The sequence below is a fragment of the Heptranchias perlo genome, chromosome 10, assembly GCF_035084215.1.
Source record: "Heptranchias perlo isolate sHepPer1 chromosome 10, sHepPer1.hap1, whole genome shotgun sequence".
NCBI classification, from domain to species: domain Eukaryota; kingdom Metazoa; phylum Chordata; class Chondrichthyes; order Hexanchiformes; family Hexanchidae; genus Heptranchias; species Heptranchias perlo.
The window spans coordinates 49,773,863-49,918,041 of record NC_090334.1 but is presented as its reverse complement, the minus strand read 5'-3'; the positions used below and the strand labels follow the sequence as shown (position 1 = coordinate 49,918,041).

General features: G+C 41.8%; 3 protein-coding genes across 11 annotated transcripts in view; 1 reads left to right on the top strand and 2 right to left on the bottom strand.

The window, feature by feature from the left end:
* c10h14orf180 (chromosome 10 C14orf180 homolog) overlaps nt 1-44,885 on the top strand; it is a 69,799-nt gene extending 24,914 nt beyond the window's left edge. For 3 of the 4 annotated variants that reach the window (XM_067991710.1, XM_067991712.1, XM_067991708.1), the window contains 6 exons: nt 1,169-1,274; nt 15,858-15,888; nt 24,923-25,004; nt 26,101-26,261; nt 27,451-27,592; nt 40,388-44,885. In XM_067991710.1, the coding sequence (XP_067847811.1) occupies nt 1,169-1,274; nt 15,858-15,888; nt 24,923-25,004; nt 26,101-26,261; nt 27,451-27,592; nt 40,388-40,587 (722 nt within the window). In that variant the 3' untranslated portion in view covers nt 40,588-44,885. The remainder of the gene's footprint in view (nt 1-1,168; nt 1,275-15,857; nt 15,889-24,922; nt 25,005-26,100; nt 26,262-27,450; nt 27,593-40,387) is intronic. The other variant, XM_067991709.1, reaches the window with a different exon arrangement.
* An 8,120-nt stretch (nt 44,886-53,005) lies between these two features.
* LOC137326528 (transmembrane protein 179-like) lies at nt 53,006-71,485 on the bottom strand. Its single transcript, XM_067991713.1, has 4 exons — nt 71,115-71,485; nt 67,710-67,847; nt 67,361-67,439; nt 53,006-54,447 (listed from the first exon to the last, which is right to left on the bottom strand). Exons 1-4 carry the CDS (start codon nt 71,414-71,416, stop codon nt 54,286-54,288), a joined length of 681 nt encoding a protein of 226 aa, XP_067847814.1. The 5' UTR covers nt 71,417-71,485; the 3' UTR covers nt 53,006-54,285.
* A 1,978-nt stretch (nt 71,486-73,463) lies between these two features.
* On the bottom strand, nt 73,464-133,523 carry LOC137326526 (kinesin-like protein KIF28). 6 transcript variants are annotated; one of them, XM_067991702.1, is made up of 23 exons: nt 133,088-133,523; nt 132,648-132,854; nt 132,508-132,543; nt 130,236-130,457; nt 123,284-123,438; nt 122,955-123,066; nt 115,098-115,165; nt 112,594-112,736; nt 108,863-108,984; nt 108,207-108,297; nt 107,685-107,745; nt 105,861-105,984; nt 105,043-105,190; nt 98,127-98,245; nt 96,894-97,001; nt 94,908-95,053; nt 92,114-92,242; nt 89,926-90,060; nt 86,589-86,755; nt 84,079-84,185; nt 83,656-83,812; nt 83,389-83,549; nt 73,464-76,264 (listed from the first exon to the last, which is right to left on the bottom strand). In XM_067991702.1, exons 1-23 carry the CDS (start codon nt 133,265-133,267, stop codon nt 76,097-76,099), a joined length of 3,066 nt encoding a protein of 1,021 aa, XP_067847803.1. In that variant the 5' UTR covers nt 133,268-133,523; the 3' UTR covers nt 73,464-76,096. The 6 variants fall into 6 exon arrangements, with proteins under 6 accessions (XP_067847803.1, XP_067847805.1, XP_067847804.1 ...); XM_067991704.1 differs by having other exon boundaries at nt 83,656-83,809; XM_067991703.1 differs by having other exon boundaries at nt 98,127-98,242.
* Nucleotides 133,524-144,179: the final 10,656 nt, after the last annotated feature.

The window sequence follows — 144,179 nt, the reverse complement described above, 5'->3', positions numbered from 1 at the left end:
GTGTATCAACGTGACCTTTTCCTTTTGCCAAAAATGGCGTGCATATGCTAAAAGCAGTAAATTAATTTTTTTGTGGGTTTGTCAATTTTAAGAGATATATAAATTTGTGTTTCTTTTTCAAATAGTCCTTTGCTGAAATGTAGGACCCATTGAAGCCGTAAAATAACCATAAAAAACAATTAAAATAGCCACAGCGACTTACTCCCTCCGATCACCTCTGCCTTGCAATTCTAACCTGTTTTTGAGCAGGCAAGCGGGACACCTGCCAGAAGGCAGCGAGGTCCTTCTTTAAGTATGGAGATGGGCTCTGATGATGTCATTGTGGCCCAACTAAGCCAGAAGCAGCCCAGTTATTTTCAATATTTTTCTATTTCCTTGAGGGCCTGGAGGAGCAGGAGACCTCCTCTGGACCACGCAGGGAAATCTTGGGCCTCCCCTGCCCTGGGATTCCCTTCCTCTCCCCTGACCACGATGCCCTCCCAACCCCTCTCCTTAGCACTTAGCTAACTGCTGGGGACCATTCCTTCAGGTCCTCATTGGCGGCTTTTGCCGCCCGAAATTTTGTCTGCCCACTGGCCAGCTAGCACTTCACTCCGGGTTCGGGTGGGAGACTGATGGGACCAATGCAGATGAGGCCGGAAGTTAAAATCTCCCTGGCTTCAAGTTGTGGAGGGCCGGTTGGCTTTCCGTCCGCCTCAGCCCCCGCCCGCACGACTCCCATCGGGAGTTGCAATCCAGGCTGTAGGGTTTAAAGTTCTTTGCATTGTACATTTACTAAATTCCTTTAATTGCTTATAGCCCAATACTCTTGCAGCTTAAAGAAAATAAACGAGACTGCATTTCCGCAACTACTTCCTCTGTTCAATCATTAAGTTTAGCACTTGTTTAATGCTGCCCAGAAGTACATACTGTTTTATGTGATGGTTAAGCTATGGAATACCACTTCAGTTTTTTCTTCCAACTGTTTCAGATATCGTACAATCAAATTGAATTGCAAACAGCAAAGACTGCATCATTATTTATGAAGTACAGAGCTCTTTACTGCCAGTTTTAGCTGAACCCTTAGTGTTTATCTAAAGTGGCAATATGCCAATCTTTGGCATCTTTTTTTCCTACCAGCTGAGAACAGGGCTTAATGACATCTTGGCTTGATGGTGTTTTGTAATAGCTACAGATGAAGGAGGAAGTTGGAACTCCAGCGAAAAGTCTTCAAGGCAAGCCCATCTTGCCAGAGATTATAAGAAGCTGACCAAGCTCTGCAGCATGAGCAACAAGTAAGGGTAAAAGATAAGCATGTGTCTTACTGTTTTAATCCTGTGGAGGTTATTATCTAGTTGTTATCGGCAATGAGGAGACATCTTTTCTTAAGACTGTCAGACTGCAATATCTGCTAATCTAATTCAGTCATTATATTGCTGACCGTACAAGTATAAGTAACTGTACAGATCTTTTGTAGGTTAGTTAGACTGCAATTTCTGCATTGATGTGACCGTGTTTGAGCTGATGCAAAAAACAAAGTATAATTCTAGTTATAGGTTGAGTGCAATGTGTATTTTCACAACCAGTGTGAGAGCACCTCGGGGAGATAGTCTCACTGTGCTTGGGCTTCTTACAAGTTGCAGTATAACTACAACAAGTACAAAGCCATCGTTTTAAACATTATTGTTAATGATTATATATGGATCCCAGTTTAATATTGGTAAAAAGACCATAGGACATCGGTTTTTTAACTAATATTAAAAATTTCACTGGAATTCCAACTTTAGTGAGATGAGCTTTATATGTGCATTTAAGTTTATATTCAGAGTTCTGCTTTGTTCACATAGAGCAGTGTGGGCCCAGCAGTATAGTTGCTGGCTAGCACTAATGTCAAACTGCTAGCTACAGTATAATGGCACCATTATTTATTTTAAGAACCTGATTGATCCCACATCCTCTTTCCTGACCTCCTCACTTCAACCCTCCACAAACACCAACTCATCTAAAACACCACAACTCGTATCCTCACTCATGCACTGCCCTTATTATCATCAACTTCCATTGGTTCCACGTGTCTGAGAATTGACTTTAAAATCTTCAGCTTCACTTTAAACCCCTCCACGGCCTCTCACACACCCTATCTTAGCAATTTCCCCAGCTGTACATGCCTACGCACATCATCCGCTCCATCGATACCAAATTACTCCTTCGCACCCCACCATTGGCATTTGTCTCTTCAGCTACTATGTCCTGTCCTCTGGGACTCCCTCTCTTTCACCCCTCTGCTCAATATCCATTCTTTGCACTGTGCTATAGAAATGTAAGTTTTTGGTTTCTGGCGCTTGCTGGGGAGCTTAGTTTCAGCAATAAGATGGTTAATGCTGGTCATTGCTGCTTTAGTTGTTTAAATAATCAAGTGTTAATGATTGACTAATCCTCCAATGTCTGACTACTTTAAGAATAAGCAGCATTACTGATTCAAATTATTTGCCTTTCTTAGGCATTTGATGTAGCCTGGCTGAAATGCAAGTTGGCTGCAACTTACTAAATATCTTGTATGTAGCCATGATCAATCAGTAAACACAGGACTACTTATGCATAAAACTATTTGTGTTTTGAGGACTGAATGTCCTACATGGTTTTCAAAATATGAAAGTAGTTTCTTTCAGTATACTGTATATGTTCCGTTTCCCTCTATCCAACCACTTCCCCCCCCCCCCCCCCCCCACTGCAAAAATAACTTATTGTTGGATTATGATTTCATGAGCACTGATTGGAGGAGAAATGTAAAAAAGATGATAATCAAGACAGCTGTACTGCTAAGGTAAAATTGCCAGAGGGGTAAAGTTATCGAAAGTTATAAAATAGCTTAGAAATGGCTTAGGTAATTGCACATGTGATATGGTATTGAGCAAGAGAGTAGAAAGCTTCCCAGCTTAACTTCTGGTCTGCGCTGAGTTAGCCAGTCTCAATCAGGCTGGTATTCAGGCTGCCATAACTGGCCTCAATACTCCCAAGCTAGGGAAAGGGAAAATTGGGCATGGTTCTCCTTCCTGATCACTATCCACCAGCCCCCATTGGAAGTGTGCATGTGTTGTTATCTGTTTAGAACAGGTTTGGATTGGCTGTGATAGCCCCTGTTGTTGAATAACCTACTAATAATGATACTCACTACCCAGCCTTACACATTAGGAATGCACATTTTGGCAAAATCTAAGAGCGCGGCTGTTACATGTGGAAATGTACCCTATGATGAGTTGCCATTTTCAAGATAGGAGGGGTAAGTCGGGAAAATTGGAGGAGAGGAGTAAAAAAGCAAGCTACTGAACAAATGAAAAAAGGGTGAAGGGATTAACTGCAAGTTGAGTTTATTTATTTTTTAAATTGCCGTTGCTTAATTGCATACATTGTGTTGCAGCAACAATACTAAAATAATGTCTTACACTGTTCAGAGTGCACAATATTTTATAGAGTGCAGTCACTGTTGGCTAGATAAAGCTACCAAATGTCAAGTGTAGGAAAGAATGTTCTCAGTTTCTAAATAATTTATACAGCGATATCACATTAAATCCTACTGGCTTTAAAGTGTGGAAATGTTGGAGAAAATCAGGATGCTGTGCGGATGTAGTGGAAAAAGAATAATCATGAGCTGTAGCATTAAAACAGATTCTGCACAATGTTGACAAAACGTAAATAAAGTATTCTTAAGCAGTGTACGAAACACACTGATTAAATGGACGCTATTAATAAACAGGAATGTATGTTTCCTTGACTGCTTTTTTAAAAAACAGTTCTTGTCCCCGAATCAAAAAGTTATCAATTCAAACCTCACTCCAAGGTTAGAGCACACAATCTAGACTGACACTCCAGCAGTACTGAGGGAGCATTGCACTGTTGGGGTTGTTGTCTTCTGATGTGGTGTTAAACTGTGTCTGCCTGTTGAGGTGAACATAAAAGATCCCATGGCACTATTTGAAGAAGAGCAGGGACTTCTGATGTCTTGGCTAACAGTCGTCTCTCAAACAATATTAAAAATACAGGTTACCCAGTCATTCATCTCATTTTCTGTTTCTGGAATCTTGTGGCGTACAAAATGGCTGCCACATTTGGTTATGTAACAACAGTGACTGTGATGTCCCTGTAGTTGAATAGTCTTCCAACTCTCCACATTAAGGTTCACACACGGATAATAGCCACTTAGACAATGCGCAGAGTGGAGCCTATGGAACCATACCCCAGCAAGGAGTCAACACCTTCAGAAGAGGAGAAAATCTGAGAGGGAGAAACAAATCATAACGTACCTTTCAATTGCGATGTTAATTAACATAGAAATGTAGGATTTTACAGCACAGAAAGAGGCCAAATCTAAGCCCACTACCCTGCTCGGTCCCCTTCCTCTGCCTCAAATATTTATCCAATTTGCCATTAAAGATACAATGGTCTCTGCCTCAACCACGTTCTGTGGCAAAGCATTCCATGCTCCAACAGCCCTCTGTGTAACAATATTTCTCCTAACCTCTCTCCTGACTCTCAGTGACCCTTTGGCACTGATTCTGAACCTAAAGAAAATAGTATTTTCCTTTTTACTCTATTGAAGCATTTCGTAATTTTAAAAATCTCCTTATGTTTCTCTGCGCGAGTAGAAATTGTCCAGTTATACGTTCATAACTATGTAGCATAACGTCATCAGCTCTTTGGTCGTTAGAAATTAAAAGACAGCACAATAGTCCACATCACTTTTTCAGGGAAACTTTAATCTGAATGTTGCACATCAACAGTGGTTGAAGGCCTCCTTTTCAAATGTGTCTTGCTGCCAATGCTAACTGTCAAGTTGTGTGAAATCAGCAGACTCTTCTGTACATTCAGCACTGTTGTGGCACTAACAAATATATGGCACTGACACTAAAGATCGCACTACCCTGATGAGGAAGGCAAGTTATTGCTAATTAATGTATGCAATAGTTTGTGCCTTTAGCTCAGTGAGCCGTTAGAAATTACCTGTTGGAATCTTTCTTTGCATAGCAAGGAAGATGAAAAATCAGCAGAAGAAATGGCAATAAAATCCCATTTTGTTCTGCTGATTCCAATTATCCTTGCCAGTGCCTAAACATGTTAAGCTTATAGAAGGAGCATTATATGATATTTCTGTATCTGGAAACCAATATACTTAATTGCTACCTACAGTTCCTCTTCAGGTACTAATATTTTTTCAGTTAGTGTGTGTTATCCTTGTAGAGCTTGACCTTTATCAGAATAACATCTGGAAATCATTTTTACTTCAATAATAATTCATGTTTGTTTTGTTCCACCTGTGTGCTTTGATTGCTGCTATTCCCATACAAATGCTTAATGTACTTGCCCCTCTAAAACTTTCTGAGCTTTTTAATACCGACATTAACTTGTTTATTTTAAATACCTTTGTTAAAAAACTCACTGAAGGATTTAGCACAAGCATGTTAAACATTCGTGCGGGAACAGCAACTGTTCAAAAATGTACCCCTCTATATCCCGTTAAACAAATATTTTGTATCTGTCATAGAATCATGGAATGATTATAGCACAGAAGGTGGCCACTCGGCCTGTCGAGTCCATGCTGGCTCTCTGCAAGAACAATCCAGCTAGTCCAAGTCCCCCGCCCTTTCCCCGTAGCCCTGCAATTTTTTTCTCTTCAAATACTTGTCCAATTCCCTTTTAAAAGCCACGATTGAATCTGCCTTCACCACCCCCTCAGTGCATTCCAGATCAAAATCACTAGCTGTGTAAAGACGTTTTTCCTCATGTCGCCTTTGGTTCTTTTGCTAATCACCTTAACTCTGTCCTCTGGTTCTTGACCCTTCCGCCAAAGGGAACAGTTTCTCTCTATCTACTCTGTCTAGACCCTTCATGATTTTGAATACCTCTATCAAATCTCCTAGCAACCATCTCTGTTCCAAGGAGAACAACCCCAGCTTCTCCAGCCTATCCACATAACTGAAGTCCTCCATCCCTGGAAACATTCCAGGAAACCTCTTCTGCACCCTGTCTAAGGCCTTTATATCCTTCCTAATGTGTGGTGTCCAGAACTGAACATAATACTCCAATTGTGGCCAAACCAGTGTTTTATAAAGGTTCATCATGACTTCCTTGCTTTTGTACTCTATACCTCTATTTATAAAGCCCAGGATCCAGTATGCTTTTTTAACCGCTTTCTCAACCTGCCCTGCCACCTTCAACGATTTGTGCACATATACCCCAGATCTCTCTGTTCCTGAACCCCTTTTAGAATTGTGCCCTTTAGTTTATATTGCCTCTCTTCATTCTTTCTACCAAAATGTATCACTTTGCACTTTTCTGCGTTTAAATTTCATCTGCCTCGTGTCCGCCCATTCTACCAACCTGTCTCTGTCCTCTTTAAGTCTATCACTATCCTCCTCACTGTTCACTACACTTTCAAGTTTTGTGCCATCTGCAAATTTTGAAATTGTGCCCTGTACACCCAAGTCCAAGTCATTAATATATATCAAAAAAAGCAGTGGTCCTAGTACTGACCTCTGGGGAACACCACTGTATACCTCCCTCCAGTCTGAAAAACAACTGTTCATCATGACTCTCTGTTTCCTGTCACCTAGCCAATTTTGTATCCATGCTGCCACTGCCCCTTTTATTCCATGGGCTTCAACTTTGATGACAAGTCTATTATGTGGCACTTTATCAAACGCCTTTTGGAAGTCCATATACACCACATCAACTGCATTGCCCTTAACGACCCTTTCTGTTACCTCATCAAAAAACTCAATCAAGTTAGTTAAACATGATTTGCCTTTAACAAATCTGTGCTGACTTTCCCTAATTAATCCCCACTTGTCCAAGTGACTGTTAATTTTGTCCCAGATTATCGTTTCTAAAAGTTTCCCCACCACTGAGGTTAAACTGACTGGCCTGTAGTTGCTGGGTTTATCCTTACACCCTTTTTTGAACAAGGGTGTAACATTTGCAATTCTCCAGTCCTCTGGCACCACCCCCACATCTACGAATGATTGGAAGATTATGGCCAGTACCTCCGCAATTTCCATCCATTCCTCAGTAACCTAGGATGCATCCCATCCAGACTGGGTGATTTATCTACTCTATGTACAGCTAGCCTTTCTCGTTCTTCCTCTGTTTCAATTTTTAGTCCATCCAGTATCTCAACTACCTCTTCTGTTATTGTGACTTCGGCAGCATTTCCTTTCTTGGTAAAGACAGATGCAAAGTACTCATTTAGTACCTCTGCCTCCAACCATAGATCTCTTTTTTTGGTCCCTAATCAGTCCCACCCCTCCTCTTACTACTCGTTTACTGTTTATATGCCTATAGAACACTTTTGGATTCCCGCCAGTCTATTCTCATACTCTCTCCTAGAAATAGACAGTTTCCTAGAAGTAAAGGGAATTAGGGGTTACGGGGAGCGGGCAGGAAATTGGACATGAATTTAGATTTGAGGTTAGGATCAGATCAGCCATGATCTTATTGAATGGCGGAGCAGGCTCGAGGGGCCTATTGGCCTACTCCTGCTCCTATTTCTTATGTTCTTTTGCCCCTCTTACTTCCTTTTTTACTTTCCCTCTGAACTTTCTATATTCAACCTGATTCTCATTTATATTATCAACCAGACATTACCATCGCCGAATCCCCCACCATCAACAACCTGGGGGTCACAACTGACCAGAAACTTAACTGGACCAGCCACATAAATACTGTGGCTACAAGAGCAGGTCAGAGGCTGGGTATTCTGCGGCGAGTGACTCACCTCCTGACTCCCCAGAGCCTTTCCACCATCTACAAAGCACAAGTCAGGAGTGTGATGGAATACTCTCCACTTGCCTGGATGAGTGTAGCTCCAACAACATTCAAGAAGCTCGACACCATCCAAGACAAAGCAGCCCGCTTGATTGTCACCCCATCCACCACTCTAAATATTCACTCCCTTCACCACCGGCGCACCGTGGCTGCAATGTTTACCAGCCACAGGATGCACTGTAGCAACTCGCCAAGGCTTCTTCGACAGCACCTCCCAAACCGCGACCTCTACCACCTAGAAGGACAAGGGCAGCAGGCACATAGGAACAACACCACCTGCACGTTCCCCTCCAAGTCACACACCATCCCGACTTGGAAATATATTGCCATTCCTTCATCGTCGCTGGGTCAAAATCCTGGAATTCCCTACCTAACAGGACTGTGGGAGAACCTTCACCTCACGGACTGCAGCGGTTCAAGAAGGCAGCTCACCACCACCTTCTCCAGGGCAATTAGGGATAGGCAATAAATGCTGGCCTTGCCAGCAACGCCCAAATTCCATGAAGAATAAAAAAAATCTGTCACGCCCCTTTTTTCTGCTTCATCTTACTCTCTATCTCTTTCATCATCCAGAGAGCTCTGGCTTTATTTGCCCTACCTTTCCCCCTCATGGGAATGTACCTGGACTGTTCCTGAACCGTCTCTTCTTTAAAGGCTGCCAATTGTTCGATTACAGTTTTGCCTGCTAACCTTTGATTCCAGTTTACCCGAGCCAGATCCGTTCTCAATCCAATGAAATTGGCCCTCCTCCAATTGAGTATTTTTACTCTAGAGTGCTCCCTGTCCTTTTCCATAGCCAATCTAAACTTTATGATACTATGATCGCTATTCCCTAAATGCTCCCCCACTAACACTTGCTCCACTTGACGCACCTCATTCCCCAGAAGCAGATCCAGCAATGCCTCCTTCCTTGTTGGGCCGGAAACGTACTGGTCGAGAAAGTTCTCCTGAACACACTTCAAAAATTCCTCCCCCATTTTGTTCTTTACACTATTACTATCCCAGTCTATATTAGGATAGGTGAAATCCCCTATTACCACTATTCAATGGCTGTTGCACCTCTCTGTAATTTCCCTGCAAATTTGTTCCTCTATATCCTTCCCACGAGTTGGTGGCCTATAGAATACACCCAGTAGTGTAATGGCACCTCTATTGTGTCTTAACTCTAACCGAGTAGATTCTGTCCTTGACCCCTCCAGGACATCCTCTATCTCCAGCATTGCAGTATTCTCCTTAATCAATACTGCCACCACCCCCCCCCCCCCCCCCATCCTTTCTTTCCTTCCCTATCTTTCCTGAACACCTTGTATCCAGGAATATTTAGTACCCAATCCTGCACTTTTTTGAGCCAGGTCACCGTTATCGCCACAACATCATATTCCCATGTGGCTAATTGTGCCTGCAGCTCACCAACCTTATTTACTACGCTGTGTGCTTTAACACACGCACTGTAAACCATTCTTAGACCTTCTTGTATTCTCTCTTAGTCTGTTCTCACCTAGTACAGTACTATTTCTTACTCTAGTACTATCTGTCTCTCCCAATCCTTTGTGCACCTTGTTTCTCCTTTCTAATGCTACATCCTGGTGCCCATCCCCCTGCCAGATTAGTTTAAACCCTCCCCCACAGCACCAGCGAACCTCCCTGTGAGGTCATTGGTCCCAGCTCCGTTGAGGTGCAACCCGTCCAGCCTGTACAGGCCCCACCTCCCCCAGAACTGGTCCCAATGCCCCAGGAATCTAAAGACCTCCCTCCTGCACCATCTCTCCAGCCACGCATTCGTCTGCTCTATCCTCCTATTTCTATACTCACTAGTGCAAGGCACCGAGAATAATCCTGAGATTACTACCTTTTGAGGTCCTGCTTTTTAATCTCTTTCCTAGCTCCCTAAAATCTGCCTAGAGGACATCATCCCCCTTTCTACCTGTTTCATCGGTACCGATATGGACCACGACCTCTGGCTGTGCACCCTCCCTCTTCAGAATGTTCTGCAGCCGCTCAGTGACAGTCTTGACCCTGTTACCAGGGAAGCAACATACCATCCTGGATTCACGTCCACAGCCGCAGGAACGCCTATCTGTTCCCCTAACTATAAAATCCCCTATCGCTATTGCTCTCCTGACCTAACTCCCCCGCCCCCCCCCCCACATCTTCACAGCAGAAGACACAAAAAACATACCGGAAATATTGGCGAACCAAGGGTCTAATGAGAGTGAGGAGCTTAAAGTAATTAAGATTAGTAAAGAAAAGGTATGGGAGAAATTAATGAGACTAAAAGCCAACAAATCCCTGGTCCTATTGGCCTGCATCCTAGGGTTTTAAAAGAAGTGGCTGCAGAAATAGTGGGTGCATTGGTTTTGATCTTCCAGAATTCCCTAGATTCTAGAACAGTCCCCGTAGATTGGAAGGTAGCAAATGTAACCCTGCTATTCAAGAAAGGAGGGAGAGAGAAGACAAGGAACTATAGACCAGTTAGCCTGATAGATTCTAGCATTTTCCCCACTACTATCATTAAGGACATGGTAACAAGGCACATAGAAAATCATAATATGATTAGGCAAAGTCAAACTGTTTTATGAAAGGGAAATCATGTTTGACAAATCTATTAGTGTTTTTTAAGGATGTATCTAGCAGGGTAGATAAGAGGGAACCAGTGGATGTAGTATATTTGGATTTTCAAGAGGCACTTGACAAGATGCCACACGAGGTTGTTACACAAGATTGGGGATAATATATTAGCATGGATTGAGGATTGGTTAACGGACAGAAAACAAAGAGCAGGAATAAACAGGCCATTTTCGGGTTGGCAGGTTGTAACTAGTGGGATCTATGCTTGGGCCTCAGCCGTTTACAATCTATATCAGTAACTTAGATGAGGGGATCGAGTGTAATGTATCCAAGTTTGCTGATGATGCAAAGCTAGGTGAGAAAGTAAGCTGCGAGGAGTCTGCAAAAGGATATAGACAGGTTAAGTGAGTGGGCGAGAAAGTGGCAGATGGAGTATAATGTGGGGAAATGTGAAATTATCCACTTTGGTAGGAAGAATAGAAAAGCAGAATATTTTTTAATAAGTGAGAGATTAAGAAATGTTGGTGGTCAGAGAGGTTTGGGTGTCCTTGTACACGATTCACAAAGTTAACATGCATGTACACCAAGCAATTAGGAAGGCAAATAGTTTGTTAGCCTTTATTGCAAGGGAGTTGAAGTATAAGAGTAAGAAGGTCTTGCAGCAATTATATAGGGCTCTGGTGAGTCCACACGTAGAGTACTGTGTACAATTTTGGTCTCCTTACCTGAGGAAGGATATACTTGCCTTAGAGAGGTTGCAATGAAAATTCACTAGATTGATTCCTGGGATGAGTGGGTTGTCCTTTGAGGAGAGATTAAGTAGAATGGGACTATATTCTCTGGAGTTTAGAAGAATGAGAGGTGATCTCATTGAAACGTATAAAATTCTTAGAGGGCTTTTCAGGGTAGATGCTGAGAGGTTTTTCCTCTTGCTGGAGAGTCTAGAACTAAGGGTCATAGTCTCAAGACAAGGAAGTTTCTTCACTCAGAGGGTTGTGAATCTTTGGAATTCTCTACCCCAGAGGGCTGTGGCTGCTTAGTCGTTGAGTATATTCAAGACTGAGATCTATAGATTTTTGGACACTAAGGGAATCGAGGGATATGGTGATAGGGCGGGAAAGTGGAGTTGAGGTCGAAGATCAGCCATGATCTTATTGAATGGTGGAGCAGACTCGAGGGGCCATATGGCGTACTCCTCCTATTGCTTATGTTGTTATGTGAAATGGCAGGCTCGAAAATTCTTGCCTACACCTGGTGTAGCCCTGCTGCAATCTATATTTTAATTTTTAAAATGAAAAAGATAAGACTGTAAATGCAGTGAATAAAGGAAAATGACTACATTTTATCTTCAAAAGCCTAACTTATGCCTGAATTAGAATGTTGCACCTTTAAATATAACACATTCTAAAGAAGCATGTGGTCAAGCTCACTCTTTAAATTTTGTGAAATAGCTCCACTAAGAATTATTCACGCACACGTTTTCAGATCGTACAGATTGTTTTCAGATAGTAAATATTTTTGCCATGCCTGACCAGTTTTTGGATTGCTTCTCACTAATAGACTGTTTTATTTTTAAACATTTTCATGTGACTATGCTATGGATATAAAGTAAACCAGTCTACCAGTGCTGAGCACACTGCTTTTATGTCTAAATAATTAATCTAGTGTACTGTAAAGGTAAACTAATCATCATCATAGAGAGATCCGATATTCTTCCTCCGTGTTGAACAGGATACGTAAGGCTTGGTATTTATTTATTTATCGTGTTTTTGTTCATTGGCTCGTACCAATTTGATGTGTAACTTTTTCAAATGAAATATAGCCAATCTTCCAATGATGTTAATGTCTGCAGCCTCTCATTTACGTTTGAGGAAAATTTGTTTATTTAAAATGTGATGCGAACAGTTCCAGCAAAACAGAGATCTCTCTCTGCTTCCAGATGACTGTCGTAGCCATCATGGAAAGTGGGAGGTTCAGCTTCAGGCAGGAATTTCCTTGTTGTGCTGCTTATACACACTGTCATCAAATTATCTTCAACTCCAAACAGTGTGAAATTCCTAGCATGTGTTCAACCATTACTAACATCCCTAAACATGCCAATGTAAGGGCTAACTCGGCACTCCCAGTGAGGAAGTCATCCAGGGTCAGAGATCGGGCTTCAACATTGTAGCCCCAATTCTCAGGCCTGCATTCCCTATAAGCACGGCTCCTCGCCAGTGTATGGGATCACGGAATTAGGTTTGCATTCTCCTTTACGTAGCCTGTGACAAAACTATACAGTAACTCCAAAAATTATATGGATGTATTCTCATAAAGAAATCTTTTTTGAAAATGTGCTTAGTGATTACAAAGTTTCAGAACCTGATCTTACAGATTTCATTTGAGAACTATTTTTAAACCTATAGTATAAGATTTCAGCACAATTGTTGTCCAAAGCTACACAAAATATTTTAAAAATCACTGGTGATTGATGCATTGTAAGATAGTTTGATAGTGCCATTGCAGTAGTACTTTAATTTTAATCCTCCTGAAGGCTCAGCAAGTTTTGTCAATGAGTAGTTGAGCGCCTCAGGAACGCCAGGTTTGACCCTGCCTATCCTGGATTTGCTGATCTCAGCCAGGATGATAGAAGGAGTGAAACCAATGATCTCATCACTCCTGCCTGAAAATGAACCAGATTTCTTACTCCGGATGCTGTTTGGGAACCGCTGCTAGAAGTGTATGAGTAGACATTGATTGAGGATAGGTTTGGGCTTTCCTGTGGTACTCCTCATAGATTAATTGCTTACTGATGCCACCTGTGTAATGGCCAGTGGGCAAGGTATCCGACTGTAGCAGATGCCCATAGAATCATATTCCAGTAAGGAGTCAATGCCTTCAGTAGTAGAACAGAGACAATTGGCAAGGAGAAGAAGTGTTCAAAGCCATCAGTGGCAGGCTTAAAAATATGGGACTATTAGTGAAATGGTGAAAGATCCAACTGGAAGTTGTGTTCTTTAATACACTTAACTGGGTACTAAAAAACACAGCTTCCAGGGATCCCTATCAGCATCACCAAAAATAATAATATTATATAAATGCCTTTATCAATTGAAGAGAGATTTCACATTTGAAAGAAGTGTTACATTTTCAATGTTATCCTTTGTCAAATGTGAGAAACAGTAAATTTTTACTACCCTTCGAGATCCCTATTAGAGATGCATATTATTAACACGATGGAAGTTTCCAGAAGCAGTTAAAATAATATCAGGTGTATATGTTGCACTATTATTGAAAGAGAAGACAGGGAGCAAAAAGAAAACAGCAATGGAAAAATGTGAATTCTTAAGTATTAATAGGTGGTTTATGACTGGTTGCTAGTGAAATTTATGCTAAGATATGAATGGTTCAACTATGGAAATAGACCAATAGGAAAGGAAGTATTTCAGTGTGCCATATTGTGAGATTTCATTTTGAGGTCTGGGAAAAAATTGAAAGCTAGTTGCAAACTTGTAGCTTGTTTATCTTTTTATTAAATGCTTTTTTTTATGTAAATGAAATTGGTGGAAGGGATTGGAAGAGAAGAAATGTGAAGAGAACCAGAGAGATGTAGTGAAAGCAAAGATGGAGACATAGTGATGGAGAATTAGACTGAGGGGAGTAGGGTGGGGAAGGGGGTGTGCAGCACCCAAGACACAAAAAAGGTACTGTACAGTCAGTTTTATTTATTTTAAAGATTCTGTTGTGTTGGAGAGAAACTGGCATGGTGGCTTGGCCTTTGTACGTACAGCTTGTAAGTTTAGCTTGTACGAGCTGGCCATGTAGCAGCTTTGACAACATTTCGTAGTGTGGCTTAGTTCACAACTCCAGCAACATTCAGCACTCACAGCTGAAGAAGGATGATTGTCTCCCTGGGTATATAGGAGTGTACATATTGCAAAGATAATTTTCTGCAGGGCCACTGGCAAAATAACTTGTTTTGGTGTGCTCCCGTTCCTGACCTGCCAATGAGATATCTCATCAAATCCAAAAAGGCCACTTCGATGACGTAACCTAGTGGAGGCAAGGAAAATCAGGTAAGTTCAATTATTTATTTTAATTTGCCAGTTTTCTCCCCTCCCCACCTCCTGTGAAGGTATTGACTGCTTAGATAGGAATCCATGCGTGCATGCCACCTCCAGTGTATTGCTCGTGTGGCCATTACACGTGTGAGCATTGATGGTGGGCAGTTCGATCACAAGCAGCATCACAGCTGAGATTGATCCTGTCACGTGTATTTTTCCAGCTGGACAGTGATTGTCAACTCCAGCTGACCTTTCCCTTTCCCTCTCCCTAGCCCAAGGGTTGCTGAGACCAACTGTAGCCTACCATCAAGCTGATTAAGATCAGCTAACTCAGCACACTGAAACTGGAACCTTCCTAGGTATATTCACTAAGTGATTATCCAAAGAGGCCCTCAAATTCCGCATGGGTTATGGGAGACTAGGAGAATCCCTGTGAATTTTCAGGGCCAAAATAAATTAGAGGAATGTAAAATAAAAGTGAAAATGTAGAAGAAAGTGAGAGCAGGAAAGGAAAGAATATCAAACCAGGATAAAGTCGACTGAGCAATACTTCTTTAAAGTTTAGGAAGGACAATTTCTGCTGTTCTCTATGGAGAAATCATTCTTTATACATGTTTGATTTTTTTTCAATTAAATAGCAAATATTTAAATGAACTTGTTTTTGTTAGGGAAAGGATGATCATTAGAGTCATGATCCAGGTCTGAAAAGTTCTGAAAGGAATGGGTCATGTAGATGCAACCAAGTTATTTAGTTTGGACTGTGAATGCTGAGTGAAGACATGAGTATAAAATTAACAAAGCTTTAAACAATACTTTTTGTTTCTTCATAGGGTATTAGATATGAATGACGAATATGTGTGTTAACCTCTGAGCAAAAGCAGTCAATACATTCTCCCTTAATAATTTAAAAAAGAGCTGGATAATTGTGAAGAATGGGATTCAAGGTTTAAGGATAAGAACAGATAGCTATCATTGAATATTTATAAGCCTATCTTTTGATTTAGAATATTTTAAGGTGTGTGTGGACGTATATAATATAACTTTAATGTTAATAAAGTTACTCTGACATCTCAGCGGCATTACTCCTGTCTTATAAAGAGGATTTTTCAGCATCTCAATAGATGAGCTGAAATGACATGAATAACCCAGAAATCCTTAGAGCTAGCAGCAATCTAAGGGTTAAAATGTACTGAGGTATTAATTTTCTGTGGTATTAGCTATTGTAAGCAAGTCTACTTCTTAGAATCAAATAGTAGGTTTCGTTTCCAATTAATTTAAAGGTGAATGTGTAATGGACAGATACTCATTCCATTTTTTAAATAACAATCAAGTTATAAGTTCAGTTTTATCCATTACTTTTGTTCTTGCAGTCCTTTGTGAATATTTGTGTACAAACTTGCTGTCCATCTAATGGTCTTTTTTCCTTTTTAAATCACATTTGTTTTCTAGGTCACATCTTGCTTTGGAATGCAGTGGAGAGGTATGTTTTCCATCATTTCAAAATATCTGACAGCATCTGCGAAATAAACTAAACATAAGAGTTATGCTTGTTCTTCGTCCAGCAAAAGCAGCTAATTTGGATTTGGGTGTTATTTGTGACTGTTCACTGAAAGTAACGAGACAACGTGAACTGTATCAACAAGAGTAATGAAGTATTGGGATACATCCCAAGGCTGTTTGGCTGTAGGATAAATTTTGTAGTGGAGCCTCACAAAATTTACTTTAACTAGTCAAAACAAGTTATTCGAACTTTGTAAAGATCATTAGTAATCCCTCATTTGGGAATTCCTGTTCACTTTTGAGCACCCTACCTTCAAAGGGACATTGGTAGATTGGAGCATGTTCAGAAGAGAGTGGCAAGGCATAGGATTTAGACTTCAAGCTATGAAGACAGACTAAGAGATGAGCTTGTTTTTGTTAGGGAAAGGAAGATTGTTAAAGAGGCATGATCCAGGTCTGAAAGGAATGGGTCATGTAGTTGCAGCCAAGTTATTTAGTTTGGACTGTGACTGCAGAGTGAAAGCATGAGTATAAAATTAGCAAAGCCTTAAGCAATACTTTTTGTTTCTTCATAGGGTATTAGATATGTCAGACGAATATGTGTGTTAACCTCTGAGCAAAAGTAGTCAATATATTGTCCCTTAATAACTTTAAAAAGGAGCTGGATAATTGTGAAGAATGGGATTCAAGGTTTAAGGATAAGAACAGAGAGATATGAATGAATATTTATCTGCAGATTTCCTTACCACCCATCCATTCCAATTGCCCATCAAAATGTCTGTTCTCTTGTGAATGAGTCTCAGCATCTACAAAATCATCTTGGATGAATCTATTGACATGCTGGACCTGACCAAAACTTGCTTACTTGGATTACTGTCATTGACTCCTTCCCACACACTGACATCACCCCAGTCAACTACATATTCCACCACACCATCTGCCCACTAGATGCAGCAGGAACGTGGCTGTCATCGCAAGGTCCGTTCTCGACCTGTCCCCATACTCTTCTGACATCTTCTTTAAACACTTCATTCTCCGCACCCCCGTCCACAACTCCTTCGATGTCCTTATCTGCTGCACTTACAAGTCCCTTAGCAACTTCCTTGCTGAAATCTCCTCCCTCCTCCTCACTTAGCCTTGGCAGCAAGCAACTCCTTATCCTTGGTGATTTTTAACTGTCACCTAAATTTCCCTGGTCCCCTCTCCTCTGAGTTTTCTGCATACCTGTCATTATGCAAGTACAGCCACATCCTGCACATTAATTCCTACACCAATGGGCACAACCTATTATTTTGCAAGGTTTTACACCTCTGAGGTTTCTGTCAGATTTTCCTCAAAATCCCTATGTCCCTACCTGCCTCCAGCCCCTCTATTGCCTTCTGCCCTGGAAAAAAACTGCCCCTCAATGCTCTGTCCAACACACCCATAACCCCCAACTTCCTCCCCTCTGGCCTTTAACCTACCTCAACATTGCTGCCGCTGTTAACCTGCTCAGCAGCTCCCTTGCCTCGGCCTTCTATGTTTTTGACCTTTCCAAGTTCCTTCCATTCTCCCATTGATCAGTCACTTCCAATTCCCTTAAATCTGAGGGCTGTAGGCTTGAGCACAGCTGGTACGTTACTGCCAGATCTAGCTGGATCATCTTCAGTAATACCGTGTCTCCCCCTCCGTGACTAATCCTCCTACTACTTCAGGAATATCCTGAACGGTAATGATAACTCCAGATTCCTGCACATGATAATCTGCTTTTGCCAATTCCCTTCATTAGTAATCTTATAGTAAAGGATTCTCTGGGGAGGAATGATCGTAATATGAAAGAATTTCACATTGAGTTTCAGCATGATGTAGTTAAGTCCAAAACTAGGGTCTTAAATTTAAACAAAGCCAATTACGTAGGTATGAGGGGCGAGTTAACTAAGGTCGATTGGGAAATTAGATTAAAAGATATAATGGTAGATAAGCAATGGTGAACATTTAAAGAAATAATTCATAATTCTCAACGAATATACTTCCTTGAAGAATAAAAGCTCTACTGGAAAAGTGGTCCAACTGTGGCTAACTAGAGAAGTTAAGGATAGTATTGGATTAAAAGAAGAGGCGTGCAATGTTGCCAAAAAGAATAGTAAACCTGAGGATTGGGAGGGTTTTAGAAATCAGCAAAGGATGACCAAGAAATTGATAGAGGGAGAAAATTGAATATGAGATTAAACTAGCGAGAAAAATAAAAACGGATTGTAAGAGTTTCTACGAGTGTGTAAAAAGGAAGAGAGTAGCAAAAGTAAATGTGGGTCCCTTAGAGGCAGAGACAGGAGAAATTGTAATGGGGAATAAGGAAATGGCAGAGACGTTAAACAAATATTTTGTATCTGTCTTCACCGTGGAAGACACAAAAATCATACTGGAAATAGTGGGGCACCAAGGGTCTAATGAGAGTGAAGAACTTAAAGTAATTAAGATTAGTAAAGAAAAAGTACTGGAGAAATTAATGGGACTAAAAGCCGATAAATCCTCTCGACCAAATGGCCTACATCCTAGGGATTGAAAAGAGGTGGCTGCAGAGATAGTGGATGCATTGATTTTGATCTTCAGAATTCCCTAGATTCTAGAACCGTCCCCGTGGATTAGAAGGTAGCAAATGTAAACCCGCTATTGAAGAAAGGAGAGAGAAAGAAAAAAGGGAACTATATAGGCCAGTTAGCCTGATATCAGTAGTAGGGAAAATGCTAGAATCTATTTGGGACGTGGTAACAGGGCACTTAGAAAATCATAATATGATTAGGCAGAGTCAACATGGTTTTATGAAAGGGAAATCGTGTTTGACAAATCTATTAGAGGTTTTTGAGGGTATAACTAGCAGGGTAGATAAGGGGGGGGAACCAGTGGATGTAGTATATTTGGATTTTTAAAAGGCATTTGATAAGGTGCCACACAAGAGGTTGTTATACTAGACTAGGGTTCATGGTATTGGGGGTAATATATTAGCATGGATTGAGAATTGTTTGACAGACAAAAAACAGAGAGTAGGAATAAACGGGTCATTTGGCAGGTTGTAACTAGTGAGGTGCCGCAAGGATCAGTACTTGGGCCTCAGCTGTTTACTAAATATATCGATGATTTAGATGAGAGGACCAATTGTAATGTATCCAAGTTTTCTGACGATACAAAGCTAGGTGGGAAAGTAAGCTGTGAGGAGGGTGCAAAGAGGCTGCAAAGGGATATAGGCAAGTTAATTGATTGGGCAAGAAGTTGGCAGATCGAGTATAATGTGGGGAAATGTGAAATTATCCACTTTGGTAGGAAGAATAGAAAAGCAGAATTTTTTTAAAAGGTGAGAGACTAGTAAATGTTGGTATTAAAAGGGATTTGGGTGTCCTTGTACACGGATCACAGAAAGTTAACATGCAGGTACAGCAAGTAATTAGGAAGGCAAATGGTATGCTGGACTTTATTGCAAGGGGTTTGGAGTATAAGAGTAAGGAGTCATGATGCAATTTGATGAGATCACACCTGGAGTACTGTGTACAGTTTTGGTCTCCTTATCTGAGGAAGAATGTACTTACCTTAGAAGGGGTGCAACGAAGGTTCACTAGATTGATTCCTGGGATGAGAGGGTTGCCTTTTAAGCAGAGATTGAGTAGAATAGGCTTATATTCCCTGGAGTTTATAAGAATGAGAGATGATCAGATTGAAACATAAAAGAGTCTGAGAGGGCTTGAAAGGGCAGATGCTGAGAGGCTGTTTCCCCTGGATGGAGAGTCCAGAAGTAGGGGACATAGTCTCAGGATAAGGGGTCAGCCATTTAGGACTGCAATGAGGAAAAATGTCTTCATTCAGAGGGTGGTGAATCTTTGGAATTCTCTACCCCAGAGAGCTGTGGATGCTCAGTTGTTGAGTATATTCACAACTGAGATCGATAGATTTCTGGACAGTAAGGGAATCAAGCGATGTGGGGTTAGGGTGGGAAAGTGGAGTTGAGGTAGATCAGCCATGTTGAATGGCGGGGCAGGTTCATAGGGCCGCATGGCCTACTCCTGCTCCTATTTCTTATGTTCCCCTCACCCTCACCTCCAACGTGAGGAGCTCAAGGATTTTTTCATCTTGAACATCCAGACAGTCTGCTCTGTTCCCACGTCCTGCTGCTAGCTCACCTTCTCCCCTTGCCCCTGGCAGAACCTCATATCACTCTATCGCCTCTTCCCTCTTTCCTGCCCCCTCCTCCTCATAAAGCTTATCTCCTTCATAATACCCACTTCCAGGTCCTTTTATCGGCTCCTCATCCAACATCTTAACCACAAAACTATTTCTCTTTAGCCCCCTTTTCATATCTGAGGTCATCAGATGTGCTGTTGCCACAAAGTTTCGTGTCCAACTCTTCCTACGTTCCCTAATCAAACATCCTCAGTCTGGATTCTGTCCTGTCCACAGCACCAAGACTCTGCTGATCAAAACTAACATCTTGGGCATGATTTTGACTCCGAGCCAGGAAGAGGGCGGGGAGTCAAATTATGGATGGGAAATCCGGAAGTGCGGGTTTCCCGGACATCATTACGATTTTGAAGTAAGGACATCTTTTATTTTTTTTTTGTTGGTTTCCCATCCGACTGGCCGGCCTGATTGACAGTCAGTCAGACGGGAGACCAGCCAGAGAGAGGAAGTGTTCAGGTAAGTCTTCAGGTAAGTCTTTGTTTGTATGGATGTGGGAGGGCATGGGTGGGCACGGGGGCCATGGTGGGCATGTTTCGGCACAGGGCATGGGTGGCCACAGGGCATGCGTTGGCATGAGGGCCACGTAGGGAGTCAGTAATGGCGGGGTGTTGGGATCGGGGGTCATCGCGGGGTCCGCGATCATTGTGGGGGGGTCAGGAGTCCGCAATCGTTGGGGTGGGGGGTCGGGGGTCTGCAATCATTGTGGGTCGCTGGTAGGCTTGTTGGGCCTGGGGGAAGCACTCCTGCTCCTCCGGGCCCACAAATCGTGCCAGAAAGGTACCAATTTGTTAGTCTCAAGCCTTCTCGCCTCCTTTCACGTGGCTTGAAAGAGAAGGCCTGGGAATCCCGGCCCCCCCGTGGTTGAAATTGGAAACTGTGGGAAAAATGGAGGCCTGCAACCTCCTTGAAAGGTTTTAAGACCCGAGCGGGTTGGTCACCCGCCCCTCGTGCCACCCTGGTGAAAACTGAAAATGGGAGGGTTGGGGCGGATCTGAAATGGTTGCGATTTTGAATGTCCCCCGCCCCCAACCCACCCGTTCTTCACTTTTAAAATCATGCTCCATGTGTCCGCAACCATGGTGTGCTATCCCTCCTTGTTCTCTGACCTCTAACATTTGGCAGGATCAGTAATTCCATTCTTTTCCATTGTCTGTCCTCTGTGATCTATCTAAGCGGCAGAGCCCTCACTTGGTTCCACTTCAATCTGGCCCAATGTGGACAGCACGTCTCCTGAAATGGCTTTTCATCTTGATCCCACAAGGTAACTTGGGTGTGGCCCTAGTTTCCATCCTTGGCTCCCTCTTTTTATTCGTTCATGGGATGCGGGCGTCGCTGGCGAGGCCAGCATTTATTGCCCATCCCTAATTGCACTTGAGAAGGTGGTGGTGAGCAGCCTTCTTGAACCGCTGCAGTCCGTGTGGTGACGGTTCTCCCACAGTGCTGTTAGGAAGGGAGTTCCAGGATTTTGAGCCAGCAACGATGAAGGAACGGTGATATATTTCCAAGTCGGGATGGTGTGTGACTTGGAGGGGAACGTGCAGGTGGTGTTGTTCCCCTGTGCCTGCTGCTCTTGTCCTTCTAGGTGGTAGAGGTCGTGGGTTTGGGAGGAGCTGTCGAAGAAGCCTTGGTGAGTTGCTGCAGTGCATCCTGTAGATGGTACACACTGCAGCCACTGTGCGCCGGTGGTGAAGGGAGTGAATGTTTAGGGTGGTGGATGGGGTGCCAATCAAGCGGGCTGCTTTGTCCTGGATGGTGTCGAGCTTCTCGAGTGTTGTTGGAGCTGCACTCATCCAAGCAAGTGGAGAGTATTCCATCACACTCCTGACTTGTGCCTTGCAGATGGTGGAAAGGCTTTGGGGAGTCAGGAGGCGAGTCACTCGCCGCAGAATACCCAGCCTCTGACCTGCTCTCGTAGCCACAGTATTTATGTGGCTGGTCCAGTTAAGTTTCTGGTCAATGGTGACCCCCAGGATGTTGATGGAGGGGGATTCGGCGATGGTAATGACGTTGAATGTCAAGGGGAGTGGTTAGACACTGTCTTGTTGGAGATGGTCATTGCCTGGCATTTATCTGGCGCAAATGTTACATGCCACTTATGAGCCCAAGCCTGGATGTTGTCCAGGTCTTGCTGCATGCGGGCTCGGACTGCTTCATTATTTGAGGGGTTGCGAGTGGAACTGAAGACTGTGCAATCATCAACGAACATCCCCATTTCTGACCTTATGATGGAGGGAAGGTCATTGATGAAGCAGCTGAAGATGGTTGGGCCTAGGACACTGCCCTGAAGAACTCCTGCAGCAATGCCCTGGGACTGAGATGATTGGCCTCCAACAACTACTACCATCTTCCTTTGTGCTAGGTATGACTCTAGCCACTGGAGAGTTTTCCCCCTGATTCCCATTGACTTCAATTTTACTAGGACTCCTTGTTGCCACACTCGGTCAAATGCTGCCTTAATGTCAAGGGCAGTCACTCTCACCTCACCTCTGGAATTCAGCTCTTTTGTCCATGTTTGAACCAAGGCTGTAATGAGGTCTGGAGCAGAGTGGTCCTGGCGGAACCCAAACTGAGCATCGGTGAGCAGGTTACTGGTGAGTAATTGCCGCTTGATAGCACTGTCGACGACACCTTCCATTACTTTGCTGATGATTGAGAGTAGACTGATGGGGCGGTAATTGGCTGGATTGGATTTGTCCTGCTTTTTTTTTGTGGACAGGACATACCTGGACAATTTTCCACATTGTCGGGTAGATGCCAGTGTTGTAGCTGTACTGGAACAGCTTGGCTAGAGGCGCAGCTAGTTCTGGAGCACAAGTCTTCAGCACTACAACTGGGATGTTGTCGGGGCCCATAGCCTTTGCTGTATCCAGTGCACTCAGCCGTTTCTTGATATCACATGGAGTGAATCGAATTGGCTGAAGACTGGCTTCTGTGATGGTGAGGATATCGGGAGGAGACCGAGATGGATCATCCACTCGGCACTTCTGGCTGAAGATGGTTGCAAACGCTTCAGCCTTGTCTTTTGCACTCACGTGCTGGACTCTGCCATCATTGAGGATGGGGATGTTTGCAGAGCCTCCTCCTCCCGTTTGTTGTTTAATTGTCCACCACCATTCACGACTGGATGTGTCAGGACTGCAGAGCTTTGATCTGATCCGTTGGTTGTGGAATCGCTTCGCTCTGTCTATGGCATGTTGCTTCCGCTGTTTAGCATGCATGTAGTCCTGAGTTGTAGCTTCACCTTGGTTGGCACCTCATTTTTAGGTACGCCTGGTGCTGCTCCTGGCATGCTCTTCTGCACTCCTCATTGAACCAGGGTTGATCCCCTGGTTTGTTGGTAATGGTAGAGTGAGGAATATGCCGGGCCATGAGGTTACAGATTGTGCTGGAATACAATTCTGCTGCTGCTGATGGCCCACAGTGCCTAATGGATGCCCAGTTTTGTGCTGCTAGATCTGTTCTGAATCTATCCCATTTAGCACGGTGGTAGTGCCACACAAAATGTTGGATGGAGTCCTCAGTTCGAAGACGGGACTTCATCTCCACAAGGACTGTGCGGTGGTCACTCCTACCAATACTGTCATGGACAGATGCATTTGCGACAGGTAGATTGGTGAGGACGAGGTCAAGTAAGTTTTTACCTCATGTTGGTTCGCTCACCACCTGCCGCAGGCCCAGTCTGGCAGCTATGTCCTAAATCAAAATGCTGCCCCCTGCTGCATCATCCAAAGCGATGGAGTCAGGTTCCACGTATATACTAACAACCCAGCTCTGTCTTTATGCTACCACTGTACATCCCATGTCTACCACAGTCCTGTCAGACTGCTTGACTGGCATCAAGTCATGGATGAGCAAGAGCTTTCTCCAGTCTTAACATTGGTAAGACTGAAGCCAACCTGTTCAGCTTCTGCCAAAAACTCTGCCCCATTAGCTCCTGACTTTGTCTCCTTCCCCAGCTACTTGTTTAGGCTGGACCTGATGCTCCTGATGGACCTGGCCTTGGTGCCCTTTTTGACCCTTCAGGCTTCACATCAAGACAGCCTGTTCCACCTCCACAACAGCGCCTACCTCTACCCTTACCTCTTGCACACAGCCATGGAAACTTTGATCCATGCTTCATGACGTCCAAGCTAGGCATTTCCAGAACTCTCCTTGCCAGCCACCTGCATTTTATCCTATATAGAATTCATCTCATTAAGTTCTATTGCTCACACAGTTAGCAACAGTAAAACCTGCCCCATTACCCCTGCCTTTAGCAACCTCCATTGGCTCCCCATATCCCAACACATTAAATCTTCATCCTTATTCACAGATCCCTTCACTGTATCGGTGTGATTTAAAACTCAGCTTGGGATAAGTCCCTATGTGCCAATGTGCCTTTTGATCTTCCTACTCTGGCCTTTTTTGCATCTATGCCTCTCTGTCCTCCTGTTAAAAACCAACCCTTTCACTGATGCTTCTTCCACCACAGCTTGGGTTCAGTTTTGGCCTCTGTAGATCATTATGGAATATTTAAAAATGCTACATAAATGTAAGTTGCGGTTGATTGTTTCTGCGGAAATAACTTACCAAGAAAGTAAGTCTGTCAAGGATGAATAATGTTGAATGGAATATTAGACAGATATCCCAGAGTTTTGCTTTTCTTGCCTTTGTGGGGAGGCAAGGACAAGGAGAAACTTTGCAGAACCTTGCCTCAGGAAGTTAAATGGGTTAGGCAGAATCCGTCAAGTGGAACTCATGTGATCTGTGGAAGAAATGGCCTGGGCTAAATGACCTTTTTCAATTCTGATTTTTATTTGCTGCATTAGAAACTGTTTGTCAGTGAAAATCCAGCCTCTCCCAGAAGCTTTGAACTCTTGACTTCTGAATGTAAAGCGATCAACAAAGCAGGTAACTTTGTTTTCTTTATTAGTGGCATTACAAAGCTATAGGAGTAATGTTTGATTCGAGGGCTAATATCTTCTGATGTATTTTTGGACTGTAATGAAAGACTGAAGACCAGGACCAGCATTTTGCTTAACTTTAGTTAACAGAAATATATACATTTAACATATTTTCTGTACTTTGTTATATAATTTATAAGTGCTTTTATAATCAATAAAGTGAAATTATGCCCCACTTGGATGGTAATTGCTTAATTTAGTGGTTGTGATGAGGGGAATACAATAATTTGTACTCAATAGTCCACCCTCTCCCATCACATCTACATGCTATCCTTCAGCAGCAGCATCCATAAACTTGGGCTTATCTTCCATATGTATGCCAACAACATCCAAGTTTATCTCTCTGCCACTACCCTTGACTGTTGACACTGCTGTCTGACTATCTGTTAGACATTAAGTCCAGGATAAGCCAGAACCTTCTCTAGTTCAGCATCAATAATATTAAAGCTATCCTGTTCATCTTGCCATAAGAAACTTTGCAACTCTGGCACAAATTCCATCCCCCTTCCCAGCTGCATGTTCACAATGAACCCAGTCATGCACAACTTCAGGTTGCTTTTTGACCCAAAGCTGAGCTTCAACTTCAACTGCAGTCATCCAGGGCTCACCCACTCATGTCCTATCCCCTATTAAGTCCAGTGCTCCTCTTTTTCCTGTCCTCGTGAGAAGCACTATGGAAGTGTTAGTGGTATTTCTTTTATTTTGTTAGCTTCTTACTAGAAAAATTGAAATAAATTAGAATTAATGGTAAATAGGAAAATAGCCCTGTTGAGACCATGCTAGTATAGACATTCCACCGTGTTCTGTGATTTAGTGTATCCTATTTTCTTGGTTTGTGTAGTGCTGCTTCTGTTCTTGTGTTTCTGCATTTGATTTTTACTGGTGTTTAGATTTTCATTTTTTTTTTTAAAGTACATTTTCTTTGATCTTTTTAAAGATATATTTGTTTTTTTAATAAACCTAGTTTTGGTTTGCTGACAAAATTAATTCTATTTGAAACATCATAGATAATTGTGTGCATTATATCTTCCAACTTTCTCTAGCTTCGTTAAGACCATGCAATTCCGCCATCCCTCAGGATTCTGCAGCTGATCAACTGCTAGATTTTTCAAATGAGGTTTTATCACAGAGACTTGAAAACACTCCAGATGCCAGAATGCATAAAACAAACATGTTACCTGTGAAAGTATGTCGCACACAGGAGGTACGATGTCTTAACATGTCATTGTTTCTGTGGGGATTCTGTACCTGTTCTTGAACTTACCATTAAGGTAAATTAATTATTGCCACAGACTCTGTTAGTTGTCACTTATATTTATATCCCATTAAATAAAAATCAGATCAGACCAAATAGTGCCTAGCTTCTTGATCAGGCATTTTCAAATCTGGCAGCTAGTCAAAGGTTCAGTCAAAGGTCACTATTGACCCTTTTTTTTCTCTTTGCAGATTATCCTTTCAATGATCTTTATTTTCTTTCTAGTTACACCCTTTGGCCATTTCTTCTCTAGATTTTTCTTCGCTTGTTTCTGCTTCATTCTACTTCCCTACATGCTGTGCAAATGCACTAAAGGGGATTTTTAATTGGGTGGAAAATTAGGAATTCTAGCAGTGTCATTTGTGTTGGCCTGTACAAAACCTGTCAAACATAAATATGCATATAAAATTCCATTTCACATTTATTAAGCCACTTTTGATACAATTTTCAAGAAGTATTTTTTATATTTTATGGTAATATTGAAAACAATCAGATCTGAGAAAAAAGTGATTTCACCAGAATCACTACACAAACTGCATGGAAATATAGCTCACACATAAAATTACACATTTAATCTATCTAATTCTTATAATTTTAGTTACGTGCCCAATATGTTGTATAAGCAGAATGCATGACAAAGAGCCATGATTGTGATTTATAGGGCTAACTCTGCATTCCCACACTCAGTGGGGAGCCGTGCTTGTGTGAAACATGGTTTGGAGAACTGAGGGACAATGTCGTAGCCCTATTTCCCTATTTGAGTATTGCTTCCCTGTTGGGAGGATGGGATGGGGAATTAGCCCTTATGTCTAATGACTGGCCCCAAGTTCTGTTCCTCTTGAACCACAAGTAAACAATAGATCATATTCCATGGGTATTTATTGTATATCTTCAATCTCTATTTGTTTGAAAGGTGAAAATTTAATGGCATGATGTATGTTTTCATGGATTTTGAGAGAAAAGCTGAGGATCCAGAGAAAGATTGTTTCAATTGGAGTTCTACATTCTAAAATAATTTGCTTAAAAGCTGTTTCTTTTCAAATTAAATCATATCAACCACAAATGGAGAAGTATAGATTCTAAGTATGATGGTAGATGGGTATATACAGAGATAACTTGATAAATATTTTTAAACCAGCAGGTGATTGCACTTAAATGTCCAACGTCTATACTGAGAAAGAGATCCAATGTGGCAAGATATGAAGAAAAGTATGTTTCTCACAGAACGCGATCTGAAAGAAGAGTTCGATTTCGAGAATCGGATGAGATAATTTTTCACAGTATGTTTGACTACATTTTGACACTTCATATTGTATAAAAAAGGAAGCTAATGGGTAGATGAAATATAAGCTACACAATATGGAATTGTGTTTACAAGGACGAGTAATAAAAGGATGAGCCTTGATGGGCTAAATGGCTTTTTTTCATCCCTGACTTTTCTTATGCAATGTTGTTTCAGGCCTAATAACTCACAGTTTCATAGGAGTTAATATATTAGCCTAACTCGCAAAATGAATTATTCCTTAAGGATACTGCTCCCAATGCATCTCGTATTATAGGCATTTTCTACAACAACAACATCAACTTGCATTTATATAGCGCCTTTAACATAGTAAAACATCCCGAGGCACTTCGAAGGAGCGTTACCAAACAAAATTTGACACAGAGCCACACAAGGATATATTAGGACGAGGCTCAAAGAGGTAGGTTTTAAGGAGAGTCTTAAAAGAGGAGAGAGAGGTAAAGAGGCAGAGAGGTTTAGGGAGGGAATTCCAGAGTTTAGGGCCTAGGCAGCTGAAGGCACAGCTGCCAATGGTGAAGTGATTAAAATTGGGTAGGCACAAGAGGCAAGAATTGGAGGAGCACAGAGATCTCAGAGGGTTGTTGGGCTGGAGGAGGTTCTAAGTTTTTAATTTAAAGAAAAGGTTTGTTTGAGCAGACTTATCATTACTGCTGTTCTTTGTTTATTTGCCAAAATTCGTTTCTTTTCTCTTTCTTGTTGCCATGCGCATATGTATGCATGACAAATTACATATACTGAAATGAGAACAGAATACTAGGAATATTTACAGCCGGTCTGGTGAGGAGTTACATTCAAAACATTAACCTATCTTTCTCTTTCAGATACTGGTCAATCTGTGCATTTCCAGAACTTTTTATTTCAAATTTCCAGCATTCACAGTTTTGTTATTTTGACATATATACTGAAATCAATTTGCTTATATTAAACCTAAAATATCATTAAAGAGTTAATTTATTGCATTTGAAGAACATACATATTAAAAGCATATCACTGGCACGAGATAGAGAGTGAATTTATTAAACGTCTAACGAGGAAAATAAGATTCTAGGCTCACACTAGCCAGGAGTCAACTGTATGCTGTGCTATATAAATCTCATTATCCTTCTGATTGGGTTTTCCCAGATGGTTTTAGCTCAGCATAAATTTCTGTCAGCAGAATCTTTATATTTTTTTCAAATCTCTCGTATAATGTCTGGCAAACCTGATCTCATGTTAGTGGTTGACCTCCCCCATGTAGACAACACTGAGTGACCATTAAGCAGTTCTTTTTCTCCTCTCTCTGCTATTCCATCATTGTGCTAAAGTGGATATTTTGGCCTGGTAGCTCCATTGGTGAGGAAATTATTTCATTGTAATTATCAATGTCAATTTTTTTTAAAGTAGAGCACACTTTTTCTATATTGAGTGCCATGGAATGACTTCTCTCAAACTTGACCACTGTGGTTATTGGGAACACAGCAAGACTTTGAGAAATTGTACAGGGGAACCCAATAACAGAGATTTCTCGCAGCTATGCTCCAGCAATCCTGATACAGCGTGGTGGTTAGCCTCCCGGTTTAGTTGTCGTATGCAATGGACAGAGATCCGGGGGAACAGCATTTGAAGTAGTGTGTGGAATTTTGTCTGCACCACAAATTGCTGGTTCTAGTGCTGAAATGAGATCAGAACATGAGAACTCCTTTTGTTATAAAGAGGTTTTTCTAACTTCACTGACTAAACAAAATGTTTTAAAATTTTAATAAATGGGTAGGGAAATCCCAAAAGGATGTTGAAATTACTGTTAGTTCTTTGTAACTGATATTTCTCAAATTAATACTGATGCTAAGATACAAGGTATTATTTTGAACTTTTTTCTGATTAAAATTAGTCTGTTCTGTAATATGAGATCTATAAAAGCATTAAATAAGTGTACTTTTTACACAGTTAAATTTATTTGTAGAAGCCATTACACAGTAGTTTTATAGTTCTACAGTATTAATATTTGTAAATAATGCAGTAAACCACAGTTACAGCCCATTGAATAAATATAATTCTTTCAGAAGAATGGGGAGGAAAGAAGTTCTGTAATGATTAGAGGTGTTCAAAACCATTAACCATGGCAACACTTTTTAATTCGGATGACTATTCAGGATCTGAATTTCACTTTACAACAAAATCCTAGTATGATCATTCCAAGCCAGTCTGCTTACAAGAGGTTAATACAGGAAAGATCTTAATCATGTTTGGGTGTTTTTTTAACTATCCTATGATAATGAATTATCGAGAAATGTTAAACAAAAGTTTTCAGTAAAACACTGGTTACTAGTAATTAAAACACCTTGTTGTAACTGTTCTTGTAACATTAATCAAGCTTATAATACAGAATGAAAGATTTATTTTTGATTTTTTTTTCAGTTAACCACTTAAGGCAATTGTTTGTGCTATCAGAATGCTAATACTCATTTTGAGCACCCCAGCTGTGCTGATGCATGTTACAGGCCCTTTCTCAATCTAATGTTTTAGACGCTAGCTGTGTTGTTGCAGATTACAGGCCCTTTCTCAATCTAATGTTTCAGACAATAGCTGTGTTGTTGCAGATTACAGGCCCTTTCTCAATCTAATGTTTTGGACGCTCTCTGGTATGAGTGTGAAGCTATTTTCAATTTCAAAATATACTTTATTTCATAGAATTTAAAGGTACACACAGTTGAAAATATCACTATTCCAAAGCAGTACATTTCAAACCACAGATCGTACACAAAGCGATCTCATTATTACAATTCAAACACAGTATTTCTTATGACTCATGGTGTACAATGCAAGGTGGGGTGGCCTTACATGGTGGCCTTTCCCCAGAGAGCCTTTCCGTATGTCGCACACCTCGCCTCAGTGCGTCCCACAGCACATACTTCTGGACCTTGGAGTGTGCCAGTCGGCAACACTCTATCATGGACAGCTCCTTCAGCTGGAAGACCAGCATGTTTCGGGTGGACCAAAGGGCCTTCCTCACCAAGTTGATGATCTTCCAGCTGCAGGTGATATCTGTCTCAGTGTGCATCCCAGGAAAGTCCGTAGAGCACAGAGTCCTGTGTTACCGAACTGTTTGGGATGAACCGGGACAAATACCAACACATCTCTCTCCACACCCTCTGATCAAATGGGCAGCCCATCAGGAGATTGAAGACGGCCTCATCCCCGCCACTGCCTCGAGAGCAGCTCACGGTGGTGCTGAGGTCTGTGCGTGTTGGAAGGACCGCACTGGGAGGGCCTTTCTCACCACCATCCAGGCTACATCCTGGTACCTGTTAGTCAGTTTCGGCGACGAGACATTCTACCAAATGGCATCGACCCTCTGGTCGGGGAAGAAACCAGTCGAGTCCACCCTCTCAGTTCTGTGAAGCTGGGTAAGTGGAAGTGGATCTGAACAGTCTTCTCCCCTCCTCATATTACTTCTGTGCTTTTGAGATGATGGAATTCTAACTTCTTGTTGGCCATATGCACAGAATATAATGAGGATGAAATATTGATTTTTTTTTTTAAATCAAAATAAAATTGTAATAGTGTATTAACTTTATAAAAATAGCAAGCGATGGGAGCATTTCTGAAAGGAGTGACATGAAGAGGAGCTCATTAGAATTATGTTTAAATATGAGGTAACCTTTCAACATCCAATTTAAATAACTTTTAAAGAGATATAATATTCTGCTGACTATTGATTTTCATTTGGTATTCACTACTCCACAGGGGTATTTTCCTCCAAACTAATCTATTTTGTGCTCTCAGGGGTAACATTACTCTTTCTTTGTCATTTTATTTCCTGGTTCTTGCTTTGGCTTTCTTTCTCTTTTAAAGGCCCTCTGGTACTAGCACTCCAGATGCGTGAATCTGTCTTTCTAGTGCCTGGTCAACACAACACCTTTTTGCAATTAATTTTTGTCTATAACTGTGCTCATGGCTCTACATACCATTTTAAAAAAAAGGCAACTTGCTTTTATTATGGGAGCCAGTCCAGATGGCCTAGAGCTAATATCCAAGCCATAATCACACAGTGCCTGCACTAAATTCAATGTCATTATACATGCAAAGTAAACTGCTGAGCATAAAATTTATTTTCTTTTGCTGTGTGAGACTGGCTTATTTCTCCTGTAAGTGGTATTAGCTGCTATAATTTTTGTAGTAGCCTGAATTTTCTGCAAAGCATTTTCTTCCTTGATTCGTGTTGGTTTATATTTATGTATTCATATTTTTTAGACCAACAGTATCATTCTTATGAGATTTTATTTTAATACTCAATGTTTTAGGAACATAGGAACAGGAGTAGGCCATTCAGCCCCTCGTGCCTGCTCCACCATTAATTAGATCATGACTGATCTGTGATCTAACTCCATATACCTTCCTTTGGCCCATATCCCTTAATACCTTTGGTTGCCAAAAAGCTATCTCAGATTTAAATTTAGCAATTGAGCTAGCATCAATTGCCGTTTGCGGAAGAGAGTTCCAAACTTCTACTACCCTTTGTGTATAGAAATGTTTTCTAATCTCACTCCTGAAAGGTCTGGCTCTAATTTTTAGACTGTGCCCCCTACTGCTAGAATCCCCAACCAGCGGAAATAGTTTCTCTCTATCCACCCTATCTGTTCCCCTTAATATCATAAACTTTTGAAAGCAATAGTTAAGCAAAATTGTCAGAGTGGACCACCAGTGTCTGTTCCACCCCATGGCCCTTCCCAGATCAAAGACAAAAGTGAGTTAATGAATCTTCAGCTCCTATAGGAATCAGTTGCCAGGACGGGTTATCTTTGGGAGACTTCTGGAGCCTCCATGAAACTCTTGCCAGCTGTAACCTGCAGAGATCCTAATAGGTGGAATTCCTGAGGTAACCAGTCAACTCCCCAAGTCATGCTCTGTTTGATGTGGGACTGGGAGGGTGAAAGATTCGCCTACATTCCCTTTTATTAGATTTTCTTATAAACTTGCAGAAGTGGCAGAATCCTGGTGGAACAAGAGTTCTTTTCTGTTTTCTGGTCCCCTGTATGAGGACCTGCCCAAATTATGCCTTCCTCCCAGACTGGAATTTCAGGCCCATTAACTCATTGCTGGGGAACAGTTTCGCTTGCTCTGACCACCATCTGGTACCTTGTCCATGTGGCCATTCTCTGTGTGAGCCTAGACAGTTCTGAATACTGGTGGGGGAGAGGGTTCCTCTGGGGAGTGCAGCCAGAACCAAGTCCACAGCGCCATGGGTGGCTCAGCTGTACAGGAGAGCGATAGTGATAGGGGATTCTATAATTAGGGGAACAGATAGGCATTTCTGCGGCCACAGACGAGATTCCAGGATGGTATGTTGCCTCCCTGATGCCAGGCTCATGGATGTTACTGAGTGGCTGCAGAATATTCTGGAGGAGGAGGGTGAACAGCCAGAGGTCGTGGTCTGTATTGGTACCAACAACATAGGTAGAAAGAGGGATGAGGTCCTGCAGGCAGATTTTAAGGAATTAGAACAGAGATTAATAAGCAGGACTTCAAAGATAGTAATCTCCAGATTACTTCCGTACCACGCACTAGCAAGTATAGAAATAGGAGGATAGAGAAGATGAATGCGTGGCTAGAGAGATGGTGCAGGAGAGCGGGCTTTAGATTCCTAGGGCATTGGGACCAGTTCTGGGGGAGGTGGGACCTGTACAAGCCGGACGGGTTGCACCTCAACAGGGCCGGGACCAATATCCTCGTGGGGAGGTTTGCTAGTTCTGTTGGGGAGTTTTTAAACTAGCTTGACAGGGGGATGGGAACCTGAGTGAAGATTCAGAAGGGAGAGAAGCAAAGCTGGAAATGGAAGGCCAAAAATTGGTAAGTGAGTTTGGAAGGCAGAGGAAATAAAGTGCTTAATGGTATATATCTCAATGCAAAGAGTATAGTGAATAAGGCGGATGAGCTAAGGGCACAGATAGACATGTGGAAGTACGATATCTTAGCTATTACAGAAACATGGCTTAAATAGGGGCAGGAATGGCAGCTCAACGTTCTTGATTACAGGGTTTTCAGACGAGATAGAGACGGGGATAAAAAAGGAGGGGCATGGCAATATTGGTTAAAGAAACAATTACGGCTGTGAGGAGGGATGATATGTTAGAAGGATCATCAAATGAGGCCATATGGGTTGAGCTAAAGAACAAAAAAGGGGCAGTCACACTGCTGGGAGTGTTTTATAGAACCCCCCCGCCCAAACAGTCAGAGGGAGATAGAAGAGCAAATATGTAGGCAAATTTCTAAGAATTGCAAAAACAATAGAGCAGTAATAGTCGGGGATTTCAACTACCCTAATATGAACTGGGATACAATCAGTGAAAAAGGTATAGAGGGTGCAGAATTCTTAAATTTCATTCAGGAGAACTTTTTTAGCCAGTACTTAGCAAGCCCAACAAGAGGGGGGACAGTTCTGGATTTAGTTTTAGGGAATGAAGCTGGGTTGGTGGAAGGCGTATCAGTGGGAGGAGAGCATTTTGGTGGTAGTGATTAGAATACAGTTAGACTTAACATATGATGCGGAGATGCCGGTGATGGACTGGGGTGGACAAATGTAAGGAGTCACACAACACCAGGTTATAGTCCAACAGCTTTATTTGAAATCACAAGCTTTCGGAGCTTTGCTCCTTCGTCAGGTGAAGTGACGAAGGAGCAAAGCTCCGAAAGCTTGTGATTTCAAATAAAGCTGTTGGACTATAACCTGGTGTTGTGCGACTCCTTAGACTTAACATAGTTATGGAAAAGGACAGAGATAGAACAGGAGTAAAAGTTCTAAATTGGGGAAAGGACAATTTTACTAAGCTGAGAAGTGATTTAGCAAAAGTGGACTGGAAACAGCTCCTTGAAGGTAAATCAGTGTCAGAACAGTGGGAGGCATTCAAGGGGGAGATTCAAGGGGTTCAGAATAAACATGTTCCCACAAAGAAAAAGGGTGGGACTGCCAAATCTAGAGCCCCCGGGATGATAATGCAACAAAGGGAAGCTTATGTCAGACACTAAGAGCTCAATACTGTAGAAAGCCTAGAGGAGTATAGAAAGTGCAGGGGTGAAATTAAAAAGGAAATTGGGAAAGCAAAGAGAGGGCATGAAAAAATACTAGCAAGTAAAATTAAGGAAAACCCAAAAATGTTTTATAAATACATAAAGAGCAAGAGGATAACTAAGGAAAGAGTAGGGCTTATTAGAGTCCAAAAAGGCACCTATGTGTGGAGGCAGAAGATGTGGGCATGGTTCTTAATGAATACTTTGCATCTGTCTTCACAAAAAACGGAGACGATGCAGAGATTGTAGTTAAGGAGGAGGAGTGTGAAATATTGGATGGGATAAACATAGTATTAAGGTGTTTAGAATCTTTGAAAGTAGATAAATCGCCAGGCCCGGATGAAATGTATCCCAGGCTGTTAAGAGAAGCAAAGGAGGGAATAGCAGAGGCTCTGGCCACCATTTTCCAATCCTCCCTGGCTACAGGCATTGTGCCGAAGGATTGGAAGACTACTAACGTTGTATCGTTGTTTAAAAAGGGAGAAAGAGATACACCGTAATTATAGGCCAGTCAGTCTAACCTCGATGGTGGGCAAATTATTGGAATCGATTCTGAGGGACAGCATAAATAGTCATTTAGAAAGGCATGGGTTAATCAAGGACAGTCAGCATGGATTTGTTACGGGAAGGTCCTGTCTGACTAACTTGATTGAATTTTTTGAGCAGGCAACAAGGATGGTAGATGAGGGCAACGTGTTTGATGTAGTGTACATGGATTTTAGCAAGGCTTTTGACAAGGTTCCACATGGCAGACTAGTCAAAAAAATACAATCCCATGGGATCCAGAGGAAAGTGGCTAGTTGGATCCAAAATTGGTTCAGTGGCAAGAAGCAAAGGGTAATGGTTGATGGGTGTTTGTGATTGGAAGGCTGTTTCCAGTGCTAGGTCCCTTGCTTTTGTGGTATATATTAATGATTTGGACTTGAATGTGGGGGGCTTGATCAAGACGTTTGCAGATGATACAAAAATTGGCCGTGTCATTGATAGTGAGGTGGAAAGCTGTAGACTGCAGGAAGATATCAATGGACTGGTCAGGAGGGCAAAAAAAGTGGCAAATAGAATTCAATCCGGAGAAGTGTGAGGTAATGCATTTCGGGAGGGCAAACAAGGCAAGGGAGTGCACAATAAATGAGAGGATACTGAGGTGTAGAGGAACAAAGGGACCTTGGAGTGCATGTCCACAGATATGTGAAGGTAGCAGGACAGGTAGATAAGGTGATTAAAAAGGCATACGGGATACTTTATTAGCCGAGGCACAGAATCTAAGAGCAGGGCTGCTAGAACTCTTTAAAACATTATTTAGGCCACAGCTTGAGAACTGCGTACAGTTCTGGTCACCACATTACAGGAAAGATGTGATTGCACTAGAGAGGGTACGGAGGAGATTTACAAGGATGTTGCCAGGGCTGGAGAATTTTAGCTATGAGAAAAGATTGGATAGGCAGTGGTTGTTTTCTTCGGAACAAAGGAGGCTGAGGGGAGATTTAATTGAGGTATATAAAATTATGATGGAACTAGATAGAAAGGACCTATTTCCTTAGCAGAGGGGTCAGTAACATGGGGGTATAGATTTAAAGTAATTGGTCGAAGGATTAGACAGGAGTCGAGGAGAATTTTTTTCACCCAGAGGGTGGTGGGGGTCTGGAACTCATTGCCTGAAAGGGTGGTAGAGGCAGAAACCCTCAACTCATTTAAAAAGTACTTGGACGTGCACTTGAAGTGCTGTAACCTCCATGGCTACGGACCAAGTGCTGGAAAGTGGGATTAAGCTGGATAGCTCTTTTTCGGCTGGCATGGATACGATGGGCTGAATGGCCTCCTTCTGTGCCGTAACTTTCTATGACAGACTTAACCCTGTTTTTTTAATCTACATGCTCACCAGCCTGTGATTTCCCCCTTTTCATTGTAATGGGCAGGAAAATCACAGATCGATGATCTCGGAAGTGTAAAAGCCCAGCCCAAGTGTCAGCAGCCATTAATTATGGGTCATATCAGCTGAGCCCAATCATTGCCCTCCTCTAGCATTTATACACGTGCACTGCTCAGCAACAGTTGCTCCCAGGAGCTGGAAACCCAGTCAATTTATCCCATCCTAGTCCAGAGCTTTGCAATCAACTGTAGCACCTCTCTCACTGGCCCAGGTGAGATCAAATAATTCAGCACAGGTCAGGGATCAAGCCTGAGATCATCTTGGTCCAGATGGCTCAGCTACTTTTGGTGTCATCTTGGCTCAGTTTGTAGAACTCTCACCTCTGTGTCAGAGGTGCCGCCTTTCACATGAAACACCAAAATGAGATTCTGATGGATGTAAAAAAAATCCCTTAGCACTATTTGAAGAGGAGAGGGTCCATATTAACTGGTCATTCATCTCGTCGTTTGTAGGTTCTTAGTGTGTGCATAATGGCTGTTACATTTACCTACATAATAACTGCTCTTCAAAAGTAATTAATTGGATATGAAATGCTTTGTAATGTCCTGAGAAACATGTGAAGATGCTATAAAAAAGCTATGTCTTTGTTTACTTACTGGATAACCCTGATAGGTGTGAGGGGAGTCTTGTCACCAATATTTCTGATTCTTAGCAAACATTTATAAGTAAGTGACTACCATAGGACACTGCCACAACCCTTGGCTGAAATCAGCAAACTCATCACAGACCAGAGATCCAGCTTGGGATCTTCCTATTTGTATGGCTTGGCTTCTATAGAACCTTAGAGGTCTACAGCGCAGAAGGAACCAATTCGGCCCATCCTGTTTGTGTCGGCTCTTTGCTAGAGCAATCTAAAACTAATCCCACTGTCTTGCTCTCTCTCCATAGTCCAGCATCTTCCTCTGCTTCAACTGTTTATCTATACCTCCTTTTAAAAGATGCAGTAGTCTTTGTCTCAACTATTTTCTGTGGCAAAGCATTCTGCACTCCAACAACTCTCTGCACAAAGAAATCTCACCTCACCTCTCTCCTTGCCCTGTTAGTTACCGTTTTAAATTGATGACTCCCTAACCAGAATAGTCTTTCGCCATTCATCCTATCAAAACCTTTCATAATTTTAAAAACCTCTATTTACTCTCTTAATCTTCTCTGCTCTAGTGGAACTAGTTCCAGTATCTGAAAACTCTCATGACTATAGTTACTCATCCCTGAGATTGGGCTTGGTAACTCAATGGAAGTAATATAACAACCTCAGTGCGGAGTAGATATAACTCCACTTTTCTACCAGAACATGAGCTGCTGTGGTTGCACTTCAATGTTTGTATCAATTCAATAAGACTGCATGGAATGCAAGTGCTGAAACTTCAGAGAGCTTCTCCTGGTTGTGGAGCAATCTCCCAGAAAATGTCATTGTCTGGAAATCTGTTCAATATGAACAGATGGTAAAATGAAAGTATTACTTGCTGGCTAGAATTGCTGGAGCATATATTTAGCTATGGGAAATATCTGGCTTGCCTGTTTACAAATTTGAGTCTTGCCTGATATTATCTCCGACAGTGATGCTGGTCACTTCCATAGCAGTCTGATCATCTTTGTGTAACAACAGGAAATAATACAAATTATATGTTTTCCCATGTCAGTAGGCTGTCTTGCTTGATTTAAAATAATTTCTAGCCACCCTCCTGCACTCTAACTTTTCTGAGTCTGCCGAAAACCAGTCCTGATTATCAGTGTGTGTTTCTGTCCCTGTGTTTATCCTCATGTGTGCACAGCTGGGGTGGGTGCTGTGCCAAATGACCGTTGCTGAGCGATCGGGACCAGGGAGTTCCCAACACTATGGGTGTGAAGCGTTTATCGATGACTGAGATAGGTTAACAAATTGCTTATTGTTTTCTTGCTTATTATTGTCTTTAAGAAAACAACTTCAATCCCTAATTAGCATTTTAATCACCATTTGTCTCAGAGCTTTGATCCCCAAACTTGTGTGAATGTACAGTGCTTTTTTTTAAAAAAAGCATTTAAATGTAACTCTTTTCCAAATCCTTTCTGTAGAAAAAGATCAAAACCCCAAAAAACGATACTTTCCTAGTACAATTTATCCAAAATTGTTTATACTTCCAGTAATGACCCTGGTCAATTTGAAGTCATGTGTTTATCTTTGGATGAACATTGTTGTTATGCTGCCCGTATCCTAACTCGCACCAAGTCCGATTCACCCATCAACCCGGTCCTTGCTGACCTACATTGGCTCCTGGTCTGGGAACGCCTCGATTTTAAAATTCTCATTCTTGTTTTCAAATCCCTCCACGGCCTCGCCCCACCCTATCTCTGTAACCTCTTCTAGCCCTACAACCTTCTGAGATCTCTGTGCTCCTCCAGCACTTGCCTCTTGCGCATCCCTGATTTTAATCGCTCAACCATTGGCGGTCGTGCCTTCAGCTGCCTAGGCACTAAGCTCTGGAATCCCCACCCTAAATCTCTCCGCCTCTCTCCCTCCTCCTTTAAGTCGCTCCTTAAAATCTACCTCTTTGACCAAGCTTTTGGTCACCTCTCCTAATATCCCCTTATGTGGCTCGGTGTCAAATTTTGTTTGATGATCATTCCTGTGAAGTGCCTTGGGACATTTTACTACGTTAAAGGCACTTTAAAAATGCAAGTTATTGTTGTTGCATAACATACAAAAAAGGCCTATAGTAATGGGCTGGTGGTAGAAGTAAGCATAGCTGATGCAAACAAGACTGAAGACAGATTTTTTTTTAAAACAATATTATTTTTAATACAAACAATTTTAGTTTTTCACAGTGTCTTCATATTGTACATTCTAATTTGTTACACTCTTGGGAATTTGAGAATCTATTAACAGACAGCACCAATCTCACAGCTTTTAAATTAGAAAAAACACATGCTGAGTTCTGATTTTCAGCTGGTGAAATTTCTATTGTGAAAAAGGCTTCTCCTGTCACTAACATTAGAAACTTGAAGGGCAGTTCAGCAGATGCTGCACTCTTTGTAAACATAAATTTCAAAGTTCAGAAAGTTGGCTTTGCTGTCATGACATAGTCGATGCAAAACCAATTAATGTGAGACTACCTCTTCCAAGTGGGCTCAGACCTGACACTAAAGGGGAGAGTTTCCGTTTTGGTGCTCTTGGCAAGAAATCACTCCTATCAATAGCGCGTATTGGAAAATTGCACCACCCTCAGTCCATGATTTTCCATCTATTCATTTTCATGGATGAGAATTTAAGGGCTGTAGTTGTACAATTTCCCAATATGTGCTCCCAGCATTGTATTGCTGTTCTTCACAGCTCGCAGTGCTGTTATTTTTAATGCAAACGCATGTACATATTAAATAACAATTTTGAAATTGAGTGCAACTGATAAATGTTATCAATGCAGCATTTTACAGCAACACTAATTTTGCCATGACACAATTGAAGGAGAACGAGGAAGGCACCTGGGGTGAAATAAGTGTGTCTGTCAGGTTCCCAATTAAATTTAAAACAGGGAGAGGAAAAGAAGAACTAGTACCATTTAAACTGGCTGTTCTGAACTCAAAAGCCCTGGTGTGAGATCAGTGGTTGAATTCAGTTAGTCTAATTCAGTAATTAATCTCCTGCCCTGCTCTACCACTATCAAACAGTTGGCTAGTTCTTCATATAAAACTGCCATAGTAATGCATATTCTGAACATTAGTGCACTTGTGTTGATGTAATTTTTCCATATTTTGAAGATTACTGTAATTGTACAGAAGGATATAATGTTGCATTTTTATGACTCTTTGTATTTTTTTTACCAGCTAACAGATGTAATTCCCATTTGCCAGCAATATTTCGGAAGTTATTGATCATCATTTTGCTGAGTCTGGTGACCATGTTGCTTTATTGTAGCGAGAGTGCATCAAATATCTATGAACAACTTCAGTCAAAACTCATCAGCTACTACCTGGAAATGAAGCATACAACTTTCAGCTGGTTGGCTTGGCGTAGGAGAAATTAAGATATCCACAAACGTCAGTAGCATCAGAGCAACCTTGTTTGGAAGGATCCTTTTGGCAGAGTAATCTTGGACAGCAACTTTTTAACGACTATTGGCAGTGGCTGGAAACATCCAAGTAAAAGGGGAAATAACAATGAACATAATACCCACCTTTTAAGGAAAAATAATGAACTTTAAAAGTATTGCTTCAAATTTATTTTGTTATCCAAATCTTGCGATTCATTCAAATGTCAAAAAAGTTATTGTACATCAACATCGAGACTCGATGCAGATTCCATGTTAGAAATGACCCAGTACCTGCTCCCTATATTCAGTATTAGAAACTGATTAATCTACTAGCCAATCAAGTCACTAAAAGAAGTGACTTGAAGCAAAGACCTATCATTGCTATGCGGTGGATGACTCCCATCTGCCTACCCTGTTTACATGTAATCAGCACCAAATTACTGTCTCATGCACTTTACTGGTGCCACTGTTCGAATTGGGCTGGTATAAAATAGTCTTCGTTTCAGTATTAGTTTCAAATTCCCATCTAAAAGTGGAAGTTCTCCTTCCCCCCCCCCTCCACCCAATTCATACTACAATTGTAAATCCAAAACATACTTATTTTGTCTTGTATTAAATACAAAGAGATCTGCTCTTCTTCCAGTGACCATCATAACTGCTAGGTGCCTTAATTGTTCAGATCAGTGAGCTTTCTTAAAACTCAAAACTAGATTACTGTAGAAAGTAGTGCAATCTGAATGACGCCAGTCACAGAAAATAGCAACATAAATACCACAGTTGATGTTTTTGAAGCAATCCCTCAAACAAATTATAATTTAATTCAGGCTATTTGCATCAGATTGAAATTGCAACATTTCGTTAAAATGCGGACATAGGATAGCAGTTCTGCCTTTTGTGCTGTTTTGATGTATGCCCTCAGCTGGGCAGAGTTGTAGTGTGAACTGCAAGATGCCAAGTTCTTTTAGACTTTGCCTTGGTTTCTTACTGTCAACATCCCCAGGAATTTTTTTTTAACTAGATGGCTACTTAAAAGATTTCTCTTGGTGACATTCATGGCTTTGGAGGAAAACAATTACTGCAATGGCAAAATATCAGATATGCGATTGAATGCAGGAAAGGACCAAAACAATGATTAATCCTAGAAAACTACAGTTTGCTATTACTAATGAGCTTTAAAAGCATTGAACGTTATACTAAATGCAAAAAAGAATGACTTCTCTTAAATTCCTGCTGGACTGTTAAGCAATATAATGTAACTTCCTTGTAGATCTAAATTCTAGCTGCTGAACAATTATTTAAATTTTAAGCTGTTACCTCTGTTTATACATTCTGATATTTTGTAGAGAATATATTATATTGTACATTTTTATATAAATATTTAAAGCGTTTTCCAGACTTTCATATTTATACATCTTGCTATTAAAAGGCGAAGTGCATATGATCCCCATCCCATAAAACTATTAGGGCTTAGAAATAACTTCATTTTACCACGCAGAACTGACTGTAAATTGCTTTTCAGTAGGCCCTTTAAAAATGCATAACATTTTGAATGTAATATAAATAAAAGAGGAAAATGTAGTTCAAAATTCATATTAATATTGCCACTTTATGAAAATAGACCTATAAAGTTGAATATAGAGCATGCATTTTGATAAGCATAGCTTTAGCAAAAAATTGCATTTTGAAATTCTGTGTTCTTTTTCTTGGCTCCATTTGAAATCTGCCAAAACATTACTTGCCTCTATTTGGATTTTTATGATTATTTCATCCTGACTATTTTTCATTTAAAAGTTACAATATATTATAGTTATCACAGTCATCTGGTTGCTCGCCGTCTCTAAAGAGACCCAGTATGCCACAAATTGTACCAGTGATTATAAAATGAACCAATATTAATAGAGTCGCTATAACCGTGACACCTGCTTTTGCTTCCACAGTTAGCTAGATAAATTACTCAGCCTTGTTATGGTTCAAAGTGAGAGCTTGGAACTTGACACTTGTCCAATTTCCTTTAACCTCATTATTCGAGCACAATCATTTCATCTGATGGAGTTCAACCTGAATGCTTGGAGTTGGAATAAGTTCATCTTAGTGTCTGCTAGATTTAGTGTTGGAACAGGACTGAACTGGTTGCTGGGAATCACAGTGGGGAGGAACAGAGTTGGATAGATGATGATTATAGATGGTTTGTAGAGAGTCATTCAATAAAAGAATGGTATTAGACTTAAAGGAATCTGGTACCATCAGGATCTGAAACTAAATTGCCAGTTTTTGTCTGTTTTAAAATAACCCGTTAAAATAATTTAACCACTGTAATCCTGGTTGTGTTGTTTCCTACTTCCATTTTTACCCTGTTTTTAAAGATGTTTTTATTTACCCTCCCGTCAATAGCAATAAATAGCACCCTTAACGTAGTAAAACGTCCCAAGGCGTTTACAGGAGAGTTATCAAACAAAATTTGACACCAAGCCAAGGAGATATTAGGACAGGTGACCAAAAGCTCGGTCGAATAGGTAGGTTTTAAGGAGCTTCTTAAAGGAGGACAGAGAGGCGGAGAGGTTTAGGGAGAGAATTCCAGAGCCGAGGGTCTAGGCAGCTGAAGGTACAATGACAAATGGTGGAGCGATTAAATTCATTTGATGACTGGCACTATTCCCTGACTAAGAGGGAAAGTAAGTTAACTATGTCTCTGGTATTGCTGTTTCAGTTCCGCTTCAGTCAATAGCAAGGTAAAAGTGTTTGGAGAGCCTCTCCTTTCAATTTTGACTCCTTTTTTGTGGTGAAGCAGCTGCTCTTCATTCAGAATATCTCCTTGACAGCACAGTCTAGATCTAAAAAAAAATTCATCATATGTTGTATCATAGCCACTGACCCATGTCATAATATTTAATTTCACTCAGTGGGGCTGAAGTCACATTAGCATTCTTTTAATTCAGAGAGAGGAAGTAAAGTATAAGACATTTAATTAAAAAACATCAGCAAAAGCTGATTTACTCCCACCTAAATAGTTAGGAATGTTGGCAGTTCAACTATATACATTTAAAATAAGGAGAAAGGAAGAAATTTGATGTGGCGTGTTTGGCATAATCATGACACACTGCACCTTGTCTGATAGGATGCATCTGATCCTTAATGTCCATAAAAATGAGTAGATCACCAAAAAGTGATATGATATAACTCTAACAAATATATAGGGTCTATATTTAGAGAACTGTTCTTTTACCAGTTGTGTTACTTAATTTTGTGCTTTTATAATGCCGCAGATTAATCCAATTTATATTATTATAGTAGAACATTATATTAGAGATTTAGCAAAATAATTACCTTGATGGATTAGGCATTTATTGTCAGTTTTTAGCCTGCGTATGTTGCTGAAAGAAATACTAATACAATACTAAAGCTATTCAATTATTTTTTGAGAAACTTAGATTTTTGAATATTAACTTTTTTTCCCTACCTAATCTGTGATAACTGTCTTTATCTTTTAAAAAGTAACTTTCAATTTTCTTATTCTGTTTTTCTTCCTCTTGGCTCACAAATTCCACTTTGAAGATGGGAGCAACTTGCAAAAATTGGGTTTTGGTTGTCTGAAAGCAGTTGTGTTGGCTAACAAAATAGCCTGTCAAAAACCCAAAAGTCTCAAGGTTGATCTGTTGGCATGACGGATGCATTTAAAAAAAACACATTCAAACAGGAAGGGCTGCTGCTAAGTGACAGGTTGACACTCCTCAGAATTCAGTCATGCCCAGATAAATAAATTCAACAGTAGTGTATTATGGGTTAAGATCTGTAGTTACTCAGCTGATGTAGATTGGTTGGCAGTGCTTTATTCACTTCATGGCTGTTGTAACAGAAGATCTCTTCACTAATGAAGCAAGCTCTAGGGAGACAAGATTGTGAAAAATGTGGTTTTGTAAATGTAAACACTATTATGTTAGACTCTGCTGTAAAATCCATTTACAGTCTGATGGGTTTTAAATGAAGTAGCAGATATCCTGTTTACTTTCAGCAAGTCAATAAAAGGAGTACTTAAAACAGAAATGTGAGTAGTGCCAGTGGTTTCTCTGCATAAATAGGTGTCGCAGCAAGTTGCAAACAGCCAGTAAATCACAAAAACAGAACAAATGCTCCCATTTGCAACTATAATCGTTACAAGTTTAATCTGTTCTGTATAAGTGAAATCGAGCTTCTAGGTAGCTATCATTTATTTGAATTCTCTAAATGTGGAGCTCCCAGCTGTATCATAATCCACAACTGAATTTACAGTCTGAATAAAAATGGCTGCCAACAAATATCTTCTGGACCTCCTGCTATTGTCCCAGGCTCCATATAGATGCTTTTAACTGGACTTGGTCTTATTATGAAATTAGGTTTTTAAAAAAAGGGTGAAACCTTTTCAAAACTACAAATGCAGATTTTAACTGAGAGGATTTATATTGAATCGGATTCCTATCGAAATGTCTTGGGTGAAAGGACGACTGTCACAAGAGGGACAGAGACGGGTTAATTGGCCGGGGCCACGTTTTTTCACCACCATCCCATGCCTTTTTTGGCACTTATGTTGGTGAAACTGTACCACCGCATAATAAAACTCAGTTTCACCATAGTGATGTTTCCAAATTCTTTCCCCTGGTTTATAGCTACATTAAAAAAGAAAAAGGTGCTTAGCTCATATTCCAGCTTCATGACAGAGTTCCAGGGTTGCCAGGCATCAGTTGTTAATGTATTTAGGCATGCATGCATTGCTCAAATTGTGCTGAACTGGTCGAATATAATGTGCCACTGCTAATATTGTTTCATAATACACAGCAAATGTACACTTCAACGATGTATACCCTGGGTAAAATCATGCAACACTACTGTGTGCTAAACCTACTGGTTGTGAGGGAAACGGCATATCAACGTTGGGCTATTTGCTCGACTTTGCCCATGGATTTATATTGCAGCACGTGCAGAATCATGCTGACAGGAAATTAATTCCACAACAAGGGATAAAGTTTAATACTTGGTGCATTATAAAATTAGGATGCATAATTTGGCATTGCTTTCACTCCCAAGTTGTTCATGTTGAATTCACTCAGTTGCAAACTTTGCAATAGAGCATCCATCAAGCTAGATGAGTTCCCTCAGATCCTGGCCAGAGTAGGAATGATGTTTTTGCCCTGTTAACCTGTTCACTGAGGAAGGATAGATTATATTTTGTGGGAGTTTGTGCTGCTCCAGAGACCACATTACTCTTGATTTTGGGGATCTCAGCTTTAGATAACTTTCAATTTGTCACTTGCATAGACAAGTGTAATAAATTAATTTGATAATCACTTATTTTTCATTTCAATTTTTGATTTATATATTTTATTTATCTTCAATTATATTTTTTTCATGTGGCTGTAAACTCCTGGAAATCTAAGCAGGAGCTTTGAAGTTGATTTATTCTCACTTAGCCATTAGGATTTTATACTGGGTCTTGACATCCTGTCCAAATATATAAAAAGAACAGCAACCCCTAATCAACCGAGACTACGGTATCTTCTTTGGCATTCCTGTTCTGTCCTCCATTTTTACTCTGTGCAGACTCTACTACCTTTGTCTCGTGCATTCTGTCCATTAGAAGATTACACCTATTAAGTAATCTTTATCATGGCATAATACCCATTTTAAATTAATATTTTACTTAATTGAGTTGCGAAGGAGTGAATGACAATTTATCATTCCTCACCCCATCCTCACAATATCTCTGGAATTCCTATTCTCTCCATGTATCAGATTGACCATGCCCATTCTGTGTTTCCAATACCACCTCCTCTCTCCACTATCTGAAATTCCCTGCTCCATATCTGACTTTTCCCTCCATCATTATAGCTCATTCTCAGCATATCAGAAAGATAAGACTCTGTAACAAAGCCTATGTTCAGCTATTCTCATGGAGGGAAAAAGAAGGAAAGAATTTGCATTTATATGACACTTTTCACAAAGCCCCAAAGCTTTTTTAAAGCCGATGAAGTACTTTTGAAGTGTAGTCACTGTTGTAATGTAGGGAAACTTCACAGAACCACAGGCAATGCTCGTGTAGGAGGGGATGACCTTTCAGTGGGTGCCCTGGTTTTTGGGTGATATTTTCCTGATTTAAAGCTGTTAGTATTCAGCCAGTGAGGTACTGGGATAGTGTTAAGTGATGGAGAGTGCCCAATACCTATAAATACATACTCCTGTGGAGCAGCACAGGTCAGTTCTCATTCCAATGAGATGCAAACAAGAGCTTTTATTTCTGTTACCTTAACACATTAAGGACACACTCATATTTTCCCCATACATATGATTTTCTCACCCTACTTACCATTGGGTACATGCCTTCTATTTTAAGTAGACCCCGGGTGGTTTTGTCCCAATGAAAGCATAATATCCTGTGTAGATGTACTGGGTTTATTTCAAGTTTAGCTCCCTTCAGGCTCCACCCAGTGGTTCAGCTGGTTAAGACAGGCAGTAGCTGAGCCATTCGTACCAAGGTCCCAAGTTTAATCCCCAGTCTGTGCTGAGTTAACTGAGGTTGGGCAATACAATTAAGTCAAGGTTCTCGTGCCTGATCACTACATAGTGGTGCCTTCTTGAAAGTACATTTGAGCACATTGGGTGAGGCCAGCGTTGGACCCTGGAGCAGTTTTAAAATGCAGCTGTGGAATATGGGATATGGCTGTATACTCTTGTCTTTGCCTTTGTGACAAGATGCTGAATAGAAGCCAGCAGGATCTCCTGCGATCCGCACCCTCACCTTTCCTTCCCCCCTCCCCCCCACTCCCCGCCCACTGTTGGATAACAACTCCCACTATATTCATTGGTACTGGCATTGAAACTTGTTTCATGGACACTGAAGATGCTACATGAGGAATCCAATTGCTACTGTGTATTTTGTAGCTTGTGATATTGCTCCCATTTCTGTTCCAACAGTCCTTTCCAATAATTCATTATTCAAGACTCTATCTGCATCCCATCACACATGAAGTTAATTTCTACTGTTGCTAGTTGTTTTGGTGACTATTTGACAATTGCAGTTTTCATGGAAAAAGGCGTGGAGTGCTGTCCCAGGGATCCAGGAGGATTCTGAAGTCCTGTGTAATGAAGGTGGAAATTGATTTGCTTGGCCACCATGAATTGTTAGTTGCAGTCTTGGCAGTGGTAGCTGACAATTATATATACAACAACAACTTGCATTTATATAGCACTTTTAACATAAAAACCTCCCACACGCTTCACAGGAGCGTTATCAGACAAAATTTGGCACCAAGCCACATAAAGAGATATTAAGGCAGGTGACCAAAAGCTTGGTTAAAGAGGTAGGTTTTAAGGAGCGACTTAAAGGAGAGAGAGGTGGAGAGATTTAGGGAGGGAACTCGATATACAATCCAAAAAGTTAATTTAGTGGTAATCTGTGAATGAAATTATTAAATACCAGTAATCATCTTATAGGCTTTTCCAGTGTAATAGTCTCCTGAAAAGAGAGTGTGCATTACACCACCAGTGCTGGGACAATATTCTGAAATGTGTTGCTGTCTTTAAAGATAATGTGACTTTTGGGGAACTATGTAATGTCTAAGCTTGTCCCTTCAGAAGATGTATATATTCAGTGTTACCCAATGACCTGCTTCTATTTTACAAAACCATAGCATACTTGCATTGCAAAGAAGGGACCAAGTTTTACTCAGCTAATGATCCGTTGTATTATTGTTTGCTTCACCATTGGAATTCCTACTTATAATTTATCTTGATCTATGATTTCCTGCAGAAGTGTGTCTATTTTATTCAAAGTTAAACTTGACTAGTTGCTTACCGATTCCCCTCATCCCTGTGCTGCTGCCATATAAAATACTGACTGATTAGTATACAATATACAGCTTTAGGCAATCCCAATAACACACATTTCTACTAGTCATAGCAATGTTCCAATTACCAGTCAGCGAGAGGGTTTTAGAAATTACAAATTAATGTTGATACTGAATCTCTCTTTATAATTTATATGCCAAAAGAAACCTTGTTAACGAAACAATATGGAAAACTATTCATTTTCTTGCAAAACCCGCTGACTGACCTTTCAGAATACAAACTCATATTTTCTGTATAGCAGCTTGCAAAGAACATAACCTTTTAGTGAAAAATAAATCCCAGGTTCTGCTGCTTTATTTACAAGGCCTCATTATAAACTAGCTGAACTGGTCTATCCTTAAATGCAAATTGATATATACAAAGCCCCCTGTTTATTTACTGTCAATGGGCTTCTGTATAATTGTTCTCAAACAGTGAACTAGAGCACCTTGTACCTTGTGCCACTTTTTTATGCCCCATGATTAGACCTTAACAGGTATCAAAATGAAACTAGGCTGATGCCGCTTTACCCACTGAGCATCTCTCACAGTAAGTTGACCAAATGATGAAAATGTTTCTTTAAAATTAACCATTATGCAAAAACATATGAACAAATAGTATAAGCTGGACACTGAAACTAGACTTTATGGGTTACTAGGAAATTAAGTGTTGGCAACTCAAATTTCTTAACCCGCAGGTAATGTTATTATTTAGCCTGACACGTCTCTCCGGTCGATTTTGAGCCAGCCACCGATCCTTGCCTCATATCCTCCATATCCTGTGGTGGAATTTTCTTAAAAGAATATAAACTGTTCTCTTTTTGAAGTTAGTACAATGATTTATCCTCTGAAAGTGATGATGGGAAACCCTATTTGTCTGCTCTTAGTTTTATATGATGTGGAGATGCCGGTGATGGACTGGGGTTGACAATTGTAAACAATTTTACAACACCAAGTTATAGTCCAGCAATTTTATTTTAAATTCACAAGCTTTCGGAGGCTTCCTCCTTCCTCAGGTGAACGTTGTTAGTTTTATAGCTATTGACTAATTGGTGACTGATGGACTTGTCTTGTGTACCTTAAGGGATGGTAGTGAGTTTCTGACTGTGGGCACAGTTCATCATAAATATGGAGTTAATGCAGTATAAATGTAACATTTGACAAAACAGGACATAGATTCATAATACATATTTTATTCTAAAAAGGCCCCCGTTTTTCCAAAGTCACAAATGACTGTTCAACCTAAATGTCTTTATAGTTTTATTAGGATTTTCCCATTGAAAGCAGAAATTTAGAGATGTTGATGTATAGTCACTGTAAAGACTGCTGTATATATTTTATTTCACTTAATGGGTGGAATAGTTCAACATAGCTCAGAACTGCTGGGTTACTAAATGTGCACTACATGTATGAAAGGTTTTTATGGGGTTGCAATAAAATAATTTTATGCAGCTATATATATATCAATTGCCTTGGATTATATGTTTGTAATTTTTTTAACTTAAGCTTTAGACAACTTTTTGTAATATAAAAATATAAGAAAGCTCTGAGTGAGTCGAGGCTCATCTAACCCACTCCACGCATGTCAGTATATGGTTATTCTTTCTGTGATTACCCTTATTGTCTCATCTCATTTGTTTTTTTGTTTGCTTAAAAGTTATTGAATTCTGAAAGGAAAACATAGCAACTGATCTTGCCTTGACATGTTTTTAAACTGGAGAAAGAAAGAAAATCTACTGCATTATTATAACAACGACTTGCATTTATATAGCGCCTTTAATGTAGAAAAACGTCCCACGGCTCTTCACACAAGTGTAATCGGACAACGATTGACACTACAGAAGGAGATCTTAGATGGGGTGACTGGAAGCTTGGTAAAAGAGGTGGGTTTTAATGAGGGTCTTAAAGGAAGAAAGGGAGATGAAGAGTCGGAGAAGTTTAGGGAGGAAATTCCAGAGCATAGGACCCAGACAGCTAATGGCATGGCTGCCACCGGTGAGCAAAGGGTGTTTTTGACTCACTTGCAAAGATATGAGGGATAGCCATAAAGGACAGGAAGCACATCAGCTAGTGCCTGAGGCCATGCAGGTGTCATGACCCTGATCAACAATTTATGGACATATATTTTAGTTAAAATTGGCCATTATTTATTGTTCGGGAGAATGGTAGGAGGAATACAGAGAGCTTGCTGCAGCGCAATGGTTTCTGTATACAGAGAACAACAGTCACAGTTGGGAATCGACCTCTAGTAGCAGCATGCATGCAGAAGCAAAGAAACAAGCACATGACTCTCATCCCTTGCCAGATCCTACCTCTGGGCAGGTGGCAGGAGAATCATCTCAAAGTACGCTGGCCTCCACTGCAGGAATTGAAGACTGTCCCTGACTCACAGGCAAAAGATAGACGTAGACAACTGCATTTACGGCAGTTGATCGGGAGAACCACCGCTTAATTTTAACCCCTTGGCTCTCTACTAGTAATGCCTTCCCTTGGTGCCTGAAAGCATCCCATAATATAGAAGTTAAGAATACGATTGTTAATTTCACTTCCATTAAGCATGCCATCTGGATGTCGCTCTATAGTAACAGGTCTGGTTCAGGTGCTGACACAGGTCTGAGATCATGGGATAATTTTAACCCCCAAGAACTGGTGGGTTGGGGGTTGGTGGGCAGTAGAAATAGTTTTTGGAGCGAGAACGCATCCCGGCTCCAACATGTCCTCTTCCGGGGTTAACCCAGGCACCCGAAACCCGAAAGTCCTGTCCGCACTTAAAGCTGGCAGGCTGATACTCAAAGGGACAATGTACCTCATTGTGATAGTTGAGGCACTTAACTTTTTGTGTATTACAAATGTAAAATGAATCTTACCTTGCCTGTTTGGGGTTCCCATCGCTTCTGATACACGTCCGGTGAAAGCAAGCGGGAAGGGCCAGATCCATGAGGTGAGTGCCTTTATTGCACTGCTCATGGACCAGGAGGAGCAGGAGTGCTTCATCCAGGCCCAACAAGTTCACCTGGCCGACAGGACCCCCACGATCAGCCGGCCCCCCTCACCTCCGATGCTGCCCCCCCACCCGGATCTTCTCCAAGGCACGTGTCCCCACTTCCCCCCACTCCTCCGATTGCTTCCAGTGTCTCCTCCTTTACCATTCTTCTCTTTGCTCCTATGCTGCTTCTCCTCCTTACTGCTACTTTCTTTAATTTCACACAATAACTTGCCTCACATTTCTCTTCTGAATCTCCCTTTACTTATTTTTACTTGTCTTCTCTCTATTTCTGCTGTTTTTCTACCTCTCCTTTCACTTTCTCCCACTATGTCTCTCTTACAGTAAATATCCCTCCAATCCCAGCATCTTTTCATTACCAGTACTTTCTCCTTCTCGAAAATGATTCCACAATTTATAATTTATCCCTGAATTACTTTTAATCCCATCCACTAGTTTTTAACATCTGTAGTATTTCCAATAAAGATCAATTCACTGGGGTAGCCCCAACAGGTATTGGACTGTTTGACTGCCAAAAGTTCTGGAACTTCAGGCTCCTGAGCTAAACATTTTTTTCAGATTTCAGCTCACACATAATGACAGTAAAACAAGCTTTAATATTAGTGTTAAAACAGCTCAGATATTAGCAATAATGTTATTATTGTAATATAACAATAAACTACTTAAACCATTAAAGTACTTCTATGTTTTTAAAATTACACATTGACTTCCCCAGTCTTTTTTCTCATGTTTTTTCTTTAATTTTGCTGTTTAAACTTTAATCTTTTTATTTCTAAATGATATACTCAACTTTAACTTTTCTGTTCTTTTTTTAATTATTTAAAAATTATATAGGGCCCACAATCTCTCTCTCCCGCCCCCCGATTCGCGGCTTCTCTCTCTCAATCCGACTGCCTGGTGCATGGAAAACCCCGAAGCAGAAAAACTTACCTTCAATTAAGATTCAATCACAGATTGGACACATTCAATTCGCTTCCAGGTTTCCAACACAAACATCTACCCAACTGCTCAATTCCTGGCTTCATGCTAAAATCATGCCCCATATCTCTGTTATGGTACATCCTGCTTACACTGTTCCTCACCCGAAGTCCAGGTAACTGACATATCAGCAGTGCTCACACTGCATCAAATCCTATAGTCCTGAACCTCTCAGGCCTTAGTTTACTGCTCCTTCTCCACAGAGTATGTAGCATTAACATTAGTATTACACAGAAATACTCATTTGTTGTTAATGTGAGTTGGAAACACTTACTCCCAGGAGCAAGTTTAAGGGCAAATGTGTGTTATTGTTTTGTTAAGCTAACATGCCAATTTTCCAAATATAAAGCACACAAATAATGCATAGAATAGATCAAATGCAATGAGCAAATTAAACTCCTGATTGCTTCTTCTTAACGGAAAAAAATGCCATTTGATTCGCTTTATCAGACTATACAAACCAGACTCTCAAGTTTTTGTCAAGTTGACTGATAACAATGTTGGACGATCAGCTTACAACATAACATGGTCATTTTTGTTGGAAAATACAACTTGGCCAAGAAAAATACTACTCAGGTTTTTGAGATGTTTGCGATTTAGTTCTAGGTGAGCTGACAACATTTTTAAAAGGAAGTTACGCAGATTTATCTTTCCAGAAAGTACTGATAAAACTGTATGGTGGAATGGCATATTGACATATCAAGGAACTGTGCCAGACAATCATAGTTTGCAAGTTTACCCCTGTGGTTCCCATATGGCAAATGTGTGATTTCTCCCATACTTTCTAGGCACAAGGGAAATATAAAGGGAGTGTGGCCAGCTATATACTGACTGCTACAGTTAGAGAAATAGTTTTTATTAAGTAGCGGCAGAAATAATAGTGTGCATTTGCAAGGGGAACAACCCAACAGCGCAGATGTAAATTTGTGTACGAATGAATTTAATTTTTTTGAGCCTAGTACACTGTAATCAAGGTTAAAGAATTGACATTAATAACAAAGATCCTTTTTATGAGCAACATATGGCACAATAATTCTGTCATTTTCTACTACTAAGCTTCAAATTGCTGCTGTTCATTTTATTAGCTGCAATGAAGCTGTTGATTTAAGGTAGAACATTCAGTAGTGCCAGATAGCAGCTGCTCCTAAGAAACAATCACTATCATTTTCTAAACATTGCAGATGAGGTTTTCAAGTATGAAGGCAATGTATTCTGTCACTAGAAAGAATATTCAGGTATAACTTAACATGCTTAACATGTTCAGCATGAAAAGAATTCATCACCATCCACTATGAGTGCTGACACAATTTATCAATGTGTTCATTTGCTTTCAGTACAATATTTTGTAGCAGTAGTAATGTTAAGCTGAATCATGTAGAATATAACTAGCTGAAAGTTTTCTTCCATAGTTTTATACATTACTAAGTTTATTTATGGCATATGAAATTCCGTGTATGCTATTTAGCTTGGTACTGTAAAACAGGATACATTGTTCTGATCAACAATTTTAAGGTTTTGATGTACAATTATTCACAACAGAAGTTTACATTTTGATTTGGCAATATAGCAGTCATTATCTTTTGTGCTGTAACATTTTAGAAAATCATTACATTTACAGGCTAATGTTTATTAGGCACTGAAAGAATGAAAGCATCTATCAAAAGACACTGTTGTTATCATGGTACCTACGATTAAAATGGAGGATAAGGCTTAAGAGTGAGTATCCTGTTTTACAGTAACTTTTCAGTGCCTCCTCCTTGACAAAGAACATGCAGCATTGCTTTCTTCTGTTGTGTCTGCCTGAATCATCTCTTTCTGCAATATTTACTGTAGTTGGATTTAAATTGTGGCATTCTTCTAAACATGCTCTGATGCTCTCCTGGATGATCTTGCCAGAAGCAACTCCTTCTCATGGACCAGGCTGTCGAGGAGATCCTCCTGCCTATAGTTGTCGTACACCTTCAGGAATGCAAGAATGGTAATTGCCATCCAAGCAACCCATCCGCCCCATAGGCCAAACTGCAGATGAAATTCCCAGACGTTAGACAAGGTTTACTAATTAAATAATGAACTTACTAAGTTACTAATGAATAGAATCTGCAAAATGTCTCTTTAGTACAATGTAACATGAGTTCTACAAATCAGTAAAGATTTAGTCAACACAGTGCAAAGGAGAATTTGATTGCTACTATCCTAATTTCAGTCAGACAATCATTTTGAGTAAACTGTTGTATTTTCACAATAGAAAGATTTCTGCAGATTATCAAAATCTTTTTCATATAAAATCACATCTTTTGAAATTGTGCTGAAACAACTTTTTAACTTAAGATCTGCTAGAGACTTACATTTCTGTCACTGTGTAAGTAATCTGACTGCTGTCCTTATGCAGAAATGTTTGGTTTGTGAGCCAGAAATTTCTGATAGCGTACCCTTTTAAGAATTTTCTGTTTTATAGGGAAACATTGTACAGAAATATGGGGGGTAATTTTGACACTGGGCGGCAGTGTAAGACGGGCGATGTATGAAAATTGAGAATAACGGGCGACTTATCCGATATCGCCCGTTTCACCATAAGTCAAAATTACCCCCATGCCGTATAAATTAAACTTTAATAATTTGGTCTGACAGGAAATTCCTCAGAGCTGCTCCGACTCACCAGGTGTTACTTCGCTGGAAGTGTGGTGGAAATCTTGTTCACACGCGTAAACGGGGTTTCCACTGCACTTCAGGCACAGTAACACCGGCGGAGTGGAAGCAGCTCCGAGGTATTTCCCAACCATAGGCTCCTTTAACTCTACTTGTAAGTCTACAGTAGCTGTTTGCAAAATATTTTGCAATTGTGCAAAGTTTCAAAATACTCACTAAAACTACAGGCTACAGGAGTTCCAAGGAAAAATTGCCAGAATAGTTCACAACTTACATAATGTATGTTTTAATTTCATCTCTTTTATTATTTATTTCCCATCATTGGTAATATGGAAGGGGGAGAGTCCATCCTATGTAAATAAAGCAGTGTCCACCAGTGGCTACAGTGCCTTCAGCTGCCTAGGCCCTAAGCGCTGGAATTCCCTCCCTAAACCTCTCTGCAATTAGGGATGGGCAATAAATGCTGGCCTCGCCAGCGACGCCCACATCCCATGAACGAATAAAAAAAACCACCTCTCTCCCCTCCTCTAAGACGCTCCTTAAAACCGACCTCTTTGACCAAGCTTTTGGTCACCTCTCCTAATTATGTGGCTCGGTGTCAAATTTTGTTTGATAATCACTCCTGTGAAGCACCTTGGGACGTTTTACTGCGTTAAAGGCACTATATAAATGCAAGTTGTTGTTGTTTATATGGGACCATCATTTGCTATAGCAGAGCATTTAAGTTAGACTCGCCCTTGCACATTTAGGTTTTTAAATTTTTTGCGTGGCAAGTTGCTGAAAGTGTGAGCTGATAACGTCGCAGCGAGAGAAACAGCCTATCTGGGACCTGAGTGAACAGGGCAAGCAACTGTGTATCTCCTTAACCAATCAGATTGAAGTTTTGTGAAATTAACAGTGCAAGGATTGAGTAGGAAGTGTAAATTAGAGTGGGTGAATTCAACGTCAGATCAGGTACAGAAAGAGAAATAAAGAGAGGGAATGAAAGATTGGATTAAGAGAGGGAGAAAAATGAGACAGAAAGGAAAAGTAAAAAATGTTTTAATTTAAACATTTTACTTTTTAAAAATCTCCAACAATTAAAATCTTAAGGAATGAGACTCCACACTAATAGTTAATTTTCAGTGCCAGAGAGGTTGACTGGCAGTAATTAACACTTATCACATCGTTAAAAGGATACTTAGACTGAAATGGACAAGACTTAATTTTCTGTGGCGTGTTTATTTCGTATCTATCATGGAAATACAGCAACTTCACGCCATTCAATGTATTTCAATCGTGAGGCAGACAGCGAGATGCTGTTTTCGCAAAGCTAACAGCACATCTCGGACAGCAACTTTTGGATTTCAGTGTTTAACTGCGCACCTGCCCCTCGCCTGAAGTTGCTGTAGCATTTGCGCATAAATAACAGCAACGCCATTCGCCTCACCATTATTTTGACAGCAAATTCTGGCCCATGAGCATTTCAGATTCATGAAGACTGAGATTCATGAAGACATAAAGCAATGTATGACCTTGACTCAGATCAGCTGTAATGTCTTTCCTTGTGAAAGAAAAGTTGAACCTTAAGCATCTGTTTGATTTTACTGCATCACCCACTTCGGGCATAAAAACTAAATGACAGTACTTTAGTGGTTAAAGCTCATATTGTTATCAGCCACCTGGCTATTCATTTAAATAGTGGCTTAATTTATATTAGCCATCAGTTAAGAAACAGTCAGTGGCTGCTACACTACTTTCTAGCCCAAGTCCTTCTGTCCATCCAGCTGTCTATCACATTCACCACTTTTATACAGTTGTCTGCTTTTAAATGCCAAATTGATTTAGTATTCATCAACAAAGTACAAAAGTGACATTATAACGGAGAATTTTTTTTGTCTTAATTAAAAAGTGAGTGACCATCTGTAAGGATTATTATAAACTGTAATTTATTACATTTAACTATGCAATGGTTGTTATGCTCATGAATTCTTCCACTGAAAAGCAAGCCAATTGACGACTGGAGAACTTATTTTACTCACAGCTGCCGTCATATTTTCAGATGGCATTCTTCACAAATAAAGTTGAATTGTAGCGGTAATAATGAGAACAAAACAGTCACACATTACATGTTCACTTAATGCAAACTATAAAAATCTATTTGATTCTTTTGATAAAGAAATGCTACTCCACCCTATAAAATGTTAATTAAGATTTTTTTAAACATCAACTTACATTTATACAGCGTCTTTGACGTAGAAAAACATCCCAATGCACTTCAGAGAAACGTAATCAGATATAAATCGACGTTGAGCCAAAGATGGAGATATCAGGATGGGTGATCAAAAGCTTAGTCGAAGAGGTAGGTTTTAAGGAGGAAAGGGTGATTGGGAGTAATAGAGATTTGGGGAGGGAATTCCAGAGCATAGGGCCCTGGTGGCTGAAGGCACGACCACCAGTGGTGGGGCGAGGGGAGTGATGGATGCACAAGAGACAAGAGTTGGAGGAACACAGAGTTCCCGTTGGGTTGTAGGGCTGGAGGAGGTTACAGAGATAGGGAGGGGCGAGGCCATGGAGGGATTTAAACAAAACGATGAGAATTTTAAATCCGAGGCATTGGGGTCCGAGTGCAAATATAGGTCGGTGAACACAGGGACGATGGGTGAACGGGACTTTGTGCCGAATAGGATACGAGTTTTGGATTAGTTGAAGTTTACAGAGGATATGAAAGAGGGATGGCTGATCAGGAAAGGTTTGCAACATTCAAGTCTGGAAGTGACAAAGACATATAGGAGTGTTTCTGCAGCAGATAGGCAGAGGCGGGCAATGTTACAGAGGTGGAAGTAAGCGGTCTCTGTGATGGATAGGATATGGGGTTGGAAGCTCAGCTCTACATCAATTAGGATGCCAAGGTTGAGAAAAGCCTGGTTCAATGTGAGACAATAGCCAGGGAGAGGGATGGAATCAATGGCAAAGGTGTGGATTTTGTGGCGGGAGCTGAAGACAATGGCTTTGGTATTCCCAATGTTTAATTGGAGGAAACTGTGGCCCATTCAGGACTGAATGTCGAATAAGCAGTCTGACAATGCAGAGGCAGTGGAGGGGGTTAAGAGAAGTGGTGGAGAGGTGGAGCTGAATGTAATCAGCATTCATGTAGAACCTGACCCCATGCCTTCCTATGATGTTGCCAAAGGGCAGTATGTAGATGAGGAACAGGAGGGGCCCGGGATAGATCCTTGGGAGATTCCAGAGTTAATGGTGAGGGGGGCAGAAAGAGAAGCCATTGCTGGCGATACTTTGGTTAGGATTGGATAGGTAAGAGTGGACCCAAGCAAGGGCAGTCCCACTCAGTTGGACAATGAAGGAGTGATGTTGGAGGAAAATGATGTGGTCGACCATGCTAAAGGCTGCAGAGGTTGCGCAGTACAAGGAAGGATAGCGCACCACGGTCACAGTCACAAAACAAATTTATCCTCCGGTCTGGTCCTCACTAGCTCTAACTGTAGACTCAATATTTTTAATAAACATTAGGCAAACTTTTTTGTGGTGTAAATGTGTGCAGTTTGTATTTTTTACTAGTGGAAATGCTGATAGTTTTGATTCACCAAATTTTGAGTGGTACTTGTAATGCCAAGTCTCTGGCTCTTTTGTGCATGTTGTGAGCCTATAAATTATATGTTAATGATTATATGAAAAAGGGTGGCTAAGGCAAACATAGGTCCCTTAGAGGATGAGACCGGGAAATTAATGGTGAGAAACATGGAGATGGCAAAAGTGCTGAACAAATATTTTGTTTCAGTCTTTACGATAGAGGACACTAAGAATATCCCAACACTGGACAAACAGGGGGCTCTAGGGGGGGAGGAGCTAAATACAATTAAAATCACTAATGAATTGGTACTCAGTAAATTAATGGGACTCAAGGCGGATAAATCCCCTGGACCTGATGGCTTACATCCTAGGGTCTTGAGGGAAGTGGCAGTAGGGATTGTGGATGCTTTGGTAATAATTTTCCAAAATTCTCTGGACTCGGCAAAGGTCCCGGCAGATTGGAAAACTGCTAACGTAACGCCCTTATTTAAAAAGGGTAGTAGGCAGAAGGCTGGAAATTATAGACCAGTTAGCCTAACATCTGTGGTGGGTAAAATTTTGGAGTCTATTATTAAGGAGACAGTAGCGGAACATTTGGATAAACATAATTTAATAGGACAAAGTCAGCATGGCTTTATGAAGGGGAAGTCATGTCTGACAAATTTGTTTGAGTTCTTTGAGGACATAACGTACAGGGTGGATAAAGGGGAACCAGTGGACGTAGTGTATTTAGACTTCCAGAAGGCATTCGACAAGGTGCCACATGAAAGATTATTGCTCAAGATAAAGAATCACGGGATTGGGGGTAATATTCTGGCATGGGTGGAGGATTGGTTATCTAACAGGAAGCAGAGAGTTGGGATAAATGGTTCATTCTCGGACTGGCAACCAGTAGCCAGTGGTGTTCCGCAGGGGTCGGTGCTGGGTCCCCAACTCTTTACAATCTATATTAACGATTTGGAGGAGGGGACCAAGTGTAACATATCAAAGTTTGCAGATGATACAAAGATGGGAGGGAAAGTAGAGTGTGAGGAGGACATAAAAAACCTACAAGGGGATATTGACAAGCTGGGTGAGTGGGCGGAGATTTGGCAGATGCAATACAATATTGGAAAATGTGAGGTTATGCATTTTGGCAGGAAAAATCAGAGAGCAAGTTATTATCTTAATGGCGAGAAACTGGAAAGTACTGCAGTACAAAGGGATCTGGGGGTCCTAGTGCAAGAAGATCAAAAAGTTAGTTTGCAGGTGCAGCAGGTGATCAAGAAGGCCAATGGAATGTTGGCTTTTATTGCTAGGGGGATAGAATATAAAAACAGGGAGGTATTGCTGCAGTTATATAAGGTATTGGTGAGACCGCACCTGGAATACTGCATACAGTTTTGGTGTCCATACTTAAGAAAAGACATACTCACTCTCGAGGCAGTACAAAGAAGGTTCACTCGGTTAATCCCAGGGATGAGGGGGCGGACATATGAGGAGAGGTTGAGTAGATTGGGACTCGACTCATTGGAGTTCAGAAGAATGAGAGGCAATCTTATTGAAACATATAAGATTGTAAAGGGGCTTGATCGGGTGGATGCGGTAAGGATGTTCCCAAGGATGGGTGAAACTAGAACTAGGGGGCATAATCTTAGAATAAGGGGCTGCTCTTTCAAAACTGAGATGAGGAGAAACTTCTTCACTCAGAGGGTAGTAGGTCTGTGGAATTTGCTGTCCCAGGAAGCTGTGGAAGCTACATCATCATTTCTGTTTTAAATTTATTTATTGTAAACAATTTTACAACACCAAGTTATAGTCCAGCAATTTTATTTTAAATTCACAAGCTTTCGGAGGCTACCTCCTTCCTCAGGTGAACGATGTGGAAATGAAATCCTCGAAATGAAGTCGCATTTATAATTTACAGAACAATGCTTGGTGATTACAGACAGTTTTTTCAACTGCCCGTTGCCAAGGCCAATCAGTGTGCAGACAGACAGGTGTTACCTGCCAGGTCTCAGAATATACAAATCACCAAAAAAAACAACAAACAAAAAAAAACAGATAGAGAGGTAGAAACATAGAAAAGACAGCAACTGACCCGTTATATTAAAAACAGATAACATTTGTTCGCTGGTGGGGTAACGTGTAGCGTGACATGAACCCAAGATCCTGGTTGAGGCCGTCCTCATGCGTGCGGAACTTGGCTATCAATTTCTGCTCGACGATTTTGCGTTGTCGTGTGTCTCGAAGGCCGCCTTGGAGTATGCTTACCCGAAGGTCGGTGGCTGAATGTCCTTGACTGCTGAAGTGTTCCCCGACTGGGAGGGAACCCTCCTGTTTGGCGATTGTTGCGCGGTGTCCGTTCATCCGTTGTCGCAGTGTCTGCATGGTCTCGCCAATGTACCATGCTCTGGGGCATCCTTTCCTGCAACGTATGAGGTAGACAACGTTGGCCGAGTCACAGGAGTATGAACCATGCACCTGGTGGGTGGTGTCCTCTCGTGTGATGGTGGTATCTGTGTCGATGATCTGGCATGTCTTGCAGAGGTTACCGCGGCAGGGTTGTGTGGTGTCGTGGACGCTGTTCTCTTGAAAGCTAGGTAATTTGCTGCGAACGATGGTCTGTTTGAGGTTGGGTGGCTGTTTAAAGGCGAGTAGTGGAGGTGTGGGGATGGCCATAGCGAGGTGTTCGTCGTCATTGATGACATGTTGAAGGCTGCGGAGAACATGGCGTAGTTTCTCCGCTCCGGGGAAGTACTGGACGACAAAGGGTACTCTGTTGGTTGCGTCCCGTGTTAGTCTCCTGAGGAGGTCTATGCGATTTTTTGCTGTGGCCCGTCGGAACTGTCGATCGATGAGTCGAGCGTCATATCCCGTTCTTACTAGGGCGTCTTTCAGCGTCTGTAGGTGTCCATCGCGTTCCTCCTCGTCTGAGCAGACCCTGTGTATTCGCAGGGCCTGTCCATAGGGGATGGCCTCTTTGACGTGGTTAGGGTGGAAGCTGGAAAAGTGGAGCATCGTGAGGTTGTCCGTGGGCTTGCGGTAGAGTGAGGTGCTGAGGTGCCCGTCTGTGATGGAGATTCGTGTGTCCAAGAAAGAAACTGATTCTGAGGAGTAGTCCATGGTGAGCTTGATGGTGGGATGGAACTTGTTGATGTTATCGTGTAGTCTCTTCAGTGATTCTTCGCCGTGGGTCCATAAAAAGAAAATGTCGTCGATGTATCTGGTGTATAGTGTTGGTTGGAGGTCTTGTGCAGTGAAGAAGTCCTGCTCGAACTTGTGCATGAAAATGTTGGCGTATTGGGGTGCGAATTTGGTCCCCATGGCTGTTCCGTGTGTTTGGGTACAGCCATGGGGACCAAATTCGCACCCCAATACGCCAACATTTTCATGCACAAGTTCGAGCAGGACTTCTTCACTGCACAAGACCTCCAACCAACACTATACACCAGATACATCGACGACATTTTCTTTTTATGGACCCACGGCGAAGAATCACTGAAGAGACTACACGATAACATCAACAAGTTCCATCCCACCATCAAGCTCACCATGGACTACTCCTCAGAATCAGTTTCTTTCTTGGACACACGAATCTCCATCACAGACGGGCACCTCAGCACCTCACTCTACCGCAAGCCCACGGACAACCTCACGATGCTCCACTTTTCCAGCTTCCACCCTAACCACGTCAAAGAGGCCATCCCCTATGGACAGGCCCTGCGAATACACAGGGTCTGCTCAGACGAGGAGGAACGCGATGGACACCTACAGACGCTGAAAGACGCCCTAGTAAGAACGGGATATGACGCTCGACTCATCGATCGACAGTTCCGACGGGCCACAGCAAAAAATCGCATAGACCTCCTCAGGAGACTAACACGGGACGCAACCAACAGAGTACCCTTTGTCGTCCAGTACTTCCCCGGAGCGGAGAAACTACGCCATGTTCTCCGCAGCCTTCAACATGTCATCAATGACGACAAACACCTCGCTATGGCCATCCCCACACCTCCACTACTCGCCTTTAAACAGCCACCCAACCTCAAACAGACCATCGTTCGCAGCAAATTACCTAGCTTTCAAGAGAACAGCGTCCACGACACCACACAACCCTGCCGCGGTAACCTCTGCAAGACATGCCAGATCATCGACACAGATACCACCATCACACGAGAGGACACCACCCACCAGGTGCATGGTTCATACTCCTGTGACTCGGCCAACGTTGTCTACCTCATACGTTGCAGGAAAGGATGCCCCAGAGCATGGTACATTGGCGAGACCATGCAGACACTGCGACAACGGATGAACGGACACCGCGCAACAATCGCCAAACAGGAGGGTTCCCTCCCAGTCGGGGAACACTTCAGCAGTCAAGGACATTCAGCCACCGACCTTCGGGTAAGCATACTCCAAGGCGGCCTTCGAGACACACGACAACGCAAAATCGTCGAGCAGAAATTGATAGCCAAGTTCCGCACCCATGAGGACGGCCTCAACCGGGATCTTGGGTTCATGTCACGCTACACGTTACCCCACCAGCGAACAAATGTTATCTGTTTTTAATATAACGGGTCAGTTGCTGTCTTTTCTATGTTTCTACCTCTCTATCTGTTTTTTTTTGTTTGTTTTTTTTTTGGTGATTTGTATATTCTGAGACCTGGCAGGTAACACCTGTCTGTCTGCACACTGATTGCCTTGGCAACGGGCAGTTGAAAAAACTGTCTGTAATCACCAAGCATTGTTCTGTGAATTATAAATGCGACTTCATTTCGAGGATTTCATTTCCACATCGTTCACCTGAGGAAGGAGGTAGCCTCCAAAAGCTTGTGAATTTAAAATAAAATTGCTGGACTATAACTTGGTGTTGTAAAATTGTTTACGATTGTCAACCCCAGTCCATCACCGGCATCTCCACATCATAAATTTATTTAGACAGTTTCCTAGAAGTAATGGGAATTAGGGGTTACGGGGAGCGGTCAGGAAATTGGACATGAATTTAGATTTGAGGTTAGGATCAGATCAGCCATGATCTGATTGAATGGCGGAGCAGGCTCGAGGGGCCGATTGGCCTGCTCCTGCTCCTATTTCTTATGTTCTTATGTTAATGATGCAGAGCTGCTGCAATAGTGCCTTCAGTGTCATTTTCTGACCTTTACTCTAACACCTCTTCTAATACTGCCCACACAATGGGCATCTGGTGTTGCTATAGCCTATATATTTGACAGCTTTTAAACTATTGTGTGCTGAGTAATATTACTGAGATTTGCCTCTGGCTTTCTGCTGACCACTGCACAGTATAACTTCAGGGGAAAGATGCTGCTTGTTGATGTATCTAAAGTGGCTACCCACGCATAACAATTATTGCAAGTTCAGATGGTAATTTGAGGTGATAGTCAAATTTACAGCCAGAGTACTGTGCTGCTGTGATAACCAGTACTTAACTGTATACAGTTTATAAAATATTGTATGTGAAACAATACATTGAAAAACAGTTAACTGCTTTGCATCTAGAATCATCCTGGAGATACATTTGGATGATGGGATGGAAGAAGCAGAATATTACAGGTACTAGGAATGTAAACTGACAAAAGATAGTACATATAACACCACATATTTGATTAATCATTCAGCCAATATTATTGTCAGGTCTCCTTTCAGATCATGCATCCTTACAGAAGCCAGTCTGGTCAGCTAAGAGCAAAGTTCTTTTGAGAGTAGTAGTGGTGACGTTGGACATGAACCATATACTTTCCCTAGAACTCTGTGCAGATTATAAATTTGTACTCCGCTGCTGCAAAAAAAGAAGGGTTTCAATGATCTATACTCCATGATATTAGATCTTATATCATACAGGGTCCAGCTGCTTCTGTATGTGTTTCAAAAATTAACATGATACCAACATGGACAAAAGAGCTGAATTCCAGAGGTGAGGTGAGAGTGACTGCCCTTGACATCAAGGCAGCATTTGACCGAGCGTGGCACCAAGGAACCCTAGTAAAATTGAAGTCAATGGGAATCAGGGGGAAAACTCTCCAGTGGCTGGAGTCGTACCTAGCACAAAGGAAGATGGTAGTGGTTGTTAGAGGCCAATCATCTCAGCCCCAGGACATTGCTGCAGGAGTTCCTCAGGGCAGTGTCCTAGGCCCAACCATCTTCAGTTGCTTCATCAATGACCTTCCCTCCATCATAAGGTCAGAAATGAGGATGCTCGCTGACGATTGCACAGTGTTAAGTTTCATTCGCAACCCCTCAGATAATGAAGCAGTCCGTGCCCGCATGCAGTAAGACCTGGACAACATCCAGGCTTGGGCTGATAAGTGGCAAGTAACATTCTCGCCAGACAAATGCCAGGCAATGACCATCTCCAAAAAGAGAGAATCTAACCACCTCCCCTTGACATTCAACGTCATTACCATCGCCGAATCCCCCACCATCAACATCCTGGCGGTCACCATTGACTACAAACTTAACTGGACCAGCCATATAAATACTGTGGCTGCAAGAGCAGGTCAGAGGCTGGGTATTCTGCGGCGAGTGACTCGTCTCCTGACTCCCCAAAGCCTTTCCACCATCTACAAGGCACAAGTCAGCAGTGTGATAGAATATTCTTCACTTGCTTGGATAAGTACAGCTCCAACAACACTCAAGAAGCTCAACACCATCCAGGACAAAGCAGCCCGCTTGATTGGCACCCCATCCACCACCCTAAACATTCACTCCCTTCACCACCGGCGCACTGTGCCTGCAGTGTGTACCATCCACAGGATGCACTGCAGCAACTCGCCAAGGCTTCTTCGACAGCACCTCCCAAAACCACGACTTCTACCACCTAGAAGGACAAGGGCAGCAGGCACATGGGAACAACACCACCTGCATGTTCCCTTCCAAGTCACACACCATCCCGACTTGGAAATATATCGCCGTTCCTTCATCGTCGCTGGGTCAAAATCCTGGAACTCCCTACCATCAGCACCGAGGGAGAACCTTCACCACACAGACTGCAGCGGTTCAAGAAGGGCGCTCACCATCACCTTCTCGAGGGCAATTAGGGATGGGCAATAAATGCTGACTTTGCCAGTGACGCCCACATTCCATGAACGAATAAAAAAAAACATAAGTGGCCTTCAGATCAACTTTTCATCTCTCACTGGCTGGCTATCCACAGATCATTCTTGATAGATCAAATAGTGAAAAAGGTTGTACCTTTATATAGTGCATTTAATGTAGTAAAACGTCCCAAGGCGCTTCACAGGAGTGTTATCAACCAAAATTTGACACCAAGCTGTATAAGGAGATATTAGGATAGGTGATCAAAAGCTTGTTCAAAGGGGTAGGTTTTAAGGAGAGTCTTAAAGGAGGAGAGAGATATAGAGAGACGGAGAGGTTTAGGGAGGAAATTCCAGAGCTGAGGGCCTAGGCAGCTGAAGGCACAGCCAGCCATGGTGGAGCAATTAAAATTGGGGATGCGCAAGAAGCCAGAATTGGAGGAGCGCAGAGATCTCGGAGGGTTGTAGGAGGTTACAGAGATAGGAAGGGGCGAGGCATTGGGAGGGTTTGTAAAGAAGGATGAGAATTTTAAAATCGAGGTATTGCCGGACCTGGAGCCAATGTAGGTCAGCAAGGACAGGGATGATGGGTGAATGGCTTCCCAGCTATGATCTCTTTCAATGGAACTACAAGGCAGATGGTGGTGGGGTTGCCTTACTATCTAACCATGAATTGGCAATCTCCCTCAGATAAAACATACAATCAAGTACAAAGACTAAAGTACCCCACAAGGAGAGTGAGGTGCTATTGGCAATAATTTAATATCTGCCATCTGCTGATAACTCTGTTTTCATGTACCTGCCATATACCATCTATATAATTTGATTATCAACCCATAACTATACTGTTCTCCTGACTGGCAACTTCAATTGCACTACGATTAACTGAGAAGCTGTCCTCTCCATTGCAGTTGCCAATAGCTTTATGCAGCTGGTTTGCTCTCCACCTAGAAATTTTGGTCTGGCATTAACTGACTCCCCTGTTAACTTGAAAACAATTCAGCAAAGCAGTAGGTTGCACATCTGACTATCACTTGGATCATATCTGTGTGGCCTTTCACTGGAACATGGATAGAATTTCAAGTGTAAGGTTTGGACATATGTCAAGCAGAAAGTTCCAGTCCCTGATTGACACCCCGACAAGGTGCAGACTTCATTAGTTTACACTAAACTAAATTGATTATATCTGGCTCTAGTTCCACAGTGCACCAGATCCAGTCTGTTGACTCTCAGCTAATGAAAGAGATAGTAACTATAACGGAAAAATGTTTCGGTATCTCTATGCTATCCTAAAAGGAAAAGACACAGTCTGGCATCAGTTCAGGTTGTCAATGTTCTCAGCCTCGGATAAAATGGAGTAAATGGAATGTGTTCCAGCAACTGTTATGGTGTTTAAGGGTGGGAATACCAGGAACACTAATTTGAGGATTTTAAACTATCTGTATTCCAGAAAGGCCAGAGGTCTTATAGCTCGATTTTTAAAATCTTTACTGAAATAGTTACTTAGCTGTAATTTATTTTTAAATATCTGAATAAGAAGTTAAATCAACAAATTGGTTGTTGTCAACAGTGAATCGCTGACATCAATGTTTTAATTTTACTGGATCAAATTTGACAATGTATACTTTGTACTGTATTTTGTTGATGTTAAGGTCTACACACTGAACTTTCCAAAGGTTTACCTGGATAATTGCAAACTGGTCATAGAAAGAAGAATTATCCAAGTGCAGTTCCAGATCGGTGTCCTGCAATTCTTCACAGCTGTAGACAAAAAAACCTTTCATTTTAGAAATCTCAACTAAAACTTAATCAGGCAAACATTTTCATGTTAGAAAGTCTGTTTTGGAAGCAAATGCATCTTGTTTATTTTATTTTCCGCAGGCATGAACGTTTAATGAATTAGATGTTATGATTAAATGGTGATACCCATTCATATTAAACTCAAGTATCTACATTTTTTCCCTGCTGGTTGATTCTAGAAAGCGCACAATAGTTGCTTGTAAAACAAGAACATTTCCTAAGATCGCATACCTGTTGGGCATGCTTCCATTTTCTGTGATCGCGTCACACCACATATTGAAGCCAACGGTGACTAGAGTGCTTGCTACGAAGATGAGGAAAACCACGAAGGTGCTGACCAGCAGATTCAGGAACGTCGCGAAGAAAGTGCTGCAACCAGCGGGGGAGGGGGAAAACATTTCAGTGAGACAGTAGAGACGGCGAGATGTCTGATAAGCATACAATATACAGAGTACTAACAGTCCCTGGGAATGTTTCACTGGTGATGGCTTTATTTACGAATGACTGTAAGGCCACTGATGTTGATTAGCTCCATTATAAAATAAAACGTAGACATTTACTTGGGCAGGATGATGAACTTTCACTCCAGGTATATATGCGTATTTAAATTGAGAATTGGATAGGTTAGGATTGTATTTAAATATATTGTGTTATTTAGCACACACTGCATTACAAACAGATTATAGAAGAGTTTGTTGGTTAGGATTACGGATAGTTTTAGATTGCAAATGAAGGAAGGTCCAACAATTTCCTGAACACTGCCACCTGTCAGATGTTGCGTCGAAGCGAGTAAGGGGCTCTGTGGGTAAGGGGTTCTGTGAGTAATGAGGTTCTGTGGGTAAGGGGTTTCTGTAGGTAAGGGGTTTCTGTAAGGGATTTCTGTGAGTAAGGGGGTTCTGTGGGTAAGGGGTTTCTGTGAGTAAGGGGGTTCTGTGGGTAAGGGGTTTCTGTAGGTAAGGGGTTTCTGTGAGTAATGGGGTTCTGTAGGTAAGGGGGTTCTGTAAGGGGTTTCTGTGAGTAAGGGGGTTCTGTGGGTAAGGGGTTTCTGTAGGTAAGGGGTTTCTGTGAGTAATGGGGTTCTGTAGGTAAGGGGTTTCTGTAAGGGGTTTCTGTGAGTAAGGGGGTTCTGTAGGTAAGGGGGTTCTGTAAGGGGTTTCTGTGAGTAAGGGGGTTCTGTGGGTAAGGGGTTTCTGTAGGTAAGGGGTTTCTGTGAGTAATGGGGTTCTGTAGGTAAGGGGGTTCTGTAAGGGGTTTCTGTGAGTAAGGGGTTTCTGTAGGTAAGGGGTTTCTGTGAGTAATGGGGTTCTGTAGGTAAGGGGTTTCTGTAAGGGGTTTCTGTGAGTAAGGGGGTTCTGTGGGTAAGGGGTTTCTGTAGGTAAGGGGTTTCTGTGAGTAATGGGGTTCTGTAGGTAAGGGGGTTCTGTAGGTAAGGGGGTTCTGTAAGGGGTTTCTGTGAGTAAGGGGGTTCTGTGGGTAAGGGGTTTCTGTAAGGGGTTTCTGTGAGTAATGGGGTTCTGTAGGTAAGGGGGTTCTGTGAGTAAGGGGGTTCTGTAGGTAAGGGGGTTCTGTAAGGGGTTTCTGTGAGTAAGGGGGTTCTGTGGGTAAGGGGTTTCTGTAAGGGGTTTCTGTGAGTAATGGGGTTCTGTAGGTAAGGGGGTTCTGTAAGGGGTTTCTGTGAGTAAGGGGGTTCTGTAGGTAAGGGGGTTCTGTAAGGGGTTTCTGTGAGTAAGGGGGTTCTGTGGGTAAGGGGTTTCTGTAGGTAAGGGGTTTCTGTGAGTAATGGGGTTCTGTAGGTAAGGGGGTTCTGTAAGGGGTTTCTGTGAGTAAGGGGGTTCTGTAAGGGATTTCTGTGGGTAAGGGAGTTCTGTGGGTAAGGGGGTTGTGTGGGTAAGGGAGTTCTGTAAGGGGGTTCTGTGGGTAAGGGAGTTCTGTGGGTAAGGGGGTTCTGTAAGGGGGTTGTGTGGGTAAGGGAGTTCTGTAAGGGGTTTCAGTGGGTAAGGGGGTTGTGTGGGTAAGGGGGTTCTGTAAGGGGTTTCTGTGGGTAAGGGGTTTCTGTGGGTAAGGGGGTTCTGTGGGTAAGGGGGTTCTGTAAGGGGGTTGTGTGGGTAAGGGGGTTGTGTGGGTAAGAGGTTTCTGTGGGTAAGGGAGTTCTGTAAGGGGGTTCTGTGGGTAAGGGAGTTCTGTGGGTAAGGGGGTTCTGTGGGTAAGGGGGTTCTGTGGGTAAGGGGGTTCTGTAAGGGGGTTGTGTGGGTAAGGGGGTTGTGTGGGTAAGGGGGTTGTGTGGGTAAGAGGTTTCTGTGGGTAAGGGAGTTCTGTAAGGGGGTTCTGTGGGTAAGGGAGTTCTGTGGGTAAGGGGGTTCTGTGGGTAAGGGGGTTCTGTGGGTAAGGGGGTTCTGTAAGGGGGTTGTGTGGGTAAGGGGGTTGTGTGGGTAAGGGGGTTGTGTGGGTAAGGGAGTTCTGTAAGGGGGTTCTGTGGGTAAGGGAGTTCTGTGGGTAAGGGGGTTCTGTAAGGGGGTTGTGTGGGTAAGGGGGTTCTGTAATGGGTTTCTGTGGGTAAGGGGGTTCTGTGGGTAAGGGGGTTGTGTGGGTAAGGGGGTTCTGTGAGTAAGGGGGTTCTGTAAGGGGGTTCTGTCTGTAAGGGGGTTCTGTGGATAAGGGGGTTGTGTAAGGGGGTTCTCTGGGTAAGGGGTTTCTGTGGGTAAGGGGGTTGTGTGGGTAAGGGAGTTCTGTGAGTAAGGGGTTTCTGTAAGGGGGTTCTGTGGGTAAGGGGGTTCTGTGAGTAAGGGGGTTCTGTGGGTAAGGGGTTTCTGTAAGGGGGTTCTGTGGGTAAGGGGGTTCTGTATGTAAAGGGAGTTCTGTGGGTAAGGGGGTTCTGTAGGTAAAGTGATTCAGTGGGTAAGGGGGTTCTGTGGGTAAGGGGGTTCTGTGAGTAAGGGGGTTCTGTGGGTAAGGGGTTTCTGTAAGGGGGTTCTGTGGGTAAGGGGGTTCTGTATGTAAAGGGAGTTCTGTGGGTAAGGGGGTTCTGTAGGTAAAGTGATTTAGTGGGTAAGGGGGTTCTGTGGGTAAGGGGGTTCTGTAGGTAAAGTGATTCAGTGGGTAAGGGGGTTCTGTGGGTAAAGGGAGTTCTGTGGGTAAAGGGAGTTCTGTGGGTAAAGGGAGTTCTGTGGGTAAGGGGGTTCTGTGGGTAAAGGGAGTTCTGTGGGTAAGGGGGTTCTGTGGGAAAGGGAATTCTGTGGGTAAGGGGGATGTGTGGGTAAGGGAGTTCTGTGGGTAAGGGGGTTCTGTGGGTAAGGGGGTTGTGTGGGTAAGGGGGTTCTGTGAGGATGGGTGTTCTGTGGGTAAGGGGGTTCTGTGGGTAAGGGGGTTGTGTGGGTAAGGGGGTTCTGTGAGGATGGGTGTTCTGTGGGTAAGGGGGTTCTGTGGGTAAGGGGGTTGTGTGGGTAAGGGGGTTGTGTGGGTAAGGGGGTTCTGTGAGGATGGGTGTTCTGTGGGTAAGGGGGTTCTGTGGGTAAGGGGGTTATGTGGGTAAGGGGGTTCTGTGGGTAAGGGAGTTCTGTGGGAAAGGGAATTCTGTGAGTAAGGGGGATGTGTGGGTAAGGGAGTTCTGTGGGAACACACTGTACCAGAGTGACTTACTCGTCGTGTCCTTTGCAGAGGTAAAAGAGGAGCCTCCACGCCTGGATTGCCGAGAAGAGGACTGTGAAAAGGCCGATGAAGGTGGTGAACTGACAGGCGGATTCCGGGCCCCACTCCTCCACCACGAAGCGCTGCTTCTCCACAGTGATGTTCTCATTCTGCCACATCCCCCGGGTGAAGAGCAGGCATTTCCCCCGGAAATCACTGCCGTTCTCCGACAGCGGCACTACCGCGATGAAGCCGAACAGAAAAGCTAGAAAGTACAGGATGCACTGACCGAATAAGAAATTATTCAGCCCCATTTCTCACATTGAAGGAGCAACCAGACCAGCTCGTCCACGCCTGCGCGAACCGATCCGCTGACGTCTGGCTGCTGAAGGTTGGGGGGCAGCTTGCTGTGAAGCTGGAGACAGTATCTCCATCCAGGGTGGGAGGACACTTCATCTTCTCCTTTACTTAGTTGCTTCTAATTTCCATTTCTTCCTCTACATTAAATTGCAATTTGACATTTATTTGCATGTGAAAAATATGTATTAGTTTAGCCATATGTTTATTGACACCTTGGTCCCAATCCATCATTCTGTGCTGTGGTCATGTTGGATTAGTATTAGATTATCATTTTAATTTGCATGAGTATTTCCAATAGAGTCGGGGCGGACTGGTGCATCAGCTCATTTTTTTTTATTGTTGTCCACTAAGCCGGGTCATTGTACCTGCAATATTTTAGATGGTAAATGTGTCTACTTTTTAAATTAGTTCTATACAGAGGAGCAACCACATGTAATGTTTTGGGAGGGACACTAGGGCCAATTCTCGGATTTGGAGTAGAGGGAGGACACGGTGACATAACCCATGCCAAAAATAGGGGCGTTGCTCAATCCCCCATTCCCTAGAAGTTACACATGATTTTATATGAACTATACCAGCCCTCTGCAAAGTCAGAATGCTCATTGGACCTGATATTACTATGGGGCATTGGAAAGAAACATATTCTCAAATTTATGTTAACCCTATTTTCCCCAAAGGGAGTACCAAGCAAATGATTACACTTAAAACGTGTAAGATACTACCCTCACTGAACTTGAAAGTGTAGCTCTCATTTTGCAAAAAAAAGACACTTTAGGGAGACTACTGACTTCACACACACTATCATACATGGAACGGCTGTTCCTATCACTCACCCCTTCTTCCCAATTAGAGTAAACAGTATGAGCCTGATATTAGGCTTGAAGATATATTAAGGGAAGTAACCTCAAATGCAGCCAATTAGAACAAGATTAAAGCAAGTTTTGCACTATGGGGTTGAACATTTTTGTCTTGTGCTGATGATAAAAAGGCAGTTTCCATAAGTGTCTCCGGTAAACCAAAATCTGCTCCGTTCTACATGCTGTGAATGGGATGGTGTGCCACACAACTAGCAGTGATTCTTTATTGACTACTGGAGATCATGTGGGGCATGATGGGATCATACTTTCAAAGTCAGCTCTCATCATACGGTGAGGTGGGATGTTAATGTCTGCCTTCTTCCTGCAAACATCTCATTTCAATTGTTCCGAAATCAAAGAAATTGAATTTGTCTCTATTTCTCAACACTCTGTCAATCCACATACATTAACTTTCTATTTAAGCTGCTGCAGCCTCCAAACAACTTTGTTTTGATTTAAATTTCTGGATAAAGATGTGGAGACAATGAGAACCCATCTAGGACAGTCATCACTCATTGAATACATTGATAGGTCTGGTCAGTTACATGTATTGGTCAACACTTACACTGGAACAATGTGATTCACATAGAAATACAGCCGTCTGAAGGCATTTTTTTAATAGAGTGATCATACCTAAAATTATATAAAGAATATAAGATTTCCCCTTTTTTTGGTGGGAAATTGGTGGCTGCTGCTATGTGAAGAGCTACAATAGGTCACAGCAACAATAATATGCACCAGAATAGTTCTATCAGCCTTTAGGCTGTGTCTTTCCAGATTGGTATTTGATGTCCTCTGCATTATGTAAGCAGGATGTAACTTACACCTACCCCATAGCTGATGTCACCTGAAGGTGCTCGGTATTAAGAATGGCCCAGAATTTGCTGTCAAAATAACGGTGAAGCTAACGGCACTCACTGTTATTTATGCACAAATCATACAGCAATTTCAGGCAAGGGCAGATGCATGGCTAAACATGGCAATCCGAAAATTGCTGTACGAGATGCACCACTCCGCCATAAGCTTTGCAAAAACGGCATCTAGCTGCCTCACCATTGAAATGCATTGAACAGCGTGAAGTTCCTGTTATTGCACAGTAGATACGAACTAAACTCACCACAGAAAGTAAATTCAAGTCATCTCAAGTCGAAGTACTCTTTTAATGACGTAATAAACGTTAATTACTGCCAGTCAACCTCTCTAGCACTAAAAGTGAACTATTACAAGTGTGGAGTCTCATTCCTTCAGGTTTTAATTGTTGTTGGGAGATTTTTTTAAATTTAAAATTACATTTTTTTTTACTTTTCCTTTCTGTGTCTCTTCTCTCTCTCTCCTAATCCATTCTTTGTTTCCCTCTCATTATTTCTCTGTACCTGATTTGACATTAAATTCACCCATTCTAACTTACATCGAGTTGCATCAAAACTACAGCACAGAAACAGGCCATTCGGCCCAACTGGTCTGTGCCAGCATTTATGTGCTACATGAGCCTCCTCCCATCTAATCCTATCAGCATACCCTTCTATTCCTTCTTCCTCATGTGCTTATCTATCTTCCCCTTAAATGTATCTATTCTATTTGCCTCAGATACTCCTTGTTATAGCACGTTCCACATTCTTACCACTCTTTGGGTAAAGAAGTTTCTCCTGAATTCCCTATTGGATTTATTAGCGACTATTTTCTATTTATGACCTCTAGTTTTGGACATACACTTCCTTCTCAGTCCTTGCACTGTTAATTTCACAATCCTTCAATCTGTTTACCCTGTTCATTTACATCCCAGATACTCAGTTTCCCTCGCTGTGACATTTCTATCTTGTACTTCCAGCAACTTGCGGTGCAAAACATCTTCAAGATTAAACGGGCAAAGGCATGTCCAACTAATAGCGGACCCCGTTCGTTGCCCTGCTCCAGCAAATTCTGGGCCATTATGTAGAAGAGTAAAAATTTGTGCCATTCTGCAACATTGACTCTCCTTACCTTGATCAACCCAAAAAGTCTCCCCATGTATTTTGAATCCTAAATTAACAGTCAATTAAGCTAAACAGCATATAAGTACTAGGTACAAAAGTTAATTAATATTAGACAAAAGTTAAGACAATTTTTATCTTTATTATTTAGAGAAAACTTCTACTTGCTGTATCTTTTTCATTTGCTGCCTGCTTTGAAAACCTGAGGGAGACTGTTATGATGTTAATTTAAGTACTTTAAGAATGAAGAACTCCACACAGCCTCAGGACATCACTGCAGGATTTCAGGGCAGTGTTCTTAGCCCAAAGCATCTGCAGCTGCTCCATCAATGACCTGCGCTCCTTCATCAATTCAGCATTGGGGGTGTTCACTGATGATTGATTCCTTTGTGATGTAATTCATGTCTTTGTCACCTCCAGATTTGAATACTCCAATGCTCTCCTGGCTGGCCTCCCATTCTCCACTCGCCACAATTTTTAGTTCATCTAAAAACTCTGCTGCTCATATCTTATTCCACATCAAGTCCTGTTTGGCCATCACTCCTGGCTTCTCTAACCTGTAGCCTGATCCCCTAGTGCCTTAAATTAAAATTCCCATTCTTGTGTTTAAATTCCTCCATGATCTTGTCTCTTGCTACTTCTAACCCTACAGCACCCTCCCTGAACTCTCTGACCCTGGCCTCTTGTGCATCCCCCCTTCATCCCATTATTGGTAGCCGTGTCTTCAGCCACCTAAGCCCCACGATCTGGAGTTCCCTTCTCAAAGCCCTCCACCTCCCTCTCCTCCTTTAAGACCTTCCTTAAAACCCACCTCTTCGAACAAGCTTTGGGCCACGCCTCCTAATTGTTTCTTCTTTGGCTTGGTGTCATTTTTTGGTATGTTTCTGAAGGTTCTTTAGGACTGTTTTCTACATTAAAGACACTATATAAATGCAACTTGTTGTAGTACAGTGCCTCTGAGAATGAAACAGCACATACAGCAAGACCTGGGTAACATTCTGACTTGTGCTAACATTCATGCCACATAAGTGCCAGGTAATTATAACCTCAAAGAAAAGGGCCAAAGACCCCCCCCCTTTGACCTATCACTATCACTGAATCCCAGATCTTCAACATCATTGGCCAGAAGCTTAATTGGATCAGCCATATCAACACCATGGCTACAAGAGCAGGGCAGAGGCTGGGAACTCTGTGACAAGTGGCTCATCCCCTGACACCTCAAAGCCTCTTCTCTATAACACTCAAGTCAGGAATATGAAAGAATATTCAACACTCACTCAGATGGATGTTGTCACAACAGGATGCAAGAAGCTCGACATGGTCCAGAATAAAGCAGCCCACGTGATTGGTGCCCCTAACGTTGGACTCTATTTCCACCTCCTTCACCACTGGCACACTATGGCTGTATAAGTACTATCTACTGGTTGCACTGCAGTAAGTCACCAAAATTATTTCAATAGCACCTCCCAGCCCCATGACTCGACCACCAAGAAAGACAAAAACAGCAACATCAGGTGAACATCATCACCTCCAAGTCACAAATCATCCTGACTTCGATATATGTCACCATTCTTTCATCATGCCTGGGTCAGAATCCTGGAATTCCCTACCACCTTCTCAGGATAACTAGGAATGGGCAATAACCACTGCCTTGGCAACATCACCCACATCCCAAGAAGAAATAAAAAAAACTAGAATTATGGTCAAAGCACAGTAAAATGTGAGAGATTCTTCAGTTATATTTCGATCACATAGAAGTTCACACTATGTAAACAGGTGAATGCAACTTCAGTTATAAGTATTGAGTTTAGGCCATTGCTGATGAATCAATCTGAAGTTCTTTCTTTTTTCTGATAATTTTTGCAACATCATTCTTCAGTTTGCCCACACAGCATTCCAATTCTTCTCCCAGCTCTTTGATTAGTTCACTCCTTTCATTTGCAAAATATGTTAGGCAATGAATATGGTCCTCATCCTAAAATGAAATACAAAATGCATAAGGGACACTAATTAACAGACACCACTGTCAGTTCCTTATCTACTATATAGTGGGATTTTAAAACTATTATTCAAAGGAGCTTGCAAAGTCCAAATAATTGTTAAAATGAAGGAAGAAATTAATTAGGGTTCTTACAAATGGATACCAAGAAGAAATGGCAGAGATGTCAGTGAGCTAATGCAGCCTTTCAGTACCATTTATTCATATAACATGAAAATACATACAAAATAACACATGGCAGCAGAATATCAACTTTTAATTCAGAAGTTGCAATAAAAAAACTGGAGTCCTTTTCTGACTATTAATATATTTAATTTTTTTAATGTATTTTTGTAATTCTTTGCTTGAAACATCTCCCATCGTCAATGTATCTAACCTTACTATTGAGAAGATGGCCACATGGCTTACTCCCAGACTTTAATGCCCTCTGTAGTAAACTGCCAGAAGGCATAAAGGGCATACCAAATGTGACTGCCCCCTCCAATTTGCATTGCTGCATGCAGGGAAAGGTTGCAATCTCTGTACAGTGTCTCCTTGCTCATCAGAACTGAGATTGGCGGCAGAATGAATTGAATCTGTGTCTGTCCTTCCTCTAGGGCACTACGTATTATCATTCTAACATCCAGTGCCACCATGCTGCCTTATTATTAGGATTTTTACTCATTTCTAAGCAATCAGGAGTAGAAACCCTGTCCTGTTTGGATGACCGTGCTGTAAAAAAAAAATTGCTGTTGCATTTCACTACACAACAGCAGTCTCTGAACTTCAAAGAGGTAATTGATTGATTTGAAGCAGTTTGAGACATTTTTGAGTGATATAAGGCACAATACAAATTAAAGTCTTTTTTTCTGTGCTGCTCCAGCCTGGGGACACTAAGCCCACTTTAGAACCTTCTTTACTGTCAAAGCTGAGATGAGGAAGACCAGGAATTGAACCCAGGAACTTTCTGATTTGCATGGCTCAGTGTCATTCAAGCTGCATTCACGCCCATTGTGGAAGTTAGTCCTTACATTTTAAAAACTAAATGTGGAACATGAACTAACAAAACTCTGACACAAACATCAAATATCTTTCTGAAATTGAGATAACAATCTTACTGTAGATAGAAGGTTTAAAAAAGATAACTAGCTGTCCACCTGTCCCGAACAGTGAAAAATATCAGGACAATTACAGGTTCATTATTATATGTGCCTGAGGCAAGCATTTCAAAGTCACTTTATTTAACTGAAACTATCCCTTAAAAATATTTAAAACTTTTCTAGTGTGGGTTAGCTCAAGTTGTGATTTGAAGATGTAGAAATGTAGCCTGCTGCAAAATTATTCTGCCTGTGAAATTTTGACCTTTTTGTCTTTGATTCGTAAAATGCAAATGAGACGAGTATAATTTCTAACTACCAATCCCAAGGACTTTCGTTCCGGTCCAAACTTTTTTCTAACCATGTTTAATTGAGGTCATGTCTGATTTTCCATGTTTGTCTGTGTTTATAGAATCTCATTTATTAAGGGGCTTAATGAAATGTGTAAATGATAGCCATTTCTTTGGTGTGAAAGAATAGGCAGATAATAATACCAATTGGATATCTGACCAACAAATCCTTACATAGGTGGAGGTGTAAGCTATGAAATAAACATGGAAAAATAGAAAAAGGAAGTGATTCCAAGGGATGATGAATAAACCCCCACAGCACGTATATACCTGAAGATTAGTTATAGCCCAAATCATTCCTTGCTATCTGTCATTTTTTATATGTAGATTGTGGTGTCTTTTTCTGTTGTTTGTCAGTTTTTGGGCTGGCAGTGCAAGCACCAAGAATGCCTCATATTCTTGATATATGAATGTTCATGCAAAAGATTAATGACTGTGCCATACTTACTGCAGATTTATTAGGAAATAGTCCACAATTGATTGCCAACTGATTTTGCATCCAGAATATGGTATAAAAGAATATGTGGGATCCAGAATGAATTCCAATCATGAGGCAGCTCTAATATCTCATGCATGATGAAACTACAAAGGTGCTTTCAAAGTCTTTCTCCTGAGCATAATAAATTCTTACAAAAGCCCGTTAAAATTTCTGTTTATATCTCTGATCATTTTTTAAAAGTTTAAATTTAAAGCCAAATATAGTTGCAACCACGCTTGCAAAGTTAGATGGTCCATTATGAAGCTAATATTTAGTCTGTTAAAGCAAAGATTTAGGTTCCATAGTTGACTTATGATGTGAGCCTTGAAAAATCTGTAAATTCTCTGTGGTATGTTCTATAGACTCAAAATTCTGAAAAACATTCACCTTGAGATTAGTGAGCAACGGATTCCTATCCTGGCTAGGAATAAGGAGAGATTCCAACAGCTTGCCCTCAAGCAATTTTTCCCCTATGGATGTTAGGCGAACCAGCTTGTAATTAGCAAGTTTATGCCTTACTTCTATTCTGAATATTTCCTATCCTCCAAATCTCAGATAGTTCAATATTTATGGAGTTCTGAAAAATATCAAAGCAACACTAATTTCCTCCTTTAATTCCTTGAGGATTCTACGGTGTAACCCATATGGCACCACAGCCTTGTGGGTATTTAACCCTTCAAGTTTCTGCAATAAAATATTTTTTTACAAACTTCTATATGTGTTATGTATCATTTAGGCTCATTTGGCCTCAATTTTAAAATTCTCATCCTCTTGTTTAAATCCCTCCATGGCCTTGCCCCCTCCCTATCTCTGTAGCCTGCTCCAGCACTACAACCATCTGAGCACACTGCTTCCCTCCAACTCTGGCCTCTTGTGCATCCCCCATTTCCTTCATCCCATCACTGGAGGCTGTGCCTTCAGCCATCTAGACCCTAAGCTCTGTAATTCCCTCCCTAAACCTCTCTGCCTCTCTACCTCTCTCCTCCTTTAAGACACTCCTTAAAACCTACCTTCTTGACCAAGCTTTTAGTCACCTGTCCTAATATCTCCTTCTTTGGCTCTGTGTCAATTTTTGTCTTATAATGCTCCTGTGAAGAACCTTAGGATGTTTTACTATGTTAAAGGCACTATGTAAATTCAAGTTGTTGCTATTTTTACAATTAGAATTTGTCTGTAACTCTCTGTGAAAACTGATCTGAAGAATCCATTAAATATATCAGCTATCTTCTGATGATCCGTAATAGTCTTATCCATTTTTGGATGCCTCACTGCCCACTGTGATTTATCTCGATACTTCTCTCTTTTTCTAATACGTTCTTCAGTAATCTTCAGTTACCTTTGCATAGATTCTAATCCTTCCTTTTATGTTTCCTTGTATCTTTTGAAGTATTTCTGCTTGCTTGTTTGTTTAGTTTCCTTCTAATCTTCTTATTAAACCACTGTTGTCTAGGTTTTGCTATATTTACCTTTTTTTTAATGGAAACAACTTCCTTTCCTCATCCTGTGTACATCCTTAAATACATTTCTTGTTTCATTGAGAATTCAATCCCACTCACTCTGTTAGTTGACTTATGGGTAAATTATGTTATCACTGTATAATTGGATAAAATCCTTCTACCCAACACTGAACAACTACTTCATAATGACATTGTCTTTTTTATTTTACATATCTGGGTAAATCCTGGCACATGTAAGGTCACACTGCCATAGTTTAGAAGCATGTTTCTTAATTATTTCCTGCTCTTCTACCACCACTCAGATAAGTTTTGTAAAGAAGTGTAACCTGTTAATTTTCAAAACAAATTTAAAAGTCTTTCTTCCATAACTACATATAAAAATTATACCATTTACATATTTTTCCTAGTGGTATTCTTGTAATTCCATTATTTATTTTCCTCTGGCCAAGTGGTACACAAGGGGGAAGGAAATTATATGCTTGTGGACATTTATTTCAATATAAGTATAAACTCATAAGCTTTATGAATTTATCATAAATAAATGAAAAAGTTGGTAATAAAATTACAGACATTAAATAACAATCTCTCCCATTTGGGATACTCATTACTATAAGCATACTAGGCACAACAATGTAGAAAACAGAGTTAATCAAAGATCTTTTTTATGACTGAGATATGTTTTTGAATCCAGTTTAGTTTCTATTGCAGTTGTAAGGTGAATGAATTTCAGACAGTTTTAGGCCAGTTCCTTGTAGCCAAAAGTGCCCAGCAGAAAACTACCCATAATTCAGCCCTAATTGACACTAAATTGGCCTTTCTCTCCTTCAGAGAGGCTGCAAGCAGAGCTAATGTAGAAAATGTCAATAATGCAATAGGAAATACACTTTTGCGCAGGTGGTCAGACATCACTGGGATCAGGTACCCTGTATTGAATAACTATTTTATAGTAGCAACAATGAACCAAACTAATGGCAAAAAACAGTTATTTCACGTTTCCTTTCTGACTACCTACATTACAAATTGAGTCAGAGTGAACAAAACAGACATTTACAGCTAGGTTCATTTATTCTCATTTTACTGAATGTGGAGCTCCTATCACTATAAATTATCACCAGTGGTGCAAAGTATGACTGGAATTAGCCTGCCTGCCTCCAGTCCTCCTATAACTGTCCTGCCCTCCCTTTCAGTGTTTTTCATTGCACTCACCCTCACTGACATATCTCCCCATACCATATAAAAACAATGGAAAACAGCATGAGAAATGTCTATGCATATGTCAACACATGGCACACATACACAACCTACACATGCAAATAATGTGTTGGCACATGTCTATTTTTTCTTCACCCAAGTTTACATTAATACTGTGATGTGGAGATGCCGGTGATGGACTGGGGTGGACAAATGTAAGGAATCTTACAACACCAGGTTATAGTCCAACAGTTTTATTTGAAAATCACAAGCTTTCGGAGGTTTCGTCCTTCGTCAGGTGACGAAGGACGAAAGCTCCGAAAGCTTGTGATTTTCAAATAAAACTGTTGGACTATAACCTGGTGTTGTAAGATTCCTTACATACATTAATACTAATATGGAAAGAGATGAAGCATGCATGAAAGCCAATAGGAATACAGACTGTAGAGAGGGAGACCAGAAGAGTTAATGGCAGAGTAGGAGGCAGACATGACACTGTAGGCACCTTTCTGTACCTATTCATGAAACTGTCCCCATTATAAAGAGGGTTGTTTAACAAAGTGAATGTAGTGTCTTAGGAATTCTTAGATCTGGTTTCTGCTTACTGGTCTGAGATGAAATAAGGACGTCATCCAAATGACTAAAACTATTACTTTATGGTAGCATTGGGTGAAAAAGTGATCCATTTCGAAGCACTGATGCTCCTCATCTTGATGAGTACAAAATTCACTCCACCTATCCCACACTTCCAACTGAAAAAAAACATCCTTAGACCAGTGCACCAGCCAAGAATCTCTGCACCGCCTGCTAATTATGGTATGTAAACTGAGACTCGATATCACTATCTGGGACGGTTGGGGCCATGTCTTCTTTTCCAGTTAATTTAGTTTTTCCTTCCTTATGGCCGTTATTCACATTCCTACAGAGAAAGAAACCTTTGATTTATTATTGGAAGCTAGGTTCCAGCAATTAAAAAGGTCACATAATTTTTATACATAATTTACTGTTTATTTGAAAAGAGAACCATCTGAATGAAAAAGCATTTTTAGAATATCTTTATTTGATTCCAGAAGACGCATTGATGCAAACTGTGCTGGAAGGCATTGTCGTATAGATTGTAAGTGACATCATCACGATAAAGATTATACATGGCTCTTCTGAATATTTTTGTGTTTAAGATATTGCCCCATCAATTTTGTCTACCTTAATACAGAAATAATATAAATGCCACTAAATATTATATCTCACTGAGATTCCTCTTTTCTATGCTCATGGACTATCTAAGCAGCAAACTATGACTGAATAGAAAAATCCTCTAAAATGTAAATAACCTTTATAATAAAACTATTAGTCCTGAGATTATTACAGGTTTAGATGTACTTTTATTTGTTTTATAATTTCACCATGGAAAGGGAATTGAAATATTAACAATGTTATATCATACAGTCATAAGAACATAAGAACATAAGAAATAGGAGCAGGAGTAGGCCAATCGGCCCCTCGTGCCTGCTCCGCCATTCAATAAGATCATGTCCAATTTCCTGCCCGCTCCCTGTAACCCCTAATTCCCATTACTTCTAGGAAACTGTCTATTTCTGTTTTAAATTTAATTAATGATGTAGCTTCCACAGCTTCCTGGGGCAGCAAATTCCACAGACCTACTACCCTCTGAGTGAAGAAGTTTCTCCTCATCTCAGTTTTGAAAGAGCAGCCCCTTATTCTAAGATTATGCCCCCTAGTTCTAGTTTCACCCATCCTTGGGAACATCCTTACCGCATCCACCTGATCAAGCCCCTTCACAATCTTATATGTTTCAATAAGATCGCCTCTCATTCTTCTGAACTCCAATGAGTAGAGTCCCAATCTACTCAACCTCTCCTCATATGTTCGCCCCCTCATCCCCGGGATTAACCGAGTGAACCTTCTTTGTACTGCCTCGAGAGCAAGTATGTCTTTTCTTAAGTATGGACACCAAAACTGTATGCAGTATTCCAGGTGCGGTCTCACCAATACCTTATATAACTGCAGCAATACCTCCCTGTTTTTATATTCTATCCCCCAGCAATAAAAGCCAACATTCCGTTGGCCTTCTTGATCACCTGCTGCACCTGCATACTAACTTTTTGATTTTCTTGCACTAGGACCCCCAGATCCCTTTTGTACTGCAGTACTTTCCAGTTTCTCGCCTTTCAGATAATAACTTGCTCTCTGATTTTTCCTGCCAAAGTGCATAACCTCACATTTTCCAATATTGTATTGCATCTGCCAAATCTCCGCCCACTCACCCAGCCTGTCTATATCCCCTTGTAGGTTTTTTATGTCCTCCTCACTCTCTACTTTCCCTCCCATCATGTTGTGCATTACCTCTGGCAAACACTGATTATCTTTCAGCCTAAAATTATTCTTTACAATTATACTTTATTTCTGATGAAAGTTAAGATGGTTCAAAGCCATTTATGCAATTACTTTGAGATTTCAAATATTCCATTGCTGCATTGTCACAGGTCAATGTTAGTGAAAAGCATATACAAAAGTAACTCTCCCTTACCAGTGGCCTGATCTCCTTCAGGCGGATAAGTCTCCCTCTCACTCCAATCATGCTGAAGTAAAATGTCTTGAGTGCTTTGGCAAACTTAGCATCCCAACTGGGAAATGGTGACTTTTGGTTGCATCTGTCATCAGTGAATTTCACTGAATCCTCATTTACAACTGGTGTGGGTGAAAGGTTGAGAGTTAGTTCGGTGACAAAGAATGATGGGTAAAACATCCAGTATTCAGCAAAGCATGAGGTGCAACCAATAATAAGTAGCGCTACCATGATCTGAGGAGAATTTTCTCAACTTTTCTGCTTTCTTTTGCATTTTGATGTTTTCATTTTTTAAGGCTCTGTTTGCTTCTCTGAGGTTTTCAGTTTCTTGTTCCAACATTTTGAGTTGCTCAGAGAGTTTGAATCTGTGCTCTTCATAATCCTGCTTTTTAGGACAGCAATGTATGTTAAATACAGAAAGTTGTTTGAAATTATTTAATTCTGTTCAAAAGAAGCTTACGCTTTCATCAGAAGGAAAGATGCAAATAATTGCAGAATAAATGCAGGCACTAGACAACAGTTCCTGCAGCTAAACACAACACAAGTATGAGTGGTTTATGTGTGCAAAAATGGATGTAAGTAAATATGAATGAACTGAAAGCTTAAACCTTTCTGAAGCCAGATAATCTTCAAAGAACAGATTTAGCATACCAGTGGCACAGATGTCCATTGATTTCGGTAGCTCAAATCTAACAGCACGCTGCCATCACTTGCCAGTGGGACGTTAGCAAACACTGTTTCCATTTCTTGGCAACCTTCTGACAGAACACAGTTTGACGCAATGGTTACTTTTCCACTTCTACATAAGCTTATTTCTCCCGTGCTTTTGAGTATTCAGTTGGATCTGCATCTAGCAAGTAGCGCCAATATTGAATACTTTTGCCTGCTTTGAAAAACCCTGAGTTTGCTTTGCAAAACTTTAAAAAATATACATATATTAATTGATCTCCCATGAGATTGTACATGGGGAGTCAGAATGAAGTGCAGTTTTGAGGTCAAGTAGGGTTAGAAGACAGTGGGATAATTGAACCAAGGCAGGGAAGGAGGGAAAAGAAGAGAGGAAGGATGAGGGAAACGAGGTCAGAGCAAGAGAGAAAGAAGGGTGGGAGTGGAGAAGAGGAGCTGAGGAGGAGAATAGGAAAGGAGGACAGAGAGAAGGATAGGAAAGGGGAGAGGAATGGCAAGAGAGGTGGGACAGGAAGAGAGGGAGGGAATGGGACAGATGTAGAGTGAGGAGCGAGTGGTTGGAAAATATATTCAGCCTGGGGAGTGATGGGAAGGTTGGGAGGCATCCTTGGGGGGAAGGGAGCATTTGCAATGTACAGAATGCTGCTAAGTGGGGGGATGGGGTCACATCCTCAAACAGATGCTCAGTTGAGGGAGTTCACATTCACCAAAAAGTTGCTTATGTTGAGGGTGGGGGGGGGGGAGAGAAACAATGTACAAAATGCTGCTCAGTGGGGCGGGGGAGAACCCAATAAAATGTTGCTTTGTGAGGGAAGCGTAAACAATTTAACTAAATGCTGTTCAGTGGGGTGGGTGGGGGTTTGGAGCTCAGGCTGAAGTGTGGCGAGGGGTTGAAGAAGAAATTTACTTACAACAATTAATGGGTGGGGCTTGGCATCGGGCCAAGCTCAAAATCTGCCTGAACAGTTGAGACAGCCATTAATGAGACTGTTAGGTAAGGTTACCTATATTATTAGAATTTGGAGGAGGCAGCCACAGAAGGATCCATCAGGTGGTCAGTGTGTAAAATATTGCTGTTCCAGCTAATGTTACTGTGACACATTTAAAATGTAAATCAGTCATTTACAGTATCAAGTGGAACTGGTACTGCTGGTTCATACAGTTTGAGAATGGATTTTCCCATAGACAAAGCTTAACATGGGAATTTTCAATGCATGTTTAGATGGAATACTGCAACCCATTCAACATTTTAATATATTATAGATGTATTTTACTTTTGTTTCTACTTCAGGCACCATTCTCCTACCTAAAGGACAGCCATGTACCTTGCACCTTGATTTCTACAACTGCTGTTCTTGAGCTGGCCTATAAACATGATTTGGAGTAAATCATCTTCCAGTTTTTCACTCCCTCCTTAAAGTAAAGCACCTACCATGCGCTTGGCACCTCTTCCTCTTGGTGATGCCAAGATCAAGAACTCACTGTGAAGGAAACTGCAGAAGCGGACTCAGTCCCTTGGAGCACCAACACATCCCATCACTATGCCACCCATAATGCAGTAGCTTTAAAGTTTATATAATAATACACACTATTAAGTTGCATTTTTTATTTCAGATTTTCATCTTAATTTCTCTGAAGGAGCCCTCACCACTATTCAACTTAGTTCAGCTAAAAGGTCACTGTATGGTTCATAGAAAGGGCACTTTCACAAGTAATGCAAGTCGACAATATCTATTTTTAGTCTTCTCCCATATGGAACTGTTACGATGAGGTATTATATCCAGCTACAAACTGATAAAAGCTGCCCGACACTAGTGACAATAGACTTAGGCAGTAGTATAACCAATCAAATCTGGGAGGAGAATTGGGTGTTGTAGTGGATTAGTGTGCTTTTAGGGGAAGCATTAAAAAGCATTATGAATAAAGATGTTTTAGCAACTTATCTATCTACTCTCTGTGAAAATGGCACGATTTGATCGTTAATCTGGTTTGCGTAAGTTTGGCAATGAAGAATTCTGTATTACATAAAGCAGAATTAGAGCAGATATTGGAGTATGGCGCAGTGGTGCAGTTTTTTGGTGATTCAATGCACTGTGCCACTGAGTGGTAGGATATGTGCCAACCATTCCCATATATTGAGTGGTATGAAAATGAATCCTTGAGCCCCCAGGAAGCGAAGGCAATCACTCCATGCAATTCCTAGAAACTGGATCAAGAGTGGCATAGGCACAGACCAAATAGCAGGTGGAAAATGATGCTGCAAGACCCAGATGGAGTAAAATTTAAGGGAAAAGTAAATAGAAATTTTACAATTACAGAGAAGTTCTCAACATACAGTAAAATACCACAGAATAATATTAACTATAAATATATTCTATTTCTGAAGCTTCTTATTGCCTAGTGACCTTTTAGATAAAGTAACTTGAACTGGAATATTCATTGCCTGTAACATGTTGGAATCCCATTTCACGGACCTTGCAGGCCCCACAGCTCCAGTACTACTGCATGTGTTTTCAGATAGCTGAGGAAATCTGTGGTAACACGTTGAATTGTGAAACACATTGAGTAATCCAGAAGAAGATTAGCATTACTCCAGACAGCAGGGGTATAGAACATTGTAGGAAGGCCATACATCATAAACCTGCAACACACAAGAAGCCATTTATAAAATAAAAATCATCACAATACAAGTTTGACCAACAACAGTGTGAAGCTCTCAATGTGTTAAAATTGAAAATTGATACTAAATGTAGGTGTATCTAATGCTCTATAAATTTGATAATGTTTTATAATATTGCTGAGAATTGGTATTAGTGCTTCCTTCAGATTTACTGTAAATACATGGTACAGAGATTTTACTGATTATAATACTGATTGAATTTTTTGAGGGGGTGACTAGGCGCGTGGATGAGGGTAACGCAGTGGATGTGGTATACATGGATTTCAGTAAGGCCTTCGATAAAGTCCCGCACAGGAGACTGGTCAAGAAGGTACGAGCCCATGGAATCCAGGGTGCCTTGGCACTTTGGATACAAAACTGGCTTAGTGGCAGAAGGCAGAGGGTGATGGTCGAAGGTTGTTTTTGTGACTGGAAGCCTGTGGCCAGTGGGGTACCACAGGGATCTGTGCTGGGGCCCTTGCTGTTTGTGGTCTACATTAACGACTTGGATATGAATGTAAAAGGTATGATCAGTAAGTTCGCTGATGATACAAAAATTGGTAGGGTGGTAAATAGCAAGGATAGCCTCAGTCTGCAGGACGATATAGATGGGTTGGTCAGATGGGCGGAACAGTGGCAAATGGAATTTAACCCGAAAAAGTGCGAGGTGATGCACTTTGGAGGGACTAACAAGGCAAGGGAATATACAATGAATGGGAAGACCCTAGGCAAGACAGAGGGTCAGAGGGATCTTGGTGTGCAAGTTCACAGATCCCTGAAGGCGGCGGAACAGGTAGATAAGGTGGTAAAGAAGGCATATGGGATACTTGCCTTTATTAGCCGAGGCATAGAATATAAGAGCAAGGAGGTTATGATGGAGCTGTATAAAACACTGGTTAGGCCACAGCTGGAGTACTGTGTGCAGTTCTGGTCGCCACACTACAGGAAGGATGTGATCGCTTTGGAGAGGGTGCAGAGGAGATTCACCAGGATGTTACCAGGGCTGGAGCGCTTCAGCTATGAAGAGAGACTGGGAAGATTGGGTTTGTTTTCCTTGGAGCAGAGGAGGCTGAGGGGGGACATGATTGAGGTGTACAAAATTATGAGGGGCATAGATAGGATGGATACTAAGGAGCTTTTTCCCTTCGTTGAGGGTTCTATAACAAGGGGGCATAGATTCAAGGTAAAAGGCGGGAGGTTTAGAGGGGATTTGAGAAAGAACTTTTTCACCCAGAGGGTGGTTGGAGTCTGGAACTCACTGCCTGAGAGGGTTGTGGAGGCAGGAACCCTCACAACATTCAAGAAGCATTTGGATGAGCACTTGAAATGCCATAGCATACAAGGCTACGGACCAAATGCTGGCATATGGGATTAGATTAGACTGGGCTTGATGGCCGGCGCGGACACGATGGGCCGAAGGGCCTCTATCCGTGCTGTATAACTCTATGACTCTATGACTCTAGTAAATCATGTTCAGATGTGGAGAAACTGCTATGCAGATTTTTCCAGTTCCATCAAACATTCCTCACAGTCTGACCAATTGTTTTTTCCACATTTCCACTAATGGAGGCCTTGCATTCTTGCGACACCATTGTGTTGATGTGGTTTATATTGTAATTTCTCCCCACTGCATTTTCTGCTGCATTTATATCTTTACAATCGAATGTTACATTTCTATCACAGTCTGTGCAGTCTGTGAAGTGGAAAGTGAATATGACAGAAAAAATATGTGGTATGAGCATGTGCAGAGATTTTTAAAAGCATCAAGATTCGAGATTTTGAAAATGATTCCAATGCCAGGGTTGACAATACATTCAACTCCAGGCATAATTGAAGTTTTAGTAAGAGCTAGCCCATGTGATAAGTTCAGCTCTCAACTGGGTTGTCCCAGAGACGAAGGTAACAATTGGGGGCAACATGCTTTTCTACAAGGACAGAGGGACATTGTGCACACCAGAAAACATGATGAAGTTGGTATACTCCAAGCCAGAGTCCACTCTCTATAAAACTGAAGACCTGTGAGTGAGCTGTCAGTCTTGTACTTGATTATGACTGGTTTAGCACCACAAGAGTTGCCAGCCCTTAATGCAGGCCTCCAGTTTCATGGCAGGAACATAATAACTGCTGCAACTCTGTGTCCTGCATCAGCACAAACAATCAACACAGAGTACCAGCAATGGTGTTTCAAACAGCTTCTCCTCATAACTTTGTTCCAGATAGTGCCATTGCATGTAACCTTCTCTTTTCTATACAGAAGTTTCAACAAAGAGCTAACAGTCACTTGATGGTCCAGGGCTATTGCATCATGCATTAGAACGATGGCAACTCTGTGACTAGGCCCATTTGTACCAGTATATTTTCTCCAAGGCTAGTGTGCTCCCTACATAGGTCACATTTGTCTTTTTTACAGTTGTTGGCAGCTCTACCAATTGTTATTTTCCCTAGTTTACAAAAACAAAAGTGGGTGGTCCACCAGAGCTGCTTCAACCACTCCCTGGTAACCAGTTCCAAAGTGGGATTGGGAGAGTCTGGGATGGAGTTTCTTTGGGCCAGTTGATTATTGTTGAGCTTGAAAACCTAAAAGCCACGAAAATGATTTTAAAAAATGGAAGAACGTTGACAGCCAATAAGCAAACAAATGCAAATCATAGAAAAATTATTTAAAATTCAAAAAAAAATTACAAAGAAGATTGGTCTAACAACATTATTTTAAGTATGAAAATAAAATGCTGGTAGCTAATAAGTACTATTACATCGCGTCTAATACGTTATCAATTATAAACAAATCATTAAATCGTGACAGAGCAAAGCCAACTGAGCAACCGGGAGTACAAAGAATATTTAATATATCTGTGGCCTCTATTGACTATTTGGTAGTTATTTTTAATTCAGGTTGAGTTTACTATGTCTATTTGTGAGCAGACCCAAATAATTTTTACATGAAAACGATCAGAGGAAACCAGTGCCGGGGTTTCATGAAAGAGGGAACAGGCTTTCAATTTTCTATAGTTTCAATATAGCCTACAGGAGGCCAAGGGAAAATTTACAAAAAGCTTGTGTCTAATCTTGAGCTGCTAATTGGATTGAAACCTCAGGTGTTCGAACCCTTCATGTGCCCCTGGTGTCTGTAGATGAAAGCTGGGATTTCTCACCCAATTTGAACTCCTCTGCTGCTGTTTCCTCGGATCCATTTCACTCCTAAACACAGGCTAATCTGCATTTGAAAGTCCATGCGTTTTCCCAGCAGATTATCAGGATCAACAACGACAGATTCCTCTCCCAGTGGACTAAACAGGGAATACACACACATCAAATTAGTTACCTTTTTTTGTGTAAATGCAGCTTCTCTCAAGTGCTCACTTTTCAAGTGCCATTATTAGAAAGGAATGGTAAGGGCTTTGTCTCCACCCATACAATTTTAACACAAATTCTGCTTTAAAATCCTGGCTGACAGCGAATTTTTATGAAGCCTACATCTTCATCAAAGAAAATTCAAGATAATTACCATCTAATATACCAATGGACATCTTCAAGTATAAATGGTAATTTTCGCACTACTAAAGTGTAAGAAAAACAAGAGACTTGAGCCAACCTTTATTAATTTGCTTGATGTCTTAAGTTAGTTTATTTCACCGGCACAATGTGATATTCCTCAGCGCATTCAACTATCTTAAACTTTTCTGCTGCTCCCGAGCTCTTGTAGGGACACATAACTGAGTAAATTTTGGAAGTCCCTGTGCTGCTGGCAGGGCCTCACAGGCAGCCAGTGTGTATCTGAATACCTCGAGTTTCTGATTTGCGCTTGCTGTATGTGAGGTCCTGCTGGTACCGCAGGGCCTGGCATAATTTGCCGTTCTGGGTTAATAACAAATACCTTTCAGTTCATTTAAAACACTAACCTAATGTCAGAGCTAAGGTAACAAATATAAACTGCTCAAGCTTCACTCAATTAGGTTACTGAGGGGTACTCATTCTCCTCAATACGATCCATTTGAGCACACTTGTGTCAAGCAGCGGTATATTACTGAATAGGATTAACTGTATTAAAATATGTTCAAATTACTTTCTTTGAATTTTGTTGTAGTTAAATATCAAACAACAAAAATTGAAAGTAAAAGTGAGAACATAAGACCAAGCAGCAAAGTTCAAAAGTAAAATTAATTTTCTAGTTACTATTACAATGCTGGTGAACATTAATGGGAACTTCAATAGATACAGTTTCCTATCAAGTAATTGGTTATTTTACTGGAAGTATGCATTTTACTGTGTTGATAGCACAGCCACATTATCCATCATGCCTTATACAGCTACAGTAATAAACATTTATGTTTTACGACTGTTCTTACATAACCCTGTTCTCCACTTTATTTTGGAATGAAAGTCAGGCCCAAAGTGCTATCACAATCAGACAGAATTGAGGTTATTACATTTATTGGGAAAAGAAATCAGGACTTGGCAAAATTGAGACCTATTAGATGTGGCTGTGGTTCAGATGACTTACGTTTTAGAGAATACGATGGTAGTACGAAGGGACGTTTCTAAGGGACAAAACATTTCTTAGTACATGCACAATGCCATTTTATATTTTGATATCTGTAGTACCAAATGCCAGTGACTGGGAAAGGTTTTTAGTTTTTTAAATCAATTTTTGTTCAATGACTGTGCCCATTGTCTCTAACAATCCAGTGGTGCGTATAAATCCAAGTGCTAAGCTAATCTATTTATATGTGTCCATTTCTTGGCACTTTAAGGTTATACCTGGTTGCCTAGTAAGGGTGGTGATGGAAAGGTATGTGTCTGATTCTAACAATCTAATTCTGGGTAGCAATTCAAGTTCTTGATGGTTTAATTAGGGGAAAGGAGAGGTACATATCCAATCCCTTGCAATGTAGCGAGGTCTGATACATATCTGATCCTTACTAATGTAGTGCATGGTGTACATTTTAGTCCTAGCTATTCAGTGAAGGTTACTTTCCCTCACCTGAACGATGGTCTAAAATTCTTAATTGGCATTCGGAGGATTCAAATTTATCCAAACAGATCAAACCTCTATCATGTCTATATATCCTGGGATTAGTGTCATATGAAGTTATGTCAATTCCTGATAAGTTAATATTCTTTCCTTGACCCCTTGAAACTCCATCAGAAAGCGAAAACCTTCCCATCTGTTTGGGCCAGATTCAAACTCAGGTACCACAAGGGAAAGACAAACATCTGGCTAACAGCACCATCCAATTTACTTTTATAATCCTAGTAATGTTTAAAACAAATTGGTGAAAGTATTATTTATTTAACTCAAGTTAAGAGTGTTAGCGTTTTATAGTGGCTTTTTGAGCTTACTCTCCACTTGGTGTGCAGGGGAGCAGCCTGATCTGTATAACAGCTTCTTCCTTTCCTTGATAGTTATTAACGTCCACCTGGTCTTCATAGGCTATGCAATACGCCAAAGTTTCCAACCACACGTGGGCACTGCAACACATTTACACTTGTTCATGTTGGTGGGAAAATGGCACAATTATCCATTTCGCTGATGAATTGTTCTGCCATTTTTAAACACATAGTGTTACCTGACAGCTAAAACAGTTGGCAACACATTTCTATTGATTACAGTTATAAATCAGAACCATATAAATGTTTCTAACTACTGGGGCAGTAAACAATAATAAGGTTGATGTAAAATCACAACACTTTAGAAGTGTGTGTAACAAATTTTAGGTCTGTACTAGATATTCTCTTGGGTTCAATGTCATGGATCACTCCTAAAAGTAGACACCACTTCTCCTATTATCGGAAAAGTACCTAAACTTTATCTAGTTAAACAATAGCATGACCCGGAGATCATAGCAGTAGGACCCCTCATTATCTGCCCTGTATTACATGATCTCATGCATGCTGCCACGTGCTTGCTTCTATCTTTGAGAAGACAGACTGAAAATCACTCTAGCGAGACAAGACTGATTGTGAACCAACAGACTGGTTTATTGTTTGTGAAATATATGAACAAATAGGATACTATCTTTTAGTAAAATTAATCTATTTCCTCCCACTCTTCATAACATCAAAACAATGAACCATGCATCCTTATTGCCGTTCAAGACAGAAACATGCTTACAAGTTAGCAATTCCTCTAGTAACTGGCACTAACTAGAAACCAAGACCTCTCTGACACTCTCACGAGTCCAGACACAAACTCCTCCAGATTGATTTGTCCTTAGAGAGATGGACAGCTGCATATAGTGATACCACTATTCCCAGCCAAAATGGAGATGAACAGACAAAGCTGACCTCTGACCCCTCCTCAGCTCTGTGTGTTGAGAATTGGCTTGTTGAGCTGCCAATCAAAGCTACCAACTTCAAAAGAGAAACCTCTCCCTTGATGTGGGAGCTCTGGCAAATAATTCTCCCTCCTCCACTGAGAATATTAAATGAAGTCCACTTGGACATTAAAGTTGCAAACAGCTCTGGAATGTTCTTAACAGTTTCCACTGTCTTAAAACTGGATGGCAATTGGGAGAGGGGGGGGACCAGGAAACATCGCGGGTTGGTGGGGGGTGGGAGGGTCAGATGGCAATTGGGAGGGGGGGGAACGGGAAAGATCGCGGGTTGGTGGTGGGGGGGGGGGCATCGGACCAGCAATCAGGAGGGAAGGGAGACTGGGGAACATCGCGGGTTGGTGGTGGGAGGGAGCATCGGACCAATAACCAGGAGGGAAGGGAGATCGGGGAACATCGCGGGTTGGTGGTGGGAGGGAGCATCGGACCAATAACCAGGAGGGAAGGGAGATCGGGGAACATCGCGGGTTGGTGGTGGGGGGTGGGGGGGGGTCGGATGGCAATTGGGAGGGAGGGGGGACCCGGGAATATCGCGGGTAGGTGGTGGGGGTGGGGGACGGACCAACAATCAGGAGGGAAGGGAGACTGGGAAACATTGCGGGTTGGTGATGGTGGGGGGTTCGGACCGGAAATCAGGAGGGTGGGAGGACTGGGAACCAGGGCAGGTTGTTGGGGGTTGGACCAGCAATCAGGAGGGTGGGAGGACTGGGAACCAGGGCAGGTTGTTGGGGGTTGGAACGGCAATCAGGAGGGTGGGAGGACTGGGAACCAGGGCAGGTTGTTGGGGGTTGGAACCGCAATCAGGAGGGTGGGGGACTGGGAACCAGAGCAGGTTGTTGGGGGTTGGAACGGCAATCAGGAGGGTGGGAGGACTGGGAACCAGGGCAGGTTGTTGGGGGTTGGACCGGCAATCAGGAGGGTGGGAGGACTGGGAACCAGGGCAGGTTGTTGGGGGTTGGAACGGCAATCAGGAGGGTGGGGGACTGGGAACCAGAGCAGGTTGTTGGGGGTTGGAACGGCAATCAGGAGGGTGGGGGACTGGGAACCAGAGCAGGTTGTTGGGGGTTGGAACGGCAATCAGGAGGGTGGGAGGACTGGGAACCAGGGCAGGTTGTTGGGGGTTGGACCGGCAATCAGGAGGGTGGGAGGACTGGGAACCAGGGCAGGTTGTTGGGGGTTGGAACCGCAATCAGGAGGGTGGGGGACTGGGAAGCATCGTGGGTTTGGAGGGAGGGGGTCAGATGATTACGGGAGAAGATTTGCTAGGAGGGGCTGAGGGAAGCACTCCTGCTGCTCCTGGCTCACAAGCAGTGCTCTAAAAAGCACTTACCTGCTGATTCAGGCACCTCTCACCTCCTTTAGCTTCCTGGTTTCCCGAGTTCTAGGAAACCTGGCTTTAAATGGCTGCCAAAATATTAGGAATGGAGCCTCATTTACATATTAGAGACCCTCCTCTCCAGAGCAGGTTAACTGGAATCCCTGAAACCCGTTGCGGTTAAAGTGGAAGCAGGAGCGTTCATGGTGGGTTGGGGTCAGGTCACCCGATTTTTTATTTTTAACCCCCCCCCCCACCTCCGACCCTCTCCCGCCCATTGTGGAGGGAAATGGGCTTAAAATTACCCCCCCATGTGTGTCTCTGGGAGCTAACCTTTTGTGAACTGAATCTAATATCATAGTAACATCTTAATACAAATTAAACCTTTGAGGCAAAATAGATGACATCTCAAAATGTTACATGGGCAATAATCAATAATAAGGTTGACGAAACCTTACTCTAGCAGTATGTGCTGTCTGATTTTTACCTCCCAAGATGTAAGATCTCAACAGGATCCCAAAATGGATCTTGTTGCATCTTCTTATGTAATGTTCCATTTTCTAGGAAGTGCTGGTAAACTTCTTCAATTAAAAGTTGTCGATCAGTGAACTTGTCTAGTGGCCAGACCTCGACCTTGAAATAAAGCAATAGCCTTTTGTTTTTCACTCACAGACACTTAACATAGAAATAAACCGCCTCGAGGAGTCTGTTGGTTTGATCAAGTGTGGCATGTGAAAGATGAACATGCTCGCACAAGTCCAGAAAACTAAATACAAAACAAATAGAAGCCAGGCTTAAATTTGAGTAGCAGACTGCCTTCCCCGAAGGACATTAATGAATCAGTCGGGTCTTTACAACTCTGACAGCATTTCATGATATTTTTTTTCTGTGTCAGCCCACAAATGACCAAATTCATTGAATTTCATTTCACAACTTGCCATGGTGGAATGTGACCTTATGTAGCTAATCCAGTACTTTAACCAGTATACTAACATACCCATATATATGTGCTGTGTAGTGGGAGTGATAGAATGTGACATTATGTCCATGATTCCTTATATAGCAAACTCCTGATCTTAGCCTTGGAGGTGCTGGGCTGAGATGAGGTGCTTTGCTACAGGGAGGTAGGACAATTCAATGCATGAGTCACTGATCTCCTCTACTGGTACCTGGCTCAGTATGGAATTGGCAGAGGCCCAATCTGTCAGATAAGGAATTGTACGCATACCCCAGACAGAAGCAAAAACAAAATAAATTTAAAATAGATAGAGTCTATGCTCACCCCTGCAGTACAATGTAGTTAATTATTCAGCAGTGTTATTCTCAAAGTGGGAGCAGCCAGATTATAAAAAAAAATTGAATAAATTTGTCATGACTCCTTTTCCTAATAACTCAGGGTAATCATTTTGAGTGGTACATTAGCTTGCATGATGCTATCACACCTCATGCCCTGATGTAATATTGACTATGAATAAGCTTTACTGCCAGTGTCCCATGTTAGGTGCAGGAAAAGACTCACAACTCTGTGATTCATGAATTTGAGGTACAATTATTTTTAAAGATTAAAGGAAATATAAGTGCAGGTTTTTATTCTATGTCCTTTCAAGAATCTACCTTTTTTATTTGTTCCTGGACAGTTGGCAATGCTAGTAAGGCCGCATTTGTTGTCCATGCCTAGTTTGCCTGAGAAGATGATGTTGGCCTTTTACAACTATGTGTCTTACTAGGGGGCATTAGAGTCAACCACCCAGTTTGAGACTGGAATCACGTGAAGAACAGACCAGGCATTGTGCTAACATATTCACATATTTTAGGTGGAATATAATGCAATATTTAGTGAACTTTAGTGCATTTTTATGAAAGAATGTTTCATTGATTTGATAGTACTCAAACCAGACATCTGGAAAATATATTAATAGAACATTCAGATTCAATTTTTTTTATTCGTTCACAGGATATGGGCGTCGCTGGCAAGGCCAGCATTTATTGCCCATCCCTAATTGCCCCTGAGAAAGTGGTGGGAGCCGCCTTCTTGAACAACTGAGTGGCTCCCTAGGCCATTTCAGAGGGCGATTAAGAATCAACCACATACCTGTGGGTCTGGAGTCGCATATAGGCCAGACCGGGTAAGGACGGCAGGTTTCCTTCCCTAAAGGACATTAGTGAACCAGATGGGTTTTTACGACAATCCTTACCATTATTGATACTAGATTTTTTTTAAATCCAGATTTTATATAATTAATTGAATTTAAATTCCCCAGCTGCCGTGGCAGGATTTGAACTCATGACTCCGGAATATTAGTCCAGGCCTCTGGATTACTAATCCAGTAACATAACCACTATGCTACCGTACCCATAATTTGCATTATGCATTATCAATTCACATTAGCATAATTCAATTAGAATTGAAATCCTATATGAACAGAGTATAAATTAGCATTGCTTACACATAACTGTTGCTTAGATGACTTACCTGCTTGGCTAGCTTGTTTGTTACCTTTACAATAATTTCTTTTTCTAATTCCTCTCCCCTGGCATCTGTTGATGTCAAGTTTTTCATCTCAAGCTCAAAGGTAACAGCCTTTGGGAAGACAAAAATACACTATTACCTTGTTAATGCATTAAAAAAACTTTACATTTCTCTGCACCATTTTAAACTTTTTCTGTCTCCCATTTTAGGTACTCGGTGCCACCCATCATTCCATGGGTTAAAAGTGGGAAAGTTAGCAGCTCCCAGCCCTTCGCACATACTACTCTGTAATTGACTACTGAGAATTATTCAAGATGGCATGGATTGACTTCTCTGGTTATTTTACTCCCTCTCTTGTGGCAATTGGTTGTCCCCGGCTTGGTGTATCCCTCATAAAGAAAAAAAGAAATAACTTGCAATTATATAACACTTTTCACAACTGCATGACATCCCAAAGCGCTTTACAGGCCAATAAAGTACTTTTGAAGTGTAGTCACTTGTAATGCAGGAAACATGGGTGCCAATTTGTACACAGCAAGATCCCACAAACAGCAATGTGATGTATGACCAGATAATCTGTTTAATGTTGGTTTAGGGATGATTATTGGCCAGGACACCAGGAGAACTCCCCTGCTCTTCTTCGAATATTGCCGTGGGATCTTTTCCGTCTACCTGAGAGGGCAGACTTGGTTTAACACCTCATCCGAAAGGCAGCACCTCTGGGAGTGCAGCACTCACTCACTGTCAGCCTGGATTATGTGCTCGGATCTCTGAAGTGGGACTTGAATCCACAAGCTTTGGACTCAGAGGCGAGAGTGCTGCCACGGAGTCAAGACTGACACCTAACCAGGAGAGAAAACTCACTATATGTAGAGACACAAACTCACATTCTCTTTCATGACACAGCATTGGTCACACCACCCACTATACTGGACATTTTATTACAGTATTACATTTTAATGTTAGAAAGTATCTTTAACAAAGGGAGAGAACATATAATTAGTATTATAAAATAACTGATACCAGTAGAAGAGTAACATGCACAACAATGTTACTGCTCTGTAACATATAACTAGTTGTTACTTCCCAACTTATAGCTTTATCATGGGCTGCAGAATTGAGTTCCATGGAGCTCCCCAGCAGATTTCATTGCTGAGACAGGATTACAAAAGCAAGGTCTGAACTACAGTCACAGGGATGTTTTCATGAACCATCACAGGAAATGTGCAAATGTACCTTGTTTAGTTCTTCACTTATTTGGTTCACCTGAGCCACCATAGGCATGATTGCTATGAAATCATGAAAAATTCTGGTCAAATTAGGATCCAGATTTTTTTCCTGTTTTCCACCTGCTTCTAAAAAGTACAAGATACAAAGTTTGATGTCAAAAGATAAAAGCAATTGTTCAGATTCTATGTAAACTAACAATGAAAAAGAACAGGTGGAAAACAGAGAACACATGAGAATTTATATTCATGCCTGTAACTGAGGGGGAAATGTAATTAATGTAGCAAAGGACTTATCAACAGAATCATTCATTCTTTGTTCTGTATTTCATCTCATTTCACCTTATTACCCAGGTTGGGTAAAACTTACAATGAATCAATATGCCTGATTTTTTACAAATGAATATCTTCTTATTGCACACCTGAACCATATTTGCTCCTTTGCTTAAAAAGCATCTCTTCCTTGAACAATATCTTATAAGAGTATCATAATTGTCCATTTAATTCTACCTCCAGAAGTGAATATAAGAGCAAATTTAAATAAAATGAGCCACAGGGCAGAACTACCCTGCCCATGGGCATTTAAGTTATTTAACTGGTAGCTGTGCAGTAATTCATTTAGCCACTCAGATTTACTCAAGACATTGTCTGGCGCGGACACGATGGGCCGAAGGGCCTCTATCCGTGCTGTATAACTCTATGACTCTATGTATAACTCTATGACATTTTCGACTTTCTCACTCAATAACTTCTTTCTGATGGCATGTCATGTTTTTAATAATTGATTTAAATCAGAAATTAGATCCTTTAACCCCTAAAAGTTACTGTGCAGTAAAACCACTGTTATGATATTGTGTAAAATGACTTATTGACTTAAAACATTCCAGAAACCAAAGTTTACAAGAGCAAATGATTATGGTGGAGGTCCTGAGGAGGTGGAGCTCGATCTTATGGACCAGCATGATTCTACAGGAAGGTTCCATGTTTAATTCCCAGTCTGTAGCCAGTTGGCCGATCTTGGGGCATTATTATCCTCAGGCTAGGGAGAGGAAGAAATGGACAGGATTCCCATTCCTGGGGATGATTTTAAAAGGGCGGCGGGATGGCAGTGGGGGGGGGAGGTAAACGGGCGCGCTGGTAACCTGAATAATAAAAGCTTATCGTTCCCCATGCGATCGCAACTTAATTGGTGGTCATTAACCTTGTTTCTGGGTTTGGTGTCCGAAAGCTGCACAGCAGGCAGACTGCGCACCCACATGACCTGCTGTCAGCTGGAGCTTCTAGATTTAAAGGGCCATTGCTCCAATGGATTTTGCTGAAGCAAGCAGACACAATGGAGCAGCACGGGGGCAAGGCAGCTCCAAGACTCAGCGATGCCTCACTCGAGGTGCTGCTGGCCGGGGTGAGGAGATGGAAGGAACTACTTTACCTGGCTGACAGGAGGAAGCGCCCTGCCTCTGCCACGAAGAAGGCCTGGCTCGAGGTGGCAGAGGAGGTCACCAGCTGGAGCAACGTATCCCGCACCTGGGTCCAGTGCAGGAAGCGATTCAATGACCTAACTAGGTCAGCAAAAGTGAGTAAACTTACTGATTCTTCAGCATTCCGTGTTCCACATCACCATCTCCCCAACCCCCCCACCACATCATTCTACACTGCCAAGACTACTCCATCACATCACTCCTCACACCCACTTAAGGCTCATCCTCAACTTACCTTCACTTTCTGAGCACTTCCTCACCTCCCCATTTGTGACCTCAACACTACCACTCACCTCAATCCTGATCTAGTATGATGTCTCTGTCTCATACTCACCCTCTGATGCACCTCTTTCACGGTCAGCCTCACCCAAAGCAATGCATTAATCGGCTGACCAATTCACCATCACTCACTCACACATCTGTACTTTTCTCCCCTTGTAGAAGAGAGCGCAAAATGCACGCGAGAGGGCGAGGACTGGAGGGGGGCCATAACAAATAATGGTCCTCACATAGGCGGAGGAGGCATCCCTGGAGATCAGCCACACCCTCGAGTGCCTGTCTGTCGGGGATGCCGAGACTGACACTCCACAAACGTCTGGTGACACAATTTTAACATTCATCACACACAACCTGAATTGATGTTAACAATGATTGACATGTTGAACACCTCAGTATGCTCATCGCAACATGACACATTTATGATGATGCCTTCTGTTTTTTTACAGGCCCTTCAACGACCCCAGTGATGGCAGAGGATGATTCCTCAGAGGAGCTCCCGGCCTCTGAGGGTGCACCATCACATCTTAGTGAGCCATCCATCAGTGGAGATACTCACACCTCTGTGGGTCCTACTAGTGAGCTGGTTGAGTTGGCACCTGGTGAGTCACCACACTCAAGTAAGCACGAGCAGACACTGGTGGCAGAGGCAGCTGGGGAGAGTCCGCGTCAGTGGGCGCAGTCCTTCCCAGGCTCTACTCAGCTGGACGCAGATGCTGAACCCCAGGAGCCATCCTTTAAAAGGAGAATGATCAATGGACAGCAGCACATTTGCGAGGTACTGGAACAGGTCACACACGCACTCTCCACAATAGCGCAGAGGATGGAGGAGTCCAACTCCTGCATTAGTGGAATGGTGGCACAGGTGCATGAGGGAACCTCCGAGATAGTGTTGCAGGTTAATGTGGGAATGTCTGTGATGGAGAAAAGGCTAGCCTCCATTGAGTTTCAAGCACGGCTCACAAATGAGTCCATTCAGGCCCTGACAACGGCCGTTCGGATTCAGGGTGAACAACATTCTGCTGCAGACAGGAACTTTACAACTGGCCTTACAAGGCGTCACACATGTCCTCCAAACTGTTATCCAGCAGGGTGGTAGGAGTGATATTGGGCCTGGTTCAGGAGAGGGATGATGGTGAAAGGGGACATGGAAGTGGGGACACCACTCAAAGTGCTCCTGCGTCTCACCCGTTGCCTCCCTCTCAACCAGTACCCGCAATGCCCCTGCACAGGTGCAGGTGGAGCAGTCTTTGGAGGGGCCCTCAGGGCTCCAAAACCCAGAGGGCGTAGGCCAAAAGCATCTAAGCAGTCAGGGCATGAACATGAGCAACCTGCCACTACCTCTGCTGCAGCCACAGGCGATGCACCACGTAGAAGTAGTAGGAAGAGAAAGACTAAGGATTTGTGATCATGAAGGGTATGAAAGACTGTCATGTTTTTCATTTATATTTGTTTTTTGATAAAGTCACATTAAATGTTATCATTCTCACCACTACTGCCACGTCCTGCCCATTCTTGACTGGCTTTTGTGATAGCACCCTTTCATGTGCTTCATCATGAACGGCGAGACTTGATGCCACCCAGTGGGTGACTTTACAGTGGGTGTATGTGTGGTTGCAGGACTGTTTTGTGCAGGGGGGGTGGGGGATGGTGTTGGCACTGGTCTTTGCAGATATTCTGTGGACTGAACTATTCTCACTTTGTGATCTCCTTATGAGAAGCGTTCACATAATAGTGAATCCCTGGCCTCACGAGCAGCCAGGTGAACCGCTGCTCTGCCGATGGGTTCCTCCTCCTCTTGCTCCTCCTCCTCCTCCTCCTGCTGCTGCCCCTCCTCCTCCCCCTCCTGCTCCTACTGTTCATGGCAGATGTAGATGCTGGATGAGGGCATGGGCCTCATCAACCGGTACCCGTCTCTGTTGCGCCATGTTGTGCAGGACATAACACACAACTATAATGCGGCCCACTCTCACAGGTGCATATTGAAGCGTTCCCCCAGAACGATCGAGGAACTGAAACCGCATCTTCAGCAGTCCAACGCATGTTCAATTACAGACCTGGTGGCGGTGTGGCTGTCGTTGTAACGACGCTGTTCCTCGCTGATGGGGTTCCTCAGAGGTGTCAAGAGCCATGTATGCAGGGGGTATCTCTTGTTCCAGAGGAGCCATCCCTGAAGGCATTCGGTGTGTGGAAGAGGGCCGGGATGTTGGATTCCCTCAGAATGAACGAATCATGGCAGCTGCCAGGGAATCTGGCGCATAGGAGAAGAAATCTTTTGCAGTAGTCACAATCGAGCTGAGTGTTGATGGAGTGATACCCCTTTCTGTGGATGAGCAGTCCTGGCTCGTGTGGAGGTGCTCGGATTGCTATATGGGTGCAATCGATTGTACCCTGTACCCGTGGGAAGCCAGCCACAGAGTGGAAACCCACTGCCCTCTCCGTCTGGCTGAGGTCGTCCATGGGGAAGTTGACACATTGCATGCCCTGCAAAACAAGCCGGCGGTGACGATATGCACTTGTGTGCAGACGACTGAGAGACCCCGGTGGCACCCTGGAATGATCCAGAGATGAAGAAGTTGAGGGCAGTAGTCACTTTAACAGCGACAGGTAATGAGATGCCGCCAGGCCCTGCCGGGAGCAAGTTGGCATGAAGGAGGCTGCAGATGTCTGCAACCATCTGATGTCTCACTCTCAGCCTCCATAGGCACTGCTCCTCAGAGAGGTCCAGGAAGCAGAGCCTCGGTCTGTAGACCCTCTGACGAGGGTAGTGCCTCCTGCGACATCGGTCCCTCTGTTGTTGCCCTCTGTGCTCTTGTGCAGGTGCCTGTAGTGCAGCACTGTGTTGAGCTCCAAGTGGCGGAAGTGCACGCCGTGCCTGGCGAGGATGGTGATGTTCCTCGTCCTCGGATGTACTTGTGAATGCAGTCATCGCTCCCCCCATCCTGATGGTGTCAGTTTGAGGGGGTCCGAAAAGTTGGTAAACATGTTTAAACAGAACAATTCTGAGTGAGAACCATGAATTTTCAGTCTAAACACAAAGCTCTCCCACTCAAAAGTTTTGATGTGGAGATGCCGGTGATGGACTGGGGTTGACAATTGTAAACAATTTTACAACACCAAGTTATAGTCCAGCAATTTTATTTTAACTTCACAAGCTTTCGGAGGCTTCCTCCTTCCTCAGGTAAACATTTACCTGAGAAAGGAGGAAGCCTCCGAAAGCTTGTGAACTCAAAAGTTTGTCTGAGAGAACTGAGTTCCCTGCTGCAATAACTGACCTTTTATCCCCATCTGTCAAACAGGGATTTACATGTCCAAATGGCTGCCGGTTAAAACCCAACTGCTTTCCCTGTTGAGGCAGTGTTGAAATTGCTTGCCATCATTCTTAATTGCATTTATGCAAATTTTAAATACTTTGGGTTTGGGAACGAGATGACTCTGGGTCATGTGCGTTTTTCAGTGGGTTGGAGCGGGGATCCCTGCCCGCTCAAATAATCCTGATTTTCTTTGCCCCCAAGGCCCGCAATGCACCCGCACTTTCCTTTTAAAATCGTGCCACTGATCACTATTCAGTGACCCTGATTTGCATATTAAAGGGCCTACCGCTGGGAACAGGCGGCAGCTTCGACCTCCCAGCAGTAGGCCTCTTTAAAAATGGCAGCAGCTAGAGTATCGCAGTAAGCGGATTGGTAAGCCTACAAACCCCAAATTGAGGCCATTACCCCTCATTAATAATGATTTGGTCAACTTAAAATCAGCCCCCTGTGACATACATAGGGCCTCGATTGCCAATTTAGGACTGAACTGAGTGGAGCCCGCTCATGCACTTTCCGACCGGTTTCACTGGTGTTACAACAGGAGATGCCCCAAAACTGTAAGTTTTAAATTATTTCTGTGGGGCCAGGAGGAGCTATAGCTCTCCTCTAAGCCCCACAAACATAATCTGGGCTGCTGCCGTTCCGGGCTCTGCCCCTCCACGATTGCCGTACCTTGTTGCTGGCTCAAATCCAGCAAGCTGCATTAGAATGCCTAGCTGGCACCGGGCTCTTCACTCCTGGTATGGGGGAAGGCATTGGGGCTGCTCGGCCGTCAAAAGTTAAAATGAGCAGCTCTTAGGACCGACTGACCCATGTTCAACTGCTGTTCACATGGAACCCTTCTCCACTTCGGCCTTCAAAGTTCTCATTTGAATATTTGCTACTACCACCAAGATCTGCACTTTGACTCGGTGCTGGGATTCATATGACCATGTGATGATTGTTAGAATGTAAAAGATTACCGGGTCTTTATTCAGCCTTTGACAAAAGAATCTATGAGGAAAATTTATAAAATTACAACATTTTATATCACATTTCTGCTACAGTAGCAACATATTAGCAGAAGCAGCTTAATCAAGGATAATATGAAAGCAGTGTCATTGCATTCATTAATGCTGGTAATATAATGACAGATAGTAGGGATAGACTAATAGTGTGAGCTTTGTTCTTAGGAGGTACAACATTTATTGTTCCCCTCCCCCACTCCATTCACTTTGCTTAATCCTCTTTGTAATGGCTGCTCACCTCCACGAATGCATGTTACTGCCGGGAAGGCAAGTGCAAGGGCTGTGGAATCTTCCATGACACCTGACACTGGTCTGTTTCATGACACATCTGACTGGAAGTGCACTTACTGAGAGATGGGACAGTCTGTGATGTCAGGGTAATTTTCTTTGATTGGCAGATTCAGATGTCAGCCACATTTGCATTTGAGCTTGTAACCACAGAGCTGTGAAGTGGAAGTTTGTAATCTTTCTGGAATTGATAGTGACATCAAAGTCAGTATCTGCTTTCTTTCATAGACAGCACTAATAATTTCAATCTCTCACCTGCAGATGTCAGATACCTCATTTGGTAGATAACTAGATGGTGATTGAAGGTACTTTTGGGTGGATCTTATGTAAAGAAATAAGGAAAATGAGAATGAAATAAGGAACTGAATTTATTTGACTGAGATAAACCAAATGAACCTGGAGATTGTGACTAGATGATTATTACTTTTTGTTTTGCTTGTCAAGATGAAGGACAGGATTGTACAGATGTAACTACAGATGTTCCTTCTGTCCCTAAATGCTGGCAAAGTGTTTACAAATAAGGCCAAATATTAATTAATTGTTAGACTTAAAATGGAACACACCTAGATTCACCTGTCCAAATCCTTCGATTGATGCCAGTTCAGAAGCGAAAAATTCATAATTGTATTTATGTATTTTATCTCTGCTACTTCGTTCATGTGGGAAACCCACATACAAGTAGAATGAACTGGATCCGATTATAACTCTGTCCTGCCAAGGGAGGAAAACATTGTCAAAAATCATAATTAAAAGTTGCATTTAATGCGAGCCATTGCTATAACTGTGTCTAGTCGAGTGTTGAAGTGCCCAAGACTGTACAAGCAACATGTCCAACAGTGTAGGACTTCTTCATGAAACAACCTCAGATTTATTGTGTAATTATATATTTTTTAAAATTTCAAACATGAACACTACTTGAGTTCTACATTCTATATTTGAAAATTTAGAAATCTTTCATAAAGCATTAGCGATATTCAGCATTTCAGCATTTCATGTCTGTGAAATTAGTAAAAAGGTCTTCTAAAATAATTCAATGAAGATCCAAGCTACAATTTTAGGTGAACAAATTTTTGATGAAAGGTTGCACATTTTCTCTGAGTTTTGAATTAACCAAGTACCATTTAGTATTCTTACAATTGCAGTTAATGCGAGTCATTGCTATATCTGTGTCGAGTCAAGTGTTGACATGCCCAAGACGATACAAGCAACATGTCCAATCATTGCAGCAGTTTACACAAAGCTGCTGGTCCATCAAAGTTGCAGATAGTGACGGGTAAAAATAAATTTTGTTTCAACTTTACTTATATATGTTAGTAAAGTTGTACAAATACACATTACAGGTATAAATTCATGCAAGTGGAGATGTGGTTATTATGCTTACCAGATGCTGCAGCTGGTATTTTGTAAGAAGAGGTACTCCATTGACTGTAACCTTGGCTTTGTTTAGGGGTTCAATTAAAACTTTGTGATTACAAGCAGTAAGTACTGCATGCTTGTCCAGAATCCTAAAAGTGCATAGTATGAAATGTAAGGCAAACCCAGTCTGAGCGCAGCACATTTCAAATGTCTAATTTTAGTGCCGTTTACTACATTATTAGATAATTTCCAGAATTTCCATTTGAATGCATGCCTGTTATCTTTCAAATGTTGAGACCCCGACCTTGCCGCCGTGGCAGTGTCAAGGCGAAGGCAGCTGTTCCCCATAAAGAGGGAGGGAAATACCAGAAGGTAAGTTACCCTTTGCTGCACTTGCACATCCCCATGTATCCAGTAACAGAATAGTATTGGCAGAGGTCTAAAAGAATTTTGTAAGTCCACAAATCTTGGGCATGAAATGGTGCATATTGTGGAAACAGAGGCACAAATTGGAGAGCAGAATAATTCGTAAACAAATGACAAAGAAAATGACCCATTGCAAATCGACTGTTTCCGGTTATTTCTTTATTTCTCTTTGAGGGTGAGACTGCTTTTAAAGTATTTTCCCCATTCCCCAATCTTTGGTCCTTCTTTCAATTCACCCCAAGCACCAACCCAACCCAATAGGGCAGGTGGTTGACTTCCTCCCAGACATCTGCCCATGTCCCTCTGAAAAGAAATTAAAACACGTATGAGAGCAGCCTGTCTGATTTTTATTCCCTCCCTGTGGTTTGTGTTTGGTGTCAACTCCCCATGTGCAGGATAAACCCATATCCATTCCATGGGCCACCATGATGAATCTTCAGTGTGTTACTTGTTACAGCTGCTTAAAGTGATTTAAACTTCTATATATGCATTTTCTTTCAATTCACCTCCCCCCAAAAATGATCAAAGATGCATAATAGGATAAATGCAGTAAAAAGGGAACCCTTTCCTACCTCAGTCTAAACCAATTTATTGCTTTACATGTCATCAAAATCAATCAAATAATTCCATCTCAGGAAATAGCAAACCTAGGGGTTGATTTAAACCCAATGTGCCTGATGGAAATCCGACAGGTGGGCAGTTAAAAACTAGCAGGTTACTTACGGAACATAGGCATTAATTTGCATAAATTTATGAGTCCCGCATGGGAGACTCATAAATTTATGCAAATTAATGCCTATGCTCCGTCCGCTGCCATCTTGAAAGGGCCCAACCCTGCACAGCCACCTGAAGCAGGCAGAAGGCATCTCACCCATACAAATTGGGGTCCTAATGATGTAGTTAGGACCCTGATTGCAATCTTAAGGGACACATGAGTGGAGCGTGTGCGGTGCACGCTCTGCCCATGTGTAATGGCGTTGAGCGGCCCTTAAAGGGACCGCTGCTGGGCGCTCAGGAAGTGGGCACAAAAATGTTTTACACTTGCATTGTTGTGGAGCCTGAAAGAGCAGGAGTGCTCCTCCTGGCTCCACAAAAATACTACAGGAGGCTGCTGGCTCAAGCTCGCCCCTTCGGCCTCACCTGTCCCCTCCCCCCCTTCCCAGGACCTATGTGCGGTTGCCACTGACACCCCAGCCAGCCAACATTCCTGTGGCCCAAAACTGGCAAGCTGCCTCTGATTTTGTCATCTGCAGCTTGCCAGTCGGATTCAAATAAGGCCCGGGCTCCAAATTGGCGGCTGGCTCAGCAAGTTAAAATCTACCCATCAAAGTCTTTCGATAGACTTTTGAACTGTTCTAAACTTTAATTTTCCTTGTTACACACGTGAGCAATGGAAGATAACCAATACCTAGTTTTCACCTACCCCAGTCCTTTCAAAACAATGTCCTGCTCCAAACCAGCAGCTCGTCCAATTGCAGAAATGCCTGAAATATTAAAATAAGTTTCTGGCTTCACCACTCAGTGGTTGTAATTGTAGAACACTGGCTCATTCTAGGTTCCTGCTTGGCACACAGCAAGAAGTCAGCTTATTCATTTGTAATTGAGAATTGCAGTTTCAGTCAGTGATATCAGCCACAGGGAATACATGCAAAAACCTTCCTGAATACTAATTACTGTATAAGGTTAAAATAAATGCAATTCTGTTCTCTTTGTTTTAACTCTTTCAAGCATGAATCAGTTGTGAGTGTTTTAAAACAGCACTAAATACTTCAGCAGTCAAATGAAATAGAACGGGTCCTTCCACACTGCAAGGAGCTTGTTTTTCTGTCACTGTCGCAATTCAATATAAATGCATAAGAAGATTAAAAGGCTTGAAAACTGATCAGTGTTACTCATTGCACCATTAGTCATACATAACGGAGCCTTTCTCATAGCTTTCGCTTACCATTATGAATAAAGTGCCGAACCACCCCAGACAATTGGGGATCTTCATTAATATTCAACAAATAGGGAAACTCTGCCATCATTTTCTCTTCCTAAAAATAAACAATGATTGGTTACAGTTTTATTCTCTAATTTTTTTTGCATTAAAGGGTGAATTTCATTGCTATTTAAATAGAGATCCATTTAAAACGAATATTCACAGATGTAATGCAATTTTAATTATTAGCACTTCATGGTTGATAATTATTTTAGTTGCTTGCCAATGTTTGCTTTTTCATAACCAGAATAATGTATATTCATGTAGGTATTTGCTCTTAAGGAAACAGATTTGAAATTTATTTCACCTTCGAGCTACAGTGAACCTAAAGAACCTTTAAACAGATCAATTCTATTTCACTTCACAAGTTGGAAATTCTTACAGATGTCCTCATTTGAAAATAATACACAAATAAAGGATTGAAAGACAATATGAAATAGTCTTTAAACCTCCAAAGGGGAAAATATGGAACTCTGTAGCTGTTGATGCATCTAATCTGGAGGGTACAGTCCTGGTTTTGGAATCCTAGATGTAACAGTGCTGTAGTGTATTGCCCATTAAATTTGCTTAAAAATCATCTGTATAATGGATAGTAGGATATTAAATACATAAATCATTACCTTTGTAATACTGCTATATTGCTGTTCCCATTCCCTCCTTGCTTCTTCTAGTTTCTGTTGCCATGATTTCTGCATTTCTTTCAATTGTTGTTCATTATCCACAATTAGTCTTCTAAGTGTCTCTATGTTGAATGATAATGTACGTTATTTTTCCAGTAATGAGTCTCATATTAAGATAAGCATCACAGGCTGAATGTTATAACTAGGGCACCATGTTTATAACTTACCATAAATATGGCATTAAATCTGCAAAGGATTTGAGTTATTAAATTAGCATGCTAGATTGATTTCCATAAATGATCATTTAGTTAATTTAAGATCGTCAAAATCTATAAGGTGTTACTCTCAGAAATACGGAGGAATTGTAATGATGACTTAGTTGGTTTGGGAAGTGGAAAAATTCACTGATGCAGTAGAAAGGACTCTTTTCAGATTAGGACTAAGATACATCAAACACTAGTGTAACAACTTTGTAAATGTATTTGTGAAGATTTCCTCTGTACAATCTTTCGAGCAAAGTCCTAAACATGTTCTAAAAGAAAAGAACATGTGGACAATTTCACTAGCAATACTGAACAGAAGGAATCTTCACAAATGCAATTGTGTTTCACTACACCCAGCACCCAGAGGAGTTCTTATCCCCACTGTTGGGGCAAAGTGGAGAGAGCTGTATTCTGTCTCTGGCTATGATACACTTAACTTTGGAATGCTTGATGTTGACAGTGTGTTCAAGAAATAAAAATGAATATTTAATTTCACAGGACTCCTTACCATGATGAGTACAAAAATTAACAAAAAAGAATTAAAGCAATATCTAATACTTCTAAAAAATAGCATCATATTAAATAGGATCATTCATTATAACATAATTGAAAACATCCTTCACCAACTGTAATTAACCTCAAATTGATCTGAGCATGAAATGACTGTCTTTTAAACAGACAGTGGAGTAAGTGGCTCTGAAAATCTGTGATTGATCATTCTGGCATGCACCCACTGTAACTTTAGCAAAGTCTGTCAGAATGGCCAGAAACTATGTTGGGACCTGGATACGCCAGCCCCAAACATGGCTATGGTCCTAGGTGCGTATGGGATGGGGACAGGGGCAGGGACACACTACATTGGGAATTGCTGCACCCCAATCATCACTGAGACCCAGTATGTGGTTGGTGGAGGTCTGACTAGGCATGCCTCCACGGTGTCCAGGCTGAGTTTGTGGCCCAGTGCCTGAAGATTTGGGTGATCATTTTAATTTTTTTTTGAAGCAATCTTCCCACAATGGAGGCCACAGGGCAAATATAATCTGTTTCAAGGGAGGACCCAGCACCACACCCCGGCCAAGCAATGTTGGCTCAGACTTTCCAACCTCCTCGACAGGTGGGCTCCCCAGACGCACCCCCAGTGATGACGGTGCCCGCCATGGGCAGGGAAATAAGGAAACCTGCCCCTGATCCCAGAAAGTCTGCCAAGGTGAACAGTGGAGTTTCCAGAAGGTGTAATCTTGGAATAATTGCTGGGATTGTTGCTCCAGAGATTTGTAGGCCAGTATTTTTTGATTGATTCCTGGAAAATAGATAAATAGAATTTTTCTTCCCACAGTAGGTAGATAAATAAGTAAAATTCCCTCAAATTCAACAGTTATGTTAGAAAATATAGCCCCGATTTTAACGTGGGGTGTGGGGCCAACGTGGGGCAAGCCGGGAGAGCATCAAGCTTGCCCCAGATGTGAGGCCCAGGCCGTTTTAACTGCCAGGCCTCATTCAAATAAGTAAGGTCCAACTCCCCACCGAACCCGGCATCAATGACATGATGCCAACGGCTGGGATCTGGTGAGTTGGGCAGGAGGCCACCATCGGGGATCTGGGGTACGGTCCCCAGGAAAAATAAGTTGGGGGGAGGAGGGGTTTCAGGCAATTGCGGGAAACTCAGAGCAGGGGATGCTCAAGGATTCTTTGTGGGGCCCTACTCCTCATGGCCCACAAGGAAACCTTGAAATTATAAAATGAACTTACCTTTTTGGCCTTCTCTGGGCCTGCTGCTCTTTGGCACTGGGTTTCCCTGGCGCTGACCTTGCTGCTGCATGTTAAAATGTCATCAGGGTCTGAATTACATCATCAGACCTCGAATTTTGAATCTCACACGCTGCCCGAAAAGTGCCTATTAAATTGGCAAGGGTCACGTGTATAGCGTGGATCCAGTGAGTGCCATGCTGCCTATATCTTAACCTCCCGCTTGCCCAGTTCTTACAGGGCTTAAATCTTTGCATGCAAAATGGAGGAGCAGCACTTTACGAACACTGCCCATCTGCTTTGCTGTCGCTCCTGTTTGACATTTGGCTCTGAGTCACAAGCTGAAGGCCTTGGTGGCCATTTCCTGCTCCTTTATTGTAGCACATTGCATCTGTCATTAACATTTCAGTCTCATTTCCACCCCATCTGTCTTGCATTCAATTAAGGAATCTACATATGCATTGATGTAATAAAATATTAACATTTTGTTAGTGTGGAGTCAAATCTATTAACCTATAAATGTATACAATCCAATACAAACGCACAGATGCAAAAGAAATAATAGGATTTAGTATACATAACCCGCAAAATAGGACTGCAAGAACAGCAGTTCCTAATATAATGTCACCCAATCTGGCCCAATATTGAACCTGCCCATAGTATTGATGCCTTAAAGCTGGTTAATTAAGTTTGTTTGAAATCTACCAAAGGTTTATGTTTGTGTTGATATAATGCCAGGTAAAAAGGAATATAGGTATTAGGTGTCAGCCTTGGCTCAGTGGTAGCACGCTCTCTTAGTCAGATGGTTGTGAGTTCAAGCCCCAATCCAGAGGCTTGGGCACATAATCTAGGCTGACATTCTGAACCCACACAGAGGGAGTGCTGCATTGCCAGAGGTGCTGTTTTATGGATGAGACGTTAAACCAAGGCTTCTTTCAGGTGAACGTAAAAGATCCTACGGCATTATTTAAGGAAGATTAGTGGAGTTGTCTTGGTCAACATTTATACTTCAACAGATATCACTAACACAGATTATCTAGTAATTTCTTTCATTATTGTTTGTGGAACCTTGCTGTGTGCAAATTAACTGCCCCATTTCCCTGCATTACAACAGTGACTATACTTCAAAAATACTTCATTGGCTGTGAAGCATTTTGAGGTTGTGAAAGGTGCTTTATAAATGTTACTTCCTTCTTTCTTTAATATTGCCATATCCACCTTCAACAGAAAGGAATAAACCCATCAAAGCAAAAAGCATCAATTTTCAGTGAAAATAGATAATGGATGGCATCTTATTATCAGGTGTGCAACAGTTAAGTAAAAATAACATACAAGCATCATTCATTAGTGATAAGCCTGTCTGTGTAATCATGTGATTAATTACTCCTAACCTAAGTTCTGAATGCTAGGTATGTTTTTATGTGAATTCTTGACAAAATATGAACATCATACTGAACTGGAATAATAAATGACAGTAATTTAGTATAGCAAAACAAGGGCAGTATTAAATATTAAACATCCTTATGAGTAAAATATCCATAACGGTTTTATCAGCACAGTAGGTATAAAGACATTCACTTATTTACCATTACTTACCAAGTCATTGGAATATCTGGGATAACCCACTGATCCTGTAGGGCCATATTATTACTAAACTCTAAAATGTCTCCACAGTAGGTGTTCAACCAATTAGCGGAACGAGTGGCAAAGTAATAAAACTACCTCGCTCATCAATGTGGCTATCTCCTGCCTTCTCCAGATCCGCAATTCTTGCCTGCAGCCTAGTATTATCCTCTTTCAGATCCATGAGAAGTTGTTCAGTTAGGCTTTCATTAATCATTGCTCTGTTTTGGATTTTCTTAGCTCTTTAAGGACAAGAAATGTGCAAATTATATGTATGCGCCATTAGACATACTCATGTATCATTATAATATATAATTGTATTACTATGCATGACATCAGGTTATTTTAAAATCTCTGAAGTGTCTTTATTCAGCAGATAATACTGTTGTCTGGAAGGTGGGCATCAGGAGAGGATTCTGTGGTGTTATTTGTACCATTCCCATGGGGAACTCAATATGAGGGAAGATGTCTGTGTCTAGACGGAAAGCACAGGTCTTTGTGCTTTTATTAAGTGATGACATTTAATAAAAATTAAGTTAAATATATTTTAGCATTTCTTTACATAGATCTCTTCACTTATCACCTTATACAATTGCTTGCCTTCACATTATTCTCCATGGTTAGGAGAGCAGGGGAGGATAGTTTAGACTGCAGCCTATTTTTTTGCCCATTGATTATGTATGGTTGAAATCTAAACCTTGATTTGCCTAATGCTTAATGTGTGATAGTGGGAGATATTTTCCACATGTGAAAGATGAACATGGTTTTTCAACATCTTGAGGGATGGTTCTCATCATAGCACTGATGAACATTATTCGACCGCTGGTTAGCAGATTAGAGCCGCTGTCATCTCATGTACTTGAGAATTCAACCACACCTATACAATATACATGCAGCAATCAATGTGCAGATTAAAAAAACATATTTTTAAAAAATCCTCCCAATGCTGGCAACTGATACAAAAGCAAAAAATATTGAGAATACACATTAGGTCCACCTAAAAAAGAGAAAAGATAGCTTTATGTTTTCAATGTCGATCCTTCATTAGAACTGGAAACTGGGTGATCAGCAATTTGTTCTGTAAGACTGACCAAAAAGTAAAGAAGAGGAGAAAGAGGAAATCAAGTAAAAGTCAAGAGTCAGGTGTACTAATTCCTATCATAAAGAAGCAGCTCATGTTTGGCTTAATTATGCAGTCAATGCAAAACTTTACATACGAGCATCTTGTGATGAAAATAATACAATAATGCACGTGATACAGCTAACAATCTGTCTGAACAAGATTTTTATGAATAAAATTGTATGCACGAACATATCATAGGAACATATCAACATACAAAATAGGACAGGAGAAAACCAGCCGGTCCCAGCATGATGTAACTTACAGATACCATCAGCATCATTCCTCCCCACCCCACAGTCACACAATCTCCTGGGAAAGAGAAAAAAAACAGAGGCCATTTTAGAAAAGAAATATGGGAAATTTCTTTCCAACATCCAGTGGTGATCAAACAAGCTTTAGGTGATCAAGGTGACTAGGTGAGATATCACCCAATGACCCACCTACGTAGAGATGTTTGCCTCTCATAGGAACTCATCCAGTTCCCTTATATAAATGTTTGCAGCAAATCTACACTCACTGTATGTGCCGACAACTTCCTCCAGAGGTCAATAACTCTCTGTGAAAAGAAGTACTTCCGAGCATCTAAACTAGTTCTGTGCTTTTGTACCTTATACATATGTCCTATTGTCCTCCCTAAACTATCTAGTTCAAATGGATTATCTATGTGGACAGAATCTAATCCTTTCATTATTTTAAAGACCTCATTCCTATCTCCTTGTTTATGCTTTTCCAAAGTAAAACGTCCCTATTATCTAAGCCTATCCTGATAACTAAGGGCCCTAATACTAGATGTCAATCAAGTGGCTCTTCTCCAAACCTTTTCCAGGCCTGTGAGATCCCCTGCCATGCGAAGGGGCTAAAATTGGACACAGTATTCCAGATGAGGCCTGACAAAAGCTTTGTACAAAGATAGTAATTTTTGTTTTATATTTCATTGTCCTAGCAATATATCTTAATACCCTATCAGCTTTCACAATAACCTCGCAACACTGGTAATGGACCTTCAATTAATCATGGACTATAATCCCCCGGTCCTTCGCCCATTCAGCAGCCTTGAGCACACAACCCTTCATGGTGTATACATGTTTGGTGTCACCCCAACCCAAGTGCATCATGCTGCATTTGAATATTAAAGAATATCTACCAGACACAGGTCCATTCTCCCATTGCATTGCCTGCAATCTAATTTTTCATCTGAAGTGTTTACACCCACAAATTTCTTCGCCTCATCTGCAAACTTGCAGATATTTCACCCAATTCCTTCATCCAGATCATTGATAAAGATGGTGACCTGTGACTGCCCTGGCACCAACTCCTGCAGGACTCTACTAATGACTGGGCCCCATAGAGTCTCTACCTTCTGTCTACGCTGAAGGATTGATTGGGAGGTGACATATACTATATGCTACATATATCATTCAATCTGGCTTTATTACTGATTCAGAGGGAAGATTTAGGAATAAACAGCATCCTTCTTTACCTTTCTGCAAATCGTAATGTTGACATGGTCTCATCATAACAGATGTCTGCTGGGCTTATCGTTGCAACCTGGAAATAATTTTTATAGTAAATGACGTATGTCATAGTAAATGGACATGCTCATATATTAAACCCATATCTCTTACTGTCCTTTGCTCGTGTTTAAATTTGATCAAAAACCACCCATAAAGATTTGTTCAACCGCTCTCCTTTTCAAGTGAATTAAAAACAGTCTCATACATTAAAATACTAGAAGAGCCCCATGTGACTGTTAATTTAGTTTTATACGCAATCCTAAATTGCGTGTAAAAGAAAAGAGAAAGAGGTGTTCACTATTCCACTCAATGGGAGTGTAGATCAGGGATTTTCACCAGTCTCAGTGCACTCTCTCCAGAACCTTTGTGTACTAATCAAATTTCACAACAAAGGCAGTGAAAGACACAACAATCTCAGTCAAGATATTTCTGGATTTCAGTATTCCTGAAGTCTGATTACTTCATGTTGTTTCTGTCTAGTTTCCTGAAGCTTCATTGAAACGAGCTGAAGTATTTGCACTTCAACATGCTGGAGATAAGAAAAGCTCTGAAGTTATGGAAATTCCTTCGTAAATAAAGAGCCCGTGGTGTGCTGTTCAGTTTCCGTCTAGCAAGCCAACACTTAGGCCGGGGTTTTCTGGCTCTGCACTCACCCGCTCACCATTTTAATTTTCAAGAAAGTCCCAGGCTGGTGAGCGTGGTGCAGAAAATCCCGGCCTCCCTCTTCAACAGATGGGATTGAAATGTTCTAGTTCAAAATCTTTAAGGTCGCTGCTGGGGCTTGAGTTGGTAGCAAATATTTTATTGTTTTGGAAGGGAGAAGTGTCATGCTCACATTCATCACCATGTCATGCACAAGTACCACAGTGATACATTTCAATGTGAATTATATCCCTGTATTATGTGTTTTGAAACAAATGAGGAAGGTTTGTCACACACTTTTCATGAAGATAGTATCCTTTAAATATTTACTAAAGCATAAACCAATTTCACCACTGCAAATAGGAGTAATAATCTGTAAGATCATCTATGAGAGATCACATCCTATTTAAAATCATAGGCCTTGAAATTACACCGTGGGATAATAGATATAAAAGCTTAATGCATTTGAAATTCCTCTTTTCTGCTATTTTAGGGATGCGTTAAATCATTTATTTTAAAAGGTTAATGCCTATGCTAAAATAGCAGAGAAAGGAATTTGAAATGAATGCATTAAGTCTTCATACCTATTAATCCACATCATAGTTTCAGGGCGATAATTTTTTGAAATAGTAATTTCAGTCCATTGTCATTTGTGCAGAAGTTGCCTGCCCTCTTTCTATCCTTCAAAGAATTGCTAAATATTTTTACTCATTTAAACATTTGCAGAAACATGTTGCAGGCATAATATTTACTTCCTGTAATTTTTTTTGTGTCTTCCTTTGATAGAATATGTGACAACTATGTTCTGTTTTTGATTTTCTCCCTTCTCTCCTGAAGTTAGTGCCTCAACAACAACAACTTGCATTATATAACACCTTTAACATAGTAAAACGTCCCAAGGTGTTTCACAGGAGCGATTATCAAACAAAATTTGACACCGAGCCACATAAGGAGATATTAGGACTGGTGACCAAAAGCTTGGTCAAGGAGGTAGGTTTTAAGGAGTGTCTTAAAGGAGGAGGGAGAGGTAGAGAGGCGGAGGGATTTAGGGAGATAATTCCAGAGCTTAGGGCCTAGGCAGATGAAGGCACGGCTGCCAATGGTGGAGCGATTAAAATCAGGGATGCGCAAGAGGCAAGAATTGGAGGAGCGCAGAGATCTCGGAGGGTTGTAGGCCATGGAGGGATTTGAAAACAAGGGTGAAAATTTTAAAATCGAGATGTTTCTGGACTGGGAGCCAATGTAGGTCAGCGAGCACAGGGTTGATGGTTGAAAGGGTCTTGGTGCGAGTTAGGATACTGGGAACAGAGTTTTGGATGAGCTCAAGTTTATGGAGGGTGGAAGATGGGAGGTTGGCCAGGAAAGCATTAGTAAAGTCAAGTGAGAACCAGGCTGAATATAGAAAGTACAGAGGAGAAGTGAAAAAGGAAATAAGAGGGGCAAAGAGAGAGCATGAGAATAGGCTGGTGGCTAACATAAAAGGAAATCCAAAAGTCTTCTATAGGCAAATAAATAGTAATATGAGGTGGGATGGGGCCGATTAGGGCCAATAAAGGAAATCTACGCATGGAGGCAGAGGGCATGGCTGAGGTACTAAATGAGTACTTTGCATCTGCCTTTACCAAGGAAGAAGATGCTGCCAAAGTCACAGTAAAAGAGGAGGTAGTTGAGATACAGGGTTGGCTAAAAATTGATAAAGAGGAGGTACTAGAAAGGTTGGCTGTACTTAAAGTAGATAAGTCACCTGGTCCATATGGGATGCATCCTAGGTTGCTGAGGGAAGTAAGGGTGGAAATTGCAGAGATACTGGCCATAATCTTCCATTCCTCCTTAGATATGGGGGTGGTGCCAGAGGACTGGAGAATTGCAAATGTTATACCCTTGTTCAAAAAAGGGTGTAAGGATAAACCCGGCAACTACAGGCCAGTTGCTGGGGAAGCTTTTAGAAATTATAATCTGGGACAAAATTAATAGTCACTTGGACAAGTGTGGATTAATAAAGGAAAGCCAGCACGGATTTGTTAAAGGCAAATCGTGTTTAACTAACTTGATTGAGTTTTTTGATGAGGTAACAGAGAGGGTTGATGAGGGCAATGCAGTTGATGTTGTGTATATGGACTTTCAAAAGGCGTTTGATAAAGTGCTACATAAAAGCAAAATTGAAACCCATGAAATAAAAGGGGCAGTGGCAGTGTGGATACGAAATTGGCTAAGTGACAGAAAACAGAGAGTAGTGGTGAACAGTTGTTTTTCGGACTGGAGGAAGGTATACAGTGGTGCCCTCCTGGGGCCGGTACAAGGACCACTGCTTTTTTTGATACCTATTAATGACTTGGACTTGGGTGTACAGGGCACAATTTCAAAATTTGTAGATGACACAAAACTTGGAAGTGTAGTAAACAGTGAGGAGGATAGTGATCGACTTCAAGAGGATATAGACAGGCTGGTGGAATGGGCGGACACATGGCAGATGAAATTTAACACAGAGAAATGCGAAATGATACATTTTGGCAAGAAGAACAAGGAGAGGCAATATAAACTAAATGGTACAATTCTAAAGGGGTGTAGGATCAGAGAGACCTGGGGGTATATGTGCACAAATCTTTGAAGGTGGCAGGCAGGTTGATAAAGCAGTTAAAAAAGCATACGGGATCCTGGGCTTTATAAATAGAGGCATAGAGTACAAAAGCAAGGAAGCTTTATTGAACCTTTATACTAGAATGGTTCCTGGGATGAGGAACTTCAGATATGTGGATAGACTGGAGAAGCTGGGGTTGTTCTCCTTAGAGCAGAGAAGGTTGAGAGGAGACTTGATAGATGTGTTCAAAATCATGAAGGGTTTAGATAAAGTAAATAAAGAGAAACTGTTCCCATTGGTGGAAGGGTCAAGAACCAGAGGACATAGATTTATGGTGATTGGCAAAAGAATCAAAGGCGACATGAGGAAAAACAGTTTCAGCAGCAGATAAGTTTAGATGGGGCGGAGACACGCAATGTTACGGAGGTGGAAGGAAGTGGTCTTGTGATGGATATGTGTTCAGAAGCTCATCTCAGGGTCAAATAGGACACCAAAGTTTGCGAACGGTCTGGTTCAGCCTCAGACCGTGGCCAAGGAGAGGAATGGAGTTGGTGGCTGGGGAACAGAGTTTGTGGCGGAAACCGAAGACAATGGCTTTGGTCTTCCCAATATTTAGTTGGAGGAAATTTTTGCTCATCCAGTACTGGATGTCGGAAAAGCAGTGTGACAAATGAGAGACAGTGGAGGGGTCGAGGGGAGCGGTGGTGAGATAGTGCTGGGTGTCATCAGGGTACGTGTGGTACAGTTCCACGTGAAGTACAGTAGCCCTCTGGTACTACTCCAAGCAGCATTCTTAATGTGTAAACCTAAACAGCGAGACCTGGAAATCCCGTTGGATTCTCCTGGTCTCCCACTGTAACTTCGGCGGGTGGAAGATTGGCGGAACTCCCGGAGGAAAGGTCTTAACAACTGGTCTTATTGCCATTTCTCCAGGGGTCTGCTGATCTCCCACTGACATTGCAGCTGGAGATTGGCAGAACCCCTGCAGAATTTCAGCGACTAGGACCTGGATTTTTACACTGAGCTGTGGAGAGAGAGCGTGGGGAAGGATTTCCAGGCTGGAAATCCAGACGTATGGGTTTCCCGGACGCCCTGGTGATTTTGGCGTCAGGACGTCTTTTAAATTTTTTGAACAGGTTTCCCGCGCGACAGCCAGCCAGATTGACAGGCTGGCCACCTGTCGGACGGGAAAGCAGCCGGGATGCGGATGCCAGGTGAGTCGGACATCGGTGGGGGGAGCAGGGGGTTGGGGTTGGACATTGGGAAGGAGTGTCAGTCATCAGGGGGAGGGTGTTGGGGCCAGACATCAGGGGGGAGAGTCATCGGTGGGGGGCGGGGGGCGGGGGGCGGTCATTGGTCAGGGTCGGGAACATCGAGGAGGGGCCGTGGATAGATCAGGGGGGGTGAGAGACATCGCGGGGGGAGGGGGGAGTCGTGGATAGATCGGGGGGGTCAGAGACATCCGGGGGGCGGGGGGGAGCCGTGGATAGATGAAGGGGATGGGAGACATCGGTGGGGTGGGGTCGTGAATAGATCAGGGGTGGGGGGGGTGAGAGACATTGGGGGGGGGTAGTGGATAGATCAGGGGGGTTGGAGACATTGGGGGTGGCCGTGGATAGATGAGGGGGGTCAGAGACATCGGGGGGGGGTCATGGATAGATGAGTGGGTCGGAGACATCGGGGGGGGGGGGTAGGTCGTGGATAGATCGGGGGGGGGGTCAGAGACATCCGGGGGGGGGGGCGTGGATAGATGAGGGGGTCGGAGACATCGGGGGGGTGGGGGCCCATAGATAGATCAGGGAGGTCGGACATGAGAGGGGTCGTCGGCTGATCGTGTGTGCCGAATTGCGGCAGGTATGCTTGGGCCTGGAGGAAACTCTCCTGCTCCTCCTGGCCCACAGGCAGGTCAATAAAGGCACTTACCTGTTGATCCGGGCCTACTCGCCTCCTCTTACATGGTGAGAATCATGGGAATCCCGGCCCCCAGGAGTTAAAAATAAAAAAGCTATTAAAATGGAGGCCCACAGCCTCCTTAAAAGATTTAAGTAACCGACCCGCCTCCTGAGAACCGTTTGGTCACCCACCCCTCGACCCGCCTCCATTAAAAACGGAAGTGGGAGGGTTGGGGTCGGGTTTTACATTTGTACAATTTTTACCTTCCCCCTGCCCCCAACCCACCCCTCCTTGGGGGTTAAAATTACCCCCAGAGTGTCAGCAGACTATTTGGGGACAACAGCTAAGTTTATATCTGCCTTTATCTGATGTCCACACATGCTAACTTTCTGGCAGCCATCACTGAATGGCAATCAGGAGTAGGAACCCTGATTCATTTATCATGGCTAATTATAGCTACCAATTACTGTTGTGACATGGAAAAGCTAACTTAATACTCAAGCTAACTAATACCAAGTATTAAATAGTTAATACTTCAGCCATTACTAGTTTGTATGGCTGAAGTATCACAGTGTGTGTGATACTTCAAATTCGCACCCCAATACGCCAACATTTTCATGCACAAGTTCGAGCAGGACTTCTTCACTGCACAAGACCTCCAACCAACACTATACACCAGATACATCGACGACATTTTCTTTCTATGGACCCACGGCAAGGAATCACTAAAGAGACTACACGATAACATCAACAAGTTCCATCCCACCATCAAGCTCACCATGGACTACTCCTCAGAATCAGTTTCTTTCTTGGACACACGAATCTCCATCAAAGACGGGCACCTCAGCACCTCACTCTACCGCAAGCCCACGGACAACCTCACGATGCTCCACTTTTCCAGCTTCCACCCTAACCACGTCAAAGAGGCCATCCCCTATGGACAGGCCCTGCGAATACACAGGGTCTGCTCAGACGAGGAGGAACGCGATGGACACCTACAGACGCTGAAAGACGCCCTAGTAAGAACGGGATATGACGCTCGACTCATCGATCGACAGTTCCGACGGGCCACAGCAAAAAATCGCATAGACCTCCTCAGGAGACTAACACGGGACGCAACCAACAGAGTACCCTTTGTCGTCCAGTACTTCCCCGGAGCGGAGAAACTACGCCATGTTCTCCGCAGCCTTCAACATGTCATCAATGAGGACAAACACCTCGCTATGGCCATCCCCACACCTCCACTACTCGCCTTTAAACAGCCACCCAACCTCAAACAGACCATCGTTCGCAGCAAACTACCTAGCTTTCAAGAGAACAGCGTCCACGACGCCACACAACCCTGCCACGGTAACCTCTGCAAGACATGCCAGATCATCGACACAGATACCACCATCACACGAGATGACACCACCCACCAGGTGCATGGTTCATACTCCTGTGACTCAGCCAACGTTGTCTACCTCATACGTTGCAGGAAAGGATGCCCCAGAGCATGGTACATTGGCGAGACCATGCAGACGCTGCGACAACGGATGAACGGACACCGCGCAACAATCGCCAAACAGGAGGGTTCCCTCCCAGTCGGGGAACACTTCAGCAGTCATGGACATTCATCCACCGACCTTCGGGTAAGCGTACTCCAAGGCGGCCTTCGAGACACACGACAACGCAAAATCGTCGAGCAGAAATTGATAGCCAAGTTCCGCACCCATGAGGACGGCCTCAACCGGGATCTTGGGTTCATGTCACGCTACACGTTACCCCACCAGCGAACAAATGTTATCTGTTTTTAATATAATGGGTCATTTGCTGGCTCTCTCTGCCTTCCGGATGTTTCTGCCTCTCTCTGTGTTTTTTTTTCTCTGTTTTTTTTTCCCTGTTTGTTTTTTTATTGAATGTGTATTCGGAGGTTCTGCAGGTAACACCTCTCTGTCTGAACACGGTGATTGCCTTGGCAACGGGCAGTTGCAGAGGCAGTCTGTAAACACCATTTATTATTGTTCAATATGTATAAATGCGTAGGCTTCAAGGAGATCTTGAAACATTTGCCTGAGGAAGGAGAAAATCTCCGAAAGCTTGTGAATTTAAAATAAAATTGCTGGACTATAACTTGGTGTTGTAAAATTGTTTACAATTGAAGTATCACACTCAGTCACTGGGGAGCTCTCAGAAGCTTAACTGCACTTTCCCTTCCTTAATGGTTAGGTAGACTGTCCTGCATGGTTTTAAAATTTGGTAACTTGTGGAACTCTGTAACATTCCAGTCATGATAAGGTCAACAATGGGTTTTAATTCTGTAAGCAGTTAAGATCCATTATGAAATCTTCTTCACATCTCGGATTCTGAATGTACAACAGCTATGTGTATAAAGCACTATAATAGGCTGTGATTGTGATACACTGATAAGTGGTTGGATATCTTAATTTATTACATTTAAGATTATAGAACAATTCAATAGAAGTTACTTTCCCTTTAATGGGCAGACAGCAGCAGGTGTCAGGTGTGCCAGAATGTGTTAGTCATTGAACTGCACTGCAGCTGAAATTATAGACATGCTAACTTGTCCTTATCACATTTTCACCTAAGTGGAGTTACCCGTAGTTGGAGATAATTTAGAAGAATGTAGTTCTAAGAGTTTAAGATCATTTTTGGCATTCCTGAGTTGGGAAAAGTTAATGGATAATTTTATCAAGTCATTAAAACTCACCATTATAGTCTTGCTGTTCCCTCCCAGTGCTGTGCTGAGCAGTCTGGTAAGCACTGAGTTGCGGTAGGGAATGTACTGAACTCTCTTGCCCACAGCCTTGTCCGATAGGGAACTGTACAATATGTAATGAACAGTATGTGGTTTCTCACTTTAATAACAAGTACATAAAGACATCAAGGCTTGGTCACACTGATTTTGTTTACTGTGTACAGTATAAAGAACTGCCAGTGCAGGAACCAGGCATAAATATTAAAACTGCAAGCTGAACTCCAAATGCAATATCGGTTTCATTTACTTTTTGAAGAAAGGTCAGGTTGGGTTAAGCTCACCTAATAACATTTCCAAGAGTTGTTAGACTGAGATTGATTGCGCGTGCTTCATTGAATCTGTCAGAAATGACTCCTGCACTTCGCTGCCTCTCACTGCCAGCCAAATCCACCAGATCAATCTCTGAGTGCTTCACAGTGAGTTGGTCTGTAAACACCTGTTATGAATACTAAACAGTTATTTATTTGTTTATCGAGCTATTATCAAGGTAACTGTCAAATTGAGTGAAATATGATGGACATGTTAAGAATTGTGGGCATAAAAATACTGAAAAATAAAATGAAAAATGTTATAAAACATATGAAAATACAAACATGGTGGATGGTGGTGAGAAGCTTGTTGCAATGATCAATGTGTAGCTGAAAATAGGGAACTTTGCTGAAAAAAGTTTATACAAATATATAAGCAATCCTTCAACAAGTGAAGTGATAGAGATTAACTAGCAATTTAATTTCTTTCATGTCCATTATTTTGTAGAATTTTAAAAGACTGGAAGAATTAGAAAGAGCCACAAGCAGTGCATCTACTTGCAGCATCAGAGCTGTGTTAATGGCCCTGTGGCTGCGTTATTCACTGATCCAGAAAAATATATTGCTTTTCAATAATACCCCAGCATTGAATGACACGATTCTAATTTAACGTGGATATGGAATAAATTATGAACAGGAAAAATCCTTGCAGTTGACAGTCAATACCGTTAGGTATAAATAATGGAGTCAATAGTGGATAATTCACTTGCTTTGTGGCACAGGACAATAATGTCTTGCCCCTAGACAGCTAAGGCCACTAACCTGATGGACAACCAACACCGAGGTATAAATCAGTGCTATTAACTATTGAGGGACCACGATAGTGCTATTGTTTATACCACACATTGGGGGGCCGATTTTCAATTTTGGAGTACATTGGGCAGGTGGTGGGATGAGTATTCGGGATGCCCGCCCAACGTCATTGGAGAGAGACCCGATCAATTTCCATGGTCGAGCCTCATTACATTTCTGTTGGGTATGTTAATACGGGGGCACAGGTCACTATCAAGTCATCCTGTATCTTCCATTTATATTCAAAATGTTAACTTTCTACCATAACACATCTCCTTTCTGTACAATTGTAACAGACATGAGCAAAGACACTTACTATTAAAAGATACACATACAGACATTATTCATCCTCACAATGCTAACACTTGGATTTTCTTATACTGGTAAAGATTTTCGATCATTTTCACATCGTAAACAGAAAGCATAGTAGCACAAGGCATCGTGGCCAACTCAGCAGAATCTCATCGGCCTACAATGTTTTATGGGTCCTACATATCACCAATGGAACAACTGCCGATGCTCCAAAACTCCCTTGTTCAATTTGCCTATCGACAGATATACTTTTCCTCAGCTGCTCTCCATTGTGGCTTTTTCTGGATTTGATCCTCACCTTTATTTCTGCTTCCTGGACTGCCTCTTTCCATCAAAACACTCTTGTTACTTTTTGTCTGGCTCTACTTTATCCCCATTCCTGTTTACAGTTACATGGCATTGCAATGTGAGCAATCGGTCCTGTATTCAAACACTAGTCCAATGAGATCATCTTTTCACAAGCCTCAGCAATGATGGTATCGACCCATTAGACATCCTACTTATGCACAATGATAAAAATCTATGAAATGGCAATCGAAAGGAACAACGTATATTTACTTTTAAAAATAAGGACATCTGGATACTTGGCATATTGGGTAGTGATAATTTATTGAAAATAAACTGTTTGTGCCCCAGGCAACATCATTCATTTTCTTAATTGACTCAAACCTGTTCAATTTGTGATGTGTGTGAGGATAGCTGCATTCAATGGCTTATTTTCTCAAAACTGCTTGCTGGCACATGTTCTTCATGTAATCAAGAACAGGATTCCTCTTTTAAAGCTGCACTTCTCTTTGGTGATTCCAAAATAACGTTCCTCAAATGGGTAGGAGGTAAGGTAAGGAAACCCACTCCTGAAAAAGCTATTTCTCAGTTTTAAATCCTCATGATCAGAATGCACCCAGTCTGTGTCCTCATACCACTGACCTCTGATCTTTGACCTTTAGATTCCTGCTCTATGACTACTAGGAACCCAAGGGATAGCAGCAAAGGTCAGTGACATTGAAAATAAATTGTAGGTTCCTAAAAATAATCTTTGATGCAGAAAATATGAAAAAGGCAACAAGCTGTACAGGCTCAATTTTTACCCCTGGGCGGAAACCCAGCCTAGCGAGCATCTGGCCCATCCGGGAGCGGCAGTGGCAGTGGGGAGGCCCAGTCAATTTTAACAGCCAAGCCTCACTTACATTCTGTGGGACAGACTCCTGCCCGAACCTGGTATGAATGACAAGGAGGCCAGTGGGTTTTTGGGAGGCATCAGGTCGCCACTGGGGGGTCGAGGGAACGATTCCCAGCATAAGGTCGTGAGGGGGTCCGGAGGCGATTACGGTCAGTAAAGGGGATAGGAATCCTGAGGCAAGGGAGGCCCAAGGTTGTGTGGGGTTAACATTATAGTAGTAAAGTTATTCCTAATATTTGAGTAGCCTTATTACTTATGAGTAGTGTGGGCTTCGGTAACACTATATGTGAGCTGAAAAATTAAAAAGAAAAGCCAATTCAGAGAGATTATTATTTGGAACTGTCAGCAGCCTAGGGGTTAAAAACAGTTAGAAATCATTCCCAGCTTTGAATATTTTTCATTGTAATTAAAAATATGCAAGCAGTTGTGCAATAAAAAATGCTTGCCAGTATTTCATTATGCATTCCTTACTACTCCTGATAAAGTATTGTGTGATATGCATTACTGAATTGATAGAAATTGACTGTGTTTAAATTAGAGGTTCGCATGTACCTACTCTGGAGATACTGCACAACAGAAAATCCAATACAGGTTTATGCATATTGTCAAATGCACAAAGAGCACTCAGTATCCAAAGGGTTCCTGTTCTCTATTCCACATCTAAGAATGTAGCAGGTGCCTGGGATACAGCTGCTAGTTTGGTGTTTAATCTTCTTCAGATGTTGACAGTTTTCACACAGTGAATTGTTAAAACTTGCATCGACCTTGCTATCATGACCAGTTTGCCAGTATCTTCATTTTTCAGTCATTGGACACTCATAAAACTTTTATTAAAAGTCACCATGCTTTCAATCACTTTCTGTGCTCCAAAATTTTTACTTCAAATCTGACTTTTAATATTCTTTGTTTTCCAAAGTCTTAACAAGGATGTGAGCTTTTCTAGAGTAGAGGCAATGACCTATTGGGTATAAAAGGATGAAAGATCTGAATGATTTCTCAAAATGTTATCTCTTTAGTCTAAAAATGTCCAGAATATAAGGTTAGATCCTGGGCCACAAAGGACAAAAATCATCCAGTGTTCCTACTCTTCATAGCTTATATTCCAGCAAAGGTTGCTGAATAGCAATGTGTGCTATTGAGTGAGGATAGTATTGGGCTCAACGTTGCTGCTCTCCACAGTTGAATAGCCTATGAATGCTCACTATTGAGGCATATGAAGAATTGTCACTTGGACAAGATACCAGAGGTTCACCAGTGCCCATGAAACTGTATCCCAGAAGAGCTTATGCCTTCAGTGAGGAGGGGAGAAAAAGTACTGAGGAGAGACCCTTTGATATGTGCTCTATTCACAAAATGATGGTAGTCATTTTTGGAACTGGAATGTACATTGATAAGTCCACATCCTAACAATTTGATACCAGCTCAATCATCTTTTTGATGAAGAATAATGTTTTGTATTGGTGGATCTGAAATAAAGTCTATACTACACTTAGCTGACTGAGACAAAGGGGGAAAAATTGGACAAGGGTCCGTTTCGGGCAGGGGTAGCGCGATGCACTACCACTAGAGGGAGCTCAATCTCTTAAAGGGAGGATGTTCTTAGAAATCTCTTACAGATTCCTGTTATTTGCTGAAAATAACAGACTACTGTCTGCACGGAGTCTGAACGGAGATCACACACGTAAAACACAGATGCAGGTCCCATCCCTATGTTTACATACTGATGAGTTATGTTAAAACATTGAATAAAGATTGTGCACTACTAAATCCCACATCCTTCAATCTGCACGCCACACCTCACCAATCTGCCAATCTGAGTTGGTACCAGGCCTGCGAGAGTGAATGCACCAAGGTTCTCTACTGATGCACTAGAGACCTTGGGTGCAAGAGGTGGACAGAAGGAGGGACATCCTACATCCACAGTGGGGGGGGGTGGGGGCAAGAGGCCCTCCAGACATATACTCAAAAGGCAGTGGGAGACAACGGGGGACAAAGTCAATGCCAGGTGCACAGCACCATGAACATGGATGCAGTGCAGGAAGAAGTTCAATAGTTTGACATGTGTGGGCAAGGTGAAGGAGGTCAACTGTCAAGTGGCGTCTCCTACCAACTGCTCCATGCACTACACCCCCCATCGCCCATATACCAATAAACTCTTTCCATCAGTACTCAACTCTTCCAGTCAGATGCTTCCTCTCACCTTTACACATTACCACTGTTTCAAGCCGCCCACCCATAACTCACAGGCCACACATACTGGCAGCTATTCAACCATGACAGGCACATCACCCAGATACAAGTCCCGCTTTCTTGCAGGAGAAGGTGGCGCATATCAAGAGGCAGCAAGTGGCAGTGGCATTTAGCCCCTCGAGCCTGTTCCACCATTCAGTGAGATCGTGGTGGACCTGTGACCTAACTCCATATACCCATCATAGCCCCATATCCCTTAATTCACAGAAATCTATTAATCTCAGATTTAACATTCACAATTGAGCTAGCAACAACTGCCGTCTGCAGAAGAGTGTACCAAACGTCTCCGACCCTTTGCGTGTAGAAGCATTTCCTAACTTCACTCCTGCATGTCCATGCTCTAAATGTTAGGCTATGTCCCTGCGTCCTAGTATTCAAGTCTAGGAGACTTCCAAAAACAGTTACAAATGTCTCGGCAGCCAGAAGCAATAATCCAGCCACTAACCTGTAAATCCTGCATGGTCCCTTTAAATAGCGCTGGTGGGGGGGTCCTCCATGCACTCTAAGACACGTTCAGATGGTCGAGGTTAAGACTGTGCGTTGAGTTGAGCATTAAGTCCCAAATTATGTCTATCACTTTAAATCAGCATTGCGCACTGATTGAAGCCATTTTCTCCCTACTTTACATGATTCCAGCGTTTGTTATCTGCGTCTGCGCTAACTCTTATACCAAGATGGCGTCTGGCACAGGTCACGCAGGAAACATGCTTGCGCATCCAAGATGCCATCGCGCCGAAACAACGGGCGTTACACGGCCCAATTTAGCGGCCAAAATGTCCAGTTTACAAAAGAGCAAGTTGAGCTTCTCTTGTTCACAAAAGGCCATCAGCATTCAATAACATTGACTTCTCCTTTAGTTACGCAGTTTTAATGTGTTATCATATTTAAGAAATACAGGAGGCTTCAAAGTCCTGCGCCTTTGTGCCACATAAAACATGTACTATGTAAATAGTAGAATTGTCAATTCCTTTTCCTCATAATTTATGTTGAAATTCAGTTTTGAAGGTTCGAAATTCGAGTACAACTAAATCTGATGATGTCCAAGTATTGAAAAAGTAAATCCCAGCTCAAAATGGTAATAGTACTTACCCATGCTCCTTAGCCTTAGTGAAACTGTTCTATAATGTTATAAATAATTAATTAAAAAACAAAAGCTCTATGCATAGAGCTTTGTTGCTGATTTTAAAATTCTGATGCTTCATGTTACTAATACAGGAATCTATTCATGGGATCGCTAAGGTTTTTAGCTTGAGTTATGCACCTCCCCCTTTTTTTAACCTTTTTTAAGAGGCTTCAAATTCCTAGTTGTAAACTTTGTGGTTGAACTTGCATACTGCAATCAAATAGTAGTCAAGAAACATAGGACACTTTTGAAGTAATACAATTACTTGTCCTTTTCATAGAACGAAATTGACCAATAAAATGTTATTAAAATTATATATATATACTACAAATAAATAAAAATAAACTAATTCTCATTCTCAAAATATTGTACATCTGATCAGCTTATGTTTGAGCAGGCTCGAGAGGCTATATGGCCTACTCCTGCTCCAATTTCTTATGTTCTCTGAATTGTAACATAGGAAACTATTTCCTAGTTGTTACCAAGTAATAGGTTCTATTTTATATTGTAATACAGCCAGTGAATGTAACAATGCCATATAGGTTAAAGTCTGTCAACTGATATGCACAACTCTAATCTGTACTTAATGCATAAACACAGCCAAACCTTTCACGTGGAATCTAAGTCTGACTTAGCACTGTTTAGATTTATAATTCAGCTCACGAGTATATAAGCAAGTGAGCAGCTATAACCTTTGAGTCATTCGCAGAATCTTTTGTTTTCAACATTTCTGTAATCATCACTTTCTTGCTTTTACCATTTTACAACATATCAATTTCTCTTCTTTCAATTGATTGTTTCCTTCTGTATTTATTCCCAATTTTGTTCTTAGTCCTTTTTTATTTGCAGTCTATTTAACATCATTAATTATCACAACTGTAGCTGAGAAATTTGGTTCAAAGCTTAACTTTACCAGATGAGGCTTTTCCTTTCAAACTATACTCAGGTAAGAGACAGGGTCAAGTACTTAGCTTGTTAAATAACCTATCATAATACTTAATAACACATAAATTTCACTAAATTAGATAAGATATCTATACATAATCTCTCAATGCAACTGAAAATTTTACTTGATGTTCTGTATTATTTAATTTGATGCCTCATTAAATTGTTCCTAACATTGCTATTCAGTTTTATCAAATGTCATGTTATGTTCATTAGGAGTGGCACCACTGGGTGGATTTTTTATTGGGAGTGAGCCTAACAGCCTAGATGTTGGAAAGTTTCCACATTCCTCACTAGCTCCCTTAATGCCCTTACACTTGTACCTGCTGAAAGTGGATGCTGATCACCATGTGAGATCTGCTGCTGGTGGTGTTCCAGTTAGTTGAAGCAGCGCTTCTGTTCTGAATTCCTTGATCCAGGAAAGCCTCAAGTTGCTTAAAACTGCTACATGGCACTGACTTAAGGCACTCAACATAAAATCCATGCCTGCCTTCCCGCACACGCAGACCATTAGGCTTTCGACCCTTTGACAGGAGGTCCTGAACCTTCAAAACCAAAATATGTTAATTTTAAAATGCACAGAAATAGTGGCCCCGATATTTACGGGGAGGCGGGGAGGGAGCGGGGGTACATGTCAGTGGCTGGGAAACCCAGACGGGCTGGAAAGCCTGCTGTAGAAGGCAGCAGCCGGGGACCACTGGGGACAGTCCTAAGCAATCGGAGAAGATCAGGGGATGGTGGGGGAGGGGCTCGGAGCGCAGCAGCGAGGGGAGAAGGAGGGAGGGAGAGATCGCAGAAGGTGAGAAAGATCGCGAGGGGGAGAAAGAGCGATCGTGGAGGGAGAGATCCCCGCAGAAGATGTGCTTGAAGGACTCCATGGGTCAAGCACCCCTGCTCCTCCTGGCCCACAAACAGAACTGGGAAAGCGCTTACCTGCTGGATCTGGCAGCTCCCGCCTCCCAGCACATGTCGGGTTTCTTGAGCACCGGGAAACCTGGCCGGCCAGCGTTAAATTTAAATGGCTGCCAAATTATCAGGAACACAGCCTCATTTCAATATTAAAATCACTGACCCGCCTCTCCAGAGCGTGTTACTCGGACGCCCTGAAGCCCGCCATGGTAAAACCGGAAGTAGGCGCATTCATGAAGGGTTGGGGTCGGGTTTCACATTTTAACAATTTAACCCCTCCAGCCCTCTCTTGCCCATCATGGGGCAGGGGCGGGGGGAATCTTCAGAACTATAATAGATAATAGATAATATAGGTCCACAAATCATAGGCAGCAACCATGTCCGATGATTTGAACTAATACAATGCAGATTCACTAGAATGCTGTCTGGTATGAGGAAATACAAACATGAATAAAAGACTTAAGAAATGTTTTTTTGTTAGAACTATGCAGATTACGCAGCTATATGAGAGGAGTGTTTAAAATGGTGAAAGAATGAGATAGGGTAGATGGAAGCCGATTGTTTTCAGTAGTTGAGATGTTAAGAGCAAGGAGCCATAGATTCAAGATTAAATTTAAGAGATTTAGAACTGAGGGCAGGATAAATTCCTTTACTCAGAGAGTTGTGAGGCTCGGGAATTTTACCGGGGTTAGTGGTTGAGGTAGAAACTACATCAATGTTCAAGATTTGATTGGATAGGTAAATGAAGCAAAAGGGGCTGAAGGGATATGGGAACAAGGTGTGTAAATGTTATTAACAGTATTTGCTCACCCGGAGGTTAAACACCAACATAAACTGGTTGGGCCGAATGGCCTGTTCCCATATTGTAACTTCTATATATTTCTAAATATTTCTAATGACTTTTTAACATCTTTACTAAATTTTTCATAAGAAACTTAAGAAACTAATATAAATCAATGAAAGTACATGACAGAGTGGTGAAGTTGCCAATGCACCATAGAGAGGCAAAACTTAGGTTGTGTCTGCAATTTCCCACATGGAGGGGTAAATTTTTGTCTTCATCACCTGGGCAGTAATCTGACAGAATAGATTGCCCACCTTTTATAGAGCCCATCCAATTTTCATTCCAATGAAACTAAGCTATTTGTGAGAAGCACCATGTTGATGCAAAGCATTTCCTCTCAGGAAGTAAGCAACAGTGCAAGAAAGGGATCTTACCCCAACCAGTCTCATGGGGCTCCTAATGGCAATTTACAGAATGACACTGGCAAATATATGACCACTCTCCTAGGAAATGGTGTATGGTAGGAGGAGGGATCTAAAGATCGGGACAAAAATAAATACAAACTGGGTGCATGACAATTTTAAAAAAGCATTTTAGTCCACTATGTTAAAGAAATGATATAAATAGTATTTTCAAATATTTACAACATTAAATATATAATATATCTGCGTCAGTATTGTGATAAGATAATAAGAACTAGACCTGGGTTTACTCTTGTGCAATTAGGAACTATGGGTTATATTTTCTTCTGTTAACTAACTTCAACAATAAGTTGACATGAGTACAAAGTGGCATTCCCTGCTTTATACTGATGCTTACTTTTTCACTAAAATAGGTAAATGGCACATGTCTAGGTTTGTAACTTCCATTTGTGTATTGTACAGTGAAATATTTGCACATACCTGTTCATTGTAGATCTCAAACATGCTCAAGTAAACCTACAAAGGACAATTGATAATCAATAAAGGGGCACTTTAGGATGTTAAATTAAATTTGAAATAAACTAAGATTTACTGAGCATTTGATGCCACCTACTCCTTACATAAAACTGTCTGTCCTTGTTTTGATGTTGTTTAATTTCCTCGAATAGTTCTTCGCAAATCATGGGAACAAGACCCTTGTTTCCTCCATATCCTGTCATAGAATAGCTCTTTCCTGATCCAGTCTGTCCATAGGAAAAAAGGGTTGCATTGTACCCCTTCCAGGCATTCTCCAATACAGCTCTCCCAAGATCATTAAAGACCCGTTCCTTTGAGTAATTGATATAAATGAATACCTCCATAGTTTCAAATCACAATATAGTACATTTTAAATTATTGTTTAGCTCAAGATAAGATTTTAATGCTTTAAATTAAAATACTAATAAAACTGTGCATAATCCTTTGTATTCGCTGCTTTTCATCAGATATAATTATAAAATCATAAGCCAACAAATGGTTGCATTCCAGTAACTTAATTTAAAAAAAGGCTTATCTAACTGACCTGATTGATGTATTTGCTATGGGGTCCATCAGGCAGGTAAACTCCTTGGTCATTTTCAATATATCCATCAGTTGACCAATAGCAATAATCAAAGGTAAATGTTCTTTTGTTGCTCAGGTCTCTGGGATCCACAATAGTACTATTGTTGCCAGCCATAGATATGATACATTTGCTTTTCATTGCCGTTTCTCTCTTACAAAATCATGGGAAACAACATATATCGATTAATTTAAAGATATTGGCTTTGAAAATCCACAGGATGTGGCCCGGCGGTTATGTCAGGATCATGCCCGCTAGTGCCTTCCAATGCTGACCCCCACTGGAGTTTGCGGAGTCATTGGGAGGGCATTTATCTTCCATGGGGCAGGTGGGCGCAAGTGCCGCTGCACATGCATCTCTGGTGCCCTCCAGCACATGGCTGCTTTTGGAGGGAGGTTGTCCAGTCCCCACCCCCCCACCCCAGATCCCATGCAATCTTCCATCAACCCCTTGTGTAAGGGGATCAATTTCAATTTTTTTAAAAATTGGGTATTCTTCAGCAGGTTAGGCCATTTCCCTAGCCTGGACCCCACATCCCCACTGTGGGGACCACGCACCAGGAGGCCAATACACTTTATGTCCCTTGGCCTACCAGCCTCCAGTCCGAAATGAGCTGGAGATGCAGGAACTCCCGGACTAGGGAATCACTGCCCTCCAACTCCACCCCCCCCTCCCCCCCCGATGACATTTGGCCTTTAAGAGTCAAGTGAAGGATCCACCCCTAACAAGGCAAGTTGAAAAATCCCATAAAAAGCAGAGACCTGACTCCCACTGGAGTTACAGTAGGAATCCAGTGGACCCCCACCCATCGAGGGCCCACTAAATAGATATTATTTTATTAACACAAACCAGTACTAGCAAACAACTAAAAATCAAGAAGGTTCGCATAATTTTGTTTATTTGCTCAATAAGCTCAATGTTCTATTCCAGTTTAGCATTTCAAATGGGGTTTAGCAAACAAGTGTCTGAACTCTACCTAACTGTTATAATATACAGCATAGATGGCAGTAGTGGATAATATTACTTACTCTTACTCTGTAAACACAGCTACAATTTGCCCCTGCACTTGCACATTTTTGACTATGAATTGCCCATGATTTTTTTATACATACCAGTACAGTTTCTCTTTTCAGGCTCACATTGAGTCCATAGACATTTGGAATCATTTTCCAACTTTGTGTTGCCGGTAGGGAGCCTCAACAATTGGCAACTCTTGTCAAAAAGTCAGCTGCGTCTTGCACATTTTTCATCATTTACACTAATGGTAGCATGCATCGGAATTTCCCGCAGGCAAGGCTCCCTGCGGGGAGCACAGAATTGGAAAATGACCCCTGTGGTCCCAGTATCAGCTTGGATTAATTAGTGGCATCAAAAACAGATTGATTAGTCATTCATTTCATTGCACTTTGTGGGATCTTGCTATGTGCAAAATGGCTGATACTTTTGCTTACATAACTACAATCACTGAACTTCAAAATAATTCATTGTATGTGAAGCTCTTTGAGACATTTCTGAAAGACGCGATTAGGTGCTATGTAATGGTTCTTTATATTTTATATGAATGGTCAACATGCAGGGAGTGAATTTATCACATGCATCTAATTTTCACAAATAACATGGACATTGACTTTGTGCAACGCATTTAAACTCTAGTCACTCATTTCATCTTTTATGACAATATTTGACAATTGATCTGCCATCCATGACAGAAGCTCACCTCTTTACCCTGGTCAGAAATTCATTAAAAATTTTATTTTACCTGCAAGATTAGATGATAATCCTTTGCCCACCTAATGGGCCTCAAGGAAACCTTTAAAAAATGAAAATAACCAACCTTTCTGGCCCTCTTCTGAACCTGCTGCTCCTCCATGCCGTGCTTTCTCTGGCGAGGCCAGCACCAAGCGCCAATCTTGCTGCTGCCAGTTAAAATATGGTCAAGGTCTGAACGACATCATCAGACCCCAACTTTTGAATCTCAATGAGGTCCTGCCTGCCTGGGGCAAGGGCTTCACACACTGCCTGAAACGTGCCTGTTAAAATGGCGTGGGGCACGTGAGCAACATGCTTCTGGTGAGTGCCATGCTGCAGATATTTTAACCCACCCTTGCATGCCCCGTTCTTATTGGACACGGGGGAACTTAAATACCATTCTATCGCCAAATAATTTAAAGCTATATATCATGGCTTTTCAACATGTTTTTAAATTGTTTATTTCAATCCTATATATAAAAGCAAATAATAGATTCCACAGATAGGTTTCACAGTGAGAATTCACATGCATTTTAAATATTGAAATGGATGCTCCTACCTGATTGAAGGGGCGTACACGAACAGCAACTTTTAGATTATTTGCATTAAGCATCACGAAGTTTCTCAAGTTAAACAGAGCAATTCTGTTTGATAAAAACTTACAGTAAAATACAATGAGAGGAAACTATACTGTGAAATAGTTCACCTGCTTCACGCACTGTTACTGTTAATGCATTTGGCCTTGCTGGTCTCTTGTTGTGGTGTTTTATGCGCTGCTGTACAAAGAAGATGACCTTTGTGTGAGAGTGTTCAAGTGCTTAAGACGTAATGTCAACTGCATGTCTGAAGCTGAAAGATGCCCAATCAAACCTCGGTACAGTTCCCATTGGTAACTGAAGTAGTATAACGGAGAAAGCACTGAATTATTCTGTGAAAGGCATATTAATTTTTTATGCCCATCATCCAAGCTTGGGAAACCAAAATACTGAAGACATGAAGTCACTGGATTAAGAGAACAAAAGACATTTTCAAATAATTAAGTACAAAATCTTTATTGAAATAGCTTAATTATTTAAGGTTTGACATTTTTAAGTAAGCAATTTAATTATTTAAAGGTCATCAATTTTACAAACCTCATTAATAATTTAATCAACAGTGTGACAACTGTATTGAGATTATGTTGAGGGTTCCATATAATCATATGCTAAATGGGCAAGGAATATGTTTATTAAGGTTTTTAAACGACTCTACTTACAGCAGTTCCTACTAGCTTACAAACTCCATCTTGCAGACAGACCAGTTCCATTCTGGATCTAACTGATTGTTTATTGCAACATTGATATAGCATTAACTGGTGTTAAAGAAATGCTTCTAAATTAAATTCTCAATCTGATATATCATCAGAGCAATAACTACCCATAATACAAATCATTTTGTGGAGGATTAAATGTACAAATTTTAAAAGTCTGTTACCTCAATTTTTTATTTTGATACTAATGTAAGGTTAGAAAGTAGTTCAGCAATGTGCGACAATAAAACAGTTACAACGTCAAACAGGACTATTAGTTTTCCTTTTATTATTGTAGTGCTCCTGCTTGGCAAGGTGTGTATATGCGTCAGAATATCCTAACCACATGGATGAAATTCAGTAAGCTGATAATAAATAAAAATAAAAAGATTGGGGGAGACTTTGAACTGACGGCCGTCCGTTTCTTGCTTGAAAAACTGGCATCCGGCAGTTAAAAAGTCTGGTGGGGAACTTGTGCACCCATTTGCCCATCTGGAAAGGAATGTCTTTAAATGGATGCCCAAAACAGGTGGGAGGCTGTTTAGAAATGCAAATTGGGGTCCTATGGTGTTGTAGAACCCCGATTGCAATTTTCAAGGAGAAATGAGTGAAGCATGCATGGTGTATTTCTCCAGGCGTTCAGAGGCCTAACCTTAAAGGAACTGCTGGAGGCCTCTCCCAAAAGATGAGAATATTTTTTATGTGTAAGATTTTTATGAGGTCAGGATGAGCAGGAGTGCTTCTCCGGGCCCCACAAAAATCTTCTGGCCCACAGTCGATGCTTTCTCGCAACCACCACCCCCCAAACACGGCCACCCGCAGCTTAGCACAAAAATGTTAATAAGGCCCGAAGCTGAGAGTGGTTCAGGCCGCCCAGCCGCAGGTGTCACGGGCACATCATTGATATCGCACCCATTCGGCACCCAAATCGACAGTCTCCCCCTCTGAGTTTCATATTTGAGGGACATTCAAAGTAAAACATTCAAATTGCTATAATTATCTTACACTATCATCCTGCCCATTCATCACAGGTGTGGTAGCGATCATAGATTTAAAGAGGGACTCTATGACATCATCAGTTTACCGGCTAAGATTGGCTATTTTATGACATTGTTATTTTGGAAGTAGGACTATTAATAAATATCCACCTTAGAAGCAGACTTCAATAGGGTTTCGGTTAGACCAGCTTGTTGAAAAAAAAAAGTTCCCACATAATTGGTGTCACTTGAAGGAAAGGTTTGTGCTATGCTTACAACAACTACTATCAATGTTTGCCAGAATCTTTGCATTGGGAGGAAATATTGATAACATTTTCACAAAGTGTAAAATATAAAAGCCAGCAAGTTCTACTAAAAGACTGGTTTTGATACAATCCAGAACCAGGCCTGATGCATGATGTTACTTCCTTAAATATTGGCAACATATGAAATGTCACTTATAGGATTCTACGGCCACAAATTCTTTAATTATGGAGCAAACTGTTAATTCTATGTGTTCCAAGTACTGAGAAAAATGCAAACCCGAAGTATTGAAGCATGCTAATAGAATATGACTGAGCAAACCAAGATCACTTCCATAATAGCACCACTGGATCAGGCAGACTGGGGTGAAGTAGCATAGTTGAAAACGGAAGCATAGTGAGACAACATCCTTAAACGAGATTTGAAACATCGCTGGGACCAATAGTATCTAAGATTTGGAGTGTGGATGGGAGCAACAGTCCAAGGTGTTGGTAGTCCTGATGGGGGAGGAATTGGATTAGGGAAGCTAGCTGACTTTAGGGACAGGACAATACTGGTCGGAAGCAAGGCAACATTCGACAAATGGATGCTACCATTCTTAACCATCGGGTATGGTGGTGTAGTAGTTATATTATTGAACTAGTAATCCAGAAGCCTAGACTAATAATCTAGAGACTGACAGTTCAAATCCCACCACAGCAGTTTGAGAATTTGAATTCAGTTAAAAAAGAAATTCTGGAAATAAAAAGCGACCATTAAAAGTGACCATGAAGCTGTTGTATTGTTGTAAAAAGCCAATTAGTTCACTAATGTCCTTTAGAGAAGGAAACCTGCTGTCCTTACCTGGTCCGGCCTAAATATGACTCCAGTCCCACACCAATGTGGTTGACTCTTAATTGCCCTCTGAAGTGACCTGACAAGCCACTGAGTTGTATCTAGGGCAACTAGGGAAGGGCAATCAATGCGGACCATGCCAGCGACGCCCACATCCCAAGCATGAATGAATAAAAAACATTTTTTTTAAAAAAGTCTTGGTTTGTGCATCACAGTATGGATAAATGACACTAAGAGTTGCAAAATGTTAGGTAATCATAGAATTAGGAGAGGTTATATTAAGACCAAGTTTATGCCAAAGGTGTCACTGAATACCTGAATTCAACTAGATAATAAAAAGTCAACGGTAACTGTCTCTGATCAGTGTTTGTTCAAATGTATGTTGCTTGATCAGATTCTGCTTACTGTGTACTACATAGACACGCCTTTGGGTTCTTTTTGTCATAAAAAAGGGTACTGTCATGTGTGGTCTTTGATAGTGTGAAAAGCAGTAGTTCTGGTGTTTATTTGGTTTACAAAGATATAAAAGTATGTAAGAAATAGCCTTATGGTTTAATGAGCATTAATAAAATCCTGTAGAAGAAAAAAATCATAAAAGATTCCTTGTTCAGTGAAAAGAAGTGAAGAATCACTGAGTAGGAATTTAACAACCCAGCAGCAAAAGAACATATGAGCCAGTCTAAATGGTAAAGGCCTATTTTAACCCTGTCCGGCCAGCAGAAACTAGGCAAGTGGGCAGTTAAAATGGCCCATGGGACTTAACCGCACCAATCTCACTGCGTTCCCATTGGTTCCAATCTTAACCTCTTCTGAGCAAGCGAGAGGGACATCCACCAGAAACCAGCAGGGACCTTCTTTAAATGTGGAGATCGGTCTCCAACGATGTCATCAGGACTTGACTGCCATTTTAACCAGAGGCCAGCGCAGGGAACCCATTGTGGCTTCCCCACCAGGCCAACATGACAGCAAGAGGAGCCGGGGTGAGAAGAGGCCCAAAAAGGTAAGTGGTTTTACTTTTATTTAGTTTCCTTGTGGGTTCAGGAGGACCAAGAGTGCTCCTCCGGGCCCCACAAGGAAACCTCAGGCCTCCCCTATCCTAGGATTCCCTCCCCCTTCCCTGACTGCAAGGCACTCCTGCCCCATCCCTAACTGCTTACCTGAGTGCCTGGGGGCATTCCTTTGAGCCACTGATGGCAGCCTCCTGCCATCCAGCATCCTGCTCCCACCGACAGGGTTCAGGCTGGAGACCGGGGCCTATTCAGATGAGGCTTGGAAGTTAAAATCTACCGGGCCTCATGTCGCAGAGGTTTGCCGCCCACCTCAGCCACCACCCACACGTCTCCTGCCCCAAGTTAAAATCGGCACCTACTAGTGTTGAGTTCCCAAGAAAGGATAGAGATGCCTACAAACATAAGCGATGTTGCTACTGTTCTCCTGAGTATTCCACACAACAAAATTTAATGCATGTGCAAGGTTGTTAGTATTCTTACTCAAAAACCTCTTGACCCTCCTGCCCCATGTATTTTCACTGTGTTAGCACCACTGGCTGCAACAATCGAAACACTGGGATGGATGCACTCATTCAACAAGAGCTCCACAAAATGAAGCTTGATGATAACTGTGTACTTAATCCTTAACAGGACAACATTGACAATCTGCAGTAATCCTCACCACAGCGCTCAGTAGACCATGGCTGAAAGATGACCCTGTGCTCAGTCAAGGAATAAGTATGTATTAGATGTGCAGCTAATCCATAATTAGTGGTAAACAAACACCTCACATCTCTTATCAATGAAAGTACTATTGTTGCAGCACACGGCAAATTATACAAAGGATAATCTGGAAGGTTTAGGAGATCAGGGATGCAAATAATAAACTTGTGCGACCTTATATCCTCTGTATAGTATAAGGTCAATTGTCATTGCTTCTGCAATAAGCAGTGTAACCTGGGCAACAATAGGGCTGCTAGGGCAGAATTTGCTCTTGAGGTCTAAAGAATGTCAGAGAGTCAGTTGCAATGCCTTCTTCTTTAATGGGATACAACTTGGGCTAGAAAAGGGCCAAAAATAAGACAGCAAAATAGACATGAAAAAGCAACAAGAGAAGCCGACTTATACCCTTTACCCCTCCCTTGACTGCAATGGGGTGAATTTCCACGGGGTGATTTGAGCTGCTGTTACACCATTTAAAAATAACTTGCACCTACCAGTAATCAGGAGAGCTATTTATAGGAAGGCTTTTTGGGATCAGCTCATTTGCATACCCAAAGTGATTGGTGTAAATTCAGTGTAAAACGGTTGTAAGTTGCTGGAGTGCATGAAAATTGGAGTTCAGCCTACACGCTTCAGCAGCGGACTGGGGGACAACCAGGTAAGGACGGAGGATTTCTTGGCTCACTCACTTGACTCTCAGATTACTTCACTGCATGGTTTTTCTCATACGTTTCGAGAATGTTTACAGCAAGTCCCTCCGGAGCAAACAGCCAAACCAGGAAGCTGGGCATGGTGCCCAGGCACAGAAGAAGAACACAGAATATTTCTGACTCAGATGTCCAAGCGCTCCTCAAGGAAACTGAATTAAAGAGGCACAGACTGCTGGGCGTCCATGCCAGGAAGTCTACCAGGAATGTCACTCATACCACCTAGAGGGCGGGGCACTGACACTAAGTGCCAACTCTTTCATTCCCAGAACTGCCGACCAGTGCCACATTAAGTTCAACAACATCACCAGGGCAGGCAAGGTGACACACCAGACACGTCTCTCCCTTTTCTTCCTTACCCACCCTGGGCATCAGCACACTCTTCATTCTCTTAAAGCAACGCTTGTACAATTAACCCTTCACAATGCACTCTGGTTAAGGGGGGCTCTAACTAGCACTATGGCTACCCAGCTCTTCTAACAGCAACTAAATTACATGCACAACTCTAAAATCCCTTCCTCCACTTTAACAGGCTGATACCCCATATCTCTTACTTCAGCCATTTGGCCCACACTCTTCAACTGCTACCCTTCTCTTCATTTACTCCATATTCTTGCAGGAGGTATTGGCGCACAATGCCTGCCACAGACAGGCCACCGGAGGGCATATCCCCACACACCATACGAGGAGAAGGTCATGGAGTTCATGGGGAGGTACTCTGCTCTTGCTGTGGGAGTGGGTGAATTTGGTGGAATATTGTCAGCTTCATTTTAATGGACTCCTGCATCCCTGTGAAGCACAACACCTTCCACCTCCTGGGGGTAATGTTCACCCACTTTTAACTTCTACCCTTCTTTCCTACCGCTGCACCACAGCAATGAGGAGGCACAGGAGGAGGAAGAGGAAGAACAGAGACATTACTACCTCCTTCTTAGTCAACTATAATGATGGCGAGGAGAATGACGAGGAAGAGGAAGATGACAGCGGTCTAAAGCCTTCCCATGAATTGCTGTACAGACCTCCAGCTCCCTGTTCGTTTGCCCCAACCCCTTCTAACTGCTCAGAAAGGTTCCTACATGACCTAAGCTTCCTGGATATTCAAACCCTGGGGGGGGGGTTAATATCTGGTAAGTTGTGTTGCGTCCCTCTTAATTTCTGCCTGACTCTTCTTTGCTCCATTTTGTGCTGTTTCTCCTCTTCCTCCTCCATGATAATGGCAAACATGAGTATGCCCATAGGCAGTACGCTGCCTGCTCCTGAGAAACCCTCACTGTGGGTAGAGGGTGTGGGGGCCTGGGGGGAACTGAAAATCTGTCCATGGTCTGATTGTATCAGAAGCAAGTGTACATGTCTGTAGGCAGAATGGCAAAAAAGAATTGTGAAAATAATTGTTTCCCAGCTGCAGAAATTGCTATTCATACTCTCCAGACTCTTCAGACTCAGAAATCCCTCACGTCCGTCTGTATCAGCTGATCCTGGCAGCTACTGCACCTTATAAATCTCAGTCTAAATTACTCAGAATGCATTAGGAGTGTAAAAGCAAGAAACTCGGAGCTGCTGCCCCACTGGCTCTCATTTTGACATTTGCAAATGAGGTCAGTCGGGTCTCGGCGGGAGGATTATAGAAAGCACAAAGAGCACAAGGGAATCCAGGGATGCATTTTAATGGCGGAAATCGGGTGGAAACATCTGTTGAACAAATTTCCTGTGTCCTTTATGCACTGCTAATGCGCTGAAAACGGTGAGGAAATTCACCCCTCTAATGTCATAAATGCAACCATCCCTGCTTGAATACCAATGATCGCTACCATAACAACCAGGAAAATTGCTCTCAATGTAAATCAATTGATTCAGTCAATCCCATCTGACTTTTAATATCCAGCATTCACTACAGTGCGACTCACTGACATTCCACGTGTAACTTTTACCCTTAAAGTCCCTGAAATGTTCCAAATAATCCACCATAACATAAAACAATGGAGTACATTTGTACCTGTCTACAAAAATGAATGTAAGATAAGAGAGAACAAAGCTTTACATTTATTCAGTATGTTCAGAAAGGCATTTAGCTGCTGTGGGGTTTATAAAACTCCCAGTTGGCTACTGACAATTACAAGTAGATAACTGCCAACTAAGCATCTAAAATGCATGAGGGACTTTACCAAATAGACAAATGACACATTCTTGGGGAAGCTAAGTGGAATCCAGTTCAAAATACTGTATCTATGTAAACAACCCTGGGTTACTCCCAAGTCTATCCATGGTGGATGAGAGAAGGCTGATAATATGCTGATTCTATTTAAAAGATGCTTGGAGGCAGCTTCAGGGCTTGAATTTAAAAAGTGTAGATTGTACGAATGGGCTATCAGATTAGCTGCAAGTAAGTGGCTGCCTGATTTAAATTTAAATTTGTATTAATCTTAATTGTTAAGTAACAGAAAATATTTTGACATATTCTTTATTGATTTACTTGGATGATTACTTGCACCCAAACCACTAAAACCTTAATAGACACAACAATCGCATTATAGCAAATAACATTATCTTCTGACAAATAGTTTCTTCTAATAGCTCAAAAGACTCACTATATTGTTTTGTTGGATATTGTCTACTTGAACATGTACAAAATTAGGAAGTATTACTATTTATTTTAATAGAGAAACCTATTTTATATTCATCTCTGAATAATGTGCTTGATGAATTTGATGCATTAATTTTAGTGAGCATTTTATCTATGGGAAGAAGAATATTGTAATACAACCCTGTTATATAACTCCTCTCCCCAATCTCTACAGAAAGGGACCAATCTAAAGAATCTTTACAGATTACCTTTTGACAGATGTAACATTCCTTCCTTTATTTAACTTTTTATTAAAAAAGATAAAAACATTATTCTACCAGAAACAAATACAATCCCACAGTACCAATGTTTCTGAATAGTCAATACTGGACAGTAGCTGTTTTGTACATTATATTAGATATTTTATTACCAAACAAAAATTCATGTTTTGGCATCACATTGATAGAGATAGACAATATTATCAACAAAAGCTGAATAATCTGCTGCCTAAAATGTGTCTGCTTTGAGAGGTTACCTGCACATGTGGAGAGCCAGCTCTCAGAGTCACCACTCAGCATAATGTTTATAGTTTTCAGTGCTCATGTCATCTGATCACCGCAGGTCAAAGTACTATCATTATAGTCCTGCCGGAAGAAAGGCCCTTGAACACATTCATTATCAGTTTAAATGCTGCTCGTACAATCGTGCACTGATGTTCCATATGAATGTTTAAAAGGGAGTTTAGCTGTTTATTTTGGGCAATTGTGTGACTGGAACATAAGAGAAATATAAAAGTATGAATATAATAGAAACAGTTCACTGTCTTTTTTGACTGCATGCTTCTCAGAAGTAATTTTCTATTTCATTACTTCCACATTAGATACATTGATTGTACATTTTTGATGGGTTTATAAACTGTAATCCAAACTGTTGAGAGTCAGAGCTAAAATATGTCTATTTTG

What these genes read in the sequence shown, in the direction of transcription:
- LOC137326526 (XM_067991702.1), bottom strand. Translation starts at nt 133,267, where the DNA reads ATGAAAAGCAAATGTATCATATCTATGGCTGGCAACAATAGTACTATT. An exon ending in ATAGCAAATACATCAATCAG is followed by an intron (nt 132,855 to 133,087) that starts GTCAGTTAGATA and finishes AATTACTCAAAG; the next exon opens with GAACGGGTCTTTAATGATCT. An exon ending in GGAACAGCAAGACTATAATG is followed by an intron (nt 115,166 to 122,954) that starts GTGAGTTTTAAT and finishes AATTATTTCCAG; the next exon opens with GTTGCAACGATAAGCCCAGC.
- LOC137326528 (XM_067991713.1), bottom strand. Translation starts at nt 71,416, where the DNA reads ATGGGGCTGAATAATTTCTTATTCGGTCAGTGCATCCTGTACTTTCTA. An exon ending in AATGGAAGCATGCCCAACAG is followed by an intron (nt 67,440 to 67,709) that starts GTATGCGATCTT and finishes TTTTGTCTACAG; the next exon opens with CTGTGAAGAATTGCAGGACA. An exon ending in ACCAGTTTGCAATTATCCAG is followed by an intron (nt 54,448 to 67,360) that starts GTAAACCTTTGG and finishes TTTCATCTGCAG; the next exon opens with TTTGGCCTATGGGGCGGATG.